The 141,046-nt window shown below is 46.9% G+C and overlaps 4 protein-coding genes across 9 annotated transcripts; 2 read left to right on the top strand and 2 right to left on the bottom strand.

Annotated features, from left to right (window-relative positions):
• Positions 1-28,435: 28,435 nt before the first annotated feature.
• MREG (melanoregulin) lies at positions 28,436-42,039 on the bottom strand (the record flags this gene model as incomplete). Its single annotated transcript, XM_082285232.1, has 5 exons — positions 28,436-28,570; positions 28,933-29,096; positions 30,687-30,777; positions 38,496-38,655; positions 41,951-42,039. The coding sequence occupies 5 exons, from the start codon at positions 42,037-42,039 to the stop codon at positions 28,436-28,438; spliced, it is 639 nt and encodes a 212-aa protein (XP_082141358.1).
• A 3,868-nt stretch (positions 42,040-45,907) lies between these two features.
• On the top strand, positions 45,908-50,559 carry LOC309575249 (putative methyltransferase). Of its 3 annotated transcripts, XM_082285579.1 has the most exons (8): positions 45,908-45,960; positions 46,980-47,108; positions 47,377-47,537; positions 48,452-48,665; positions 49,293-49,393; positions 49,519-49,656; positions 50,178-50,314; positions 50,433-50,455. In XM_082285579.1, the coding sequence occupies exons 2-7, from the start codon at positions 46,998-47,000 to the stop codon at positions 50,266-50,268; spliced, it is 816 nt and encodes a 271-aa protein (XP_082141705.1). In that variant the 5' UTR covers positions 45,908-45,960; positions 46,980-46,997; the 3' UTR covers positions 50,269-50,314; positions 50,433-50,455. The 3 variants fall into 3 exon arrangements, with proteins under 3 accessions (XP_082141705.1, XP_082141703.1, XP_082141704.1); XM_082285577.1 differs by having other exon boundaries at positions 50,178-50,559; XM_082285578.1 differs by lacking the exon at positions 45,908-45,960 and adding an exon at positions 46,370-46,546 and having other exon boundaries at positions 50,178-50,559.
• An 8,550-nt stretch (positions 50,560-59,109) lies between these two features.
• UBE2F (ubiquitin conjugating enzyme E2 F (putative)) lies at positions 59,110-114,675 on the top strand. Of its 3 annotated transcripts, none has more exons than XR_014226592.1 (11): positions 59,110-59,223; positions 60,962-61,095; positions 69,083-69,112; positions 70,362-70,427; positions 75,517-75,584; positions 79,072-79,142; positions 82,997-83,054; positions 92,034-92,066; positions 94,143-94,205; positions 113,388-114,028; positions 114,377-114,675. XR_014226592.1 is itself a non-coding variant. In XM_082285464.1 (10 exons), the coding sequence occupies exons 2-10, from the start codon at positions 60,978-60,980 to the stop codon at positions 113,436-113,438; spliced, it is 558 nt and encodes a 185-aa protein (XP_082141590.1). In that variant the 5' UTR covers positions 59,110-59,223; positions 60,962-60,977; the 3' UTR covers positions 113,439-114,675. The 3 variants fall into 3 exon arrangements, 1 of the variants encoding a protein (XP_082141590.1); XR_014226593.1 differs by having other exon boundaries at positions 114,261-114,675; XM_082285464.1 differs by having other exon boundaries at positions 113,388-114,675.
• A 1,428-nt stretch (positions 114,676-116,103) lies between these two features.
• RAMP1 (receptor activity modifying protein 1) lies at positions 116,104-136,397 on the bottom strand. Of its 2 annotated transcripts, XM_082285438.1 has the most exons (4): positions 136,272-136,350; positions 135,963-136,064; positions 124,738-124,876; positions 116,104-117,018 (listed from the first exon to the last, which is right to left on the bottom strand). In XM_082285438.1, the coding sequence occupies exons 1-4, from the start codon at positions 136,309-136,311 to the stop codon at positions 116,763-116,765; spliced, it is 537 nt and encodes a 178-aa protein (XP_082141564.1). In that variant the 5' UTR covers positions 136,312-136,350; the 3' UTR covers positions 116,104-116,762. The 2 variants fall into 2 exon arrangements, with proteins under 2 accessions (XP_082141564.1, XP_082141565.1); XM_082285439.1 differs by lacking the exon at positions 135,963-136,064 and having other exon boundaries at positions 136,272-136,397.
• Positions 136,398-141,046: the final 4,649 nt, after the last annotated feature.

The raw sequence follows: 141,046 nt of genomic DNA, 5'->3' as shown, positions 1-141,046 counted from the left end.
GAAAAGAGTTTGGGCGAGAATTGTGAACGTTTCAAAGCTACTTTTATTTCAAAGCTTTCTGGAAAACAATACAACTTAAAGCATTCAATTGCTGTTTTTCCTAAACAATACTATTTTGGAATGGGCTTTCTCCTATTGAACTGATGTTTTTACTTGGGATTTGTTTGTAACATGAAGGCTAATCTGTTCTAAGAGTTGCTAAATCAAGGCCTCTGATATTTTTTCCCTTTGGAAGATTCATTTTTCCCTTTTTTTCTGTGCTCTCAGTGCGAGCTAATGTGGAAAGTGCTCTGAGCATCTTTGGAACGTGGTTTGCTCAGAGGAGAAAAGACTTTCAGAACCAAGTTGTGTTTCCAGTGTCCTCACATCCATCATCTCTTTCCAGCCTGGTCTTCCTTGTCTGTTCTAGTCATTGACTGCTATTTCCAAAACAACAAACCCCTCGGTGGTCAGGAATTCCTGGTCTGACTTGGTGGCCTCAGGCATCTCTGCTGGGAAGAAGCAGGGTGGGTAAGCGGTGGGAAGGGATACAGGACTCAATCCCCCAAACATTAATAATGTTAGAGGGGTTTCTTTGAAAACATCTAAAAAACACGAGAAAAAACACAATAATACCATTTTAAGTGTGGGCAGAAGGATAAGGGAGGGGGGATTCTCCCCCTCTGCCCTGCTCAGGTGAGACCCCACCTGCAGAGCTGCCTCCAGCTCTGGGGTCCAACATCAGAAGAATGTTGAGCTGCTGGAGTGAGTCCAGAGGAGGCCACAAAGATGCTCCAAGGGCTGGAGCCCCTCTGCTCTGGAGCCAGGATGGGAGAGCTGAGGGTGTTCACCTGGCAAAGACTCCACAGAGACCCTAGAGCCCCTTCCAGTGCCTAAAGGGGCTCCAGGAGAGCTGGAGAGGGACTTTGAACAAGAAATGGAGTGCCAGAACAAGGGGAAATGGCTTCCCAGTGCCAGAGGGCAGGGCTAGATGGGATATTGGGAAGAAATCCTTCCCTTCAAGGGTGGGGAGGCCCTGGCACAGGGTGCCCAGAGAAGCTGTGGCTGCCCCTGCATCCCTGGCAGTGTCCAAGGCCAGGTTGGACACTGGGGCTTGGAGCAACCTGGGCTAGTGGAAGGTGTCCCTGCCCATGGCAGGGGGTGGAACGAGATGGGCTTTAAGGTCCCTTCCCCCCCAAACCATTCTGTGACTCCATGATTTTACTGTGATCACTTTGCCCTGTTTGAGATTTTCCTACCACATCACCTTGGGAATTGGAGGAGGAGTATGATATAATCCTGTATTTTTCTGAGGAGCAGCAGGTCAAATGTGAATCAGTGCTGGCCTCACTCCTACCGTTACCGAGGTTTTCCTGTATCTGTTGTATACCTGGCTATACTTTCACATTTCCTCTTCCCTTTGCTAGCTCAGAGTCATGGAACTAATTGAGATTGCTGAGGGGCTTTTCTCTACTTTTAGCAGAAAAGCTCTGTCCTCAGTGGTGCAGAGAAAGTGATGAAAAATACAAAAGCAAATCAGTCATAGTAATTTGTGTGATTAGGCTGAATAATCAATGTCTTTAAAGCCTGGTATTGCCAATAAAAATCCCTCATGTATTTTCTTCTAATAGTGCCTGGGGACTGTTAGTTCTGTTGCTTGCCCACTTGGCTCCTGTGGGCTTGTTCTCTTAGAATTGTGATGAGTCCATGAATTCAGCTGGAAAGGATAAAGTGATGCTCCCCACAGCATTCTGGGGAGTCAAGTACTAGCATATCTACTGACTACCCTTTTGCAAGTGTTCACACATGCTCCTTGGGGCTATAATTTCATTTCCTGGAATTGTCCCTTAATTATGACCTGGAAATCACAGGATATCGAGGTAGGGGTTGTATTTCTTGTAGGATGCTCAGTATAAACCAATTTGTCTCTTAGTGCAACTGAGGTAATGAGGGTGGGGTGAGTTTAGAGGGGTTTGGGGAAGGCTTGTCAGGAGTTCTTTGTATTTTTTTTCTTTTCTGTGGTAGCTGAGATTTGTGATGTTATGTAGACCTATTTGGCTGTTTCCTCATCTGTTTGTGATTAGCTTGGTGACAAAATTCACATCCTGACAGAAAGGAGGAGGGTTGGCAATAAGATTGACTGAAGCTGCATCTCCTGCTTTGTCTCAGAAAGGCTTCTTGTGAGAAATTGGGAAGAAAAACCAAGTGGGCCAGAACAGCAGTTTACAACCTGAGCACACATAAACTAATCAGCAGAGTTTTTCCAGAGTTTTCACACAGGTTTGGATAGCTGGGAATTCTGGCCCCACACCTCCCTTCTGGAGCAGCCTCCTTCAGCATTCCCTTGCCTGGGAAATGACACACTCATTTAGTTTGAGGCGTTGCTTCTTCTCCAGCCAAGAAGCAGCCGTGAACTTGAGCTCCCTCTGCACCAAACATGTGGCTCCTTACAACCATTTTAAGGGAAGGCAATTTATGGGACACTGAGAGAGAACTGAAACGCTTCTAAACCTCTTTAGGTCTTTACTGGAGACAGAAATACAACAGGACTGCAAGATCTCCCTCCATTTCTCCAAAACTTGGGTGCATCGAGCCTGTGTATGGGACTGTGTAATGCCATCACAGCCTCCTGGGAAAGTCACTATTTTTCCATGACCTGGAGCACTTTTCATCTCTCTGCTTGCTGGGCTGTGAGTGTTCCAGGGCAGGCACCATATTGTTTTGTTCTGTTCCTTACAATACTTGGCAAAGAGCAAAGAGAAGGCCGTCTTGGCTCTTTACCAGGTCTCCAAAGTGCTAAAATATTACTAACCTTGTAATAAATCTCAAATTTTTATTATTGTCTCACACTCCGCAGCTTATTTTGGCTCTGGGAATCTGCGAATTTGGCCCAAAAAAAAGTAAAAACTTGTCAAAGTGGAGCAAATGAGAGCACCCAGCTTCAGTCTCTTTAGCAAGACACAACTGTGAATCACTGCTCCTTGGGGAGAAGAACACAGGATTTCCTGGAACCAAATTCAGGACTTGACAGAGCTGTTTGATCTTCAATTGATGTTTTGTTTTTGTTTTCTAAGCAGCAATAACATCATTTTTAGCTATAAACAGACCATTTTCCCTCGTCCTTGAAGTGAGTCATTAATTAGTTAATAACGTGAATTAATTACTGCTTATGCATAATTAAAGGGGCCATATTTGTTTTATCTACTATGTCTTTCTAGTGGTGCATTTTTTATTAACAGTCTCTCAATATCCAGTTTTCCTTGCTCCCCTCAGGATCAAAAAATCTCCTTAAAGTCTGGTACAACACCTGTGCCTGGGATGTAATGAAATGCAACCCTCAGGCTCACCAGGATGAGATATGCAAAATAATTACTCTTGGATGACAAAGAGAAGCCCTGAGGGCTGTGTTCACAAAAGGATGCCTTGTTTCTCTGGAAGGTTGGATCCCTGCCTGCCCTGCTCACCAGGAGCTGTGCTCTTACCCTAGGCTGGGAATTTCGGTGCTGAGTTCGTGGCCTGAAACTTTTGCCAATTGCTTGGTCAGATTTGGTGGCTAAATAAACGGTTTGTCTAATTAATTACTGGGATCTTGCTGATGGGGCCGTGCACGGTTCATGGTGAAAAGTTTATGTGCATATTTCAAACTGCTAAAAGAGGACACTTCAAATGTCCTCAGATAAAAAAGAGCTTATTCTTTGATGGAGATTCTCCTGGTAGACAGGCAGGGAAGAAACATAAGCCAAGCCTGCCTGGGAGTGCCTGTCCTTCTCCTGGGAAGACAATTTAATGCTTAGCTTGGGATCCTTGTGCTTGGCTCTTGCCTCTTCCCTCAGTGGCCTGTGTCCTCTCTACACATGGCCCCAGTCAGGTGCCATGGCTTGTTCTTAGAATTGAGTTTCCATTACCTGGGAGCAGTGATGCCTTAGGTTTTAACTTTCATATTTTTCAAATCCTGCACTGCCTGGTGTGTGACTCTGAAGTTCCTTGTAGCCTGTTCACTTCTGCTCTCTCATGCTAGGCAGACATAACAGAGCCTCTCCAGGCCTGCTCTCCAAGGACACTCAGACTGTCCTAGGCCAAAAGTATAAACTAAAAGCTTCTAAAGGGGGGGCAAGCTTGGAGAAATTACATCATTAACTGAAGCTTTAACTGGAGAATTAAACCTGCTATGCAAATGAACCAAACTTACAAAAGTGTGAAGAACTCATGACCTGTCGCCCACCTTGGGGTCCATCTTGGCAGTAGCCTCTGGCCCTCAGGGGGTACCTTTGAAGACCTTTCAAATGAATACTTGCCTTTATTCCCTTATTCTTGTCTAGTCTTTGTTTTTAGGTGGCCACTTCAGGCATCAAGTAGCAGTGAGTGAGATGTGCTGCACAGACAAGCAGACTTGCAGGAATATAGCCCTCTGCCACATCCCTTCACCAAACTTGGAACAGAGAAGACCAGTGCTGAGTGACTATAAAAACCTATTCCATGTGTCACAGCATCTCGTAGTACCTCATCATTATTCCTTTATCACAGCACATTAAAACTGCTTCCCCCCACCCAAACTGAATAGAAACCTGATAAATCCAAATGGGAAAATTAATCTGTTGGTTTCCTTTACTGAAGTGGTACAACTGCCTTGGTGATTCCAGGTTGCTCTGGGTATTTTAGGGACAGATCCTTGGCCGGTCTGGGCCATTTTTGGGCATTTGTCCTGTGTGCAGTCTGACCACATAGCTGGGCAGCCTAGGAACGTTCAGACATTTATGCCAAACAATGTGACTTTATCAGATTTTCATCAGTTCTTTCACTATGTCCTTGTCCCCTCTCTGTGGGCCTGTGTGTAGCTGGGATCTCAGGAGTGCCTGACTGCAGCTCATGTTCTGCAGCAAGAGGATTTCTGGTATTCAAGGGTGACGTCTTGGGGTTTGTTTGTGGTTTTGTTTTTTCAGCCTTAGTCAACTTGCTCATATAACAGAAGGAGAACTATTTACCTTAAGTTCAGGCTAAAAAATATGTATTAAAATTCATCTTTCCTTTCTCTGGATTAACATCTCCTCTTTCTTTCTCCTGCTGTCTCTGAAGTGGAACTTTCTGGAGTTCTTTCCTGGCCTTACCTTCTATTTTTAGAAAATGACAAAATGTTTCATTTTGTGATGTGTGTTAGGGAGGTGTGTTTTATTCTGGTTTTTTTTCCTGTCTCTGTGACCAAGTGTGATCTGATTGTAATGCTGTGAGTGATGGGCTAAATCAGAGCTCCCTTCTCTCTTGCTGCCAGTCTCTGAAGCATTTGTTATGCCCAAGTGTCAGACAAATCCATCCACTGCAAACAGGAAAAACTCCTTCCTTCCCATTTCTAGCGTGTCTCCCCTGGCCCTTTGTAATCACAGATCTTTGGATGTTTTGTTAAATGTAAATGTCAAATACACCCCACCCCAGCAGCCAGCCGAGACAAACATCTGGACAGAGCTTGCACAGATGTCCCCTGGGCCTTTTTTTGCTGAGGGTTTTTTTTGGAGTAGTTTTTTTCATATACAATCTAAGAATTGTCAGGCCAGAAGAAGTGAAACGTGGCTGGCCGTCACTGTGTGTGATTTGTGTGGGCTTTGGTGGGACTGCAGGGAGCTCAAGGAGTGAGGTCCTCCCTCCTGCTGAAAGATCCAACCCTTGCTCCAGGCTGTGCAGCCCTCTGGAGGGGTTTGGGTGGGATTGGTGAGGGGGCTGCCCCTGGGTTAGTGCCATGGGATTGTGAGGGGCTGCCCCTGGGCGAGTGCCTGGCAGGGCTGTGCCAGGGAGCGCTGAGAGGTTGCTGGGACCAGAGGAAGTCTGGGATAGTGAGGAGGCAGGGAAGCAGCAATCCAAGCAGATTTGAGATTCTGCCAGCTACTAGCAATGGAAATCTTGCTGATAGGTGGCTATCAGCCCATCCTGCCTGGGTCAGCTTCCTGCAGGAATGAGTCCTCCTTCCTGCTCCTGGCCCCAAGCACACTCTGCTCCCAAGAGAGCTGATTGCAGCTTGGCCCTTGAGGTGAGGAGGTTACTCCAGCATCAGCTGCTGTCATGAGCTCATTCCCAAATACTTTTCCACAAGCTTGAGATGGGCTTAGCAGGTAAGGGAGAGCTGGCAACTGATATGCAAAACAAAAAGACTCCTCTGCTCTGTTTAGTTGCTTCCAGTTTGTTTGACTTGGAGCTCAAGCCATATCAGCATCTCTTCACCCTGGCTTTAAACCTACCCTGTGAAATGCTAATGCTGGCTTTGCTGCCTGAGTGTGGGATCATGAAAGCCAGAAGGGTCAAGGCAGTTGAAAGTGTTCTGGAGAGCTTCCACAGCCCCAGAGGTGCAAAGGCCCCTGACTCACCTCTGTGTGTGGGATGGAAGAGTGTTTGAGGCGATTGAAGAGCTGTCTGTTTGGGCTGGTTTTTCTGCTGCTGTCTCACTGGTCTCTTGGAAGATGTACCGAGCCACTCAAGCAGAAGTTGTGACCTCTCTGTCCTCTCTCAGAGCTGTGTGTGCTGCCAGGAGTCAATGTGGGCTTGACCTCTGACTGTGAGCCTTGAATGTACAAGTCCTGGGAGCCACACAGCAGATACCAATACCTGTTCTCGCTGCAGCTTCTTCCTCCTCTCCCTCACACCCTCTTTGCTCTGGAGAAATCACCTGAGGCCATGAGCCAGCAGCGAATATTAACACCACCAGCCCAGCAGCAGGCAGCACACTGTGTGTTCCCTGCTGTGCCCCAGGGCCTGGTGACAGTCCTTTGGTCCCTGCAGTGCTTTGGATCAGGTGAAACACTGCTCACCACTGTGCTTGCTGCTGTGTAGTTTGGTCTGGTGAGATCAGACCCTTATTCCCCAGCCAGGAGGGTGAGAACATCACACCCTCCCCATCCCCTTGTCTCTAATGAAAGCTTCCCAGTGGCTTGTGTGGGACATGAGGAGTTTTACGGGGAGTCCCAGGTGATGGTCAGTGTCTGACACTGTCTCTGGTGGGCAGCACTGACCCAGCCAGCCGTGACGCCCTCAAGCTGCGTGTGGGGCGTGTGTGTGCTGGGGGATTGTTCCAGCCTCTTCCTGGGAAGAACCTCTCCCGTTTATCACTGTGGAAAATATGTGCTTTGCTTCCTGAAAGCAGCACTTTGCTGCTCCCTGGGGAAAGCTGAGCGTGAAGGGCTGCTGACAAGTGCAAGTGGTGATATTACTGCCTTCCTCCTCCTGCGGAGGGACTTGGCTGTGGGCAGGGCTGAGTCTGCATGCAAGGAATGAGGATGGACCTTCTCCTCGTGTGCTCTGAACTGGCCCACTCAGTGGCTGGGGAGGAGACGTGGCTGCTCTCCCTTTGTCCAACCCACTTGTCAAACATTAGTAGCTCAGCCCAACTTCCAGAAAAATGCATCATTCCCACGGGGCTTCACAGAGCGCCTTGGCCTCGGCTGAGCACTGCTGAAAGCACGTGAGCATCTGCTGGGCTGAGGGTACATCTGCTTTAATAATGTTGTCTTGGAGAGCCCCCTTCCAGGACACTCTTGGACCTTGTGTTTCTTCATGTGCTACTGCAAGCACAAATGAAGAAATAACCTATGAAATCCTTCTTAAAATCTTGTTTTACTGTGAACCTGGCCTCATGTGGTACTTGTAAGCTTTACCTGTGGCTTAGGAATAGCAGAAACTGGGGAGATTGCATTGAATTTTTCTTCTTTATCACAAATTTCCTGGGTGAACCTGCTCAATTTTGCTTCCCCTATAAAATACGAGGAAGGATAAATGCTTTCTATTCCTATAGAGACTGCAAGGGCCCACACCAGTAGAGGCTACCGGCAGTGGGAGGCTGTGACAACCAGCTCTGTGTGCTGGCAGGTCCCTAATCAAAGCAGCTTGTCCCACCCTGGACCAAGTGGAACCAGAAATGACACTGACCTGGGACGCAGGGAATGACTGGCTTCTGTGTTTGTGAGGCCTTTGGACTTGGTGTGAGGTGTATCTGACAGAATTCACATAAGGACTGGGCTTGACAGCTCTTACAAAGCTCTTAAAATGAGGAGTTGAAATGGAAAAACTGGGTGAGGGAGGTTAGATTGAAAACCGTCACTTATTCCTGTCACTGGTTCAATGTGGGTTGAACACAGGGTTCTTCTTGCATCCTCTAAAGCCAAGGTGCTTCCTATTCCCCACCTTTGATGCATAGTTCTGATGAATCACCAAGAACTCCAGTAGGAATCAAATAGTATCCATTTGATCATGACTGGTTGGGCTTCAGTGGGTTTGGATGTGCAAATAAAAGTTCCCTGAGAATCACGAGACCTGAGGCTGAAAGTGCTCTATCACAGAACAGTGTTCCTATTGTGAGTGCAACCACAAAACAACAAGAAACTCATCTCCTGGTGATGAGCTGTGTGGGTGTTCTTGTTTTAAAACACAGATTTCCATATGCAAGAGATGTGGGCAGCTCCCACTTCATTTATCTCTGCTGTGGAGCTCATGTGCAAACAACCCGGATTCCGGATATGTTATTTCATGGTGATAATGTGAATGGGATCCCAAGGTACAGAGCTCCTTAAAGGAGGGTTCAGTGACCCTAAAACTTTGAGGGGCACTTTCTGAACTGATGCAAACTGAATTAATGGGATTTTTCCTGACTCTGGCTATATGTTGATTTAACCAAGGAACTACAGTCCTAATTTTCAGTGCCCTTTGCAAAACTCAGGGATTTTGTGGGAGGGAAACAATGCAAGGTCTCCTTTTCCACCATGCTTTTCAAACAATTGGGTAAGGCATCTGAAAAGTGAAGAGTTTTATGATAAAACTATTGTTCTTGGCTGATTCTCATGTTCTCCTTCCAGCACGTAGCTCTTGCTTGGTGTTTTTTCTCCTGTATCTGTGCTGTGCAGATGCCGCTATTGTGATTAAATGGGAGAATACAAGGAAAAACTGAGTCGGCTGAGTAGGAAATGGTGTGTCTGCCCCTCAGTGCCAGGCAGGTCTTAGTGAGCTTTTAGATCAAGTTATTCCATGGCCCTCCAGGCTGAAGCTTCCAACAATACCCATCCTTGCTGTTATTCCAATGATGAGTAACTCTAGGCACGGATGTAGTGGGGAAAATTGGCAGAAAACCTGCCCAGGAACATCTCACGTGTTCACATCATGGGTACAGGACTCATCAGTGTGCCCCAAACACAAAAAGCATCTCTCCAGTTGTGTATTCTCTCTCCTGGCAGCTTTCTCTGAAGCAAGAGAAACCTGGTTTAGATCTCTGATTTAAAGGAGTCTTTTCCAAAGCTTGGTGGAAAGATGGGGGGTACATGGCGGGGAGGAAAGGAAGGTTCTGGGTGTGCTGAACCTGAAGGTGGAACCCAAAGCTGCAGGGTGCCAAAAAAGGCTGCTTTTCCCAGAGGAGTTTTCTCAGCTGTCAGTGAATATGGAGGTCATGGTTCTCTGCCTTCTAACTTCTACCAACTTTTCCAGCCCACCTGATTTTATAATCAGCACTCTGCATGTCCGGCCCTGCCTCTGACAACTCCCCTGCTCGTGGCACTCCTGGGAAGGATTAATCTTTAGTGTCTCTCTTCTGTTCACAGTAATAGTGCCCAAGAAAGGACAGTTTCAAAAAGGCTAAAAGGGAAAAGAGCTTGTCACAGTTCAGTTGCCCAACTGCCCTTCTAGGGAGTTCAGCTGAAGAGTGAAAAGGGTTACAAGTGCAGCAAGGAAACCTGTGCAGTAGTTCCCTGGCACTTTAAAGCCAGACATAACACAGAGTGAAAGGCCTGGCTCTCAAGCCCTTTGGAGGAATAATGAAGACCTCCACCAGCAGTGGGTCAGCTTTCCATGTGTTCAGACAACAGCCACAAGTTCATGGGCAGAAGAGATCTCTCTGTAGCAAAGGCTTAAGAAAAACAAAATGCAAGAGTGAGAAACTTAAGGCTCTTCAAACTTAAGGCTTTTCCCCTACTTTCAAAACTAAAACTAAGCCAAGTGATGCATTTTTTCCACTGTATTTTTTTAATGGATCTCTGTCTCATAACTCCGTTTCCTGAAGTGATTCCATTTCTCAGGGTCATCCTAAGGCTGCGGATCCTTGTGGTATCACTCTTCCAGCAGCCTCCCTGGCCCAGTGGGCCTGTGTATGAAATCTGGGATGGAAGCTCAGGAACAGCGATAGCTTGTCCCTGTGCCAAGCTGTGCTTTTCTTATTACTGCCAGTATCTGCAGCTATCCCCTCCTGTGCTTTGGGGCTCACAGACCAGCACATCACTTGCAATTCTCAATTGGAAATGGAAATTCAATCTCGTGGTTCAAGGTTCAGAAATTAATGCTGACACACCATGACTTTATTTGCTATCTCAGGGTCTGTGGAGCAGCTGGCAGGATGGCATTCACTCCTTGGCTGGGTAACTTTAGCCACTGAGTAGTTTCTCTAACTCATTTAGGAGGCTGGAGTTGCCCTTTGCAAGTGCCAAGCTCCACTCAGAGCACCAGAAATTGGTGTGACAGCCTTAAAGAGCCATGGGCTAAATTAGTCCCTCACTACAGAGAGGGACTGAATAATTTCTTTGTACTCAGATGACTGGTTAACTCTAAACACTTTTATTCTGTACTGACCCTCTTCTCCCCATTATTCTCCCTTGTTCTCCAAATGAGTCCAAAACAAAGACTCAAACCAGGAACTGCAGCAGGGGTGAAAGCTGAGAGCCTGGGTCTGGCTGTCATGGAAGAAATCAATTGGCCTTTGTACTCTGGAGATAAATAGCACTGGGGGATAAGGCTTTGTGGCTGAAGATTGTAAGTTCACAAACCTTATCTGCTTTGAGAAAAGCAAATATTTGATCAATCACACTGGATGGAAACTTGGGGGGTATGTACACAATCTTGAATTTGTGCTGTCATTGTTAGATGTGGTCAGGGCTGTCTCTTTGGCTGGAACTGGTGTGTGAAGGGTCGAGTCAGCAGGATGTGAACTGCCTCTGATAGAGGAGGGTAAGAAATTCAGCATAAAAAAGGCCAACAACCCCTAAATTCCCCAAAGGAGAAGCTTTTAGCTTCCACTTCCTCAGAGGTCTTCTGGAGGTAGATAATCAGTTGTAGGTCTATCAGGGAGAGGAGGTAGGAAGAAAGGGAAGGTCATGGGGTAAATCCTGCTTGCTGCAGCACTACCATGGGTTGGGAAGCACAAGTGGTCAATCCTGAGGACTGATTGCAGTGGGAGAAACATTTTGAAAGATGTGCAGAATTGCAAAGCAAGAGAAATTTCTGGTGCTTTGTTGCATGCTTTTGCTGGTGGAACACAGGATGAGGCCACTCCATGCAGTTGGTTTCCTAAGGCTGTTTCTGTAATGGTTACTTTATTAGAAGGGAAACAGGAAAATTTAGAGGAAGGGAATAGAAGCTCAGCCTGATCACCATTGTTTACCAAATGTAGGGACATCTCCAAGTGGTCCAGAGCAAAGGTTCATTTTGCCCAGCATCCTCCCTCCACAAGTGACCGGTGCTGGGGGTGGAGGGGAAGCACCCAAGGCCTTACCCACCAACATTCCCCAGTCCAGCCTGTGTGTCTGCATCTCTGGTCCAGTTTAGTCTCTTCTGAGACGGCTGCCAGATAAATTTTACTATGTTCCTTTTCTACTCGACAGTATTTCACATTCCAGAAATTCTTCCAATAGCTTCCTTTTATGAGGCCAAATATATAAAGGCATTAAGACACTGAAATAAGTTCATTGTCAATATATTTTCTCCACAAAACAAGAAATGCCCACTTTTATTATTGCAATAGATCTTAGAGACCAGATCACTCATGGCCTTAAATCAGGGTGTTTCCATTCAGAATGATGAGTTGTTCCTTGCTTTTGTCAGCAAACCAGATGAGAATTGGCTCATGCACCAAACCAACAAACACCACATGTGTGGGTGTAAACCCAGACAGGGTAAAAATAGCCTTTGGTACCTCTTGGTGTGTGATTTCCCTGCCTTCCCTTAGCCGCTGCTGAGAACCAAAATTTGACCAAATACTGCTGTCCCCAGGAGAGCTTGATGTACCAGACAACTGCTCATGAAGAATGGCAGGCAAGGTTCCTTCTTCACTTTCAATAAGTCTGATTTCAAGGGTGTTTTCCTGCCACGTGTGAGCTCTTTCCTACTGAAAAGCAGTGCCAGATCAAACCTCTCCAGTCTGAGGTCTAAGCCAAAAAAGGCTCTTTGTCTTTTAGCTCACGCACCAGAACAATGTATAATATTCCATAGTGCCTGCTACAGGACACCAAAGAGTTAAGCTGTTGCTTTGGCTGAAACCTATCTAGGAAAAATGCAATCAATTTAATTCTGCTGTCTCTGGATCCTGTGATGGGTCTAACAGCAGGAGGTGTTGGGCTGGTGGCTGCTCTGCACTCTGAGTTATTGGTAGTACAAACACATGCAGTGCCTTTTGGTACATCTTATTCTAACATTTGTGTGATTTCTGCTAATAGACTTCTCCCTTTCACCACCTCCATCTTGTTTTCACCACCTGGTGTGTCTCACACCTTCAGAGTGTGGGCAGCTCCTGAGACAGGCTGTCAGCCTGGGACCAGGGCGAGCTGCTCTGAAAAGGGAAAGGATGCATGGAAGTGATTGAGTGGCTGAGGAGAGATTCCCTCTTTAACACTGAAATTGTGGATTTATGTGAACTGAACCACTGAGATTATCAGTTAAGGTACTTGTTCATTTGTTTCCATCCTCCCTCCAAAATCTTATGGTGGTGAATAAAAGATGGAGGGACCCAGACCTGCTCTGGCACCAGGGGAGGCTTGGAGAAGAATTTATTGTGAGGGTGGGCAGGCCCTGGCACAGGTTGTCCAGAGAAGCTGTGGCTGCCCCTGCATCCTTGGAAGTGTCCAAGGCCAGGCTGGACAGGGCTTAGAGCAGCCTGGGACAGTGGAAGGTGTCCCTGCCCATGGCAGGGTTTGGAATCAGATGGGCTTTAAGGTCCTTCCAACCCAAACCCATCTGTGATTCTGAGATCCAGACAAGCAGTGCCAGCACCCATGTGTAGATGAGGACAGGGGCTGATGCTTGGCTTTGTTTTTGTTTGGCTTTTTTAAATTCAAGTAAACACTGTAGTCCTATTCTTTGAACAGTTGAAGGACATGGGAGCCTCTTTTTCCCAGACACTTTTTCTGGGAATCTGTGCTCCCTCCCCAGAGCGCAGGATAAACAAACTAGAAATTTGGGGTTTTCAAATCAAGATAAATAACTATTGTTCTGCCCTCCCCCCTGCCTCCTTCCCTTCCCACCATCTCCCCAGCTGCCTTCCCTCCATGAGAGCATCCCTTGGGAACTCCTCTGTCCCAGATGAGGACATAGATTCCTCTGTCCCTGTGCAGTCCTCAGATAGCACATCTCCTGTTGAGGCACAAGGGCAACACTCATTAAGTTCTTCCCTCTGTGTCCAGGGCTCAAAAAACCAGCCCCAAATCAGAAAAATGTTGGTTTGTGGCTTCCAGGGCCTCTGCAGACCATGAGTAACCAGTGCCATGGCTTGGGGTGGGCTGCAGCCTGGGTTAGAGCTGGGCGCCACGGGGGAATAATGGGTGATGAACTCCTCTGTTTTATACTTAAATAGGAGCTTACCCTGCAAAAGCCTTATCTTTTCAGGGTTTCCCATCAGGATCTAGTTTTATATAGTCCCTGCTATAACAGATCTCTTCCCAGGCCTCAGGGACTTGGACAGGATTTGTGTTCATCAGCTGTTGTGACCTGTGGTTAAAATGGGAGGAGCAGGAAATGAGGGTGTCTGGTTTGGCAGGGGGTGGAAAATCTCTTTGCCAAAAGAAAAAGCTATCCCAAACCACTAGACCTTGCCTCCTAGGAGAGGAGGAAGAGGTGGCAGGGTCCTCAGAGTCCCAGGAAAAGCTAGTATGACATACGGGGTGGAGATGTGATCATAAATTGATATATAAGGTGGTGATGGCTTTTCACCAGACAGAAAAAAATTCAGTAGGGCCCTTGGCTAACTGAAATCACTCAGGCAATTTTGGGGGTGCAAGACCAGCAAGCATGGCTCTGCATCCCCACATGGTTCTGGGAATTACAGGGAAGGAGCATTTATTTGGAGTGAGTAAATGGGATGGTGCTCACTGCCTCATCCCAGAAAGACTGAGCTGCTGCCAGCACCTGCTGGTAGTTTGGCTTCTCTTGGAAGTGTAAATAGATGTAAGAGGCTTCAAGGGCAATGAAGGCAAGTGATCCCAAACCAGAGAGACAGCTGGAAAATGCTGGCAATACCAGGTACAAGCACCACTGCTCAGATCCTCCCTTGAGCTCTGCAGGAGCCCAGGGAGATGCTGATGTTCCTGTAGGACAAGGAATGGTGCTTGAGCCCTTATCCCAGCTGCAGCTTTGTGCTCTGTCTTCGGGAGAGGCACCGCAGCATCTGCCCTGTGGCATCTGGGAATTGGGAGCTTTTCTTCTTATAAGGGACCCTGTTTTTCCCCAAGATATTAATGGGCTCTGATTCCCAAACCCCTTTCCACACAGGGACTCTTTCCATAACAAGAACCAGATTGATAAGTGACAGTTGCACTGGTGCTATTAATTGTAAAAAACAAAAAAAAATGGGGTGACTTAGGCCCTACTTGGTGGAAAACAACCAATTAATGAATCTCATTCTTGAAAATCCAGGGAGGAAGACTCCACAGGTAAGTCTGGAGAGCAAGCATAGGAAAGCATGAAAGTATTGCTTAATATATAACCAAAGTCATCCTTGATGCAACTTAAGCCTCTTACTTCTACTATCCACCACCACCTCTGGGAAAGGATTAATCCATTCCTCTGTCCTGAGAGAATCTGAAGGTCACAATCATCCATCTTCTAGACTAAACAATCCTCATTCTTTCACTCTTTCCCCATAAATCGTGTCTTCTCTCTCTTGTCGCTGATCCCTGTTGGACTCTCTCCAGTTAATTCCCATCCTGGTCCCTGGGAGCAGTCACCATGTTCCCAACTTCCTCTTTGATGTGAAATCACAGCCTGTGGTGTGGAATTGCTGGGTGAAAGTGAAGGTCTGGGGTTACCCGGGGTGGGCGTGGGGACAGTGGGATGGAAATTTGCATCTTGGAAAATGAAAATATGAGACAGGACATGCGAGCAGTTGCTCACACGGTATTCCTGCATTGACCAGCTCTGGGTCTGGGGATGCTGGTGGCTGGTATGGGGAGCAGAATTCCCAGGAGGGCGGGGATGCCTGAGTGCCAGCCCAGGAGAAGCTGTCCCATAGCGATACAAACTGATCAGATCCCATGCGTGCTGACATTCTTCTCCAACCCACACCCCATTTCTGCTTCCCAACAGTTTGCACCCAATACGTGTATTCTTTCGAGACCAGAGCTGCTTTATTGCTGAGCCCTGGGGGCACGACTAATAAATTCCATTTTTCCCAGCTCCTAGTCCTTAAGGCAAGTTCCTTCTTCTTCCCCCCACTTCATCTGTCCATTTTTATCTGAGATAAGTATGTGTTAAAGAGAGACTGGTTTGATGTTTCACTGGGAGGCTCATAGTTCTAAGTTCTGGCTCACACAGACACTTGAACATGAGCTTAATTGCTGCACTTGCAAATAGAGACCAGACTTGCTTGTGCATGAGAAAACAGCAGGATACAGAGGTGGTGTGGGGTGCCAGGCACTGAGACATTTGCCTGATGCTGATGCTGATCTGCATTTACTGTGCCTGCACTTACTGAGCTGGGCAGTGATGTAAAACTCCACCATGGTGACATGGCCAGTTGTCCCACTGTCCTTGCTCTGGAGCATCCATCCTATGGGGCAGTTCTATGGCACCAACAGCTCTGGCCTCTTGCAGCATAAGCTTTTATCCCAGCTTGACCAGTGCCTGGCTTTTCCCACTGCAGCATCCTCCAGGTGCAGACAAAGCCCAGCTTTTGTGCCCGGGGTGGCCAGGCCCTGTTTATAATTCACTCTCCTTGTCAATAATCAAGGAAAAGTGCTGATAAGGCTTGTTTGCTCTCTGTGGGTATCCCCACCTGGCTGCTATGCAATGCCCCCAAGAGCAAACAGAAGAGAAATGGGCCGCTCCTGGGACTTCTGGAATAAAAGCAGGATGGCCATGCTGTGTGTGGAGCCAAATGCTTTGCATAGTTGTGCTGTCAGCAAACACAGGCAGCCAGAGCAGGGAACCAGGCGCTGGCACAGCTGCTTTCTTAGCTCCTATTTGCCTTTGCGTTTGTTATCTTGGACATAAAGAGCTCTGCAAGCCAGGGATTTGGGCAGTTAACCTCAAATAAACCCCAAAAGGCTTACTGCAGTGAAGTGTAACAGAGTCTGTTGAACTTAATGGAGCTGGGCTTGCTCTCACCAAGGGTGATTTGGACTCTCAAGGTTTGCTGTTTCCTGGAAGTTAATGGCATTTGGGGGCATTTTTTTGCTTTGTGTGCAACTTTGATTACTGCTTTTTCACCTTGGCTTTGTGTCTGGCTCCTCTGCACAACTGAATGTGTGTACACGTGTGAGGGAGAATAGGCAGCAGTGAAAGGATGCCCCGCTGCAAAGACAGATATCTGGGCTTCCTGGGAAATATCCTTTCTACTCAGACAGACAGCAAATATTTGACACTGAGCAAGAAAATCAGGTGTGCTGTTTGACAGAGAGGGTCTCTGCAAAAAGAGATTTGACCCACCAGCAGATCATTTCATAGCTTCACCCAGCCCCAGCACTTAAAAATACTGTTTAGGATCAAAGTACCCTGCAGGCAGCTGGTTTTGTTTCTTTAAACAAAACCCAATCATGCTTTATAAGGTCATCAAGCTCCCAAAGAGTGGCTTGGGGAATACAGCTGCAGATGGATAGTGATGGGATGAAATGGAACTCTTTGGAGAGACCACCAGCAGCTGACACAGTTCACAGGCAGAGCTGGTGCAGGAGCACTCCTAGAGCTGCTGATTCAGTGGTGGGTAAAGGGAGCTCACAGCGATTGGAAGTGCTGGTCTCAGCTCCTGGCAGGCACAGTGACTTGGATCATTTCCAGCTCTAATGTTGATTTCTTGAGGACTTTTGGGTGTTCAGGTGCCGGCTGGAAAATAAGCTTTATCATGGACTGTTGGAAAGGGAGACAGGAATTGAGGTTAAATATAGGCTTTGACCAAGCACGAGTTATCCAAATGGGTCTGTTCTCCTGCTCTGTGTAATTACCAGCAATTGAGAGATCACTGAAATAAAATACAGATCCAGCCATTTGGAGGCTCTGGAAGATAAAAGCCTGGCTGCTTCTGCTGCATCTCTTAAAAGCACCAAGCTGTTCCATACAGCTTCCAGGACTTGTGATGTGACCTGACTGAGAGCAGCAAGCCAGAAACAAAGCATCCCCCACTTGGAGTGGCTTCTGGACAAAGACTGGTCCCATCCCCTGTTGGAAAAGCACAGCCAGAGGCAGGCAGGAACAGAGAGAATCAAAACCCTTTTGAAACCCTCTTCATAATAGGATCAGATCCAAGCCACAATCTGAGAATTCAGAAGCCCATACCCCATTCTCTGGCTGTCCTTGTTGTCAGGCAGGATTTCTGACTATTTTATTCCTTTATCAAGATGAAGCAGCACTGTGTGTTTACAGCTCTCCTGGTGACTTCAATAAGCCTGACTGACATCTCTGTAGGAACACAGTGGAACCTGACATAGCTCGGCTCTAGTCTCAGGTCTTCACTCTTCAAACACACACAATCTATGCTGAGCCTCTGCTGGCTTTCTGCTGCCCCGGTTTGTGATTGCTGGGTGCACGGGGAAGGAAGGGGTGCTGATGGCTGTGCTTGTTGGGGAAGTCTGAGAGCTCTGATTTAACCCAGACAGAGCCCTCCAAGGCAGAGTGATTTCTCCTCTCCTTCCTGCTGAGGAGAGGGCAGGGTGTTTACGTGCTGCTCAGCTAAAGGTACCCAAATCCTGAAAATCTTACTCAGTTTTGCCTGGTACTTGGGATTTCTCGTTGGCATGTCCGGTATCAGTGGATCCAGCTGAAACCTGACGTCCCTAAACAAACCCTGCCTTCAAAGCCCGACTTGCAACATCCTCCGCAAGGTTTCTGGCTTGGCATCGCCCTGCTCAGAGTTTCTTTGAAACACTCCCTTGTTAGCCCGGGAACAGGATGCATCGCCCGGATGGGTGTTCACAGCCCCCATGGCTGCCCAGGGGCCAAGCAGCGAGGGGGTTTATGAGACGTGGAGAACAGAGCCCGGAGGAAAATATTGGGTAATCGGAGAAGCGGCCTCGAGGAGCCAGTCGGGCTGTTTATCTCAGCCCCAGCCTCCCCGGGGAAGGCAGCTGTACCGTGTCACCTCCGACGCACAGATCCCTGCCCAGCCTCATTCACGAAATCCCACAAGAGCCTGTATGTGTGAGGGGAGCCCTGCCTAGGTCAGGCTGGGACGCGGCGCAGGCGGGCTCGCTTATCGGAGAGGCTGTGCCCGGGCTGGAAGCACAGAGAGCTCCTTCATCCCTGCCTGCCCGGGCTGGGGCTGCTCAGCTGAGGAGCCTCTGCCTCGCCCCGTGTGTGCGAGCTTTGGCAGCAGCAGGAGCAGACCTGCCATGAATGCTGTGTGCAGGAGGCAGGCACCAGCGGGTAGGACAGAAATCACCCGCTGCCCACGTCTCGAGGCACGAAGGAGCAGGGAAATGGTGTTGGGAGCTGCCTGCCCCACGTCAGCTCTGTGCAAGCGGAGCAGTTTGATTTTCAGTGTGGCGCTTTTTGACTGCCATCACCCAGGGACCCGGGGGTCACTCCTGCCCTGCGGGAGCAGCACAGCTGCAGGTCAGACCCTCAGGCCGTGTAAATCGGGTGGAGGGTGCTCAATTCTGGCGGAAAGTGTGGTCACCACCTGCCCACTGCGTTACCTGGATTAGCTGTTTACAGCCAGTTGCTCTTTTATGGATTCAGTGTCTGGTTTTCCAACATAATTCTTCCTTTCCCTGTCTCAGACTCTGTTGAGTCTGGCCTCTCGCTCTCTGTAATTGAAATACAAGCATTGCTGTGCATCAGACAGACCTGGGGTTTCTTTCTGGGTTTCTTCCTGCTTTTTTTTTTTTTCTAATTTCTTTCATGGTGACCCATGGGATTATGGCTGTAGCTTTAAATACCTTCCAGCACCACCAGCTGAAATGAGGTTGGGGAACAGGGAGAGTTAAAATATGCTTCAAAGGACTACACAGGAGGAATACAAATAGAAACAGATAGCTGGAATTTAATCTCTTATAGGCTATTTCTTAGAGAATAATATCAGCTCAGGAGGGGCTAGTGCCTGTAAGGGTAGAAGGAGGCAGCTGCCTGCTACCTCCTTCTCTTCCCAAAGTCCTTTATGGACAGTTTTCTGTGCTCCAGAATGGGCAAATGCAGGGTCACACTTTTTTTCAGCTCTCCCATCAAACTGTGTTGCCTGAATGCCCACCTCTGCCTGGCAAGGCATCCTTCATTCCTCTCAGTGAAGGCCTGTAGTCCTAAAGAAGACTAAAACTAAATAAAATCCTCTGCTGGAATGGTTGAATGGTTGTACCCACTGATGGTCTCCAGCTGAGCAAGGTGCCAACCTGTGCAGGGCAAAGCAAGCACAAAGCACAAGCAGCCTGTGAAAACACCACATCTGCCTCTTCCTGGGGTGGAAAATAATCTCAAAAAAAGGCTGTAACAAATGCTGGAAATTCAAACTGAAAAGTTAATAGCAAGAGTAAAATAGCAAAATGTGATTTTGCCTCCACCCCTTGTTTACTGAAGGCACATCTGAGAGTCAGAGCAGGCGCTCTTGGCTCCTGGCTGTCATTTATCACGTACCAACCTTGACAACAAGTCACTGACCCTGGCTCGGGATGGAGTCATTCCTGCATCTTCAAAAGGCACAAATCATTCCAAGACAGTCACAAGAAATTGTACAATCCCAGTGTTTGGGACCAGGCCCCAGGACACCTGGACTCAGCAGAGCTGTGGTGATTTATGTGAGGAGCTCCAGGGCACAGACCCTCTGCTCGTGCATCAGTCGGAGAGTTGATGTCACCAGGAGAGCTTCCCCAAGCCACTGAGGGCTGTGTCCTGAGCAACATCCATCTTCACTGCAGGACAGGAAGGAGCTGGATGGGATGACACCCTGGGAGGCCTGGCACATGGGGCTTGGGTATCCTTACACCTGCTGCTGCTCACCCACCTTTGAAGCTGCAGAAACATCTCAAGGTGCACTTGCATAGGTGATGGTGCTCTGTTGGCCTGGGGGATGTGGGCTCACATCCTGCTGAACCAGGGAGGTGTTGGACAAAGGAATCCAAGGGAAAAATAGTGTTTGGTGCACTTAAAGCAAGAAGATAAACTGCCTCAATCAGGTGTGTTTACAACTTAGTCACATCATCCACACTGACCTTTTCCTTACCCACAATTACCCTCCCTGCACGTAAAACCCCTTTTGTGCAAGGCTGTAAGATTAAATGGGTGCATTAGGGTCTTTTGTGTATTTGAAGGGATTAACCTGCAGCACTGGTTCTCCAAGTTTTAGCTTAGCAAGGGAAAACCCAATGTCAAAATGCTCAGGACTTCAGGATCATGGCTGTCCCTCTCCTTGTTCATCTTTGTTTTCCCCCTGCCTTTTTATCTAATGCTAGTTCACCAAGTGCAAGTGGTCTCTAATCTAAAAGAAATAGAAAAAATGGAAAATAGCATCTCCAAAAGAAGCTGCAAACATGGGAATGAAAAGCTGGGTGGAGTGGACCACTCACCTCCTCTGGACGATCCTTTTTCAGTGTTGGGAAATGTGTTTATTTTTATCTAGAAACCGCACAGTGACTACCAGCCTCCCCAGATTCAAGCCTCAAGCTCTCTCCCCTGAAGTCAGTGGCTGTATTTGCATGAATCATTAAAAAAAATGGAAGAGTTTTGCTGTCTCCAGCAAGTTCTCCTGCACAGGGCAATGGGTGGGAGACTCAGTCGCAGGCGGGTGCTTACGTCTGTGCCACATATTTCACAGCAGAGCTGTAGGTTTGCTGACTGTCACCTCACGTAGTTCCATGGTTACATCTTTTCCTAAACATAGGAAAAGCCTGGTAACTGCTGACATCAGGGGGTCCTGTTCCCACTCAGCCCCTACCACCTCATCAGCTTTTAAACTGTGCAGATTTACAATATTGTAAACTAGGAAATAGGGAGGTGGGGAAGGGAAGGCTCAAAAGTAAAAAACACGTACAGGTAAACATAACATTAAACAAGAATGACAAAGGTAAGGAAAGAATCTGAAGGAAGGTGGTGGGTAGTGGTGTAAATTGTCATTGTTAAGAAAAATAAGGGCTGGGGAGGATGGAAAAGACCATCTCTGGTCCTGCAGATGCTCTGTAGTGGTGGGAAGCACTGTGACACTTCTTGAAACTCTTGGTAACACGTAACTCATAGAGAAATTAGCATTAGCAAGGGGTATTTATGAGCACAGGAGCAAAAACTGCACTGAGCTTACCTTGAGACATTCTGCCTGTCTGCCAGGTCTGCCTGGAGGGGTTTGTGTTGGCTCACACCCAGCAGGGCTGGATCCACGAGCCGGGTGTCTGCCTCTGGAAGCGGAGCTTTCCGTGCACAGCTGCTGTACAAGGAGCAAGCACTGGTGAGAGGAGCTGCACTTGTGACAGTGTTTGACCTCTGACGTGTGTCTGGGTCGAACTGGGCTTATGGGTGACACCAGGGCTGCAGGGAGTTGTTCAGGCCTCGCTGTCTCCTGCTGTCCCCATTCCCTCAAAGCTGCAGCCAGGGCAGCTTCACCAGGCACCTGAAGTGCTCATCAGCAGCGTATCCCCAGCACCTCAGCGTGGGAATGGTGGTGTTCAGCTCCAGTGAACTCCTTGGATATTTGAGCAAGAGGCAGATGTCAGTACGTGCTGGGCTTTCTGAGCCGCTCACCAGCATTCCCAGTATGTTTGCAGGTACTGCAGGGAAGCTCCTTCTCATCTGCAAAGCAGAATTGGAGCCTAGGCCACTTTGTGCACCCTGTAATTCCCCTCTTTTGCCACAGACTGGGGAGAAGTGGCATAAACTGCGTGATTACCCAAACTTGGGTGATTCCTGCGCTGCATCTTGTCCAAGGAGGTAGGAAGGAACACTGAAAATATTCGTGCAGTTGTGGCAAGCTGGAGCCAAGCAGCACTGTAAGAATGTGTGTGATTAGATCAGGACCACTTGCTGTGTGTTAGCTCTCTCCCTGCTAGCACATCTGCCAGTTCATAAATGTCCATGGAAGCAAAAGGCTGCATCTGCCTTTAATTGGGACAGAGAAACTGCAGGCAAGCCAAATTCCTAGGCATGCCTGCGCATGTCTGTGCAGATCTATAGTCTCTCTTGGTGATCTCATTTAAACATAGTCAAAATGACTAAAAGATGCCCTTCCCTTTTGTTTTGAAATGTAATTTTCACTCGAAAAATAATTGGGATGTTCCTGACAGCTGTGCAGCACACTGTGTTAGTGCATCCTCAAGCAGATCACAAAAAGAATTAAGTGTTGGCCAGGGTTAGGACTTAAACTAACTGGAATTCTGTCTGGAAATTCTGATTTATCAGAATTGAAACTATTTGGGGGAATAGGTATTCCCCTGAATTTAGAAAGAATCCAACTGGTTCAGCACTGCTGTGATCTAAATGTGAAACATTATTTTCTGGATAGAAACAATGCTTTATTTGGCTTATATTAAAACGCTGGTGAGCATTATATATAAAAAAACAAAGTCAAAATTGAAGCAAAACATCTTGAAAGTATTATAGCAGAGTCTTTTGGATAATAGCATTGTGAACATTTTAGAGATACAAAGCTTTGCTTGAAGACAGATGCAGAAATATCGAGACCTTGACAACACCTCCAGCACAGGAAGAGCATTTTGCCACCAGTTCTAGGAGGCACAACCTCCCCATCCTGCTTTTAGGTAACTTGAGGGGCAGAGGCAGATGGAGCACATCTGGGAATGGCAGCTGAGTTTCCAAATCCTAGGCCAACTCCCAGTTACTGAGATAACACCGATCCTTTCCTTTCCTCCCCCTTCATCCCCAAGAGGCTCCCGGGAACTTCTGACCCTGTGGGTGCTGCTGGCTCCCTGCTGACCAGAGCACCCCTCTGGCCACATCCCAGGCTGGGTGAATCACCCTGGGTGGCTTCAGGCTCCCATCACTCCTCCCTCCAGCTCCATCACCTGAGGAGGAATGGGAAAACGCACGTTGAAAGCTAACCATGGTCACTTGAGTTACAGGTATCAAAGCAGTGTTTCATGGAGGGATTAATCCATTCCAAACCTGCCCTCCAGATGGGTTTCACAGATCTTCTATTTCTCTTAGTTCAAACAAAAAAGAAACTTATTCTCTTTGTACCAAGCAGCACTACTTTGGAGAGATGAAATGCTGGGTATGCTAACAATGTTTTCCATACAAGTTGCTCATGCCATTTTCAAAAGGGGAGAGAAGATGATTTCAAGCAAGAAGGAGATTGGCTGAGAGAACCTCCCAAGGTCTTCCCCAGCCTGAATTTTCCTTGTGATCCCTTGGCTGTGAGAGATGGTTTGGGTTTTATTTTCGTTCTTTAGGGAAGTACAGGTAGATCCTCTCATCACTTGTAAGAACTCTTCTCAGGAACCATATTTGTTATTTTTGTGACTTTGATGCAGAAGAAGAGTAGATGGGCAGCTGGCAGGAGGTTTGTTTATGACTCCAGTGGTGTCTGGACTTGCTCTGGTGTTTGTGTCTCCAAAGTCTGACTCAAACCCAGTTCAAGCCAGTGGAAAGAATCCCAGCAGCTTAGCAGATATAAAGCTGCCACTCTGGGAAGGATAAACTTTTGGTAACACATCCTTTCATAAATCTCTCTTCTTTCTGACATGCCAGTGACTCTCCTCGGGCAGGGGTTTTGCTGGTGGTTATTGGGGCATGCACAAACACATTTCGTCCTGCTGCTGCTACTCAGATGATGCTGCACCATTGCAACAGATTCTGACACCAATGCTGTACCCTCTGCACACACCAGATGAATGCTCTGCCCTGCCCTTGGGCTGTGCCTGGGCCTATCTGCCTCCATTTGCTGCTCTCTTGCCTTTGCTTGGAGATCACAGAATGGTTTGGGTTGGAAGGGGCCCTCCAAGCCCATCTCGCTCCATGGGCAGGGACACCCCCCACGAGCCCAGGTTGCTCCAAGCCCCATCCAGCCATGTGGCTCAATCTCTTTGGCCACCTAAATCTGTTTGTTCTAATGCTGCTGAGATCCTATGAAGGGCACCCATGGCCTCCATGGTGTCTCCCTTTCCTAATCCAAGTACAACAAAATACTCACTTAAATTCATTACCACTCTGAAAAGCCACTGTTGTCCCTAAGAGTAAGGACAAGGCTTACAGAGAGAGGTGGCACAGTTCATCAGGCCAAACAAGATGGGCAGAACAGACAAGCTTTTTGCTCTGCCAGTCTTTCCTTAGGACCTTTATTAAGAGATTTCTCCATGGTCTCCCCTGTGCAAGGACAGCCTCCCTTTGGATGTGTCCGCAAGGTCTGCAATTTGTAAGGCAAAGAAATGGTTTTGATAATCCATAACTCGCTTAACAAGGACTCCCCACACAAAAATGGTTGCCTGTCTGCAAAGGAATGCTTCTGGAGAGCTATTTTGTGGCCAGTCACTCAACGTTACTGATCCTCATTAGACCAGAAAAGTACATGCTTTCCCTCCAGGAAGAGTATGTAAGAGTTGGAGTTTCTAAGGTTAGAAATGATTGAAACTGAGCAGTTTGAAATGGTAATTTTTCCCATAGCTGAAATTGAAAAGATGACAGTTTTCTTTCCCGTGTCCATTCTCATTATTTATCAGAACTTAGGCTGTGATTTACATCCTTAACAAGTAAAATGGATAAGCCAGACTTCTTCCAGGCCACTGCATCCCATCTCCTTTGCCTGCTGCTGCTCCAGCCTTTACCAAACACCTGCACTGCCACCTTCTGCCTGTCTTACATCTCGCAGCTGAATTTCCACCACGATTTTTTTTTTTTTTTTTTTTTTTTTTTTTTTTTTTTTTTTTTTTGCTCATCCTGCCGAATTCAAGATGTACGTTCTAGGAAAACTTGGAATACAAAGAAGAAACCACATGTGCATATGCACAACCAACACGGTCTGTCAATTGATTTTTTTTCTAGCTGGTCTCTATTAATTGCACTATGCTTAATTCCTAGTTTTAATTTAGAGGAAGGGAACTCTCCAATGCTGCTCCCCGCGACGCAAAAAAATTAAAATACTTTGCCCAGAGAAGCTGTGGCCAAGGCCAGGTTCGATGGGGCTTGCAGGAACCTGGGATAGTGGAAGGTGTCCCTGCCCATGGCAGTGGGTGGAACATCTTTGCCTTTAAGCTCTCTTCTAAACCAAACCATCCTGTGGTTCTAGGAAAAGAAATCAAAGTGAAGCATATCTATGGCTTATAAATGGGGGGGAAAAAAAGTCCATTAATTCTTTTTTTCTTTTCTGATGAAATATTAGCTAAATGCAATGTCAAGTTGAGGGGGAAAAAAGGTATCTGAAAGCCAAGTGAACCCCGAGGTACTTTAAACCCTCTCACATTGCTCAGTTTAAAGAATTCCTGGTATTTTTCCTTTCCTGATTGAAGGATGGGATACAAAGATCACTCTCTACTTAGAAAAACAAATATTCTTAGTGAACATGCTAATCCTTGCAGCAGCCAGCCTCAGGCCAAGTGGCATTTCCAAGCCCCAGCCCTGGAAGAGAGATGGGCTCAGCACTGTCTCCTGGAAAGCGCCAGAGTCATTATCGAATGTCTAAACCCCAACCTTTCACAGAAAGCCAGGTCTTGCAGGCTTGAGAGACTCGATGCATGCAGGAAAAGGTTGGGAATATTTCCCCTGCATTGTAAACAGGTTTTTTCCCATGCTGAGGGAACAGTGGCCTCTGGTGTTCGCTGGGCTCTCCTACAGCCACCGCTTCCCAGGCGGCTGCTGGAACCTTCCCTGGACACGGGCAGGGTTTGGCTCCCGGGCGGCACCTGGGACGTGCGGGATGCCCGAGCCATCTCCCCAAAGATCGGGTGGGGGGCTCAAGCCCATCTGAATGGCAGCTGGAGGCCTGGGTGGTGCATCAAATCCCAAATTGCTTCTAGCGAAGAAGGGAATCGCTCTTGGGGCAGGAATTCCGGGAGCGTTGTGTATCTCCCTGGTATTTTCTATGTAATTTAGAAAAGGCAAATTACTCTCTGCATTTTGCTAATTGAAATACGGTTTATTGTCTCCTATCCCGAGTGCATGAAAGGACATTTCCTACGGAGGTGGACAGAATGACCAACTCGAGCTTGGATCTATACGGAAACAATTTCTGCTGGTTTCTATCAGTTTTCAAGTTGCAGATTTTCCAAAGCTCTGCATCCTTCACTAAAGGCCGTTTTGCAATGTTTTCAGGATACCCTGTGACCAGTTTTATCTGAGTGCTGGGACTGGCAGGCTTTTTTCTGTTCCTGTTGTGATCGGTCCATAAACCCAAGTTCTGAGCCCGGTTACTCCTCCCTGAGTGTGGAAAGGAGCGGCTCCGCTCTGATTCCATGCTCCTGCAAATTCCTGCTCCTCCTTGTGGCTGCGCTCAGAAACTCAGCGCTTTCCCTGCACGGAGCCTTATTTCAGCAGCTAAACTCAGAGATACTGATTATTGTCCCTTTTGGGCAGCCTGCCCTATTAAGTTACAACAAAATGCATTTTGGTGACATCAAAACCGGTTTCACAGCTGTGACAGAGAAGGGTGGCTCTGCAAAGGCACTGAACACCGACCTCCGTGGTCAAAAGCAGCACAGCTAAAAGGATTTCTCTTCTTGCCCTTGAGGTTTCCAAACTCATCAAGTGGTTTTAAGTAACAGGTAGCACTGTGGCAATGTGCCAAGGGCTGGCTTTTGGATGGTGTCACACACCTTGGCACAGTGCTCCTCAGACCAACACATCTCTCTGTTCCGCAACAATTTGTTCAAATCAAACCCTGGATTTGTCGTGCACCAAAGTTTATTTTCTATAAAAGCATAGGAGGTTTTCCAAAGGGCAGCTGAACTCCTGCTAGAAAAAAATAAATCAGTAGGAAAAGGGCACCTAATGCCAAATCCCACTGAAATTAAATTTGATCCCCGTCATCTCCTACAAAGATGTGGTATTAGGCTGGCAAATGCCCCAACTCTTGTAAGTCACCAGGCAATTTGAAGTGTGTGGAGAACAAGCTGCAAAAGCTCTACAAATATCTCAACCCTTTTGCTGTCAGCATTCAACATAAACATTGTTACCTGAATAGGTTACAGAGAGGATAAGAAAGGCTGGTTTTGTAATGTTTTCTTTATTAAACTCAGCTTTCATTGCTGTTCTGAGTTGACAAAAATGTTTCCCAGGAAGACTGACAAACAAAAACAGTTCATAAATATATATTTTTTTCAAACACCATAGGTATAAACAAATAAAAGCTCTGGTTTGCTACTTTCGGAGGCCCTGTGTAACCAGCATTTTCAACTAGCCAATTAGCAGCATGTGTGTTAATCAGTGAAGAACTTCCACTTGGTTTTAAATTATCAAATCCAATGTTTTAAAAATTATTGCTCATTATCAGACAAAACCCCAAGATAAAAAGGATGTTCATTATACCATCCCTGCTGGTAATGAGGATTTTTATATTGACAGTACATGCAGCTTTGGTGGTGGGGTTTTTTTAGGCAATTAAGACCAAAACTTTTCGAAATTGATTGAGATGCTGGGCAACCAATCTGATGATGTTCCAGGAGCCAAATTCTCTGCAGCTCTGACCTTGGCACCTTCCTAAACTCTACCTTCTTTTAATATGTCAAGCTGAGCACCCCTGACAAAAACATCCCTCAACCACTAATGGCTGGGGATGGAGCACTCAGCTGTGACACTGCTCCAAGGCTTTGCTGCCTGGAATTAAATCCTGTCCCGGCACAGCCCCTGCCTCTTTCTCAAAACCCCTGGAACCTGCCTGGAGGGCTGAGATGAGGAAGAGAACCAGTGTGCACAGAGTCATGGAGCTGTAGATGCTGGAGGTGTTTTTCCTCTCTCGCTACTCCTCCTGGCTGGCAGGCTCAAGGGAGGGAACAGTGGCAGGTACCAGCGGAAGGTGGAAAGCTGGATTTCCTTGCAGCCCTTGGAACTAGAGGCACCTGAACCTTTGCAGTTCCTGGCAGCAATGCCTTGCATGGCAGACCCCCCCTCCCCCCCATGCCTATTGCATACACTATTGGCCAGTGGTGTCCCACCAGGACTACTCTAGGGCAGTTGTCCCTCCCTCGTGCCCGGGAGCACCTTGGGGCCAGCACCCGCCATCCCATGTGCTCCTGCTGGGCACAGCTCGCTGGCCTCCCTGCCCTGCTCCAGCTGCCCACTCGCTTCTCCACGGGGAAACAAGGGGGGCACTCTCAGTGCTGACCCCCAGGCAGAGGAGCCTGTCCTGGAGCGCTGTCCATGTCACACCAGCGAGGCACATTCCTCAGGGCACCGCGGCCGGGACGCTCTGCGGGGCCCTCGGGCCCTCGTCCGCCCTGTCCCCTCCGGGCCGCTTGGGATACACCGCACTGGCCATCTTGAAGAACTCGTCCGCAGCGTCCAGGGCGATGAGCCGGTCCTGCCAAACAGCGGGATTACGGTCACTGTGGGATGTTCCAGGCACATCCCTGCCCGGGGCCCTCCCTTCACAGCCGCCCTCCGGCTAAGCAAGGCATTAGGTCTCATCTTTTCCCACCCCGTGGACAGGATGCAAGAGCATCCAGTTGCACAGAATTTGTGGAGGGCTGCAGAATTCATGGTGCTGCAACACTGGCATTTCCAGGGCAACTGAACAGCCAAGCTCCAAGTGCAAAATCTGACAGGATCACCCCAGGTGCCGCCATGTATCTGAGCATCCTCTGGTTCACCTACTGGCTCCCCCTCATGTGAGCTCCCTGCAGAGCAGGGATGGTGGGGGGAAGGTGTGCTCGGAGTACTCACCACCACAAAGAGGTAGCGCTCGGAAAGCTCCCAGCTGGTTGGGAAGATGTTGGTCTCTTCCAAGAGCTTTAACAAGATGTCCCGGGCTTTGCTCATGTTCTGAGAGTCGCTGATGATGCTGAGTTTGGTCACTGACAAGAGGGAATCTGCTTCCTTCTGGAAACCTGGGAAAGAGATGTTACAGAAACAAGTCAAACATGAGAGCAGGGTCATCCCTGAGCCCTTCAGGCTCTTGCAAGGTTCCTTATTCCCCTCCACCCTGGGCAGCTGTATCCCTACTTCCTAAAACAAACCAGCACTCCCTCAGGCAGGGTGTGGGACAGGTATAAACTTGCTGCTGAGGAAAATAAATCACAAAAGTATTCACAGCGAGTTCGTTGCTGGTTTTCCTGAGAAAATGTGTGTGAACGTGCACAACTGAGGGTGTTGATTCAGCTTTTCCATGTTCCTGATGCTGACAGAGCTTTCAGGACTTGTGGGGCTTCCTAAATCAGGTAACAGAGATAAAACCTGTGGCAGTAGTGAATGCCAGGCTAAGTGTTCCTGTAGCAGTGAGCATTGATTATAGGAAGGGTATCCAGGGAAGGAAAGGTGGAGGGGAATGAATGTAGGGGTTTTTAAATGCAATGGCTAGCATTTAACTCTTTGTTCAGCTCCAGGGGGCTGGTGGTGATGCATCTCACATGAAAACACTTCTGGGGTAAAAGTGGTGGGCGATTAAAGCACAGGCTCAGATAACAGAAGATAGCAGGTTTCACATCTGGTTGCTCATTTAGCTTTGCTAAGGCCAAATGATCCCTGGCCTTGAGCTTCCCCAGCCTTTGCAAAGCATCTCCAGAGCCACAGCAGATGTGAGGGGGATGTGGGAGAGCCTTTGTGAGCCTGCAGTAAGAGATGGAAGGATGCCAAGTGATCCCTCCCATGCTTGGCCTGCACAGGCTGTGTGAGCACCTGGGTGTAGATGAGGGCTGACACCTCGTTATGGATTTATGATGTTCCTCCCACCCAGATGCCAGAATAGCAGGTAGGGCAGGACTGGCTGAGATACCCATCTCTGGCTCTCACTGAGGGTATCCTGGAATAGACTAGCCCATCCTCTTCTCATCAGCCACCAACCACCTCCAGAGCACGATGGAAGTCACCCAGCCGATGCGCTGGCACATCCCGAGTGTCACATGCTGTGTGCCAGGCAGTTGGGAAAACCCCATCACACCCACCACCACCACCACCACCACCACCTGGAGACAGCAGTAGGAGGGTTTCTGTGGAGCAATTCCACTTGCTGAAAGAATATTTCAAATCCCCTTGGGAGCAAACAAGGCGAGTGGCTTAGCTCTGATCAGCTGCCATGGGCTAAGGAAGCAAAATAGATGTATCTGTGTTCCCATCTGAAAGGAATATTCATTCCTTCCTGCTTATCTTGTTTAGAAAGACCTAGGGTGAACTCCCACTGCAAGGTTTCCACAAGGAAGCTTGAAGTGGATGACTGTGCATGTTATTATGGGCTTGGAAGGTGATCATGGCTCATGGGTTTTTGACGTGCCTGCAGACACGGTGTCCCTGTCCCCTCCCCGCCGTGCCTGAGCCCTGCGGAGCCTCAGATGCCACGTGGGACACCTGAGGGCATCGCTCAGCAACCTCCTTTTACTTCCCTCCTCTCCAGCTTGATTTCGTGCAGCTGTTCCTATCCTCAACCATGGTGGGATCTTGCATTCAGTAGCACTGGAATTACATCCTTTTGGCCTCCAGCTTACCTAAATCCTCCAAAATGTGTTTCCACCTGCTCCTCACTTCTTTCCGGGTCTGCCGTAAGGTATAAATGTCATAGTTGAGCTTCTGCCACTCCTACAAAGCAAAGGGATGAGGGACACTCAGTCATTGGAATCTGCTGCTTTTGAAGGACTTTCAGCTTTGAGGAAGGGAGCCAGAGGTGCAGAGCTGGTGCAGGCACTGAGCTATGAGGTGGTGGGTGTGAAGGTCAATGACCAGGCTGCTGTTGCCCCTGAAAGAAATGACACTGACCAACAGAGCATATTTAGCTTGACACTTGGTTCAGCATCTCTGTGCCTTCTCTGTTCAAAACAGCTTCCAATTTCCCTGAAATTACAGAATTTAGCTCAGGTGTTGCTGACAGCTGCTCCTCAGTCAGACATGGAGCCCGCTGTTTGGCACTGAACTGGAGCAGGCAGGTGTTCAAAAGTACTAGAAAACAAGAAAAACAGACTTTTTTTAAAGATCAGGGTACCCTTTTTTAAAAGGACAGAGGTGCACGTGGATGGATGAGGACTGAACTGGAGTGATCTGACATGCTAATAACCCTTAGTGGCTGCCAGTTGCTGCAGTTAATGCCTCACTTCATTGCACAGCTGAAATCCTTGCAGTGGACCTCCAGGTCTAGAGCTGGATAACGGGACACTGGGCAAGAGGGAAGGGTTTGGGGTTATTTATTAAAGTCACAACACATTTAAACACAACTGCACAAGTTTTGTGGCGGGCTTGGCAGTGCTGGGTTAATAACCAGACTCAATGATCTTAGATAACTTTTCCAACCTGAAGGATTCTGTGATTCCATGACTCTATGAACATGCATTCCTGTGGAAATGCATGTGTTCTGCAAGAAAACCAGGAGCACTTTTCCCAGCTTCTCCTAGCTGAGTTTAATCAATGCACACACTCCTAAGGGTGCATTTTTAGAAGCAGCCCAACAGCAGGGTCACAACATCACCTGATAACTTCCTTACAGTAACAACCTTAATTAATCTCATTCCTCAGCAAGAGATTACCTAGATGGGCTCCTGAAGAATAAACAAGTGTTAATCTGTGCTGTCACCCTGAGATTTTCCTACAGGCCACGCTGGGTTCAGAGCAGACAAACAATACCCACAGAGGTCGGCTGTGACTGTTTTCTGGTACTTGGTCAAAGAGCTGACTTGGTTCCATAAAGATTTGAAGATTCCTTAGTGTTTTTTTGCTGAATGTGGCTGACATGCCACAACTGCAGAGATTTAAAGCCAAGCCTGTTTTCCTGCTGATCGGCACTAGCTGCAGGAAGCCCTGGGAGATTACACTCTGGAAAAAGCAGCCAGCGGGGTTAAGACAGTGGTGACTTCACGTCAGGAGAGCAGGGGAACCGGCTCTGCCACAGCCGCTCGCTCCCAGAAAACAAAATCCCCTTCCAGAGGCACATTTCCCTCTCTCCTGAAGCAGCACTTGAGAACAGCTTGGCTGCCTGCACAGGAGGGCACCTGGCTGCCAGCACAAGGCACCAGGACAGCCCTTCACCAGAGAAATGAGGCAGGGCCAAGGCTCTCCTCTCCCCTGACACCGGCTCGGAGCTGGGAACTGAGCTCCTCTGGGTGGAAAAGAGGGGGGTTATTGTGTTAAAGCTCTGTGGGAAGTTTATTGAAAACTTGAGAGTTTTTAGAAAGAGGCTGAAAAACTGTGTGATGCCTTGGTCCCCGCTGGCAGGGGTTCCTTGGAAACGCCTTGGCCCTCTCGTGACCCCCTGGCACAGGCAGAAAGGAGAGGGAGCCAGTCTGGGCATGCTGGTGGGGGAATAGCTGCGTGTCTCTGCCCTCCCATGGAGATAAACAAGGCCTTTAGTGCAGACAATCAATCCAGACAGCCACTGTGATCCCAGGCGTGCTTCATGCCGTGGAATTGGGGAGCTGGGGCACTGGAAAAGATGCTCCTCTCCACATAATGCGGCCTTGCTGGCACCCAAAACCAGCTTTCAGGGCCACGGGGAATTACCCCATGGTATGAGCCAGACTCCTTGCTAAGCACAGTGAGCAGTGCTTAGCATGCAGGGAAGCTGCTCCTGATTTTCTCTGGATTAACAGCAGTGTGTTTTCCCTTGTCTATTTTTGTTTTAAGGGAATCTAGGTTATGGCTTTCTTGTACATCATAGTGTCTGAGTTGTGTTATGGAAGTGAATACAGTGAATATTCAGTCGCAGGGGAGCTCTGACAGTGTCCTGTCAATGGAGAATTTGGGGAGTGTGCTTTGGTACAGAAAATTATTTTTAACTGTGGTGCCTGGCTGGGACCTCTTGTTCTGGTGGGATTTCTTTTGCCTTAGCATGGAGCTGAATGCATTTACATTTCTGTAGAAAGCTGGGAGGAGGATGCTCGCAGCCACGGAAAAGGAACTAGGGAAGCAGATTATCAGGATGACGTTGGGCTGAGCTCTCAAAGGGACTCGTGCCCTGCTCTCTGTCAGTCTCACAAACCACTGGGTTTTCCCAGCCAATTCCTTGCAGCAGAGACATCCGAACAGCCGTGGGCTGTCCCCTGTGTGCCTTTAAGGAGGGAATAAACTCAAGAGCATCTTTCCACACCCAAAATTATTCTTAAAAGCACCTCCCTTGAGCTACACAGCAGAGGAAGAGCGAAGCTTGCCCTGCCCGTGCACAGGCGAGGGCAACATCGGAGGCTTTGGGGAGGACGTTCCCGTCGCGCCAGGGAGCGTTTGGAGGGGCGGGCGGCATCACGAGGCTGCTCAGCCCCGCAGGGCAGGCGGCTCCACACCAAACCCCTCTCCCTCGGCCTTCTCGGGAAGTCAGACGGAACTCCTGGGGCGGGGAGGGGGTTTCTCACACACGGGACTGGGAAAGCACAGCGGGAGACTGAAACACCAAACCTGCGGCGTTTCTGTGGGGCCGGGACATCCCAGCCATGCACTCAAAAGCAATCCTTTAAGAAATAGACTCTTTTGCCAAAATCTGAGTTAACCACAGGAAACCAAAGCAGGTTGCAGTTCCCGGTGCTGTTTTTTGCAGCCGGTTTTGCCCTTTAAACCTACAGAGCAGGGCACAACAGATACCAGTGGGGGCTTGAGAGAACCCTGAATGTGTGAGTCACGAATATCCCGGGAGCCGCAGGGAAACCCCGCTGCCTCCCCTCTCTACATGCTCAGCCCTTCAAATATTTACCTGGAAAATGTCCCCAGGCTCTCTAGTGTGAAGCACCAAATCTGCAAATGCCAAAAGACATGGAATAAGCCAGGCTGGTACAGAACTCAGAGCTCTAGGAAAAAATGTGCCACGAGAACAGGCAACACTGTCCAACTTCTCATCCCTGATCACATGAAAGTTTCCTAATTACTAGGGAGCTTCCTTTATGTTTCCAGAACAATCCTCTACCAAATCCATTGCCTTTATTCTCTTAAAAGCAATTGAGGTCACTGTTCTGTTCAAGAGTTATTTTAGAAATTAGGTCAAAACAGAGTTATCAGGGGAAGACTGGAAAATATCAGTCCAGGCAGGTACCAGGGATGCTCCTGCTCTGGCTCCACTGGAAGTAGTTGAACAAATATAAACTATAGACCAACATCTCATCTTAGACTAAGCTTAAATTGGATTCTTTTTAAGAGAGGCATGCAGACATTAAGAGGGTCAGGTCTGGGCTCCCCAGTTGGCATCCCCGGCCCTGGATAAATCCCATCACCTCTCTATGCCCCAGCAACAGCCGGTGACAATACTGACCTTCTCTGTAACCTGTTTAAAAAAGAATAATCCTGTAGGAGAGCAGGAGGAGAAAGAAAAACAGGCCTTGCCAGCTCATTAATGGGCTTTTCAGGGGGATGATGCCAGCGTCACTCTGCTAGCCAGGCCCCTAGCAGGGATGCAGGCTGAGGGACTGCCTTTGCTAGTGGGGTTTATGATCCCACCTTTCCCTAGGGAATGAGCCAAGAGAAGATAGAAACACTGCATTTACAGCAAACCATGAGAACAGGGGATTTTCCTCAGTCATCATGCAAAATGCCATCTTTAGTTTCTGTTCCCAGAGCTGCACCCTAGCTCTGGCTCCTTCTCTGAAGCTCCTTCTCTGAGTATTGGTGCACAGCTCCCTGCCCATGGCTGGGTAACTCCACACATCCCACCAGAGGCTGTGGAGAAACCAGGGCCACCCCAGACTGGACCTCATGGAGGGAACGATGCCACCTCACACTCATTAGCCTGGCAACGACCACAGTGCAGCTCTTGCTGCTCATTTCACCACCAAATTTGAGATTTATTTTACCCTACAACAAGCTCAATGATGCTGCAGAGCAGGAGTAGGAAAAAAAACCCCATTTTTCCCATATTTGAAACATGACCCTGGCCTTCAAAAGCTGTGATGACAGCTCTGATCTTCAAAAGCTGCATCTGCTTGACCAGCCCCTCAAGCCAGCACTTCAGCAAGGGCTTTCCTGGTTTTCTCAGTGCAAGCTAAGGACACGCCGAGTTTGGACTGGAGCTGCCAATTTCCCAGAGCAGGGTTGCCAGCAGGGACAGAGGGAAGACACAACTCCACATGGATCAGGAGTGGGTGCAGCCCCATGGTGGGGGCAAAGAACTGACCCCAAGAGAGAGCACCAACACTGCCAAGATGGTGCCATACAGATAAAGAACACACGATGGAGAGCGACCTGCTCTTTGGGATGCTTCCAAAGGCCGGTGCTGGGAAATCCCTGAGATACAGGTGGGGAAGGGCAAAGCACACAGTGAGTGCACTGCACGCCAGAACTTCTTCGTTAAATGAAGGAACAGAAATGCACAAAGTTCTCCTTTCAGTCAATTTTAACCACAGGAAGAAAAGGACCTATAGCTTCGTAATACTTGTGCACTGCACGAGGAAACTGTTCCTCCATCCCGTCCTGCAGTATCCACAGGCTCCCCCTGGGGATTTCAGGAGCAGAGCAGCCCCCAAAGCAGATTATGGCTTTTGCAGCCCAGTGTTGTTCTGCAATTAGACTTTTTTCCTCTCTCTCCGAGCTGAAGTCTCATTAGGAGGGGAGGGCATTGCAGTCTGGCCTAGTTTGAAAATGCTTGCTGGAGTAAGGAGAGATCTTGGCACCCAGGGCTGAGCACAGGAATGTTGGCTTTCCATCCAAACCCCTCCCTGTCCTGCCACCCAGCAAGAGCTGCAGCTGGAAACTGAAGCAGCCTGTTGGGCTTCCCTGTGGTGCCTCAGTTTCCCAGCTCTAAGAGGGGACAGCAGAGCAGCTGCCAATCCCGGGCTGCAAAGGGCACGGGGCCACATTCAAAGCAAGTGTAAAGTGCCTTGGCTTTCCTCAAAACTTTCTTCACTGTTGTCCTGACGTTGTGCTCCTCAGGCTTTTTAGTAATTGCACTGCATATAAAAGCAGAGCATGTGATCCTACCTTTGCTGTGGAGAGGAAGCCCCGTGAGCTTTGGGCTTTCCTTTTCCACTGGCAGGCACGGGGACTGCTCAGACCCGCTAAAAACCCTACAGATACACAGAAGGCAGGATTTAGGGCAGGATTTAGGACAGACAGGCACACTGGGTTTAGGACAGGCAGGGGCAGGAGCACTCTCCTGCTCACCCATTACTGATGCTCTCCTCTGTTCGCTGAGCAGGGCTGACACACAACACTCCTGGGCACCAGTGCAGCCCCCTGAATGGTGCTGTCCTTGTTTCCTTCAGCCACTTTGGGATGGATGAAGCCCCCTGGCTTCTCTCAGACAAGCAATTGCAAGGTAGAAAGAGCAGCAGTGGGGAGGGAAGAGATCTCCAGTTAGAGCTGTAAAGGTCACATGCCACCATGAAAATGTTGTTACAAAACCATCTATTGTAAACACCATGATTAAATCAAACTCACCAAAAAAAACCCCAACCAAACAAAAAAACATTAAATGGGGATTCTGGACACCGTATCCAAGGATTCCATTACCTCATTTAGCTTATTACACATTGTAATTTTGATCTCTCTGGAGTTTAAGGCTCCTTGTAAAGCTGAGCTGCCTTTTGGTTTACAGAGATTGTCACAGGAGAAACAGTTACACTCCTGCAGACTCTTGGATGAAGTAGGATCATGTTGAAGTTAAACATGAAGCCTCCAGGCTTTCCTGCAAATGTTCTGGAGTCATGAAAGCAATCAGAAAGGGAAAAAATATGCCACTGTTTGCTACAGCCTGCTCCTAATCAGGCCACTGCAATCTCCTTTGCACTGAAGTGCCTTAGCAAAAGAAATCAGGGCTGCAAAACAGCCTTTATGTAACAGCCATGATTTTTCCCTTCCCACGAAGAGCTGTGCCAGTTCCCTGCTTCCCAATAATTGCCGTGCATCCCACTGCAGGAGGATTTAACTTGACGTGTCCCCGGAGTGGCAGCGGAGCTCCGGGCGCTGCCAGGGTTGGGCAAACATCAGCCTGGCCATGGAAAGGACAAACAGGAATATCGAACCCAAACAGCAGCCTGGGAAGCCAGGAAAGGGGGCTGGGCCCCCAGTGCTCCCAGCACACGTTTGTGGGTTGTGGTGGTTGCAGGGCGTCATTCCCAAGCATGTTCCAGCTGCCATGAATGCCTGGGAAACCTCCCTGGAATCTCCCTGCTTCCTTATACGTGCCAAACAAATGCATCTTCCTCACGTTCTTCCCATTCCCTGTTGCTTTCTTTTCCTTTCTGTCTCTTCTATTCCTCCTCTCAGTTTCGTTCCCTGAGAAGTGCATTTATCCCTGGTGTCCAGCTCAAGCCTACCATGTGTCTTTTCCCACATCCCTGGATGCAGGCAGCCCATTACTGACCTCCTGAGTTCTTTGGTTTTTAAGTGTCAGCTGCTGTGTTCCCTCACTCCTCCATGGAAGACACATAACCCTCGTTTTGGGCTGACCAAAGATGTACAGAAATAGAGATTTCTGAAGGGGATAGGGAGCGAGGGGAGAAAAGATTCTGAAGGCAATTTATGCTCAATGGGATAATGCCCTGGGAGGGCACTGAAAGTATCCAAGCCAAGGAGAACACAGAGATTCTCAAAATAGAGGGAGATGAACCCAAGGGTACCATGGAGATGAGAAACTCATCACACCTCAGGGCAGCTCTTCCTGGATCAGTGCTGGAGATACCCCCAAGCTTCCCAAGGATCAGATGGCCACAGAGGCATCCACACCAGATGTAGGATAAAATCTGGAGGGTGATGGAACAGATAGGAGGACCTGGTGCCTACATAAGCCACACTGGGGGACTTTGGGGTCTTCACAGCAGCTTAATTGAAGGAAAGGCATTGACCTGCTGGTGTCAGTCCAGAGGAGCCCACCAAGGTGATCAGAGGGGTGGAGCAGCTCTGCTATGGGGAAAGGCTGAGAGAATTGGGATTGTTCAGCATGGAGAAGAGACTCCAGGATGACCTAATAGCAGCCTTCCAGTGCCTGAAGGGAACCCTATAGGAAAGATGGGGCAAGACTATTTACAAGGGCCTGGAGTGACAGGACAAGGGGAAATAGCTTCAAACTGACAGAGAGCGGGCTTAGATTCAATATTAGGAAAAAAGTCCTCTCTGTGAGGGTGGTGAGGCCCTGGCACAGGCTACCCAGAGAAGCTGGGGCTGTCCCTGCATCCCTGAAAGTGTCCAAGGCCAGGCTGGATGCGGCTTGGAGTACCCTGGGACAGTGGAAGGTGTCCCTGCCCATGGCAAGGGGTGGAACTGGACGAGCTTTAAGGGCTCTTCCATCCCAAACCGTTCTGTGATTCTGTGATTAACCAGGCACTGCCAAAGCCTGGGCTGTGACAAAAGCCCCGAGCCCCAGCCCGTGGTGGGGCCGAGCGCTGGCGCTGCCTCACCTCCGAGTCTTTGTCCAGCTGGTTCCTGACCACGATCATGTTGTAGAGCACGCGGTCGTCGTCGGCCTCGGTGTGGGTCACGTCGTGGGGGGTGCTCCACAGGTTCTGCTCCTCATCCCGCGCCAGCGTGGCTCCAAAGGACGCGTAGGGGTTGTTGTTACTGCAGAGAGAGAGGGGCACGCAGCCTCAGCACCGGGCTGGCCCCTGCTACCTTCCCAGTGCCCACTGCTGTGCCCTCCCCTCACCCAGCCCAGTCCTGCTGCCTGAGGAGTGGGGGAAATGGGGAGATGGAGGTTTTCACCTTAGCAAACATCCTGACCAGGCAAGCCATGGTTCAACCCAAATCATGCAATGCCCCACAGGTGCTCCTGCCTGAGAGCTGCAGTGATGTGCTGAGCTGTGCAACAACAGACAAGGCATGGAAAAGATATTCAGCCCCATCTCTCTTGGGGAATGGAGATGTCCTCAGCCTTCTAATGAATTCCAGGCTTTACTTGCTTAGCAAAGCTGAGCATCATCTTCTGGGAAGGCTGTCCCCACGGAGGTGGGGAGCTTTTCTCTGCACTGAGGCAGTTCTGGTTTAGGGCTTTATGCAGCTATCAGGATGTGCCACTTTTTAACCAGGATACTTCTGCCAGGAGAACTTTTAGCAGGGGATTTCCATAAAGTGTCTAATCAAGATGTCCAGGCACTTGAGCAGAACAATACAAGTGGAGAACTATTTTTGGCCTTACCACCCTGTGGCAATCCCTGCTCACTTGTTGTTAGAACAACCCACTGTTTATTTCATTTGCTGCCTAAACCCCATGCCTTTCCCAAGGAACCCATACAAAGAAACTTCAGGTAACGCTGTGGGTACCATGGCACCAAGCCATAAAAAGATATTAAGAGGAGCTCCAGCACACAGATGAAATAGAAAAAAACTAATTCCCATCAGCATTCCAGCAGGAAGGTTAATTAGACTTTCAACAAACCGAAAACCTGAGCAACAGGTAATAAGGGGAAAGATAATCTCTTATAATCCCTCATTAAAGACAAGCAAACGAAGGGAACTTGGAGGGTGTGGAGGGCACCACAGTTTTCTCAATCGTGGAGCAGACAGGGAGGGAGCACTCAGGAGCCAGCTGTGCCATCAGCAGGAGTTCACTCCCACCCTGCCTTCCACAGCTCCTTCCCACTCAGGCATTTACCACTACTCTTAACATTTGAATTACTTAAAACACCCGTATTTAGCAATAACACTGCCACACCTGAGCTTTTCTGAGCCACTCCCTCCCTCACAGCTCGCAGGGCACTTCCCAGCACATTCCCATTTCCAAATCACAGCGTGGAGCATCCCGTAAGTCATGCGGCAGTGCCCAGGAGTCAGCAAATCCATACCAGCACGGAGAGCTCTGCCAACAACTCTTCCAAGCAACATTGCAAAGGAAGAAATGGGAGGGAAAGGAGGAGCACGTGAACTGCAGTGGCTTTGCAGGTTAAGGAATCTCCACAGGACCAGAAGGGACCCAGAGCATTTCACACTCTGGATTTTATCCAGGAAATGGTGAGCACCAATGCTTCATCAACAGATTTCTGCTCCAGGGGGCTTTCAGTTCACATTAAGTGTTGGGATTTGGAGCCCAAATATTTAGTTTATTTTCATCCTGAGTACACCATCCGAGCCAGACCCCACCTTCACGCATCAAGAGACAACCAAGCAGCCTGGATGCTTTGCAACACCAGCTCCCAAACCTAAAACTCAGCTAAAAGATCTGAAATCTCCAACAATTCGTTCATTTTAAACAACACTGCGGTAAAAATAAAAATACAGCCAACAAGCTATTGCAAGATCCCCACTATGAAATAAGACCGCACAGCCCCCCAAGGAGGGGCAAGGCAGCGATCAGGCTGTTATATTAATTACACTGGCACACTTGTACAAGAGCAAGTGCCTTTCGAATCCCCAGAATGTACAGAGGCTTTCCTTCTTAGGGCCAGCATTAATTGGATTGCGGGCGGAAGGCATGTTACTAAAGCGAGGTGCCAGGTGAGGGACAGCCACCATGGCCACGGGGCAGCAGGAGGGAGCCTCTCCGCACGTGTGCTCGGCTCCCGGGAGGTTAATGCCAATTTCCTGGGCTGGAGGTCCCATGCTTGGGATTAGCCGGTTATTATTTAGGTAGCTGCTTTACCAGCGCGAGATCAGGACGTTTCAAGCCGTGTGTCACCAGCTCCGCTGTTACCTGACACCGATGCAGGACACGCCGGGAGCATCCCACCCTCCTGCCCGGAACGCCTCTGTCGAAGCGATGGCGCAGGGACGGCACGGTCCCTGCCCCATCCCGCGGCTGGGATACCCTCTGCGGTGCCAGGACCGCGGCTGGCATCGGGGAAGGAGGGAGAGCTGCTGCAAACCCCCTGAACAGATGTTTTGCCACATGCAAACTCTCCTTACGTGCTTCCACTGCTCTTCGCCACGAGTCAGGGAGAATCTGTTCATACAACACCCCCAACCTCACGCTCTGTGCACAAAGCAGATGTGACCGACAGCAGGAGAGCAGGATCTGCTCCCCAGAGATCAGCACACTCTCATAAAGCCGGCTCCGGCTGTGCATCGTCATCTCCTCTCTGGCATCCCTGAGCAGAGCCATGCTGGAGGGCTGGGGGTGTTCACCTGGAAAAGGGAAGGCTCCAGGGAGACCTCAGAGCCCCTTCCAGTGCCTAAAGAGGAGAGTGACCTTTTACAGAGGCAGATCGTTTTAGGGAAAGGGGGAACGGTCTTAAACTAAACGAGGGGAAATTTAGATGAGATGTCAGGAAGAAATTCTTCCCTGTGAGGGTGGGGAGGCCCTGGCACAGGGTGCCCAGAGAAGCTGTGGCTGCCCCATCCCTGGAAGTGCTCCAGGTCAGGTTGGACGGGGCTTGGAGCAACCTGGGCTAGTGGAAGGTGTCCCTGCCCATGGCAGGGGGTGGAACGGGATGAGCTTTAAGGTCCCTCCCAACCATAACCATTCTGGGATTCTGCGACCCCAGCGTGCAAACACAGCTCTGCATAACCCAGAGCTGCCCGGCAGTGGAACCTCACCCCCTGCATAGGAATGCAGGGCCCCTCTTTTTGTTCAGTGCCTCAGCTCCTCTACTGAAATCCCACCGTGGAAAGACAAGCGCTGGACCGTCCCTGTGGCCGAGGAGCATGGGGAGCACTGAGGGGATGCCGCGGGCAGGGCTCCGGCGAGCACCGCGCCGGCTGTCAGAAGGAGCGCAGCCCCTGTGGCAGCCGACCCGGGCGGGAAGAGAGCGGGAAGCCGCTCGTTCCCGCCGGGGGAAGATCCCTCCGGAGCCTCGAGCGCTCCGGCAGGGGCTCCAGCGGCGGTGACAGCGCGAGGAGCGGGGCTGGGGACCGCGGGGCGAGGAGGGGCTCACGCGTGGCCGGGTGGGCGCATCCCCCGCCGCGGGGCCGCGCCGGCTCTCACCTGAGCAGGGGCTCCTTCTCGGGCGCCGCCGCCTCCCCACCGCAGCAGCCGCAGCAGCCAAGCGATCGCAGCCAGGCCCGCAGCCCCATCGGCGCCGCCGGAGAGCCGCGCCGGGCAGGGCGGGCCGGGCCGCCCCACGGCCGTCCCCTGCCCCCGCCCCAGCGGGGCCGCGCCGGGCTCCGCAGCGCCCCCGCCCCCTGCCCCGCCCAGCCCCGCCCGGCCCTGCCCAGCCCGGCGCGGCCCCGCCGGAGCGGCGGCGGCGGCAACTCAGGGACGGGGCTGCTGCGTCCTCCCGCATCCTCCTTGAACCGCCCTCCCGCATCTTCCTCTTGCATGTTCCTGCACCCTGCCGTACGGTCCTGCATCAGCTTCCTGCATCCTCCTGCACACCTCTGCAACTCCCTGCACCTCCTGCGCTCTCCCGCATCCTGAAGCGCCCTTCTGCATCCTTCCAAACCCTCCTGTACCCTTTTGTCTCCTGCAGCATCTTTCCCTGCTCTTTTGCAACCTCACGTGCCCTCCTCCATCCCACGGCATCCTCCTGCACATCCTGCATCCTTCTGCATCCTCACACATCCTTCCACGCCCTGCTGCACCCTCCTCAATGCCCCATTGCATTTGCGGCCTCCAGCCCTCGTTCCCCCACTGGAACAGAACATCACTGGCCATCACAACATGGCCAGAACCAAAAAATCCCTCTTTTCCAACCCTCTGCACCACTGTGCTTCCAGGCGTGTTCCCACTTGGCTTTTGGGACACAGGGCTGCGATCCTGGGAGCTGCAATGGGAAATGGGCAGGGGGTGATGGACTCGGCTGTCTCCTGGTGCAGAGCCTTTTGAGGAAGACGAGAAGAGCCTAAAATATTACTCCCTTCTCCTTTTTTTCTCCCTGTCTTACATTCCTATCACATGCCTGGCTGGGACCCCAAGAAGGAAAAGCTTAAACGCTGAATTAAAATGGTCCTGCATGTTGTTTAATCACCACAGATTTGTTTGCATTTCAGAGCAGCCCATCAGGCATCAGCCAGACCCAGAGCAATTGTTCTGAGTCTGGTTTGGCCACGCACATCCCCAAGAGTTATTTAATTTTAGTACAGCGGCTTCCTGACGCCACCGGACCTTTTGCTTATGCCAGCAGATATAATAATATCAGCTACTACATCCTCGTGCCCAGTGAGTGCGTGCAAGGAAAGGTGAAATAAGATTATTTTGAGCTCACATTTCTCTCCTTCTTTTTATTCCAGAATTGTTAATTCATCAGCAGTGGATCCGGCCCCTGCATGGGAAATGGGAGATGCCAGGTTGCTCTGCCACAGATTCTCAGGTGACTTCTAAATTTCATTTAATTCGCTGGTCCCACAACCAGATTTCCCATCTTCCTTAATTAAAAGGTGAAACGGTGGGAGAAGGACTTGCTGTTATTGTTTCTGGAAGCCCCCAGTGCTGGGCTTTGCTCTCCGTGTTCCCAGCTCCCGCCCGCGCTATTCATCAATCATTCCATCAGGAAGGATTTATGGCCGGATGAGCCGAGGGGCGAGGCAGGACTGCAAAGCCAAGGGCGCTCTCCTCTGCAGGCTTCCTCCTCTGCCCTTGAGCGTGTCCCTGCTTCCCTTTGTTTCCCCTCCAGCCTTTTGTGTGCTGGAGCACGACAATCACCAGCCACTGCCGGCTGCGATTGCAAGGATCCGCCAATTGCACGGCACGGATGCACTTCCCCAAAATAATCAGTGCTGCAGGAATTCCCTTCTCCCTCTCCTCTCCGGCTGACCATCTAGGTCTCTTCATCTGGGCTTTCTTTTGACACAAACAGTGATTGCAAATGCCAGGGATATAGCCCTGATCCCAGCTGAGATCTTGAGGCACAGCTCTAACACATCGACTGAGACATCCTTGATTTGTGGATAGCTCCCTTCCCTACCAGGAGCTTTATCCATACCCCACTGCTTTTAAGCCAAGAGAATTATGTTCTTCATTAATTTAAAGTCTGAGCTCTCTAGGTTTAAAAAGATCCTTGAAGAAATACCAACTATTTCCCAATCCCTTTATTCCTCGTTGTGATAATAAATCTTGCTCCTTTTCCATCAGAGAACAAATAACCAGAGGAGAGTCTCCCGAGAGCTAAAGCCTTCATGGGATCTTAAAATCAAATCAAGTTTTCCATAAGGTAAGAGAAATATGACTGGCTTCTCCAGGGGATCCAGGGGATGGGGAGGGGGACCCCAGCCCACCCAGCCTTTTGGGTATCCTCCCTCCCGTGTGGTCCAGCAAAGAGATTCTAAGTCTATCAAAGCTGAAATGAAATTTAAAATAATAAAATTTGTAAATTAAATGCAGCTGGGTAATGGTGCCATTTGCCTCCTCTTCCTTTAGTTCCAAGCAATCCATCCACAGGGAAACCCTTTGGTGAAAAATACCAAGTGACACAGGAGGACTGGCAGGCATCTCCTTTGGCTTTTTTCCCCCCTAAAATAGATTATTTTTTTCAGTTTTAGTAAACTTCAGAGTGAGATGCATTCCCAATGAAGGTCTATTAATCCAGGACCCTGCTATATAATTCAAATCCATGGGGCCTGAAGGTTTGCGGAACAAATCGGGAAGACCTTAGGGCACTTTGGCATTCCTTAAAGCCTTTGGATGTAATAAGTGGGCAGACAGGGATGATGGACAGTGTCTGGTCCTCTGTGCCTGGTGTTCAAACCCACATCTGGCCTAAGGCTCAGCAACCCGAAGGTCAAGGAAACCAATTTACTGCTGCATAGTGCAGGGCCATCAGAGAGCAGCTGTCCCTTGGGGAGGACAGTAGACTTGGAGGAGGGAAGTAGGGAGTCAAAGGCAGCTGAATCCAGTGTGCCAAAGGTTGGGAGAGCTTAGGAAAGGCTTGGTATCAGTTGCAGCCCATGCCTGGCTGGTGTTTTGTTTTCCTGCAGGTGTTTGGTGTCAGCTGTAGCCGGAAGATCCCCAGTTAAACATCACCCGTGCATTGCCCATGAGAGCAGCCCAGGGACCACAGAGTTCGGACCAGGGCAGGTGACTGAGGCCTGGGACACCATCCCTTCCTGCCTGTAGTCATGCTCTCAGCAAAATACAGCCAAAATGGGGGTGTCCAAACCCCAAAGAGCCGGGTTATGAAAACACAGGGGCATTTGGTGATTGCATAGTGTTTTCTCTTGGTGCAGGTACACCCCTGCACGGTTAAGCAGCAGGTGGCCCAAATAAAGCGTTTGGGACACAAGCCCGGAACCTCCAACCTATGCTTTGATTTAGTAAACTGCTTCAAGCTGCCCCCTGTCTTCAGTCCTTGAGTAAGTTTACTGCTTTCTCTTAAAATTAGGAGTGGCTTAAAGTCTGTGCTAATTAGCATGGACCTTTGACTCCTGTGCAAAGTACAAACTGAAGGGGCTGTGCTTCCAGCAAACCACGGCTCCGTTGGCCTCAGCTGCATGGATTTAACATTACTCTCCTAAGGGAGGGGTGAAATCCTGCCCCAAATCAGGGCAAACTGCTTAGTTCTGAAATACCATCATTCTGAGCTCTTTAAGTTCTGCTGCATTTTCTCTTTCTGATGGATAACAGGAGGGGATTTTAGCACAGACAGAGCTCTGTAGGCATATCTTTGGCTGCCTGCAGCATTTGACCTCTGTTCTGCTACCTTGCAGCATCTTCTGGGCTCTGCATCTGCTTCCTGAGATGTGGAGGCTGCCGAGCACTCCCAGGATCCGTAGGCATTTCGAAAGCTGTAATTAGTAAGCACAGAACTGCGTGAAGGCCAAGGCTCGGCTCTGGGGCTCCAAGATGTCGCTGCGATCGAGCCTCCTGAACTTGCCTTCTGGATTTTGCCCCCCGACACCGCCCCGGCTGGGCAGGGGGAGCAGCGGAGCTACGCTGCCGAGGCGGGCGGTACCGGGGGCGGCGTTGGCCGTTCCTCGCTTTCCCCCGCCTTCCCCTTCGTCCCGGCCCCGCAGCTCTGGACTGGGAGGTGCTGGGAGCCGCTGTTGAGGGTGCTGCCGACGGTAAGGAGCGGGGGTGGCTGCGGGGAGAAGAGTCCTCTGAGCGCACGGAAAGCACTGGGAGGATCCCGCCAGGCAGCGCTGCTCTTCCCTGCTCCGAGCTCCAGCCCTGAGCTGGTTGAGCATCTCTTCCTGCGTGAAGGCAAAATAATTCTTGATCTCCGATATATTTGTGCTCGATAAACTCGCTGCCCTTGAGCCCTCTGCCCACCTCGCTCGCTGCCGGCACACGAGCGGGTGTCCTTCCCCGAGAAAGGGGGCACGGAGCCCTCCTAGCAGTGCTCGGGGTGGGCCCTGGGAGCTGCCGCTGCCTCGGACGGCGCCTGCTCGGGCACCGACACAAACAGGATGCGGCCGGGAGCGTTCCGGCGCGCCGTGATGAGCCCGGGCTCCGCGCCGGGAGCGCCCGGGGGTGACGGGGGAGCGCCGTGCCTGGAGAGCTGCCGTGGCTCCCCGGGGCTGAGCTGTGCGGAGGCCGAAGGGCTCCGCTCGCCTCCACGCGTGGTGATGGGCTCGGTGGGGCGAGAGACTTTGAGTGGCTCCTGGGCGAGAAGGGCCGAATACCAGCAGATGGTTCAGAAAGCGCAAGGTGGAGTTGGGATTGTGTTGCTAATACTAAAACACGTATTTCCTTAAAACAAAAAAAACCCTGTTCTACTGGTAGTTTCCAGCTTCGCTGCTCGGTCACCACCAAATTCACAGATATTCCAGCAATGGTGATTTACTTGAGAAAACACCCGGGTGGGTGGGGGAAGCAAAGGAGTTAAACACTCCTTATGGAGTGTGTAAAAACCTGGAAAGCTTTTCCTGTCGGACGCCGCTGGTTTGTTCCTGGTATTAGCTTAGGGCTGTGGGAGGGACTCTTGGAGAGCAGGTTCACGCTCCCTTGCTGAAGCCTCACGGGCAAAGTCCTCCCCGGGGCCCTGCGGGGAACTGAAGGCTTCAGTGCCTGCGGTCACGGGCTAAGGAAGCGGCAGGAGTCTGGTGTCGTGTGACATCCCCGGCTTGCTGCCTCCTGCCAGGTGCCAGGTCAGCCAAGCATGGCCACCCAGATGTTCGAGGGCAGACAGCATGCGGTCGTCTACCAGAAATACAGGTTTGCACCAGGCAAAGAGTTGCAGCAGGCCATCCTCTCCTACCTGCAGGAAAAGGTGAGTGCGGTATGGCCAGGCTGTAGGAAAAATCCAAGGAGTATTTAATTGTGGGTGGCAGTGTTTACAAGCTGGGAGTGTCGCCTTGGTTGGTGCCTCAGGGAAAGATAAATCAGCAGGGCTTAAAGGCCACATGGGGGCCAAGAAGAGGCTTTCTGCAGGTTCTGCCATGCCAAGGCTGTTCCTGAGCGGGTGCTGGGGAAGGAATGGGGTAAAAGAACAGGAACTGGGTGGCTGCTCACTGAGACACATCTACTCCTCCCTGCAGAAGGTGATCCCTGCAGAGCTGGCGGTGGATGTTGGCTGTGGGTCTGGGCAAGGCACCCACTTCCTTGGGGAGCACTTCAAGAAGGTGGTGGGGACGGACATCAGCGAAGCGCAGATCCAGGAGGCCAAGGACACGCCCTGCATGCCCAACATCTCCTACCTGTGAGTGTCAGGAGGGCACGCTCAGCTGAAGGCAAAATTGGGGTCCTCACATGGAGATGGTGGTTTGTGAGTAGCACTGTTGCAAGAGCCAGTTGGCACCAAAGATTTCATTTGATGGAATTCCTGGTGTGAATAGGCATTATCCTAGACTTCCAGCAGCCATGGTCTTGCATCCCAAACCATCAAAAAAATACTCCCTGACTTCATGTCCTACTCTGTAATTCCCATATTCACCCTGAACCGTGCTGTAAATCAAATCCCTCCTGATGGGAGAGAATATTTTTGAAGTCCTTGCAAGGAGTTCCAAAAGATAAAGTGAGACTTTTCCTGGCGTTTCAGAGCTGCCAGATAGTTGTTTCTTAAGTCTTATCAGAGAAACAGAGCCACCAGTGTGACCCAGGTTCAACACAGAGCACAGAAAGCAGGAGAGAAGTCCGATTATCAAGATTTACACAGCCTTTTAAAGATAATTTAACCAATGGTTACTAAAAACTTATATTATTTTTACTTTCCTACCAATTATTCAGTAACATGGCCAGGAGCTGTGGAATTCTGTGTCCAATTATCCCAGATTACTTTTACTGCAGAATATGGAGTAGTAAAAGAAGAATGTTTGGAGAAAAACAACAATCCTCCATTTTGATGTTTTTTGCTCTTATCTATTTACTACAAAGAGAAGCCCAAAACCTCTAAATTTTTCAGCCTGTGACAATCTTACACAGTAGTCTATCACCTAATTCACACCACTGTATTTTCTAGTTCTTGCCTGATTGTAGGCAGTTTTTTCCAAGGTTGGAGGTTAAAACAGTGTTGTTCAGGGGGGTAAAAAGCCTTCAAAACAGGCAGAGAAATATTCTTGGCACTCTGGGTTCCTACACCACATCGCACGTGGCTTTTTCCCTTGCTCCTTGCAGTGTGTGCCCTGCGGAGGAGCTGCCATTCCAGGATGCCTCTGTGGATGTCCTGACTTCATTCACGGCCGCTCACTGGTTTGATATTGCCAAGTTCATGAGGGAGGCCGAGCGGGTGGTGAAGCCGGGCGGCTGCGTGGCCCTCAGCACCTACACCGTGGACATGAGCCTGCGCTATGGAGACTGCTCCGAAAAGCTCACCAAAATCTTCAGGGAGGTGAGCTGGGAAAACCTCAGGATGGGGGAGATGTGTAGCACTTGGATGCAGAGAGAAAAGCAGTGGGACTGAGGGGGTATGGCACTTCAAATCCTAATGCAGGATGGGGAAGAAGGATGAGTAAACGCAGGGATAAGGCTGAGGCAGGATTTAGAGGTTCCCACACAGGGCTGGCTGGATCATGAGGAGAGACGAGTGAGGACTGACAGGGCAGACTCTGGTGGGGGTGAGAAGGGTGCCAGAGCAGGTTTGGGGGCTGGTATTGTCCAAGAGACTTTTCCTGTTGCCCTGATCACAGTGAAAAGAATGGGAAGTAGAAACTGTTGGGAAGAGGTCTTTTTTTTAGTAATCTTTTGTGACAAAGGGTGTTTTAACAATTGGATAAAAGGAGACTTTCCACTGTGAGTAAGAGCTGTGTAGGGAGGACAGGACCCTTATTTCTATAATAGGATCCTTGAATTCTTGACGCTAAGCAAGATGTATTGTAAGATGTTGGTGTATTTTAATGCAACAAGTAGTTTTTAAAAAAAGGACACGTATGAATGTATCAGATGTAGGCCCAAACCTGAGTGGCAGTTGAGAACTTCACGTGGTTTTGTGTTTGTTTTTAATACACTGTCTTTACAGTGCTGGGACACGATTTTAAAATACGCACATAATAGACTAAAATATGTCTTGGAAGACTACAAAGAGATCTTCGAGGCCCTGCCATTCCCAGACAAGAAGAGGTGAGCAGAACCACCTCTGATGGTGCCAGATACTTTATTCACCACTATGTCAATCTGTTGTCCGTGCTCCCCTGCCTTTGAGATTCAACTTGCAAATGCTCCTTTCTTCCCCGTGTCTCTTGTAGAATCACTGATATCTATGATCAAATTCCCATGACTGTTGAGGGTGTGGTTGGTTACATGGAGTCTGCCTCTCCATATCAAACCTTTATGAAGAATGACCCTAAAGCTGCAGTGTCCCTCCTCCAAGAGACTGAAAAGAGGTGAGGAAACCGCTTGGGAAAACAAGCAGGATCTAGAGGACCTGTCCTATACAGTGCATGCAGAGGGAGGTTGTGCAGGCCCCTTCAAAGCTGCAAGTGAGTGTGCAGGGATGTGCTCCCTCCTTTCCCCCAGGGGTGGATACTTGTCAGGGGTTAAACAGCAGATCCTTAAATTTTAAGTCTATGTAGCTGTAGGATGTGCTTGCACTGATGTATCCAGGAAACCTCTGACATGAGACTATCTTGAGTTGCTTTACCTTGCTTCATCTAGCAAAGGGCATGAAAAATATTGGTGGTTGCATCTTCACCCATCTGTTTTAGCCCCAACAAGGGCCTGCTGGGAAGGGGAGGCATCCAGCTCACTTATTCACTGACCAGAACAACCCTTGTGCAGCAGTTGGAAGCATTTGCCATCCCCACCTCTGTGCTGTGGGTGGAAAAGACCTGTCTGTGGTTGTGGGTGTTGCTCAGGTGGGAGCTGTCTGGGCAGGGTGAGACCCTTCCTCTGCTTCTCCTTTCAGGATGCTGGAGACAATGGGAGTTTCTTCTCGTGAGACCCCAGTGGAGTTCTGGGTGAGGCATGTCTGTGTGCTGGGGTGCAAGGAGTGCTGAGAGAGCAAACTCTTCTCCTGATGTGGTGCTACAATGGAGGGAGAAGGTGGGCTATCTCCTAAAACCCTGCTTGTAACCGCTTGTATTCCTTGGGAAGATTGGTGCTGATTTTGGTGATTGAAATTTTGGTCTGTGGAAAGCAGATGGGATTTTATGCCCCTCAGGGTCCTGTCCACCTTGGTCCTGCAGTCTGCCCAGTGCTGCTCTCTTGGCACTGGAAGGGTCCTGTTTTGGACTGCTGGTTTGATAATATGGGGAAGAGATTCACAGCTGAGAAGCTCACTGCATTTCTTACATTAATAACAATTAAAAATCAAGCTGAGAAAATGTTGCCTGTGGCTCCTGTTTTACAAAGAGGCTGTGGAGCACCCACTGGGCTGGAAAGAACTGTGCTGCATTGGCTGTCCTGATGCCCTCAGTGCCCTTCTGCTCCATGGGGAAGGTGGGTTTTGGGTAGGAAGGGCCATTGACCCCTTTCCCTGCCCCTGAGTGAGGACCTGGGCACTGTCTTTGAAGGCTGCCCTGGAAAGGGGCTGTTCTCACCCACAATGTGCCCCCATCCCTGATGCCTTGCTGGCTGGTGTAGGTGTATCAGCACCTTACCTCCCCCAGGACTGCCTTGGCCCTAGTGAGGCCCCTCAGCACAGCTCAGGAGCCTTTATGGGATCACTGCTGAAGGAGAGCAGGTTTGTGCCCCTATCACCCACCCATGCTGCAAAGGGAAGATTAGAGGCTGCATTTTGGGGAGGGGCAAGGGGGCTGGGCACACCCTGGCACAGGTCACCTCCTGTTTGCTTTCTGGCTATTTCAGGTCCAGGCCCAGCCATTGCATGGATCTTTCCCTTTCCTGTAATTCCTGTCCTTGGCAAGAAAGCTTCCCTGAAACCATGGGAAGGGCTGTGCCCTCACTCTGTTCTACGTCAGTGCATTCTTAAGAAAGGCAAAGTGCCATCTCTCTTCCCTGCCTAAGAGAGTGCACCTGGAGGGGGCTGAAGGGGGCTGGAGGTACTTCTGCTGAGGTCCTGGGCTCTCAGGGTCCTGACTGAGCTCCCCTCAGCTTGCCCAGGGTGGGGAGCAAAGGCTTTGCCCCTACTGTGTGCCCCAGGAGGGTGATGGGGTCTCGGGAGGACAGCTATGGCGTGAGAAGCCCATCATGGCTGGGAGGCTGATCTCTCTGTCCATGGCCATCTGCTGGAGCAGCAATACTGGATCAAGCCCTGCTGTCACTGCCTGAGGGGCTGCTCCAGGTGCAGGTGGGGTATGGGCCAGCAGCAGCCAGCAGGCCTTCCGTGGTGGGTGAGAGTGAGGGGGTCTCTCCTGCCCGGGACAGCACGGGGTGACACCATTACTGCGATGCCAAGGGCCTGTCTGGCTGCCTGGGCCGGGGAAGCCCCAGCTCTGGTGGCAGGGCTCGTCCCTGTGAGGTGCATCCCCACAGACATTGCAGGGTAGGGAGGGGTCCCCCAAGAGGGGACATCCTGTGTCTCTACAGTGCTGGCAAAAAGGCTTTAAGTTTAAAACAAGTTTGAATCTGCTTGCTAATTATGTCTGTAATTTAAATTAAAAGTCTTCCCCTCCCTGCACTGGCATGGTGCAGTGGGTGCCCAGCCATGAGGTAACGCCAGGGATTGCATCACCACCGTGCACGGTGTTGCAGCAGAGCCCTCGAGGTGGCTGCTGCAGCTCACGCATGCTGGGCGGTGCTGAAGGGTTCTGGGGGATGGAGTGGGGCTGGGGGACGTTGGTGGCACTGGCATCCTGGGCTGGCAGGGACAGGTCCAGTGATGACTGATGAGCAGAGCCCACCTGATGTCCCCTGTCCCAGCACCATTGGGCCATGGGCAGGACTCCCACGTGTCACCTGGAGGTTTTATTTTTAAAGCTGGCTGTTTTGGGGCACGCTTTCTGTTCTTTCTGTCTTCTTTACCCAGAGTAGTCAGTTTAGCAGGAGTCACTTCCTCCCAGACGGGCCCACTGGGGTCAGGAGCCATCTGGGCTCATCCTTACCCACTCCAGTGGCTTGGCTTGTGGCAAACAGCTTTCCCACGCTTGTGACACGAAGGAGCCAATGAGTCACCATAGAGCGATTGCCTCACCCAGTGCTGATGCCAGCCCCATCCACAGTCAGGTTTCACTTTTGTTCTCGCACCTGGAAATCCCACACACCTGGAATTTCTTGCTCCAAGCAAGCTCGAGTGGCTCCAGCCTTCAGGCTGGGTGAACCTGAGGAAGGTGCTCCATCATCGCCGTCTGAGCTGCTCTCGGGGCACAGCACCATTGGCAGCTGGGACTGGAACAACTGTGGGTCCCCAGTGCCCTGCAGACTCTGCTGGGCACAGTGGGATGTCCCCAGCCTGTGCTGGCTTTGGGGAACTCTCCGGTGCCAGGGCAGGAGCTGGCACTGGCACGGTTTGGAGGAGCTGTGGCAAATGCAGCCATGCTTTGCTGGCTGGGCTATGGTGGAGCGTGATATCGCTGTGCAAGGTGCACACCAGAGCCCGTGATGGCAGGACCCCATCCCAGGCACCTGGGGGCTCGGCTATGGCTGGGGGTGGCACAAATACCTGAGCAAGGCCCCCAGGAGAGATCCTCATCCCTCCATCCCAGCCACCATGAGTGCTGGGGGCTGTGCTCATGGCCCGGCTTCGCCCCGCAGCTTTCGCTTTTCTTTGGTGCCTCTGAATTTCCTTTTGCATGTGTGAAGAGATGAGGTTTCGCTTTACTTCTCCAAACAGAAATGACACCTGGGAGAGAAAAGCCACAGTGATGGGAAACAGGAGCCAAAGCTGTCCCACGAGGATGTGGTGCTGCTCGGTGACCCGGTGGCCCCAAAGTGTCTTGGCAGGGATTGGGGGTGTGGGACAGTGGGTGGTGGTGGATCACCCCTCTTTCACTGGGGGCCACGTTTATTTTACATCTGTTGGGATTTTCTGCTAAGGTGCCCTCTATTCCAACTGAGCTGTGTCTCTTGGGATGACAGAAGTGGAGTTATTTATGCTGGTTTGGACTTGTATTTCACAATTAAATTGAACGTGAACTTTGTTGTGTTGAATAAAAATTAATCTTCTGTGGGTTTCTTCAATGGGAGGGAAAGGAAAGACAGAGGCCTTGTCCTGTTCACCAAGAGGGCGAACAAGGGACCCCAGCACACGCCAGGCTCAGGCTTTTAATCACTGACCTCACCTAACCTGCTGTTGTGAGGGAGGCTGGCATGAGTGCCTGGGTGGCAGCCTGGTCCACTGGCCACACCATGACTTGAAAACCTATGCCCACCACACTCTGGGGCTTCAGCACCACATTTTGCTGTCCTGGCTCTTCTCCAAGCTGTGTCTGTGCTTTGGACAAAGTGGAATGAACCACTCTCCAATCCATGCTGCCCACTCCCATTTTTCATCTCCACCATGGTTTTCCAGGAAAGACCTGAGCCCTCTGGGCTGCATGCTGGAGTAGGGGAAGGGCTCAGGAAGGGCTGGATGGACCCTGTGAGTCAACAGCTAGTCCTACTCGACCTCTTCATTCATGATCTGGATGATGAGGCACAGGGGACTCTCTCTGTACCAAGTTCAGTGGTGACACCAAACTGGGAGAAGTGGATGACCTAGCTGTGTCATGGTGCTGCTGTCCACAGGAACCTCAACAAGCTGGAGAAATGGGCTGATGGGAACCTCAGAAGCTCAGCAAGGGGAAGGGCAAAGTCCCGCACCTGAGGAGGAACAACCCCATGCACCGGGACATGTTGGGGCTGCCTGGATAGAAAGAAGCACGGCAGAAAAGGACCTGGGGGTTCTGGTGGGCACCAGGTTAAACACGAGCCAGGAAGGTGTCCTGGTGGGAAAGAAGGTGAATAGTATCCAGGGCTGCACTGGGGGGAGTGTTTCCAGAAGGCTGAGGAAGGCGCTTCCTCCCCTCTTCTCAGCATTGGTGAGGCCACCCCTGAAGTGCTAGGTCCAATTTTGGCCTCCTCAGTGGGAAAGAGATGTGGCAGGGACTGGAAGGAGTCCAGTCAAGTTCATGAAGATGAGGGACAGGAACATCTCTGGTATGAGGAAAGGCTGAGAGAGGAGCCTTGGGGGCTCTTGGTGGTGCTTAATGACAGCACAGCACAAGCTGAACCAGGGGAAGTCCATCTGAACACAAGAAAAACAGAGAGGTTATGAAGTGTCCACTCCATCCTTGGAGGTACTCAGAATTGGTCACTGTCCTGGGCAACCTGTGCCAGCTGATCCTGCCAGAGCAAGGGTTGGATTGGACGATGTCAAGAGGTCCCAGCCCACCTCCATGACCACATCCATGCCACTCTGCTCACCCACAGGTGTACCTTTACACATGCTTACACAAGAACTTTTCTGCTTTTCTCGGACTCTTTCAAATCCGCCCCTTAGTTCCAAATATGAACATTAAAAATTGGTTCCTCCTGGAGTGTTCTGTGGCCACTGTGCAAGGCCCTGCAAAGTGCACTTATGCCTGTTACTTTGTTACTGTCTTTGCTTCTTAGATCCAGGTATTGCCCTAATCTTTTATATTTAATGCTTGATGAATGCGTGAGACTAAAAGCACAGCAGCCACCACAGGAGGTTCCTTTGAGGGAAGGACAGTGTGCCGAACCATTCTGTCAGCAGAGGGATGTCAATACACCCTGCCTGTGTGTCCAGGCTAAACAGGGAGGAAACCCCAGCCAGCTCCAGTGGCTTGTAGGGTGGCAGCCTTGCTCATCCACATCTCCCTCCACAACTGTGTGTCCCACCAGGAAAACTTCAGGTGGAAGTACTTCTGCTTTCACCTTTTTCCCTGCTTTGGTGGTGAGCCTAGTTCCTCAGGATAACACAGACATAAAGCTCATGCCTGCAGCCTGGACTGTGCAGTGCCCCCTCCCCAACATGGCCTTTCCCACGGGGAAACTGAGGGATGAACTCCTGCTGCCGCCCAGGAGGCACCAAAGCCCTCCTGTCCCCCTGGAACCTGCTGTCCCCAGGTGTCTCCCGCAGCTTTCAGCGTGGGGTGGGGCTGGGTCATGCTGGTGTCCCCCCCATTTGTCAGCCACTCAGCCTGACAGCAGCGTCCCCCCCAGCCCCCTCGCAGGGTGTGTGTGCTGGAAGCAGCCCGAGCATCCCCCAGCATCCCAGGCGGAGGCGGAGCAGGCAGCAGGGCTGGAGGCAGCAGTGCAGGTAACAGAGCGGAGATTCCCTCCACCACTTTCATTTTCTTGTTTCCAGCTCTACCAGTGCTGGGTTTTCCTACGAATATGAAAGCACCAGGCAGGAATAAAAAGCTGGAGATGGAGCAGCAAGGCAGCCACAGTGAGCAAGGTGAAGCAGCTCCCTGGGACAGCCACCAGTCCAGCAGCTCCACATCTGAACAAGCCACCCGTGGCACCTGTCAGGCATCTCTGCATCAGAAATTTAGCGAATCCTGCCTGGAGTCCACCTCTCTGGCATCTGGCACCGCAGCCTCATCCATCATAATCCATCGCTGACTGTCAAGCTCTCCTTGACAAAATGCTGTGCCTCAGCCTCACCCCACTGCTCGTGCTGGTGCTGGGGGTCAGCCTGGGGGCTGCCTTTCCCCATGACACCCTGAGGAAGGGCTGCAGGCTGTCCAAGTACCAGAACATTGCACCCGAGGAACAGAAGGCTGTGGACAAGATGAGAAAAGAGTTTGTGAGTACTGCTGGCAACAGGGGACAGTGGGGTGGCAGGGGGCAAGGGAGAGGGGATGCTGAATTCAAGACCTGAGTGACAAGGTGCATGTTTTCTGCAGCAGTTTGGTGATGAGGAAGATGTTTTCCAAGGGTGTCTGGGGACATGAAGGATGCTGGGCCAAATTTTGTCCTGGTTTCAAACCCCTCAAAGCTGGCCAGGGCTGTACAGCATTGCCAGAAGTCACGATGCGAGTTTTTCAGTCTCTTTCTTGTTTTATGCCTCCAGGTGAACAACCACAAATGCAACACCAGGCTCTTCCACCGGAAATGGAATGCAGTAGACTTGCCGGTACGTGTGAAGTGATGCTGTAAGAAGGGGGGACACCTCTCCTGTCAGCCGGTCCCCTGAACCCCTGGGCAGGTCCTCGAGACCCCCATCTGCCAGCCCTGGTGCTTCGGGTCCCTAACCAGGACACTCCCGCCCACAGATGTCCGACCGAGTGGTGCTGGTGGCGGCCGAACTGAACCTCACCACCGCCATGCTGGAGCTCCCCGCTGTGCCCAGCTTCGCCGAGGTGCGCCGGCGGCCCCTGGACTTCTTCACCCAGGCGCGGGAGGATGTGCGGAGCTGTGTGAGTGCCTCGCCCAAAGCCCTGCCCCGGGCCAGCTCAGCGGTCCCGGTGCTGGCGGCCGCGCCGCGGGGCTGCTCCTTAGCCAGCCGCTCTCCTTGCAGGTGGATCCTTCGCATCAGCCCTCGGGCAGACTGAGGCACTGGCTGCACAAGCTGCAAGCGGCCATGCGGGCGGTAAGTCAGGCCAGCGGGGTGACGGCTCCTGGCGTGGCAGCGAGCGCACGGCTGCGGGGCCCGCTGCAGCCCCACTTCAGTGCTGACCGGCCCTTTCTCCCCGCCGCAGGACAGCACCGAGAGCACCGAGAGCACGGCGTGCCTGAGGGCCACCACCATCCTGCACGCCCTACAAGTGCTGGACAACCTGCGGTGCGCGGCCCTCCAGGACAAGTGCTGAAGCGCCCTGAATGCCAGCCCACGGCACCGCCCCCACGGGAGGGCCGGGAGAAACGCCTGCGCTGTACCTCCTATTGAACCCTTTTCCTCACTTATGCGAACTCCGGAAACTTTTTTTTTATTTTATTTTTCATAGTCTTTTAAATTATTGGCTCGGGAGAAGGCAAAGTAATGCCCTTCCTGAAAAAACGTGAAAATGCGTATTTATAGGATGCCTTTGCTTTTCTGGTTCTCAAAATGTTTTTAAGGAAATCTATTTTTTTACCTGCTATTTATTAAAGACTATATTATGCATACTTGCCTGTGTAAACTATTTTCTTACGTGCTATTTAGTGTGAAAACTAAAGTAGCTACCGTAAGCAGGTAAGCTGCCATCACGTGTTTTTACTATGCCTTTCTGCAATACCACAGCACAGGTATTGCCTGCACATCCTTGCCAAGGACATTGCCCGAAAGGAACCTCATTGCGTTTAATCTGGGGAGAGGAGAAAAAGCCTGGATATTGGGTTTTTTGGAGGGCTTTAATAGATTCTGTCGCTTGGCTATGCCCCAGGTGCTACCCATGTGCTGCCATCTAATGTCAGGAGCAGCAGCCGAGGCAATGAAAACCCGTCCAGAGGGAAACGCCCTTGGGCGAGTATCGCCCAAGGGCAGGGAAACCCGCGGAGGCGTGTTTGGAATTCCCGATGGATGCCGGGGTTTGGTTAGGAGGCGCAGCTCATCTCTCAAAACACCAGGCTGCAGGAACGCTTTGCCTCTGTGACTTTGGGCTCCCAGGAACGGGCAGATGCCATCACTGCCTGCTCTGGGACCCCACCTCCTGGCCCTGCTCCCAGTTTCACCCATCGCTTTCGAAGGCTTGCAAGAAATCCCTCTCTGGAACCTGTGTACAGCCAACATCTGTGGGGGGGAGATTGTTTTCAGAACATTTCTGTCCAAACCTGCTGTGTTATCCAAGCAATACATGGATCTGGAGAGAAAAGCCTGAGGAGGGACAAAAAGGCTCTAAGCAGCAGTTCTGTGCTGGTTTAACTAGATTCCAGTAAGCTAAATTCCAATTTCTTTTTGGGGAAGGGGTAGTGGGATCACTGCAGTGAATGCTTAGGATGCAGTGAGTATTTCAGTAGCTGTCTGCCAAACTTCCCTTGTGTCAGGTCTCCAGCTTTGCCTTGTCACACCTTCTAACCTGGATGCTGCTCTAATGGCTAAGTTTCGGTTCCCTTATTTAGTGGAAGCTACCAAATGGAAGAACTAAAGTTTATGCACCTATTTTACGGATGGGAGGGCTGATACTACATAATTGTGAAAATTTCTGAAGTTTTTGGTCAGTGTAGTTATGACACCTCAGTATTCACCCTCCACTACTAAACGCACACTTACAATAATTTTTTACAGAGATTCCATCTGATGGACTTGTGCTTCCGTATGACTGACTAATTATTTCATCTGATTGACTATTGCATATTGATATTAGTGACATATTATTAATATTGACTGTTCTGTCTGATTCACTAGTCCTCCACTCATCTGCTGCTGGAATGTACGAAATAGTTGATTAATTTAAGCAGACACTAAGGCAAACGCTGCAGCCTGGTTAAGCTCTGCTCCTGAAATCACCCTGGCAATTATTTTTTTGCCTCCCTCTTCGTGTGTTGCTATTTGCCATAGACTCAGCGTAATTTTTATTGCAGCTGAATCACCCCCATTTCCATAGCAGTGTGAGGAGACAGTAAAAGAATGGAATTTATTGGGAATGGCCGGTCAGGAAGGTAGTGGGCTCACCATCCCCAAGGTGTTTAAGGAACGGCTGGATGCGGCACTCGGTGCCGTAGTCTGGTTGACACGTTGGAAATCCGGCAAAGGTTGGACTCGGTGATCTCAGAGGTCTTTCCTAACCTTAATGATTCTGCGATTCCGTTTACAAAAGGTGCGGAAATTAGGCCTGGGGACAGATGACTCAAACGACATCAATTTCCCTCAGGCTCTGCAAGACCCCGCTGCTGCTGACGGAGCGCCCCAATATGGCGGCGTTGGCTGAGGGGGGCCCCTCAGGGCCAGCCCCAACATGGCGCCGCCCTCCCGGCGGCAAACGCCCTCCCCGCCACCGCGCCAAACTCTCGCGAGAGCCCAGCGGGGACACTTCCCGGCCCCGCCTGGACTCTCGCGAGATCCCCGCTGAGGGAGGAGGAAGAGGAGGAAGGAGAAGGAAGGAGGAGCCGCCACCGCCGCTCCCCCCGGGCCGGCGCCGGGGATGGTGTTGGCCGCGGCAGCCGGGCCCTGACGCCCCGCTCAGGTACGTCCGGACTGGCTCCCTTCCCTCAGTCCCCGGCTCGGGCCTGGCCGCTCCCGGTGTCTCCACATCTGCCGACCCGCCAGGCCTCGGCTCCCGGTGGGGTCCCCGGCCCCACTTCCCCGCGAGCTCCTTGCCTTGCAGAGGGGCTTCTTTGGCCCCCGCTATCTCCCCTCCCGGAGGAGCGGGAGAATTCCGGGACTCTTGCTCCCTTCCGTAGAAATAAGCACAGCACCTCTGCCTTGCTTCTCTGTCTCCTTGATAAAGCTTTACCTGCGATTTGTGAGTGCTTTCTTGCTGTGTTCCATTAGAGTTTGGGATATAGCTGAAGCGAATAATTTCTTTTCCAAGCTGGTCACGCTTGTCTTGGGTTTCCTGTTCTTTTAGGATAAGCTGTAAAGGTGTCTAGGCATTTAATGCCCACCGAAGTTGAATTTATTTAGAATGAGCACCTAAAAGGTGGGGCTTTTCTTGAGGGGAGAGCTGGTGTGCGGTTTACAGGGGGTTTTTTTCTCTTTTTTTTTTTTTTTTTTTTGCATTTATGGCCGCGTTCATTACTTTTCAGACCCCCTACTTCCCTCTTCCTTTTTTTTTTTTTTTTTTTTTTTTAAAGCAGCTGTCGTTTTTTCCTTCTCCAGGGAAAAATGGACTGTTTTGTTCTGCTTATTCTTTCTTTCTCTGGGATAAAACCTACGGTTTGTTTCAGTTGAGCGAGCTGGATTTTACATTTACCCTGAACTTTACTTTTGTGTTTAAACACACATCTTGAAGCTGACACACGCATTACTTGCCAGCTTCAGGGAGCTTGACCTTGTTGTAAATTTCACCACAGTTTCCTACTGTTAGGGACTCTTGTGAAATAAATGTTTTCCTTTCTTTAAGCTTTGTTGCTCACTTTTCTGTTAAGTTCTTCTCAACCTCCAAGTAAAGATTATACCCTGGCTTTTTGCATTTTCCCCCCCTTTATTTGGTTGAATTAATTCATATGACTAAAAGAATAATCATTTCTCCTACCATTTTAGTGGCTGGGGACCTGAAGGGTTTGGATTTTGTCAGCATTGTGTTGGTTTTAGGCAATGTTAAAGAAGGAGGAGTTGCCTTCAACTGGGAGTAGTGTCAAAACGTATTAAGCTATGGCAGACTGGATGTTTTGGCTTCATGACTTTGGCATTCTGACCACCTTTTACTGTAATTAATTTATCTGTGCAGTTATCTTCTAGAGTGGATGGCTGGCACAGCAGAAGTGTCTTTCCATTTCAGCCTCTGTGTGTAGGTTTTTGCCCTGTGAAGAGTTCTCGCTGTGCAGCTGTGTAGATAATTGCACTGTTTGCAGCTTCAGTCCCTCTCCTGTGCCATGGGAGCTGTCCCAAAGCTCACTTCCTAGTGTTTGAGAGTTGTTCCAGTAATCCCTCCCCTTTCTCCTTTTTATTTTTTTTCTTTTGGCCAGCCAAGAGGCAGCTGTGAATGTTGTCAGCCTGACCTTTCTTCAGAAAACTGAATTTCCTCTTGGCATAATGCACTGAAACTCCCTCAGTATTCACTGCTCGAACAAGCTCATTCCTCAGGTGCCGTGGGCCATCCTCACCTTCAGTCACAGCCCTGTTACCCGTGTGCGGCAGTTCTGTGTTGATGATGGTACTTCACTCCTTGTTCAACAAACAAACCGTGACTTGTTTTGCTCCTCCCCCCTCGCCGGGGGCTGGTTTTTGGTGACTGTCCGTGCTGTCGCGTTGTGTTCCAGGTGGGAAGCAGCAGTAATGCTAACTCTGGCAAGCAAGCTGAAGCGGGATGATGGTGTCAGAGGCCCCCGTGCATCCAACCCAGCGTCTGACTCCACTCGGAGAGTGTCTGTCCGGGATAAGTTACTCGTTAAAGGTGAAGGAATATATTGAAATATTTTGGGATTTACTGGGTTGGGGTATGTTGCCAGTAAACAGCACTAAATTGCATATAAATTCCCACAAGTGTTTTTCAAATGGCTTGTGACTTTGCTTGGGATTACTAGTGTAGTGTATTGACCTACATCTCATCTCCAGCAGCTTGTTGCCTATAGGACACTTATTTTTATTGAATAATGAAAATCAAAGCAAGTGTCCTCCTTACTCTGCTGAAAATCAGTCCATCATCAATTAAAACATGATAAAAAATTGCCACATAAGTGTAACTAAACTTGGAGGAGGAGGCCTTGATAGGAATTTAGTTTTTGAGCAAAACCATAACTGCCTGTCACAGGAAAGACCATCCTGAAAGTAACAACCGCATTTTGGTGGAATTTAATGGCACAGGTCAGAGGCAGCACCCTTTAAAAAGCTTAAAAAAGCAATGCAGAGAGAGATTTTTGTAGGGCTGGAGTCACTAGAAGTTGAGTATGAAGTTGAGAATAATAAATCAGTGATTGTACTGCAATGTGGTATGTTTTAGGAAGGTTGCTGTAGGTTTTTACCAGCTGGTGGAAAAAAAAAAAGCCTCAAACCTACTTTATGGCAGTTGTGAGTAAATGGGGTAGTTCATGAGACAATAATTAAACTATTTTATAGTTAAATCAGGGACAGCTCTTTCTTGGACTTCAATTTTTTTTTGTAGCATAGATAATACTATATTTTAAAATCCGTAAATGCTGACAGCTTGCAGTTATTATGGCTTAAAGTCAGGTTCACTCCCTCTGGTAATAGCTGAGTGTTAGTGGCAAGGAATGTGTTGTTTAGGTTGATGTTTCTGCTCAAAATGACCAGTAGCAAATACACTGCTGTTGATGTGTCAGCTGCCACTATAGGGATTCATGCCAGTCAAAGGAAATCCACAATTCCTGGTCTTGTTTCAAAATGATTTGAGACCAACGCAGGTGTAATTGCCTGACTGATAGTACCTAACTAGCACTGCATATGGTGTTTCCCCAAATGGGGGTAAATTCTGTCACGTATCTGGAGCAAGGTGTCACTGCAGGTGCTGCTGCCTCGGTGCACTGGCAGGGACTAGACTGTAGGAATGTTGTATCTGCAATTTTCTCTCTGTATTGTTGTAAGGACAGGTAATTTTTCTATACTGTAAATTGTGATTGTGATCACTCTTACACTTCCAGTTTGGAAATCCTCATTTAACTCCAGTTCTGACGGGGGAAAGGATTCAGGCAGGAGAAATAAGCTCTTTAACCAGACTAAGCTACAAAGCCAAATTACTAAATATATATAATCTGAGATTTTCCCTAACCTACAGGTATAGACTTGAGGGGAAGATAGCAGTGTAAAATAAACACCCTTCACGTGAGGTGCCAAAGAAACGTTACTCTACCCTTAGAACAATCACGTTTTTCAAACCCATACCCGAGTCTGCAGGAGAGGAAGAGAATGTAAGCTATAGAAAATTAATATTGACATTGTAATTGTTGTGGTTGTTAGCAACCCAGCACAGACTAAGTATTGAACAGTCCCAGACTGACAAACGTTAAAAGCAGGTCAGTGCTCAGATGGCTTTGACAAGCATTGAGTGCTGGATCCTGATCTGATTGTGCATGGAAGTTGTATCCCTGCTGTGAAATGAGTGGTTTAGGTCACTTAGAGTCACTGCCAAAGGTGTTGGTGAAAATCTGCCCTAATACAAATTTGCAAAAGCACAACAAAGGTTGGTGGCAAGGTTTGTGCTACTGCTTACTGCATGGATAATACATATAAAGGAAAATCAAATTAGAATCAGTTTAGAGTCATATATGCAGAGGCTGGAATGAAAAGAGAGTAAGGGGGGAAAAGTTAAAGGAGACACTTGGTTGAGTCAGGGGGTTCAGAATGAGCCCCTTTCCTTTCTAAACTCCTCAGGGAGGAGTCTCAGTGCAGCTGAATCCAGCCTCAGGCTCAGACTCCACAGTTATGTGTAAAAGATTTAGCAGAACTTAATCATAAAAGCACTTCAACGTTATATTAATTATTAATCAGCTATAAACATAACACATATTCAAGATAATAACATGTATACTGTTTTATAGGGTGTTCAAGTCATACACTCATACACAAAGGTGTGTATATATATATATATATACACAGACAAATGTGCAGAGGTAACACACACACATACGGTTATCCATGTATACATGGGAATACATAATAAAAAATTCCCCCCCAGAATCAATGACATACTCCTGTTAAATGCCTTCTTGGAGATTACTGGAGTTTTTTGAAATTCAAGTGAGGGTGGTACCATTTCACTCAGGCAGTAATTCAGGAGAGGAACGTTCCAAAGCTATCAGGGAATGACTGATTATTCCTACTCCTGTCTCCCACCTTGTCCAGGCAGCAGGAGTTCCTGGCACAGTCAGTGCTGCTCCCACCTTAGCCTTGCAAGAGTTCCTGGTACAGTTCAGGAATGCTTCACCACCGAGCTCTTGTGCAAAGGCCGGGGCCTGACAGGAATTACTGCAATTGCAGAGCAGGCCAGAGGTTGAGACGGGGGGGAAGCACCACCACCACAATCACGATGCTCTCCCAAAAGAGTTGTAGGAGCAGCTGTCAGTCTGCTGAGGATGGTTTCTGGGTGAAATGGGAACTGACAGGAGAAGCAGATTGTTCCAGTGTAAGTGCTGAAAGTGAGAGACAAAGACTTGTTAGGGGTGTTCTGTTTTAAGCTGCTCAAGCTAAATCTGGACCATTTGTTTACAAAAGTTTCTAGAATTTGCTCCAACACTTCAGGATAAATCAGCTGCAACAGCATCTACGGTGTGAGACTGAGTGAAGGTGAACTTTCTGCGGTTGAGTGTTTCTAGGTCACGTAAAGATTGCAGGAATGAGTTTGAATGGGAGTGCAGAGCTGCCTGCTAAAGGTGTGCACACAGCAGTGATGCTGCTGCAGCTGGATCAGCTCCAGTGCCTGTTATTGCCTGATTCTATGGAACTGTAATAGCCCAGCTGAACTTCAGGCTGTTGTATTGGATCCCAACGTTAGAGCCTGGAAGAACAGCTGTAAGTAGAAGTTGTTACTGGTGCGTGCTTAGGCTGGAGTTACCGAACAGATGACTGTGGCAGAATGGGGGAAAGGCTCCAATTGGTCAGTATCCTGGCAACAAATTAGAAAATAATCTGTCCTACATAAAAGAAGAGAAATCCTGGCCATCAGCAAGGGAGGAGGAGGAGATGAGAGAAGGCCCAGAGTGTTCTGTCAGTGGCGAAGCACCACTGTCCTATTCCTGCTCCATGGTAAATTGGGGATAGTCTAATAAATCCTGCAGACGGATGTCTGCCAGCTTCGCTCAGGGTATTGTCCAGACACAGACAGTGTCTGGTTTTTCTCTGGAGGTAATTTGAAGACAGCCTTGTTTGTGTTGATAGAGAGTCCAGTCCAGGAAAGCAATACAGGATCTCTGAAGGATGTGTTGTCACACCGATAACCCTGCAGTCCTCAGATGTGTTGTGTACTCTGCCTGGTCAGGAGATCAGTGCTGTTTTGATTAAAGTGATGACCATGACCCCAGCCATTGACAAGTGTAGGTGATGCTTACAAACCTTAAAAACTTGGTGTGGACCAACTGCATGCTGCCTGAAAGTAGGAAAAATAAGTGATAATTTAGGTATGATAGCTATTTGCACTATGAATGTGAAGAAACATCTCAGTTGGTATTTGAGATAGTGGTGTCAGGCACTGACCTTGACTTTACTGATGGGTGCAAGGTAAACAGACTTGGTTCCACTTTTGTGGAAAAGCTACTTTTGAAATACTGGTGCCCTTTGTTAGTTTATCGAAGTTGTTCCTTTAATTGCTCATGTTACATATTCAGGTATCAGTCATGGCTCAGGACACTTGGGTTATTTTATGGACATACTGTGAATGGACATACCCCCTAAAGTTTTATATTGGGAAGTAATTCTGAGTCATTTGGATATTCTCTTGTCACTGGATTTCCATCTCAGCTCAGTTGGAGAGTAAGGCCATAATTCTGTAGGCCTAGTACCCAAATTAAAATAGAGCAGCTTTAGCAGCTCTTTAGCAGCTTTCATTTTGTTCTGTGCTGCAGAGGCAATTTCTAATGTTCTGTTCATCTCTAAGGGGAGCTTCATTAAGCTGTGAGCAGGGGCTGCATGACTGCTCCTCGAGGATGGTGAGCATGCAGTGCTGAGCTCGAAAGGCAGATCCTTTCTGAAATTTAAAAAGGGCCGAGGACAATCCAAAGTGGTGTTTAAGATTAATAGTGTATAATGAAAGTGACTGCTAAATTGAATTCAAGATAGAGAGCATGCCAGGATGGCAGGAGCAGCTCATGGATCACAAAGGTTGTCCCTTATGCTGCGTTTTTGGTAGTGCACCTAAGCTGCATCATTCAGTTTTATATTACCACCAGTGCTTAGTTTAATTGTGGCAGCTTGAAATAACTTAGTATGTATGAAAATGAGTTAACAAGGTTTATTCCTTGGTTGTCTTCAATATCTGTGGCTTTTACAACCTGTTTATGTAACCAGAAAATATTTTATGTGTGCCTCTGTACAAGCCTGAGAGAATGGAAGTGGGAAACTGGTAATGAAAGTGAGGTGAAAGTCCATTGTAGATAAAAATTAGTTTATTTGCTTTCTTCGAGCCTTGAAAAATAGTAATATTCCTCCTCAGAATAACAGGCGAGGAAAGTTGAGAGGGGAGAAAATACTTTTTTTCTAACTCTGGTCTGTACAGTTCAGAGGAGCGAAGTAGGGAATGCTATAAAGATGGATGGGTAAGAATTAGGAGGCAAACAGCATTCCTAGAATTAATAGAATATTAGAATTAGTACTTAGAAAATGGAATTTTTATAAGTGTCAGGGTATCTTCATCTTCATCGCTAGAAGTCTTAAAGGACTACAACAGGAGAGGGGGCTTTTTGAACAAAACCAGAGAGGAGTAATACTGCTGTGGATGAGAACGTTCAGTTGAGGAAGTAATGATTTTATTTGGTGTACTTAAAACCAAAACCAAACTCCAGCAGGAAGCATACAGCCTGATTTTTGTGGAAGATGTAGTCCACAAAACAAAGCACTGCTATATTCTGATTTGGGGAGGTGAGGGAGCAGAGCAGTGGGGTTGTGGTGTGTGCATTGAACATTCATAAGCCTTTTACACACAGCAGGAGTGTTCCTATTTCCGTCTCGAGAGCTGTCATGGGTAAGGGAGAGTTATTGTTTGTGAAATCATTTATAAATAGCTCTGGTTGCTTGTGTTAGGCTTAGCTTTTCTCTCTTCTCTACAGTTCCTGAGCTGCTTCTGAGACATAATCTGTTTGCATTCAACTCTTCAGGTGTTTGTGTTGGGTTTAAGTTTAAGCCTTGCCTTTTTTATGGTTTAAAATAGCATTTGGAACTGTCAAAGCAAGTGCTTTCTGGGTCGAGCAGTACTCTGCAAATACACCTCCACTTGGGCTTCTCCTGCAACAGATGACAAGGTTTTGGGAACACCAGATGGACTATTTGGAGTTTCCTGAGACTTGGATTTTCTGGTTGTCTCATCATCTTAATAGTGTGAATTGAGAGACAGATGCTGATTCTCCACAAAATGACCATGAAAAGTAGTCAAATTGAATTCTCTCCACACTTCAGCTGTAGTGACAGTCATTTTTTGAAAGAGGAGCTCAGAAAACCTTTAAGTTTGTTCTTTAATTTAGTGAAGCTTTTGGAGCTCTTGGAAGTTCAGTGCATTGGAGCTCTGATTGTCACTTCCATGTTTTGCTTATTTACAAATCTCTGTTAAATAAGTTGGCAGCCCGCACAAGGGGCGTTTTCTTCCAGAGAATGCTCATGCCAGAGGTATTGCTTTATGTAGAAAATGTGTAAGTTAAAACATCAGAATCTTAATGGAGCTTGAATGCTCTGGTCAAAAATGTTTGCTTTCTGAGCAGCAACATACAAAAATGGTTCCAGTGTCAATGTTGTCACTACCAAAGAGTCACAGAATTTGGAAACACTGAGCTTTGGCCTGTTAAATGTGCTTGTTAATTGGTTAATCACCAGTATTTGTTTATATGGCACAATTAATAGAAACATCAGTAACCTTACTCAATGATGCTTTAAACATTTAGATTATTGAAGCAGATCTTCATCTGTTTTGTCTTTGTGAAGTTGTTTCATTCTTAGTTTCAGTGATTTGTTGCAGAGTTCATTAGAAGCCATTTGCCTTTGTTTCCAAAACTTTTGTGTGGATTTGTTATGAGCACAGCATTCCCGCCTGTTTGCACACCTTCAGAGGAGGAGCACAGCGTTCCCTTCTCCTCAGTGTGAGCATTTTGTTTTCATGTTCTTACAAGAAAACCTGCTCATTCTTGTGCCAAGATGGAGAGAAACACAGAAGTGTGAACACATTACAGGAATTTTCACACTTCAAAGGAACTCGGATTGTAAACTCTCTACTGAACCTTGCAGGAGGCAGAAGTGAGGCCCTGGCTCTGCAGAGCTGCTCAGCTCAGCCATTGCTGGGACTGAACATGGTGTGCCCTTACTGATCCCCTTTTTTTGGGATCAGGCAGAGGGCAGGCAGGATTCATTAAGCTGAACAGCACACAAGGACAGAAAGCAATAAAGGAAAGCAGTCAACACCTTAAAATAATTGAACCAGGTCCTAAAGCTTGCCCTGTAGTGAATATTGATGTGCCTCCCACTATGAAAGGCTGGTGAAAAAAATTTAAGAAAGGAGCGAGGGAATAATCTTATGAAAAATTTTTATAGCTGCAGCTTTGGGGGTTGGTTGTTCTGTCTTTTTTTATCAGCCAGGAGGGGAAAATTGAAATAAAGTCCTTGATTACAGCTGAAATTGTATTTTTGTGTGTGTTGTAAAGACAGTACTTTAGCTGAAGTGTGGCTCCAGTGTTGTCTTTCAGTGCATGGCTTTGGTTAAATCAGCTCTGGCTGCAAGTGTGGGATTTTAAATGAGTGAAGTTGTGAATTTTTTAGTTAAGTGTGAAGCACGGTGCTTGCTTTGGTGGGTTGTTTTCTCTTGGTGTAGCAGGTTGCAGATGCAGGGTGTGCCAAGCGCAAGGGAGGTGGGAGTCAGATAAGCGTCATTCCCTCTGCAGAGACCAGTCAGGTTTGGTAAGCATGGATTGCAGGAAAAGTTCTGGAGAGTCAGTGAGAGTTGTGATGGGATCAGTTTGGGTTCAGTGCCAAGAACTCTGAATGACAGTTTTCTTCAGATGTGTGGTTTTGAGAGTTGGTGTTGAAATCTCTTGCACATCGTCAGCCTAAATAAATGGGCTGTGTCTGTGGAGGCCTTGAAAGCAAAGTCAGAAGTGGAAAATAAGACTGCAGGAAATGCCAGAAATATACTCAGTTAGATTTCCTAGAACTTTAGAAGTAACGGGGGGAGATTATCTTGATGCATCTCTTTCATACTTATGTGAAATACAGGTAGTTGTAATTAAGACTTCAATAAAATACACAAAAGCAGGGGTTCTCCCAGGGAAGGTGACTTGACAGGCTTAGGAATACACTTCATTTCCTAGGGGCTGTGGAACAGTGTCAGGATGCTTCCTTTCTTTTCTGAATTACTTTTAAGCTCAGGAAATAAATACAAGGAAATTTTAATTGAATAAGAATGCACATCAGTGACAAAAGCAAACTGTGCTTTGGAAATGCCAGTGCTCTGTGTGGTAGCAGCCCTGGCGCTTCAGTCTTGGCAGAGCCGAATTCCCCATCAAAGAAGGATACATTTGCCATGTCTGTATGGCAGATAAGCATTTTTAGTAATGAATTGAGTGGCTTAAAGAGAACTTTCAAGATAAACTTCTACTGCAGCTTAATTATATTTTTAAGTAAAATTGGATTTACAGGGTGGTTTAAATTAGATCTGCCAATTCGGACTTCAAGAAGGGCTTTATGCTTGCATATTATAATAATGACTGTGGTTTGGTTTTTTTTTTTTTCAACAGAGGTTGCAGACCTTGAAGCTAATTTACCTTGTGAGTATAACATTTAATAGTATGCATTTTAAGGGGGAAAGCACCATTGAAGTGAACATTTTGACTGACGTATGAATGCTAATGGTATTTGTTAAACTCCAAGGAAAGCTGTGCAAAGCTCCACCACACTGGCTTGGACAGGTTTTCTCTGTTGCTTCCCTCTTATGGGGCTGTGGAGAGGTGGACCCTCATTAGTGTCCTTTGGAAGCACTATTGATAATTTGATTGCTGGGGAGTGGCAGCAAAACTTTCAATTAAACACGGGCAAAAGGTTCCTGGGACTCAAGGGTGCAATTAGTGTCCTCACTCGTGTTTTTTTCTTTATTCTCTTCTTTTCAAAACAGGACATTCTGATTTAGGAGCAGAGCAAATAGTTCAGCTCTCAGGGAACATGAAGTCAACCTGCAGTTTTTTCACTTCAGTGTTCAAGGTGTAACCTGATGTCTCTGTTAATAGTGAAAATACTCATGAAAATTAATTTTTTAAGAGTGATCCATATTCTCTTAAAAAAAAAAAAAAAGGGCAAGATAATGTGATTTTAGCCCTGGAATTTTACTTGAGACGTAAGCCTTCCTTGAGGACAGTTATAGAGAATTTACACAGTAATTTTAGGTTAAGTTTTTTCAGTGTAGGTTCTGTTATAGGGTAACAAATACCTGTAAAATGTGTGGTTTTAGTTACTACAATGTGAGTGCATTATTAGCATTTGTGTACAGTTCTCATTAGGTTTTTTCAGGCAAATAGGATTTATAAGTATGACATTATTCAGCTCCTTGGCTATAGAAAAGTAACAGCCAGCTTGATGGGTTAAGAAGCTAAAGACTACGTAATATGGGCGATAAAATATCCATGGATAGACTCATCTCCTCAAGCCAGCTTGTCTCTGCCACAGTCAAGAAAGGCCACTTTCCTGCATGAGAAGCCAACTTGAGTTGTGTCATCAAATGCAAACAAAGGGCTGTTATGCTGAGAGCTTGCAGCTGTTGAACTGAAACCACTGACAGTTCCAGCAGATTGTTCCCTTTTCCCCACACTTGTTCTTCATTGTCACTGTTCTCATTAAATTCATCTCGTCTGAGAGTGAAAACTTTGAGTTTGGTTTGTGATGCTCCAGAACTTTGGGAAATCACTTGACTGAAAGGTGGGGGTTAATCAGGGAGTCAGCTTGAAGAGTGTGAAAGAGGATTTATTTGCTTCTCAAACAGTGGAAAACTCATTGCCTGATGTAAATTATTCTTTTGCTTCACAGGTACATGTAAAGTGAATTTTCCTGACCCAAACAAGCTCCATTACTTTCAACTAACTGTAACCCCAGGTAATTTTTTTGAACATGTTGCTTTTGTTTCTCTGTGTGTTGGTGTTTAGGAAATGTAATTCAAGAGGAATTCCAATAAAGCCTCGAGTCAAAGTCTGGCTGTAATAGTGGCTGTTTTGTTAACAGGATGGAGAAACTGGGCTGAGTTTTGACAACCAGATTCCAAAAAAAGGCCTTCCAAAGTGAGTGAGGTTAGGAAATACTCAGATCTTTGCTTGCATGTCAGCCAGTCTCAGACCACCGTGTTTAATTTGCTGAGAGGAATCTTGGGCTGGGCATTACTGCATTACAGCCCTGTCAGGTTGTGTATTCCGTGGTGCTGATGGCTCGGTTCTGCAGAGGTGAAGAGAGAGGTTACCAATCTAAAGCTCCTGGAAAACTTCAAACCTAGGCATGCCTGAAGATGTTTAACAAGGAGGAGTCTGAGTCTTTGAATGTTAAAATATGTGGAAATTGGATCTTTTATTATTAACACAAGTATACTCTGAAGCTCTTGCTGGCAGGCTGGTCAATAAAAACAGTTCATAAATTAAAATTTCCATGTGAGTGTCTTAATAGCCATCCAAAATTAGTATTTGCTGTGCATTTTAGACTAGAAAGTTGTGTTTTGTGGATGAATTTGCATGGAAAGTTATTTAAACGTCATATGCACTTCTTGTTTTTGTTTGAGACTGTGCAGCTGCTTAAATGAGAACATTGCCATGTGCAGTGCACTGAATGGTTTGAGTTAGATGTGCTGGGATCCCCCTGCCAGCTCATTCTGTAGATGCCCATTTTCTGTAGATGCTTTTTGACCGCAGAATTTGGGTGAGGTGTGTCAGTCATCCTGAAGTATTATCCGGAGAAATAGTGGTGTGCACTTAATGGAGTGCTGGGAATGTTTCTGCTGATCCAGTACTTTGAAATCAGAGCGGCACTAGGTGTCACTGTTGCTGTTTATTAGTCCGATTCAACTGACCCTTCCTCCAGCAGAAATTTTGGGTGGTCTGTTAACATGTCCATTCATGTGACTCCTTTTTGTGATGGAAAAATGAGTGAGGCTGCCCTTGTCAGTGTAATCAAAAATCAATGCAAGAGCTCATCTAGATATTTGGCCCTGTCATTCTGTGTAGGAGTTGTGATCATGTTTGCTTGGTGGGTGTTAATTCTGCTTGCACCAAATGCCCTTCAGTTTTATAAGATGCTCCTTTATTTTATTTTGGAAAGGAGTTGACTTTACAAGAGCATCGCTGTGCAAATCAGGGATGTATGAAAAAGCTGTCCTAACTCCAAGGTGTCTGTATCCTAGGGATTGTTTTGTCTGTTCACTGCTGTGCAGCAAGATGCTGCAGGCAGAAACCAGCTGTTGAATGCAGAGCCTGGGTTTTGTGCCAGCTTCGTTGCTGAAATGATCTTGCCAGTGAGATGATCTTAATTAACATTTTGTTACTCTAAATATAGCTGCACAGCTGAAGTCTCTGCAATTGCAGCCTGACCCAAGTAAACATCTATTTTCAGCTGTGCGTAATTCAGGTGTAGAATCTTGTGATCAGCCATAGCTTAACACTCTAAAGGCAGAACACAGCACAGACCAAGAAAATCTTTGTAGTTTTCTGCCTCCCTTCAATACTGAAGTTTTCTTCAGTGTGTGCTAAATCTTAGTTTTCTTGAGGCAGTGAAGTGGTTGTCACAGAAGTTTTATGGCTGAAGTGGGCTTGAGCCAACTCTTTTTGTATTGTCTGAACAGTATTGCATGAATCTTGACTTTGTTCTGTGCAGTCATTTTGAATGTGGCTGGTCTTGAAAGGACAGTAAAAGAAGCTTCCTTAGGCTGGCACAAAAAGACTAATTTGAATAAGAAAATAAGCTTGACCACCAGGCAGAAATCCTTTCAGGTCCCTTGCTCAGCACCTCTCACAATAACCTTCCTCAGCCAGTATTTAACGTCACAAAATTATCCTGGTGACAGGAAGTTTTTAATTTAAAACGATTTTGTAGAAAATCTTGATTGAGTTTGGCTGCTTTTTTCACACAATTGAAGAAAGTCCAATTCCTGTAGGTTGCAGCTTTCTGCAGTGCGCCATCAGTGGATATTTAGCAGCACATGCTAGAAAATGGCTAAGACTTGGATTTTTCTGCTGCAGTGGACAAAACTCTGTGTTCCCAAGGCAGACACTGCTGGTTTTCTCTGCTGTCTGAACCTTCTCTTCCCTTTTGTCATCTGAAACAGTTGTTCTGCCTCTGAAAAATGCCCTTGTGCCACCACTTGCCTCTGTTCTAATTTTTGCACCAGTATCACTGGATTAAAATCTAGGGGAAATAAGGAGATAGATGGTTAGAATACAGGCAGAGTCCTGCCTGCTGCACTGGTATTTGGAGCACAAAATTGGAAGCTGAGGACTAAAACATGGTAATGACCTGGAAAAAAATAAAGGAGGTGAGTTTGGGTAGCTTATACATGAAAAAACACAGAACAGTAAGTGCAGTTAATGAAATTTCCCTGCAGTTCCCAGGCAGTCAGACTAGTCTGAGGTTGGTGTGGATATTTGAGTCCCACTCCAGGGGGATTAATAAAGACCCTGTTTTCTGGTGAAATGCTCACAAATATTGGTGAGCATGGCTGAGCAAGGCTGATTCAGGGAGCTACTATCCAAAGTGCATCCTTTGTGGCCTGCCCTAATTATCTTGCATTTTCTCCTAAAGTGAGGAAGTAATTTGGTTAAGTGTTTTCCAGAGCACTTTCAGGCATTAAAGCACCCTACAAATGCAGGCTAAGATTAGTCAGGTTGTTGATAATGAAACTTGAGACTGAAGTGGGAGGGGTGCTTGCTCTGCTAATAGAGCTTGAAGACATAAATTTAAGCAGTAGGAGGAAAGCTGTGGCTCAGACTTACTCCCTTTTTAGCAAAAATCTCTCTGGCTAACTTCCTAAGTTATGTGTTAAAGCTGTTTTATTTGATGGTTTTATTTATAGCTCTTTCCTCACTGTTGATTCTGCCAGAACTTTTTTCACACCGCTTTTCCATGCATAAAAAATTGAGGATGTCTCTCCCAGCCTGAGAACTTACTCACTTGAGATGCTGAAAGATGACTCCATTGTGAAGGGTTATCTTGGTAATGCAGTGCAAGATTTCTGGCTGGTTGCTGAGGCTCTCCAGAATTTTTAATATACATTTGAGTGATTGGTAATGAGTTGCTTTATTGATGCTTTACAAACATAGAGGGAGGATTGTATAAAAGAGGGGAGGAGAGATGTCTTGCTCTCCTAATTGTGTGAATATGTCCTTGCTTATTTTACAGCAGAGCCAGTAGCTTACTCACAGTGGGTTTTGGTTAGTGCTCATGGTTTGGTGTCAAGGTAAAACCAAAACATAAAATGAGTTGTAATGTGATGCATGATGAATATTGAGTTGTCTTGGAGCGAGAGTTGTTCTGAGAGTTCTTGAGTGTTTCTCTTGGACAACCATTGAAGCGAGTGCTCATTAAACCTGAGGATTTCCCTTGACATAAGACACGTGTGGATACATCCATCATCAAGCATTTATTTCATTTTAGCAGGGGCAGAATGTGAAGAACTCTGCGTGCTTTGCTCCAAGTCCAGCAAATCAAGGAACTAGTGAAATTAAGCCAAGGAAAATAACTTTTGTACTTGGAAATGTGATAATTCCTGACACTTGGTTAAAATCTATTATTGTGTTAGATGGTGGATAAAGTGCAGTTAGCCGTGTTGTGTTGAATAAATGGTGGTATTCAAGCTCCTGGGGGACACTGGACCATTTTCCCAATGATTTCTTTCTGGAACTGTGTCTCACTGTGAGTGTTTTGCACATTTGACAGGGAGCAGTTTTATCGAGGGGTATCAGTGTAACTCACCTCTTGCTTCTTGTTTTTCAGTAATGGCTTGCTTTCCTGATTTTTTTAAAAACAAAAGATAAATGCTTTTATCTTGCTTTTTTCATAGAAGAATCAGTGCATGTCCCTTTACTTTCTGGCAGAGCATAGCGTGCCTGAGATTGCTTAATAAATCCAGCACACTTCAGAATTGAATTGGAGTGGGAATGGAGAATGGAATTGAAAAGCAGATCAGGAGTCAGCAACCTGAAAGAGGATTTTGATGACCTACAGTAGACAAGTTAGGTTTTTTTGTGGTTTGGAACAAGCTAGATAATAACAAAATTCTTAAGTCTTTGTGTAAACTATGGATTGTTTCACAGAACATTTCTTTGCAGGGTTGGTTTAAAAAATACAAAAAACCTGCATCATATAATGCCAACCAGCCCTCCTGGCCTTTGCTGGGGCTGGAGTGCTCAGGGTGGTGTGAGCCAGAGCATCCCTCAGGTGTGTCAAACCTCCGGTGTGGGCTGGGTACCTGTTTGCCTTTTTTAATGAAAAGCCTCAGTAATGGCAATGCTGGACACATTTCAGATCACTTGCAAGCATTGCAGCTTCCAAGCACAGCTATTTCAAGAGTTACAGGCTGACTCTCACCCTATTCTATTATCCCTGGTTAAATGTAAGTAGATATTTTAATATGTAGTATTTGAGAATTTAGCCATTTAAATAACTCAGGAGAGGCAGACATGTTTTCCTGGCTGATATATCATTGTAAGGTAATTACAATAAAAGAGCCTGCTTGCTCTTATTGGAGTGCACTCTGAAACATGCCCTTGCCCAGTCATTCGTACTACTCACCATGATTGCTAGCACAGGTTTGGGAAGATGTGCTCAGTCCTGGAGCAGGATTTAGCAATGTATTAGCAAGTGCAGTATTTCTCCAGCTCATTCCAAGGGTCACTGATGGGGTACTGCCTGCCACATGCCAGGATTTTCTTCCTACAGATGAGAGAAGTTCAGTCCAAGGTTCCTCTAGCTGGGTAGCCCTGTTACTGTGATCAGGATGGTGGGTTTTTCTGGGACTGTTGACTCTTCTGACTTCAAATTTCTACTGTAAAAATGTTGGGAGTGTGGGAAGATGCTGCTCACACACTCCTTGGATTAGGTGGCAGCTGGTGGTGCAACCAGCTTAAGTATTTGATGAGAACCCTGTGCTGTTGTTTTAATCTTTGTGGTTTTGTTTCAGTTGACTATTTTTCTGGTTTTTGTTTTCTAGATGAGGGCTATTACCAAGGGGGAAAGTTTCAGTTTGAAACTGAAGTTCCTGATGCCTACAATATGGTGGTGAGTATTTGTCATTAGTCTAATAGTTGTCATTTTAGATTTTCTTTGCAGGTAAGAGGACTTCAGGGGGATCTTGGCACTGAGACTAAGAAAGGATCATCTGTCTCCTAATAAAATAAATCTCTGCAACTGTCTGGCCGAAGCTCTTGGAAGTGCAAATGAGTCAGAGCTGAGTGTCGTCCCTTCTGGCTGAGGTTCTGCTCTCTGCTGTTAATTATTCATGAGACCTGCATTTAATGATTATTCTCATTTAAAAAAATTACATATCTAAGAATGAAAGAAGTGAACCAAAAGGAAAAGGTTGATAGTAGTGTAATTTCTCCCCCCCCCCCTTCCTTCTTCTGCTTTGTTGTCTTACTTTTGGTGTTGATAGTTCAGGGTTCTTTCAGAGAGGCTGAAGAATGCATAGGGGAGGATCCTAGAGAAGAGTTTCAGGGAAGCTCTTTGGCTCCTGTTCAGCTGTGCTGAGCCTAAATCCAGCATTATGTATATGTAGTAGTTGCAGTCAACTAGGTGGTGTTTGCAGTTGTGTGGGTTTGTTTGTGGGATGTTTTAAGTTCCCCATAACTTTACCAAGAATTTCATACTATAACAGAGATCACCCTTACTAATTTTTGTGTACTCATTTCATTTCCTTGAATTCTTGTATTCCATTTGTTCACCTGAACAACACTGCTGCAGGGAAGTGTTTGCTGTGTGTTAACAGGAGAGCTGAAGTTCAGTTTTGATCTCAGTTTTTTGATCCTCAGTTCCCATAATTTAAAAGCCTCTGATGTGTTACAGTTCCATGCTTAGCACTGGCAGAAAAATCTGCAGCAAATGTTAATTAAATATTTTTAAATTTGAGCACCTCTCATCCAACACAAAAAAAAAAGTTTGTTTTTGTGCAATTTAGGGAAAAATGCAGGAGGTTGAATGTTAGATTGTGATCAGGTTATTAATGCAAGCGTGTGCTCGCCAGTGTTGGGGTAATGATGCTGAGGCTGTGGTTTGTTTCCTGCCAGGCAAAATGAGATTGAAACAAGTGATGCCTGTTTTCAGGAGAGCTCTGCAGACCTGCCAGGGCTCTCAGCCCACGGGAAAGATTGGGATATCGCACCTCTGCACTGGGACAAGGAGTGGATATGTGCAATTGGGACATAGCGGAGAAGCATAAAATGAATAAATAAAGAGGAAAAATATGGAAGATTTTGTATTGTGGCCTGCAGCCAAACCACTCCGTGCTTATCTCTGTTTAGTGTTTAGTTTCAGCCCATCTCAAGAAGTTCTTCAGAAACTGGTGGTGGAAAGTGGCAAGAAATATCTCAGGGCTGGACTGTAGTTCACCTGCTTGAATTTGTATCCCCATTATGGCCTCCTGGGGGAATTATGTTTTGCAAAAACTGTAAAGGAAGGAGCTGGAGTTGCAGTTGCAGGGTGGTTTAGCAGAATGCTTTGGGACTAGCTAGTGCCTAGAGAAAACATTTCAAATAACATTGATTCCAGATTTGTCTTAGGAGCCACCTCCTTCTCTAGGTAAAGTTCTTCACTAGTGAAGAGCTGCAGGATACTTATCTAATTAAATATAGAAATAATTCATAATTTAAGAAAAAATACAAGATCTGTTGGTACACTGTCTTTTTAGAGTGCAAATTTATCAAGAATTGAAACTGTTAATTTTAAATGAGGGATCCCAGAAGAGAAGTGGCTGCTTGGAAATGGAGAAGGAAGTGAATGCAGTCACTGCTGTGCCCCCCAGCTGATTGGATCCCTGAGGGGAGGGAAGAGTTTGAGCAAGGAAATAAATGGATTTGGGGAGCTTTGCTGTGCAGAGTGTCACAGGTGTTCAATGAAACATCATCCTGAGGAAATCTCACATGGATTTCTTGGTCTTGGGAGGGTTCAAAAATGACTTGGAACAGGCTCGAAGGAGAAGTTTTGCCTGAAGATAAATTTTATGGTAGTGCTGCAGTTGTCCTGTCTGTCTAACAGGAAAAGGAGAGAGAAAGAACCTTTGTATTACTGTCAGGAGTGGGTTTTTCTAAGTTCTAGCAATGAAGATCACTTTGAAAGGATAAAGGAATTCTTTTGTTTCCACAGTACAAAAAATGAGACACCACTTAATTCACTGTGAGGATTTGGGGGTTTTTAAAAAAGAGTTTCTATAAAGCTCTTTTTTTGACTCAGTAATACATTCCCTGTTTGAAGGTGCATATGGTAGAAATTTACTCTTTTATCTTGATTAATGGCATGAAATAAAGCTGCTTTCCCTTGCTTGAGAACTAGACATCATCTTTCAAAACAATATGTAAGTGTAGCTAATGAAAAGCTGTGCTGTTAGAAAACTTCTGAGAGATTTTGGAGGTCAAAAAGTTTAAGACTGTTTTCTGTGAGCCACTTAATTTTCAGTAATGCCATGACTGATGTCCCTTGAGTTATTGCACAGACATGAAGTAGAGGAAAGGCAAAATCTGCATTATCAATCCCAGATTTGTTGTGGTGATCAGTGTTTTTCCTTATAGAACATCTCTTTTAGGTACGTTTTTGGTATCTCAGTGCCATGCATATTTTCTCACCTTTTCCAAGGAGTCTTAATTTTAAAAATTTCTTGAGAAGGTAATTGGAAAGTTGAGGACAAAATGATGAGACAAAACACATGATGCTGCCATGCAAATACAGCTCTTTAAGCTGCTCTGCCTCTTGACTGAAGACTTCATTGGAAAAAGTGGAGGGAGATGGCTCCACATCTATAATCTGTGATTTAATTGAAGTTCTGCAAGGTACTGATGGATTCCAGGACATTTCCTATCAGAAATAATCTGCCTGATTGAAAGCTGTGAATCCTAATGGGGAGAGCAGGGATGGAACAACGTGCTGTTGCTAAGATACTGAAATTTTTATGTCTCACTCTTTATTTACTTCACAAAACTAGAGCAAAGGAGACTGTACTTTAAAAATATGTATTTCAAAGTCCCACTATGAAATTTGGAAATTTGGTGACCTTGCCTGTGAATTTTTATTTTAGTGTCTCAAATTCAGGTCTCGTGCATTCCTATTCAATTGTTAACAGGAGGGTCTGTATTTAAAAGAAATTATTTATTTGGTGTAGTAGTTATCTTTGCATCCTCTGCTGATTTTTAACAAATCCCTGATTTGGTCAAGCCTTGGTGGAAAGCACTTAGTTTTTTGGTTTAAATTATTGTCTTAATAGTTAAGTATGAAGAAACTAAATGACTTAGAGTGTTTTCTTTCCCCTGAAGGAGTACATTTTCTTGGCTTTCTTAAAAGTTACGTTTTTCTAAGGAAAAGCCCAGTTTTTATAAAGAACTGAGACAAGTTTAAAGGGCGGAGAAATCTGGTTTGACTCTTGTAGATTATGTATCATTGCCCTAAACATACAAACCCAGGCTGTGGATATCAAATATATATTTGCCTTTTTCTGTTTTATGAGTTACAACAGGCTTTTATTTTAAAGGATAACACAGTAATTTGTTTTCTCTCCTGGCAGCCTCCAAAGGTAAAATGTTTGACAAGAATCTGGCACCCGAACATTACAGAGACAGGAGAAATCTGCTTAAGGTAGGAACAGCATTCTGTAGGAGTTTTTTTAACCTTGGAGGTTTATCTGTTTGATAAAATATTGTATGTAACTGTCGTGACAGTATTTTTTTCTGCTGATTCTGCATGCAGCTTTTAGGAGCATAAAAATCTACCTGAGAGTCTCATTCATGCTGAGCTTTAGGGACCGTGTAGAGCCTGGCTTTTCAGGTTCAGATTTAATATTTTGTTCTACTTGGGGTAAAAATGTAAACTCCAAACTAAACAAAATGTACTTGGGTTTTTTTCTTCCCTCCCTCATAATTGAATCGTCCTCAGGCCCTGAGGGGGGCTTTGAGTCTTTACCATTTAATACCCATGTGTGTTAATTGCTTGAAAATCCTTTCTATTTCAAAAAGGAAGGAAAAAAGCATTCCTTAAACTTTGACAGTAATTATTCTTTGTTTGCCATTTGTTTATTATAATATTTAATATCCACTGATAAGACACGTGTGCCAGTTACTACAAAGCAGGATTGGAGTCAAGATAAGTCAAGATATGGAACCTGAAAGCTTTGCTTTGCCAGAGTGAGAGGCTTCTGTTGCTGGGTGGTTCATCTTGATAGTGTTTCCTCTTCAAAACAAATTTGTGAAACTTTGCAATTTCATCCTGAGCCACCTGATGGTGAAATTGGCCAGAAACCAAACAGAAACAGTAGTGAGGAGCCTGCCTGTCATTTTTCAAGTTAGTGGCACATAGAAGAAAAAGCAGATGAAGCAGAAGCAAAGCTCATAAGTGAGATTGAAAGCTGTTCTGAAAATCTAGCATGGTTGTCACCGTGTGTAGCAAATCACTGCTTAAAGAGAAGCTGAATCTTTCCTCTAGATTGAAAAATCATTGTAGTGCTGTGTTGAAGGTGCTGGTGAAAATGAAGTTTTTTATTGCTCTTCATGGGCAGGTCAGGCTCATCAGCCTTAAGAAAGCTTAGATGCTCTGAGTGCAAGGTAAAGGAATGAACAAGTGAGCTGTCTGAACCAGGGAACAACAAATACCAGCCACCAAACCAAAGCTGAAGCTCCAGCTATAGCACAGCATCTTCTGAGGTTCAATAAAGCCTCACATTCATAAAATCCCAGAGTGGTTTGGGTTGGAAGGGACCTTAAAGCTCATCCCGTTCCACCCCCTGCCTTGGGCTGGGACACCTTCCACTAAACCAAGTTGCTCCAAGCCCCATCCAGCCTGGCCTTGGACACTTCCAGGGATGGGGCAGGCACAACTTTTTCATCTCTTCAAATGTTTTTAATTATAAAAGATGAAAGTTGTGTTTGGAGCATCATAATTCTAATGAAGTGAAGTCATTTTTGCAGCATCCGTGCTGAAACAGCTTGGACTGTCAGATACCTTAACACGTCAAACCTTGGAAATATCTGGCATTAGATGGAAAAACTGAAATAACTTAATTGCTTTATGCCTGTTAAAGAATGCATTCTATATATAGTACCTGCAATCAACTTACACAAGAGTCTTTACATTAAAATAGCTCCAGTTATTTTTAAAAGCAGAAAAAGCATCTTCATCAGTGTACCTTATGCTGTGGGATGTGTTGGTTTGATAATCATCCCTGGATTAAAACCTTCTAAATGGTTAAACTTGTGGTCAAGTGTAACAATTCTGGGCAGGGAAAGTGGTGTTTCTCTGTGCTGCATGGTCTGCAGTTACTCTGGGCCATGTTATTAATGACTCATATTAATTAGGTCTGGCCCATACTGGATATTGTCTCCACTGCATATGTAGATAGAAAAAATGGAAGTTTCTCCAGGACTGATCTTCCTCTTACAGTAAATTTTAGTCACTTAAGCTGCAGATTGGGTCAGCTGGAGTTTCAGAAGTTTTTACACTTACTGAAATCATGCAGTTCCCACTTGAGTAGATGCTTTTGAAAGATCTCTTTAGGATGTGTGTATTTAAAAAGAAAAAATTCCTCAAAGCTTTTTTCCATGCAGGAATTACTCAGAGAATGATAAGATATTTGTTGAAATAAAAGCTGAGCAGCTGACTGGTCACATCAGTAGCTGGTTTGGTTACTGTAGGTTCAAAACCAGTGCTTTTGAAGTCTGCCAGATAGAGAGTTTTGAAATAATCTGGGAGGTCTCCTTAGATCTGGGCAGAGGTTCTGATTAGGGGCTTAATGATCATTCCCAATCAGTAGAAGAAAGAGGGTGCTGCTCTAAAAACAAATTCTGTCAGCAAATGAGGAATATTAAGCCAGGGGACACTTCTGTCTTCCCTGCTCTCCTGCCAGAGTGCTGTGAGAGGGGCAAGTGTCTCAAGTCCTGGCTGTGTTGTCCCCAGCTGGAGAGGTTCCAGGAGAACTCTGAGCCCTTGGGAAGCTGCAAGGCTGTTCATGAGGCTTAGTTGATGCTCAGGTGCTCTGTCACTGAATATTTTTATGATTTTATTTTGTGTGTTCACTTCCCACTCACTTGGAATTTCACAGTGAGGTGTATGGAGAGGCAAATGGAAGTGTTGCCACACAGTTTGATAAGAAACAGACCAAAAGCAAGCTTATTTGGCTGTTACTTTTGTCAGATGGACACAAACTGCAGCCACAAGATGTTATTTTTAATGCTGCACAAGTGGCAATGGCACATTTTATCTTTTTAAAGGCGCAGAAATGAGATTAGCAGCACAGTTAAGGTGGAATGGGCTTGTCCAGGGTGATCATGCTGTTCTAGGATCTCTGTCCACACTGAACAAGAACTGAATTTCCTTGGATAAAAGCTTGTCATGTTCATTAAATAACTACATAGCCTGTATGGTCTAGTCATCTACTATAATTTAAAAATTACTTAATACATGTCACCCTGGAAATTGCTAAAACCTAATAGTTTCTGACTATTTCACTTTAACCCTGTCATTTCAGTAGCAGAAGCTGCTGCTGCTGGTGAATTTATGTGCTTTGCTGTGTGAGTTGTCAGTTTTAGATTACTCCTTACAGAGGAAGATGGGATTGTGAAATGATGTTTGAAGAAGTTTTTTAGACTTCTTCATTCAAATTATTGCTTTTCTGAGCAAGACTTCAGCTTATTTCTCAATGGTGCTCTGATCCCCAATACATTTCCTTCTCATAACTCCTGATGCTTGGATCTGAAAGGTCCAGAAATGACTAAACAGCTCAATGATTTCAACTTGCAAATAGGTCAGCAGCTTCACTGGGCTTAATATGTACCATAATATGCTGGTCATATAAAATGTCTATAGTGGATGTGTGCATATAGGAAATTTTGTCTTTTATATATTAATATTCGTATGTGTTTATATTAAAATTCAAGTTATATTTTATAAGGAAGTTTTTCCTCCTGAGCAGACAGACTAAAACTCTTTCACTTTCTTATCTTTGCCTGTAGGAAGCTGAAGTTCTTTCACAGAATAGAGGATGCTGATCCTCACTTTGCTAATTAGATATCCCTCCCCAAAATACCCTTTTTTGGATTGATTTGTGCCAGTTTTGGTGAGAGATGGATCATGCTGCAGGGCTGTCTCTTCACCAGAGATTAACATGTTCTAAAATGCATCAGGGGACAAAAAAAAAAAGGTTCAATGTTGAGACTGTCACAAGGGTTTCCTGTCACACTTGCTCTGCTGGAGGAACATAATTCAGGTGTTTTGACAAAGGTTGAGCTCAGATGGGGAGTTCTGTAATGACACTGTGTAGAAGGTAAATTTAGGCAGACATCTCAACTCCTGGGGTTTAAAATTCCATTACCTGGATATAAATAGTGCAAGAATTAGATCTTATCATGCAATTGCTTTCTAATGTTTTCTGAGAAGGTTTCTGACAAAGGCTGTTTAACCAGAAGTTGCTCTGTATAATATATGTGTCTTTTTTTTTCCAGTTTATTGAGAGAACACTCAATTGATGGTACTGGCTGGGCCCCAACAAGAACATTAAAGGTACTGTTTCCTTTTGGATGTGTACATCAAACTAGTTACATCTTTAAAAATCCTTTCATGGTCTTGGAAAGAAACAGCTAATGTGGTTTGCTCTAAGAACAGCTGAGGTGTTTTGTCTTTCAGCAAGTGTTGGTGGCAGTAGTGGAACAAGTGCAGTGCTGACTGTAGAAATTGGTAGTTTTGGTTTTTGTGGCTGCACAAATCCTGCTCTGATAACAGGCTTTGTAGGTTGGTGTGACTGCAGGTGACTCAGAAACCACACTCAGAAAGGTGTGCTGGTTTTCACCCAGGCAGCGAACACAAGAGCATCCTGTGAGCAGGACCAACAGCAATCCATAACCCTGGAAATTTCCATGGGATTGGTATTCCTGATAAATCAGTGCAGAGCACTGAGCAGGAATTAATCTTCCTGTTGCTGTTCCCAGGAATGCTGCCAGAATTGTTTCTTCCACAGCTTTAACAACATTAGGTGGATAAAGGGTGCACATCAGACGTCTGTCTCTTTCAAAAACAAAATTGAAAATGACCTTTATCTGATACTTGGTTTGCTTTTTGGCACAATGAATGAGATCTGTGACTTTCTTCATCTGTAAAATCTCTTCCGAGGTGAGCATGTGGCTTTCTGGAAGTAGAACGAGTGTGGTGTTTTGTGGATTTTCTTCATCTTTCCCTGTTGTTTGTTCATCACTTGGTGTGATTTTGTTTTGCCCTTTGTGTTTCTGTTTCCATCTCAGGTTAAATCAAGGCTCTGATTAATTAAGTTAACTAGTTCTGTTCCTGTCCCTGTATTTTTAGTCAGAGAAAGTTTTTAGGCTACAAATTTCAAGCTTCAGCCATTAAAAATTTAGTACAAGTGGACAAGAAACCCAAAAGACAGAAACTTTTTCTGTGATTGTTGAAATGAAAGATTTAGGAAAAGGAAGTAGTAGTGTAACTTTAAAAAGAAAAAATTCAAATCAGATGTCGTCCTTGGATTTTTTTTTTTTTTTTTTTTTTTTTTTTTTTTTGGTTTGGTTTTTTGACATTAAAGCACCACAGTTGTGAGCTCACTTTTTACAGCTTTTCATCACCCCGGGGGGAGCTGAGAATTTGCACAGGAGCACTGTGGATAGTATTCCAGTCTTGGCCTGTTTTGGGCTTGAAAGTCAGTATTTCATTTGTCAATAATATGAAGTCAGTCTGGTTTTCTGGAGGAGCAGTACCCAAATCTGCCCAATAAAGCACTGTGAACTACTCCTAAAGTATTAAATTGAGAGTGGGCCTGTCCTCTGCCACAAAAATTGTTCCAAGGGCATTAGAAAAGCCATTCAAATGGCTTTCAAATAGAGAATACACATGAGAAGTCCATGCATAAACCATGCTGAATGCAGCTGCATGCGTGGAGCTTGTGTGCTTAACCCTTTAGAAGGCTGAAGTTTTGGATTGTGTCTCATTTTTGAATCCTTGTGGTGGCAGCAGAGCTCTTATGTGAAAAATCCTCAAACTGCTGTGACCTTTTTAATTTTTTTTTTTTGTATCAAATGGGTAGAAACGTGAAGAAGCTTTCTGAAATACAAATGAAAATCTGCTAAATTGTCTGTAAAAAATATCTGATAAAATGTATTTTTAACAGTGTGGAGGATTCTTAAGGGGAGAAGACCTAACGTAGTTTTGTTTTCCAGCATTTTTTTGCACTTGGGGACATCTCATCCATGATTGAATTCTCCTCAGGTTATCAAGTGTTGAGCTTTATCTTTTTTCCCTTCTTTGTGCTTGGGAACACGTTTCCATGGACCACTGTGAAGAGCAGCCTGTGTGTGAGTGAAGGCACTGAAGAATGTGCTATTTCTGAATTCCTGCATTAAGTGCTTTTTTAAAATCAAGTTCTGAAGAGAGTTGGGCTTTTACCCTGAAACAGGTTTAAAACATTAACCTCCAACCTGTCTATACATACAGTTTTTAAATCACACCTTTTCTATCCATAGAAACACTCCAGAATCCCAAACCCTTAGATAATTTCTGGTAGCAGTTGTTCTCCAGGCTGTGGATTGTGTGAGCAGTGCTGCAGTGCTTTGTAGCTGATCTTTGTCATCTTTTACTCCTTTGTAGCTAAACACTAGTTAGCAACAGGAGCTTATTTATCTTTTAGTCTTCATTCTTTTAGGTTCTGCATCATTTTATTGCATACTTTCCTCTCTGAAAGAGCTTGTTCCCAAAGCTGGAGACTGCTGCAGTTACTTTGGGTCCTGCTCAGAGTGTCTGAACTTGCATTTCTCCTGTTTTTAGGTGTGATGGTCAAAATGAAAGTTTTCCAGGTAGAAAGCAAATGGATGGCTTTAATTTCATTCTGTTCTCAGATTTATGTCACTGGAAATACCAGCTTTTAAATACCTCATATGACTTAACACTGCTGCTGTTACTCTGCTACTCTGCTTTGTACCTTTCAGTAATTTCAATTTCAAACTCAGAAGTACTTTAGTAGCTCCTGTTAGTCCTCAACCTGTACTGTATTTGCCAGGATTATCACCTGCCTAGCTAAGTTAGGCCTCCTTAATATTCCTCAGCTTTATCCTAAATGCTTGTTTTCATTTTGCTTTAAAAACGTCTCAGGTGATTGATCTGAAAAACAAGTGGGTCTGTATTTTGATTGCCTGATTGGTTCTAAAAGTCAGGCTCCTTCTGCAGTTACCTCTAACCAACTACAACTGGAAATTGGCTCATAAATCAGTGGCTGATTGATGAACATTAAAAATAATCAAAGCACATTTGGGCAGCTCTGTGGAGGATTGAGCATATCAACATTAAAACCAGTGTGTAAAAATGTATGATGAATGTTCACAGGGAATATTTGTCCTTTCTCTTCTTTTTGTAGCTGTGTTCTGGTAGAGATCCAGCTGGTCTCAGGTAGCTGGGCTATTTTCTGGAGGATTTCTATGTTTACCAGGTGTATGTGCATTTCAGTTTTTCACCAAGATAGTTTGAAGTGCTGGGTTTTGTCATTTTCGTGTTGGTGCTGTGAGGAGAGACAGGAGCAGGAGTGGAAAACATCCAGGTAGTCTTAAACTACAGATCTGCATTCAGCTTTTCATGCCCACCTATAGGAAACCACTGTTTTTTCAGGAATTTCTCTCCCATAACTCCAGATACTAGGTTAATAAGTATCTGTCTGGGCTATTAGATTACCTGATCTAAAAGGAATTAAGACTCATTTCCAGTAAACTATTGCTACTTGGAGTTGATCCTTAAGAGCCTTGCTTATTTAATTAATTAGTGATTTAATACTAAATGGCAACATTTTTTTGTCCCATTTGGTTCACTACTTCTGCTGTTGTCTTCAGGCAGTGGAATGACTTCATTTGAAATCATCCAAATGCCAAACTCATCTCTTGGAGAAATAAATCAGAGGGTTGTGACTTAATTTTCCCAGTTTACCTCAATGTTTGAGCATCAGCCTGAGGAGTTTTCAAAGTATAAAACTTTCATCCATCATCCTAAGGAATACAGAGGGTCTGCTGTCAAAATCATCTGTAATTAGTGTAGAGGAGTATTTTAAACAGACAATAAAATAACTGTCAGAAGGGAAAAAAGAAACCTGTAAGTTTTATGTTACATTAATTCTTGTTGCTCAGGCTGGTTTTTTCAGCGTTATGGTAACATTGTACAGCTATTGATTTATTCAAATCTTGTTTTGGAGTTGGTCTTTTTATCTCCCTTCTCTACCTCTAAAAATTGAATAAGCCCCAGACAAAAAAGCTTCAGACACAGTATTTGGAAAGAGAAGCTATAAACCACTGAAGACAATCTTCTGCATAAATCTGACATACAGTTTTTTCTTAAAATAAGCCTCAGGAAATTTTTCTCCAGGTTTATATTGTGTTATATTTTCACTTTATAACTTGGCTTTATCAGTTTTGTAAGAAGTGATTTATTTCTTTCCCCTCCATACCTGCCCAGGCTGGTGGAAATATACAGCTCAGTGTCTTCTAATAGCTTTTGCTTCATAAAGATTTGCAAAATTTTCATTTTCTCTCTTGAATGTCCCCTGACAAAGCCAAATCTTTGGTTTAGGTGCAGTAGTTGTTGTTATGAGCATGTGAGTCAGGAGAACTGTGATACCTCAGTAAGTGTAATTAAACCATGCTTGTTCTCCCCAAATTGTTGATTTCTGAATATGCAATTTGTGTCAGCCTTAATCCACTGAGCAGGCTGGTCTCCAGAGGGTGTAGTGTTCCTATCACGGACATGTAGTTCATTAAGAAGCTATCAGAGAATCCCTCAGGGAAAAATTTATCCAGGATTGTCCACTTGCCCTGCAGTAACGGTGGGGACAAATGTCAAAGAGTCAGTGACAAAAGTGAGGGATTTGAGAGGAGTGCTCCTGCATACTTGGCAGTTCACAGCTGGCTTGGTCTGGGAGAGGAACAGGCTGGAATTGGTCCTGTTTTCTTCCCCCTCCTCTATTTAAGTACAAAAGAAATGGTTTTGCAGCCTTCCTCCTTGTTTTGTGTTTGCTAACTGGAGCAGTTTATGCCTTTTCAGTTACCCAAAGTCCTGTAGGAAGCTGCTGTTGTGTTTGGGTGGGAAGTGTGGGCAGGGGTGCAGGCCCATGACAATTGAGGTGGCCTTTGTGGGTGACTAAAGAAAGGTGACATTCACTTAATCACCTTATTCTAGGTGGAAACAGTGTTTTTCAATTTTGCAAGATTAGAGAAGAGCAGGAGAGGGAAATAAAAGGTGATTTTATTTGGGAGAAGACAGTTTAGGAGGGAAAAAGTTTTTCATAAGCTAAAAAGTGCCTACATCTCTGGAAGGAAAACATTTTTTTTTTTTGATCCCCAGGACCAGTGATAAATGTGGTGGGGTGGGATGAAGTGTGCTTGGTTTTTTAGGCTGCAGCGAAGAGAGGAAGAAGATGGGCTTGTTTTTAAGAGATGGTGGAAGAAGGTGAATGGAGGAGGAAAACCACCTTGAGGTGGTGCTTAGGCAGACAAGACAGCAGAGAGCTGCCCCAGGAGATGGCCATGCATGGCCTGGCTTAGAGCAAGCTGAGCTTTGGAGTGGCATTTCAAGCCCTTTTTCAAACAAACCCAAAAAATTGCTTCAGACAGGTCCTTGTATAAATATCTGTTGCTCCTTTTGTTCATCTGACTGGGTTAAACTGTTTATAAAAAATGATTTAGGAATGAGCTTTGATTTAGTCAGTCTGTTAACTCAGAAATGCTCTTTGGATCTCTTAAAGGAATTTCTTTGATTGGAAGTTTGTAAGGTGCTTTTGTCTGGTTTGCTCTCTTCTTAAATGAATGTGTTAAATATACTTTGCCTGTTAAAGGAAAATCTTAATTTGCAATTTCCGTGTTTGCTCTCTCTTCAGAAAGTGCTTGTGGTTGTCTTTCTGAAGCCCTTGTCTGTGACATGGTTTCAGTGGCTTTGCTTTTGTGAAGTGGCTGTGAGAACTGTCACTGGGCAAGGTCAGTGACTTGAGTTAGGACCTCCTACAAATGCAAAGCTTTGAGACTCCCTGGCCTCCGGAGAGGCTGCGTTGAGGATTTTGTGTCACTGCTCTTGAACTTCAAACACTGCTGCAGCAGCAGGTTTTTTTCTCCTCATTTGGCACACTGTAAATAAATCTGTGGGCAGGGGTTTAGTGTAACTTTTCACTCAGATGCAGCACAAAAGTAGTTCAGAATGAAAAGGGGCGATTATAAAGGGGTTGTTTACAACAGTCTGTTGATCTTCTGACTTGCTTGTGTTGACTTCCTCATGCTCAAGCCCGGAATGGTGACAGTGCCATGGAGCAGAGTGTGCTTCCCTCGTTTTCCCCTGTTCCCCTTACCCAGTGAGGATTTTGCCAGGTACTGCTGTGCGTGGGAACCCCAGCTCTTGCTTTCCAGTACCATCATTGCCTCCTGTGAACTAACAGAATAGCTGTGAATTAAACCCACATGCATATCCAAGACCTGCCTTCGACTCCCAAAGGCATCTGACCCACAGGTGACATCTCAGCTGATGGGAAACCTCTGGGATACCACAGAGGGAGCAGCCTGGGCACAGCTGGAGCAGGGGCCAGATAAAGCAGCTCGAGGAATTGGGCAGCCCTGGCTGCAGGTCCAGCCTGGGCAGCTACGAAAGACAGGTTTGGTACAAAAGCAGGGGCTCTCTGCTTTGCACTGTGGCTGCCCCTCAGCAGTGCTGCCTGTGTCCTCTGTAACTTTGATGTTTAGCACAGAGAAGAAATTGGATAAAAAGCAGCTTTGTAAAGGGAACAGCCTTGTCAGGTGTTACCTTGTCAGGTGTAGATGTCTGATCTTGTACAAATGAGTTCTCACTGAAGTGCAGCACCATCAAGGTGTGCACTATTAACATTTTAGGTTGCCACCTGCCCTGCTCCTACCTGTGAAGATAACCTTTAAAAATTCCTGTACATAGGCTTAACTTTGTTTTCAGCGTATTTAAGCCACAGGATTAGAAGATATTTGAAGCCAAGCCTGATGCTTTATTACACTGAAGGAGAATAGAAGTTTTTGAGCTTTAAATCTGACAAGATCTTTCGTGGCTTGCACATCCTTTAAGTTCCTCAGAAAAACCCAAAGCAAGCATCCAGGCCAGGGCTTATCTGCATGCAGCCAACAGCTCTGCTGAAGTCGGTAATGCAAAGTGGTTATTTCTGCAGTTCAACGGTGTTGAGTTTTTCAGATACCAAATACTTGCTTCACTTTTGCTCATCTGTTCCATCCCACTTCCCTTTCTCAACATCCAAGATTTAAATCCAGGCTAGCCTCAAACTCATTACAAAAAGTGTTGCCCTCTGGTAGTAATTTAGCATTATTTTTTATGGAGCCATACAAGGGTATAAAATGAATCCAGCAAATCGTAAAACTTGAATAGATGGAAACATCAAAAGTGGTATTAAGACTTTCACAGGTAAATTATTCAGTAATAATAATAATCCTGTTACACTTTTTGGTGTGTAGAATGGCAGTGGAGATGTACAGCATTCTGACAACTTGTGCCCTTACAGAGGTTTTTGTTGGGGTTTTTTGTTTGGTGTCTTTTTTTTTTTTTTTTTAATAGAACTCTGTAAAACCAGCCCAGGTGAGTCAAGCCTTAAAACCAGGGTTCAGCAAATAAGAATCTGGGAGCAATTTATGATGTAATGGGAAAATATGGCATCACATCTCTTCTTTGGGCTGCAGCATTTACCTGTGTGAGGTATCGGAGCAGGAGTTTTGTCTGGAGAGAGCTCTGCCGGTGTCTGTGGGGAGGTTCTGGAAGACCAGGGGGTTCAGCACTGCTCCATGTAAGGAGAAGCTGAGCTCTTGAGCATTTCAGAAGGCACTCAGTTACTGACTTGCTCCTGGCTTGTTCCTTTTTAGCCATGCTGGTGCTTGAGTAGCTGTGGACAGTTTGTAACCCTGGGAATGCAGGTTTGGCATTCAGGATTGTGAAATGGCCGGACCCCAGAGTACTCATGTGACCTTGTACCTTTTCAGGATGTTTTTAATGCTCAGTATTGTGATTCTGCATCACATTCTCCAGCTGCAGCCTGCTGTCTCATGCTGTAGGTAGAAGGCAACTTCGAAAAATGTCATTTTTTCCTGCAACTCTGCTTCTCTGAAGGGCAGTACAGCCTTGGGGGGCAGCAGTGGAGGGGCTCCTGACCTTTGGGGGCAGAGCATGTGCTGGGTCAGAGGGGTTGCCCAGAGCTGCTGAGCACCCTCTGATGGCTGGATGTGGGAGAATCAAGTGGAAATTGAGACCTTCCTGCCTTTTGCTACTCTCCAGGCTCTCCATGTCACTAAAATCTTCCTTTAATCTGTGACTTTGGCACATCACTGCATGGTACTAATAATTTATCCCTAGGATTCATGCAGGTTTCCTTAATACCATGCTCTGCTAACCTCTGCTATGCCTGGCTTCTGTGCCAGCAGTTGAACAAGCACAGAAGCTTAAATAAAGTGTAAAACAATGATTTCCATCTGTTATTTGAAACAGTTCATTTTCTCCTGCTTGCCAGGGAACTGGCAGTGTGATTGTTTGGGAATGAGGATGACTGCTCAGCACTAGAGACTTAAAATTTACAGATAACTGTAATTAAGTGTCTGGGTCATCTCCTTTGTGCAGTTTATGTGTCTGTGCTGCCACTGAAGGTGATGAGCACGTTTGAAAGTTGCTGCCTTTGCCACACTTGAGAAGGTGCTGAGGCTGGAAACGCTGACAATGCCAGCCCTGCTGGACAGATTCATGTTTTAAAAGCAGATAAACTGAGTGGGTTCTTTGTGCAGGATCAAAGGGAAATTGGATCATCAGAGGCTGTTGGCTGCATAATGCTGACATCGTGTCTTGTTCATTAGGGCATAATTGGACAGTGTCCTTAAGGGATATGGATTTCTGTGGTCCATGCTTTCAGCACAGGGCCCAGAACAGGAAACAAGCTCAAATATACTCATTTATTGAAGTCCTTTGCTGTGCATAGGAAGTTTTTTACTTTGAGGCTTTATCTTTATTGTAAAATGTGCATTTCAGCCGTGGAATGACTTGAGACATAGGCTTTTGTAAGAATAGTATTTCTCTGTAGTCCTACTGCTCCTCACTCTCTTCTCTCTGATATTTTGACAGTTTCAAGTATTTGTTTGACCCCTTTTTAATTTTAAGAATAGATTGCTAAAATAAGTTTTATACCCACCCTTTATCCTAAGCAGTGCAGTTTTCAGTTGGTGGCACATCCTGTGGTATCACTGCTATCCTTGAATGGAGGAGCAACAGCAATAAGGCTCCTGTACACACAGGAAGATCTGATCTTCTATTTGAATATGCAGTATTTGGGTTTTGCTGACCTAGTGGCCATAAAATGGGAAAGCTTTTTCAACATTTTGATTTAACTTAGTAAAACATCACCTTTTTTTTTCCAGTTATTTCATGGATTAATAGAAAAATAAAGTTTGTGAACATGTTCAAAACTCCTGAAATGCATGTCTAACTAACTGTGTTTTTCCTTTGCAGGATATTGTCTGGGGGTTAAACTCTTTATTTACTGTAAGTAAAGGAATATTTTGCATGTCCACTTCCCTTTTTCCTGCCTGGTTTAGTTTCAGCATCACCTAATGCCAACCCTGTGTGTTGCCTCTAAAAGTTTAGGTCTTTATTTCCTTTGGCTTCAGTGGGTGTCAGATGAGTATGAAATCAGTTTGTACTTCTGTTTGTAGAACTCATCCAGACAGTCTAAAATGACAGTTTCTTATACATGGATTTTACTTCGGTTAGAAATATTAGGGGATGTTTTGATAACAGGTTATTTGGGATCTTCCACACAGTATGAAACTCCTGCTGATTTGCAGGAAATAAAAATTCATACTGCTCTGGGAAGGAATTGTGTTGGTGTTAGTCTTTAAAAGAATGCTGTTCAGGAATTAATGACTGCCCTGCAGTCTCATTCCTGTTTTGAACACTCACATTCCTATTCAGGGGCCTTGGTATCTACCCACAGAGTTTGCATAAAACCTGATTTGTCACAGAACTTACGCGATTTTATTCAGGGATCGCATTTCCTCCCCGTTTTTTAAGGTTGATGGGAGCAAGGAACCTGTCATTGCAGGAGCACCTTGAAAATGGAGGAGAGGGCAGGAAGCTGCAAGAGGCAGGCAGGATGCTACAGCTGCTTTTGCCCTAGAGGTGGAGAGAGGCGAAGTCTTTACAAAGGTTACCTTTTTTTAGGGATTCCTTTCCACAGCCATTGCTGCTGGGTAGAAAGGTCAGGAGAAAGCAAAGAGCAGCACTAACTTGGTGGCCACATTTGTCATTCTCTCTGGAGAGAGCCACCCCTGCCACTCCAGGGTAGAAGTAGGCTTGTATTTCCTGGCATCCAAGGCTTGGTTTGTTTTTTCAACAGCTTCTTGGTAAATTGATGTAAAAGTTTGGAGAGCATTTGCCTTTCCAACAAAAGTCAATTGCATTTCACAGTCAGTCTCCCTGTGTATGCCAAGTAACTGGAAGGAAGCAAAATCCTCTGGGGGCTTTCAGGGGCAGAGCTGCACATGAAAATATGGGCAAAGAGCTGCAGAGAGGTGTGGTCATGCATAGGAGGCCACGGGGATTTGTCATGGCTGGTGAGAGCTGTGCTTCCCTCCTGGATTTCCCTCACACCCGGCTTCTTGAAAATAATTCAGCTTTGAAAAGTTGGCACTGGGATCATGCTGGTCTGGCAGACCCATGAGGGGTTTTATTGAAGGAAGTGAATGAAAATGAGGTGGGCTGGTGTCCTGATTTGAGTGAAACATGGAGTTTGCTGCTTGAGGATGAGTCGGGGACTGCCAGGAGCCTTTCACATTGTGGTACAGTGGTATTTTACTCTTAACACAGGCTGACCTTAGATCGGGGCTGCAGGCAGAACAGGGGCCTTGTGATTCAGTGTTATTTCTAGTGATGATTCCTCTTCTCCATTGTTTTTAACCCTAGACCCTTTCTCCTTCCAAAATTAATATTTGAGATTAAACTGAGAGACATGAGGTTTGTTGTGACTATTTCTGCTCCCTGACCCCACATGTCTGTAGTTCTCGAGGTCTTTGCACTCCTTTTCCTCCACGCACTGTTCTTCCCAGAGCACTAAAACTTCCCTGTCAGGCTCCAGGTTACATAGCTTCTTCACAGAGAGAATTAAATGGCTTTTCTATGGATGTGGCATTAGGGAAACTAATACTTTATCAGCACACCGTTTGCAGAAGGTTTTTTTAAAGGTTTACTTTGCCCTCGAACAAAAATCAGCAGGAATTGTGCCTCTTGAAAGTTTGAATGTTCCTCCAAAATTTAGCTTAAAACTGTTTTCCAATGGAAATGCATTTGCTTACAGGGAGAAGTGGCTTGGGGCCCTATGTGGCCCGTACCAGAAGGGTTCAAATGCCTTGGTGCTGTTGTCATTTAATTGTCCTGTGATTTGGTTTCCAATTTTCAAGCTCACTCGCATTTACCTTTGGCAGGGACACCACCAAGGTAGTGATTAAGCACTACTCTTGCTGCCCTGTTTGCTTTGTTCCATCATCTTGTTCATGAGGGCTGTGGGCTCCTTGTGATGCAGTGAGTGGGAGCCCTGCAATGTTCTCTCTGTCTCTTTTCTAGGATCTTTTGAATTTTGACGATCCTTTGAATATTGAGGCTGCAGAGCATCATTTGCGTGACAAGGTGAGTCAGTGGTTTATTTAAGGCACGTTGTTCCTAAACAAATACACATTCTGTACTCAGCAGTTCCCAGACAGTCCTTTTAGAGTGGTGGAGCTGCTGCTTGAGACAGTCAAGTGACTCATTGTATCAGCACCCAGTTATTCAAACAAAAAGTGCTTTCTGTGGGAAAGCAAACTCCACACAGTGGTGTTAGTCACCATATGCTGGGACTGTGGACCATAATGTGGTCACAGCCCCAAAATAGATGATCTTCTCCTTCTTGTGTCTGAGATTTCCCCATAAGCTGTGCGTGTTCTGTGCAACAAGCTGGTGGTGAGTTGGTTTGGCATGGTGATATGAGTGACCTTTACCTTAGAAGACCTGTGAAAAGATCCCCTCTTTTCTCTGTCCAAAGGCAGCTTTTTTATTCAGACCTCTTCCATGTTGTATGTATTTATGAAGCCAGGAGAAATCTGGGCAAGTTTCAAGAACAGGAATGGGAATTTTTCTTTTTACTGATCCTAATTTTCATGTGTGTATTATGGACTGGGCAAAGCAGAACATGGTCTGGATTAGTGGCCTGGTGAGCATATATGAGATGTACTGCTCACCTGTGAACAAAAGTGCCAATTTCTTCTTTGCATCCGTCTCCAAAATTCCATTGTGTTACACTACACAGATTTATTCCTTAAGCACATGGAACTCACACTCAGTATGTTCAAGATTTCTTGTTCTAATTAAACTCTTCCAACACTTTTTGTTGAAGTTAACCTTTAAGATTGAAGAAAGCTTCCAGGTAAGCGAGTGTTGATTTGAAGAGTTCATTGAAAATACAGTCAGGCAGTGTACCTAATTTATCTCATTTTTTCAAGAGGAAGTACCAGGATGGCAAGTTATCTTTCTAGCTATTTTTTGATTAATGAGATCTTGTAGCTATTCTGGTATTCATCAGTGTTTGCAGGGCTGAGATGAGAACATAAGGCTAAGATGGAAAACATTGTCTAGAAACATCCTCTGGAAGAGAGGAGGTTTTGTGATTTTGTTGTATCATGGAATCACAGAATGGTTTGGGTTGGAAGGGACCTTAAAGCCCATCCCATTCCTCCCCATTCCTGGCCCCGGGTGGTTAAAATTGTTATCCTGCACCTCTCAGCCTCATTGAGAAATTGGAAATCTTAGGAATCCACAGAAAGGAAAATGTTACCTGATTTAAAAAACAGACCTCCCTCAAAACCAGAGGTGAGCACTCAAAAATAGGTACTGCTACACTAATTGCATGGAAGTTGTTTGAAGAAGTGAAAAGGAAGTTGAGTGGTTTTTTTGACAGTCTTCTAAATTACGAATTTTTTTGGAACAAACATTTTTTATTTATTAAACTCTTAGCAGTCTCAAAAGCATCTGTAAAATTCATATTATGCCACTTTAATTTTTTTTTTTGAGCATATCTGAATTTAGCGTAGGTGTTTCATTGATAGTGACAGCACCAGGTAGGGCTGGATTTTCTGTAGCGTGTCTTGTGGTGACATCAAAAAAACCCGATGATGCCTTTGTGGAGAGAATGAATAATGCAAGGGAGAGAAAAAGCTGCAGTTGCAGCCTGAGTTGTTTTTTTGCTTCCCCCTGGCAGAGATGTCATATTTTATATAAACACTTTGTTGTGGAGTCAGACTGCTGTGGTCCCATCCTGGCTCTTAGGAAATACTTGCAATGCCCAATAGGATTAAGTATGGGAATGCCAATTAGTTTTCTTTCCTCTGAGATTTGTTTCCATGTGTAATACAATTATGCAAACAGTGTATATGTAATATATGCTTGCATGTACAATATCTATATGAACAGATGTGCAAATACATCCGTACAGAAATAGTTCTGTACACAAGCATCTGTGTCCAGCAGATCCTGCAGGGGAATCCTGGGAGTGTGGGAGTGTGTGGTGTGTGACAGCCAAACCACTGGACCTCGGGCTGCCTCCTGTGGTTCTCCCAGGGGAGATGACTCAGGATTTCACTGATGTCCCTTCAGATTTGAAATCCTGCCATTCCTTTGCTGATACTCCAGGCTGAGCCTGGCTACCTGAGAGGGTAACAGCTAATCCATGCCTTGCCTGTGGTTATTGAGAGCTGAGGCTGGGGTTTGGTCAGTTCCCAATTACCATAAATGACTCCTGCCTTGCAGATGCTGGAAAAAGTCACATCAGATATAGCAAATCCTTATTGCTGATTCTTGGGAAGCAGCTGTGCTGGGAATGTTTCTGTTAGATCATGCTGGAAGGGACAGTTATGATCCCTTCCTCTGTAAGGCACCTCTCCTTTTTGCATTAAATCAGTGGTGTATAACTGAGCACGTAGTTGTAGCTTCTGGAAAAGCAGCCTTGTTCTAGGATGTAAAATGATACAAAATTCAGAGCTCTAGTTCTGTAATTGATTGCTTTATTAACCTGTCTTACCTGAGATGTGTGTTAGTGCAGCTTCAGCTTCCAGCCCTCCAGGACCTCCTTTAGCTCCAGGAAGCAGCTCTCAGTTACTGAACTTGTTCCTTTGCAGCTTCCTTCAGCCAGTGAGCATCAAGTCACTTTTACAAATTATTTTTTAAAATAAGTATGTTGGTTTATGCAGCTTTAGTCATTCTGCAGTTCTCCCACACACACCTTGCCAGGTAATTTTTTGGAAGGCTGTACAACAAATTTGGGCAGAATCTTCAACATCTGTTTTCACAAATGCTGGACACTGTGGTGCCCACGTTGCTCTGCAGTTGGGTCACAGTCACTGAAGAAATCATCCTCTCTTAGTGTAGAGCTCAATAAATAAGAATAAAAAGATGATTGATGTCTTTCTATGTAAGCTAAGCAGGGAGTTTCCCATCACTCAGTCTTCTCACACTGGTACAATCTCAGCAGTTTAGTGCTGTGAGTTTTCTTGCTGAATTTAAAGAAGCTCTTGCTAATTAATGAGCTCGGACCACTCTGCATTTAGCGCAGAAGTTAGTCTGTCAGTAGTTACGTGCATGGCCAGAGCCGTTAATTTTCAGTCAGGTAAATTCCATGGATTCTAAAGCAATGAGCAAGTGTTTAAGTTTTAATGACTACTCACATAGAAATGATGTGCTAAAAATTGTAGGATTTGCTGGTTTTTATACCGCAAACACACAGAGCTTTACTGATTTGTTCTGTGGCAGCCAGGTGGGCCAAACACTGAAACAACAGGGATAGAACTTGGCAATAGAAAACCAAGTGAGCTTAGTGCTTCAGGACCTGTGTATTCCTCATGCAGAGGTGCTGTGGGTGCTGTGTCTGTGATTTGTTAGCTGAAATCAAGGAAATACTTTCCATATGTCCATCTGTCATGGGTGGTTTGGGATGCTGCCCCAGGACATAGCGATTCACCGGGATCCTTAAAAGCCCTTACATTTCCTAGTGGTGTTCACTTCTGCCAAAAAACAATTCAAAGCTATGTGTACAACATGCAACAGAAGATTCATTGAATGCTTCGTGTGGCTTAAAGTAGAAGTGGTGCTCCAAGTTTTCTTTAGATTTCTTCCTCACCCAGGCCTGCTGTGTCCTATTTTACTTCTATTTACCCTGTATTTGGTGCAGTTCAAGCAAACTTTTGTCATTTACTTTTTCATCCATGTGATCTGCAGTTGTTTCCGTAGTAGGAGAAGCTGAGTAACATCTCCCTGCGTTGTTTTCCTGCACAATCTTTCCATCTTAGTGGAACCCATCTGTCAGCATTCAGTGCTTTGTGCTGTGTCCTTGTGAAAGACTATGGTGGATTGCACTTGACAGGGAGCTTTTCTTCCTCCTTGTGAAAATCCAGCTTATCATATTTACCTGCAGCTCTGCAGTGCCAGAACTGAGAAATCTAATGGGAATAAGCGTGTTGTTGCCAAGGATCCACTTCGAACACAAGCTTTTTTTACTTAATTCAGTGAGCCCTGATTTTATTTGCATCCTCCTTGGAAAGCAGCATTTAATGCTGAATTATTTTGCATAGGTTTGTGTGGAGGAGTTTGGCTCTGAATTGACTTCTGCAATTCTTTTTTTAATTTTTTGTTTTGTTTTGTTTTAATTAAAGGTTTCTCTGGGTGGTAGAGAAAATAAGGTTTGTATTTCAGGATGATTTCTGTGGAGATGGATTTATGAAGTTCATGGTGTTATGGAATCCGAAGCTGCCTCTTAAGGTTTCCTCTTAGGATTGTAATTGCCCTGCACAGCCTCAGTTCTTTAGGAAACTTGGCTTAAAAAACTCAGTCCCTCCTCGCAATTGCTTCTGGTCTTTGGAGATTGTTCTAATGAGTCTTGTGGGATTAATGTTCTCCTAAAATTACTTGAGGACTGTCGCCTTGTCTTCACTAGTGAGAGAGCACTGATCTAATTCCATTAGAAATTCCGTCAATAATTAGGAACAGTTGCTGAGGATGTATTTCACTGAAGAGTTTTTATAACATTTCATAATTGTGGGCAGTTTTTTAGAGTCCTTAAACACCAAACAGTTCAGAATTTTTATAGAAGAGTCTTAATTTCTCAAGCATTGCCCAGAGCAGCTGTGGCTGCCCCATTCCTGGAAGTGCCCAAGGGCAGGTTGGATGGAGCTCGGAGCAACCTGGGGTAGTGGAAGGTGTCCCTGCCCATGGCAGGGGGTAGAATGGGATGAGCTTCTGTCTTGGTTTGAAAGACAGGTGTCTGTCAAGGAAGGCAGGAGCCTCCCTTGGAATGGAAAATGCAACCCCTTTCCCTCCGAATTATTGTAATTTTGAAATAAAGGGGCTTTCAGGCAGAGGTATGAGGAATAGGAATAACAGTTCTTTACTATTATATATCTATATGTGTATAACCAGTCAAACAAACAGCAATAACTATGGCAGTAACAGCAAACAATCACAAACCCAGTCCCAGCCTTCTCGGCTGTCAGGCCCTTTCCCCTCGGGTGCAGTTCCGCTCGCAGCCGGCAGGGGCGCTGGCGGCTCCCGGTGAGCAGGGCAGGTGCGATGGTTCTGTGGAAGCGGTGATCCTGTAGGAAGGGGCTGCTCTTCCTCGGAAGGTCCAGTGGTGGCTGTGTAGCTCCTGTCCCCCAGGAATCCAGTGGAAAGGGTTTTCTATGGTTATATCAGATTATATCCACGCTGGGATGCTTGGTTCCTCCCTCTGGGTGGAGCATCTCACAATGGGGTAATGAGTCATGAGGCCAAGTGTTGGTGGGCTCATTAACAGAAGATAGTCCAGAGGGAGTTATCTCTGAGTCAGAGCATTGATGAGCCATTAATCAGAAAGATAGTCCAGAGGGAGGAGAAAAGGAAACACTGCCCCACCTGGTTTCAACAGAATACACTGCAACCCAAGACAGCTTCCAACCCAAACCAGTGTGGAATTCTATGAAACCCCCGACCTGACAAAGTGTCAGTGCCTGGGCCAGATACCTCCTGAGAACAGGTGAGCCATGGAAAGAGAAGGTTGTCAGCAAGTAAGTAATGAAAGTAACAAACAAACACAGATTTTCTGTAGAAGATCTTCAGGCATCCCTTTGGAAACACACTAAGTTGAATTCCCCCTAGATTGTCCCTTTGCATCAAAAACTCGTTGCCCAGCACAGCCTCCTCAGTTCTGGAGCCTCCAGAAACAAGCAACAGTTTGGGATTGTAAAACTTGTTTCACCAAGAGTGATTTCCTCCTTGTTGGTTTGGTGGGTTTTCCCCCCCCCCCAGACATTTAAAGTCTGGTGTGGGAAGCACATCTCAAAGTAGAAAGGGGTTCCTGTCCCTTGTGTCTCACCTCAGGTTTTATCAAACACTAATCTGGGAGCCTGGTGCTTTCTTTTCCCAGTTATTCCCCAGAGTGTTAAATACGGGAGCTGGCATATCTGGGATCTTTTATCTCTGCTGAAGTTTGGAGTAATTTTGTCCTTGGACTTGTGGTGCCTTTAGACAGCTAAAGAGTCCCAGAGCTCACTGCCTCTGTGTCATTTCAGATCTGATCCTTCTAAAGACTCTTCCAAAATAGTGTCCTGACCAGCTGTACTTTTATCCTCTTGGCTTTTTATTTCTGTGCTTATACATAATAAGGACATAATTATATTTGGATTTAAGCTTTTTTTCAAAATCCATTTTTCTGTGTAGCTGAAGAAAAGCATTTGAAACTAAATAATGCCTTCAGATTTGGATTCTGCTTTATCTCTTGCCATTGATCATGTTGAAGTTAGTTTTCTTCTGTTAATGTAATTTCCTGTCTCAGGAGATCAGTCTGTTTGAAATGCTCTTTGATATGTCAGAATGAAAATCATGATATAAATGCCAGTGTGCTACAGGTGTGTTGGATCCTCTAAGCAGGCAAACTAACAAAAAATTCAGCTTGGAAGTTTAGGGAAAAAGTATGCATTATCTCTATTTCTTCCTCAGATCTTCTGGTTTAAAGTACTTAATTTAAGTGATCTTACAGTAGCTTCTTTGTTTCTCTGTTGTACCTGCTCTATCTTTGTTATCATTTTTATGTCAAAGGCATATTTGAATATTTAGCTCCTGCAGGAATTCTTCGTGTTCAGAAGACATCAGGTCTTTTCCTTGCACTTCCTTACCTCCAAACTGCTTAGATTCTGCTTTTGTTTTCAGTTTTTTTTTGGCTTAATTCCTTGAGGCTTAAATCTCTCTGGGAATTAGAAGTATTATCCACTGATCTGTAGTGATTGTTGGCCAATTTGGGTGCAAAAGCAGCTTGTTCAGATAGCAGTCGCCAAAATTGTCCAAGATTCTCTAAAAGACATTTTGATACAAAACACTTAGAGTATATAAAATACAATAAATAAAATTTCATGGTTCGTGGATGCTGCATCCTGTCACTGTACATTTCCGAGGAGATCTTATTTGGGTAAAAAGCATCAGAAATAGCTGTAAACAAGCATTTTATTTTCCAGATAATTGTGGGTAATCTGTGTTTCTATGATGGGTAGTAGTCCTTGAAGAAACCGAGAACAATTGAAATGGTTTTCTTTTGCAGAGTATTCCAAAGCACGTGGATGGGTCAAAAATCAAATACCAGCTCTCTGTTACCCAAGTTTATATCGTGTTTCTTTATTGGATTAGATCCAGGGAATGCATTCCAAGGGTTTTTAATGGCAAACTACTTTCTTCAGTGTCTTCCCTGAGGGATTTTTAAGAAATAATGCTCATTTAATGCATTCAGGCATTATTTTCAGCCCAGTTCTCTTTGTCAGACTTTTCACCCTTGCTGTCAGCGATTGAATCTCAGACCCAGACCGGCAGGGAATCCGAACCATTTATTCAAAGCAGTGAGTTGGTTTTATACACTTTTCTAAGGCACAGTATTTCCTTATGTGACCTGTCCCATGTTGCCACATCAGCAACACATTTTCCAAATGTCCTTCTATGGGGTGGTCACTCGCTGTTCACTCATCTGTCAGCTCCCGGCAGGCTCCTCTCCGTAGGGCTCTGCCCTGTGACACCTCCTCCCCCCAGCGTCCTGTGCAAAGCCTCTCTGTGCCCCCATGTGCTCCTTTGTGCTGCCGTGTGCCTCTGCTGGCAGGTTTTACAGCTCACAACCCAATTCTATCTTATAATTCCCCTACCTTGCAAATGGTTTCCCATCCCAACACAGAAGTGTTTCCAAACATACCCCTATAAAATTCTGTATTCGAACAGTGACAGTGATATATGAAGATTTTTGGTAATTGCTGTTAACGTTTTTTAAGCTCAAATGTCAAGAGTTTAGTGATGACTCAAGGCAGCTGAAAAATTTGCCTTAAACAGAGAAAATCTCTCAAAAACATTTACTTGAATTTAATTTCATGTAGTCTTAAAAAATATATTTATATTATTATTGTGTTTGAGCTGGTGCTAGAGGAGAGGAAATGTGCTGGGTGTGCAAGGTGCTCATAAAGCATGAACATTTAGAGCTGAATTCTTTTTAAGGGGTTAAAAAAAATGAAAGTATCAAAGTTTGACCTCTTGAACATGGCATGAAGGAGTGGTAAATCAGCAATAAACAAAATTTTCTGGATTTGTTATTTTTTTTTTTCTGGCACTGTGCTGGTGCTTGACTTCAAGGATTGCCTTGGTTAGCCCTGCATTCATTTTGACAAGGTAACTGGAGAAAAGGGGGTTGGTTACAGCCAAGTGAAGTGTTGTCAGGGAGTGGGGCTTTTCCATGGACTCCAGCCCTGTGTTGGCAGACTCAGAAGGAACTTAATCTGAAAACTTCAGCTTGTCATCATGTCCTGCCTGCCTTGTCAGGAGTGTGAATAATTCAGTAACAAAAGCTGCAAAGCCTGAATATTTTTTGTCTGCTGTCTTGAAAGATCTTTGTTTCAGTAGTAAAACATTTACCATGTAACCTCCAAATTACTTCCCATGTGATATCATAGAGTCATAGAGTGGTTTGGTTTGGATGGAACCCTCGAGACCATTCAGTTCCACCCCCTGCCGTGGGCAGGGACACCTTCCCCTATCCCAGATTGCTCCAAGCCCTGTCCAGCCTGACCTTGGACACTTCCAGGGATGGGGCAGCCGCATTAATTTTGGCAGATTTTGTACTATGTCTTAGCACTAGAAAAAAATCAGACTGTTTACAAGTTATGCGGGAGCAGTTTAACAGCCCTGTCTGTTCAGAGCCCTTTAATCAAGCATCCCCCTGGGTTTCCTCATCTGGGGGTATCATAAGGATGGTGGTTAGCACATGACTCCTTCTCCGAGTAGGTAGAGCTCTCCTCTGTGTCAGCTCATGGTCAGGCACTCCATGTGCTTGGATTATAGATACTTATCCTGGAGGATTGGGCAATTGCTTTTACTGTGTTGTATTTGGCTGCATCAACAGAAAGAAGTTTTAATGGTGCTGCTGGCCAGAAGAGCCTGTTGGGCTGTGTGCTCCCCAGCAGTGAAATGTGAGCTGCAGGGAGCTGGGTTTCTTGCATTCCTGCACCATCTAACTCTGCTGGGGTATTAACTTAGCCCTGAACTCAAAATCAGTCCCTTTCTCTTCCCCAGCCCTTCCAGTGCTTGGTGCAGAAAACAACAGCTGCTTGGGATTCTTTCGTAGCATTGAGCATATGAACCCTGGGCTGAAGTCCCTCTGGAAAAAGAAATGAGGATTACATTTGATAAGGGAAAGAGTAAACCACGTCTGGGCAAATTTTGAATATTCCTGTTTTTCATATTCTCTGAAATTTCACCGATGTCTGCCAGCAGAGTTTAAATATGTAGATAACGCTGAAAGATTTAACAGGTGGCAACAAAGATGATCCTTTGGTTTAAGGTTCTTAATTGCTTCATCAGGAACAAAAATTGATGTTTTACCACTGCAGATTTGGGGTTTTTAACTCCATTAGCTACAGGCAAGCCGAGCTTTTCACCTTGTCTTGATTTTCCTTATGGTGTTCAGTAGTACCTGTAAGTGATTTCATTTTGATGTCTTATATTATAAACTGAAAAATGGGTTTAAACAAAAATAGGTGGCTTTTTTATTTTCGGTATTGTGAAGTGGTTAATGTTGGTTTGCTCTAGAATTTGTAGGTTTGACACTTAGGTTTGTGTGAATAGAATAGGATCTGATGTTCCCAAATTGCAGTGCTGGCTGACCAAACTAAATTTAAATGATGGAGAGCTGTTGTGGTGCTTGGTACTATGTTGATGAGAATTGGAGTGCTGTGGAGAGGGAAATGATTCACCCCCAGTAGGACAATAGAGCAATGGGAGGCTGGGCATTCATTTGGATCATCTTAGCCTGGATTAATACCCTGACATTTAAATTGCATTCAGTTTCTTATCCTTTCCCTGCATGTCCCAGTCTTGCTGTAATGTTCCTACACAGACAACCTTCTCACCTGTTTTATCTCTGCTCTGGCAAGTTCACTTTTGAAGGAGTAAATACAGACCACTTTCCTCTGCTGTGCTGCCCTTTGTATGTGCAGGTGCCAGAGGTTCCCATTCCACAGATAAGCTTAAGTGCACAAGGGAAGAAGCAACCAGTTTTTAAATCTTGACATTCTACTTTGTATTTTTTTTATCTGCCTGCAACATAAATCCTTTTTCTGGCTGTCAGAACTGAGGTTGGCCTGTGGCTTAAATCAGCACTGGGCTGCACTGGCTGCAGTCACAGCTGAGTCTCTCATCCCAGGGCTTTTCTCTCTTACATCTCGGAAACTTCAACCCTACAGGCTTGTGATAAAGAGAGTGAAGAATGTTTGGCAAGGAGCTCAGTGCAAGACCAAGGTCTGAGTTGCTGACAGTGTCAGATTTGGGTGGATAAGCCACCCTTCCCTGAGGAGCCTCTGGCACTGCCTGATACTGACAAAAAGAGGCTTCACCAGGGTTTTTGAAACCATTCTCCTTGTGCTGCTCAGGAGAGAGTTGCTCTTCATGGTTGGCAGTGGCTTAGGATGCGTGGCCACTCATCCATGATATATTTGCTGTATTCTACTGGCAATCCCAGCTGTAATTCCTGGGCTGAAAGGAAGTTTTCTCCCATGTGTGATTAAAGTCTAGGGCCATCTTTTTAAAAATAGAAGCAAAGGCTGTCATCAGGAGGGTAATATCCTGAACAAGGCATTATAGTACAGAGAGCTGCTAAAATATGTGAAAAAGAAAAGAAGGTTTTTGCCTTATCCTTAGAAGCAATCAATTTAATGTAATTAATGTGAATTATTGTACGTGGGGAGAGATTCAGAACTGCAGGGCACTTCAGGTTTAAAGTAAATTTTTGATTAAAGTTTCTTAGACTGTAGAAATGCAGTTGGATAGGGGAAGGAGGGGAATCCCTCCATATAGTATAAACTAAACAATCTGGTCTTGAACATACTGAAATACAAGATAACAGCAATTAGTTGTAGAACAGAAGAATTTCTGTGGAGCTGAGGGTGGAGGAAATACTGAGTTGACAAGGCTGATGTTTTTCTCCTCCATACCCCAAGACTAAAAATTATCCTTTTAACAAAATGTTCCAGTGTTTGGTGTGTCACTGTGGTGTGGAGAGATGTGTCAACCCAGTGCCACCGTTGCTTTTAAAGCATTTCTGTTTTCTATCCTTTCACTTCTCTGATGAAAGTTGGATATCTGTCAGTCTGATAATCTTGAAACAGCAGCAGAATAATTTGAAGAAATACAAAATTATGGATAATGATGAAAGCTAGGAGCCTCTGGAAAACTTGGCAAGGCAGCTGTCAGGTTGCATGAAAATAATCTTGTGTTTTAATGTAATGCAAGTTAAAGGACGTGATAGAAACATTTCTTTCTTGTTCATGGCCAGCATAATCAAGTGAAATGATTCTGAATCACATTAGAGGGGGTGTTTGTTCTGTAGCTGTAGGTTTTCCAGCACTTCATCCTTGAGACATTTCTAGAAGGTGTTTTACTGCATCACTGAGGTTAGCAGGGACCTCTGGGGGTCGTAGTGACTCTGTGCCACTGATCATGGCCCGCTGAGCCCAGCCTTTCAGCAGGTTCAGTCGCCCCCACTGCCCCTTTACATGGTCTGTCCTGAATGAGTCTGTCCTGGAGCTTCACTGAAGTGAACCTTTAGCAGTTGCTTTGCTTTTTAGTGTTGGTTTTTGGCAGAGGAATAAGGCTTATGCAGTGATGCCACCCATCTGTCCCCTCATTCCAGCCTCCCCCTCAGTCCCTCTAGCTTCTAAACACACACATGGATTTCCATCAGATTTGACAGAGCAGCAGAGTCTTTACATCCAGTTCATGTAGCTGTCACCAAAACTGGCAGCAGCAGCAGAGAGAGGCTGGGCTGGGAGGAAGGCTCCAGGTGGGCTCCGTGGCCACATCCAGCTCGGAGCAGACCCTGAGCTTTGCCCTGCCTTTGGCTGCTGGCCAGGCTGAGGTGGTGAAAAGTGCCAAGGAAAAGCTGTGTGGGTGTGGAGAGCAGTGATGAAAGTCTGCAAATTTGTGAGCAGTCAGATTTTGCTGTCTTTGCTTGCTAAATGTGTCTTGTAAAGTCTTTCTTTCCCGTGCCAGGCTTTCCTTGGCTGTAGGGGACTCCCAACTCTTGCACACCAAGTGAGGCTTTATTTTGGTAAATAGAACTCCCCACAAGCTATTCGAACACCACAGGGTGTTCCTTTGCTTCCAGCTGATCACAAGAGCTGCATATTTTTACTTGCAGTTGTCTTTTTTCCTCTTCCCTATTTAGCCACATTTGAAGTAATTAGTGGGCACACTGCTGCATATATGAATTTTTAGGGGATTTTGTGCAACTCTGATTTTTTTCCTTTTCCGTGCTGCTCGCTCTTACTCCCAACAGTGGAAAGATGTATGCTGTTAAAATTGCTGAAGAAGTAATTGAGGTCAAGGCTTTGAAGCTACTGCTTCTTCATTGTGAATTATTAATTCTCAAGGCTTACAGAAAGAGTGACATTGTAAAATTCATTGTAAAATTGTGTACTTGGTTACACTAGCTGCTCTACTTGCATGCATTCTGTGTTCCTTTTCATAGCATCTCCTTGGACTATCTCTTACCATTTTTAGTAGTTTTCAGTTCATCTGCAGACTGGATTTCTCTATTTTCAGCTCTTCCACATGATTTTGGAATTATTCTGATGTGAAGTTCGTGAGGTCACAGTCTTTTGTAGTGAGAAATTACAGTGGAAAAAAGGAAGTTCTTAAGAGTTTATTGTGCGATCCAAGGCTGTGTTAGAAAACAGGTTGCAGTGATACAGCTACTTCTATACCCACAGAAACAGTAAAAAACTCCTGGTTTAAAACCAGGAACTTCTCAGGCTTTTGATTTCTGGTCTGGGTCCAAGAATGCAGGATGCAAATTAGTATGTTTTCATTTTCAACCTCTTTGGTGTCAGACTTTGTCAAAAACTCTGTTGATGGCTCTTAGCTTAGGGAAGGGTAGAGAGCAGAAAGGCTGTTTGGTACTGGTCAACAGAGCTGGCTGAGAGCTGGTTCTCACTATGTTTGCTTCGAGCTGGCTTTGTCAGGACCTCATTTTTTATGTTGTTTGCATTGTAGAATATTTGAGTCAGTGTTGTTGCTTAAATTAGCGTGGTCTCATCCGTGCTGTGCTCATCGAGTTTCCTCTGGGCTGGGATCTGTCTCTGTCCTTGGTCTAATGTGAGGTTTTCCACTTAATCCCATCCCCTTGTTTAAATTGATAGCCCTGCACCAGCCCCTGACATCCTGAAATCTCTCTGATGGAAGGTAGCTATTTCCAAACATTTGTGAGAACACTGCTTTTTATTTATAACAATACAAAACTGCAGTGATGAAAGTGTGACTTTCAGAAGGTGCTTTTAACCCTCTTCAGGTAAAATAAGAAACATTTATTCCTGGCTACTGAATCAAGTATCTCTTGCCTGATTTCTTCTGAAGGGGTTACAAAACACTGAAGAATTGTTTTAATTAAATGCACCCACAAGGTGTATCTGAAGAACTGAAGTAGATCTTCACCTTTGGCTAACCTCAGCTTTCCAAGCTTTTACCACACTGGAAAAGAATGTGGCCCCAAAAGGCTTTCAAGCTTGATGTGGTTTTTTTTGGAAGCCATTTAATTTTTGTTGTGGGGTTTTTATTACTCTCTGATTACAGCTTAATGGCTTATTAAGAACAACAGTTCCATCGCAGACCAAAAACATCTTTTCATAACAATTCTCCCTGTGAGTCATTGCATTTATTTATCTCCATATTTATTGCAGTAAATCCTTCACTTCCTCTGCACCCCCAACCACCCTGTTTGGTGTTTGTTGTTCTCACTGAAACCGTGGCAGCCATGGTAGAATACATCTTTGTTTTTCTGCAGCATTTGTGCATTTACAGAGCTGCACTGGGGTTTTTCTTGGATTGCTTCCCCATTTTATGCTCTCTGTCCTTGTTACAGCCTTTGAAGGCTTTTCCCAGCGAGCACAAAGTACATTAAATGGCATGTGCAAATGAGCAACAGCACAGCTGCTAATTGTGCTAACAGATGTAAATAGGAAAAACATTACTTTTCTAATGCTGCAAGTATTTATAGAAACCATTACCCATCTTCCATAACACTTTGATTATGGATGGAGCCTCTCTCAGGTTCACCAGAGATGATTAAGCTTTTGCAGATGGTTTGATTTGCTGAGGTAATGTGGAAGAAATGCAGATGTTTTAAAGCTTTTGTTTTAGGTGCTTTAGGCAACTAAGTGGCTTGAAAGGAAAGCTTTTGCTTTGCATCCTTCAGAAACATCCATGGCTTTTGAAAGGGAACATATGGCGTTGTTCTGTGCCAACAGGGAGTCTGAGCTCTTGGAGCTGCATTCCCCATGTGCCTCACCTGCCCGGTCAGGTTAGTTTGAACATCATTTGCCTTGAGTAGAGCATGACTTGCAAAACCCTCTGGCCAGACTCAGGCAGCTCCCATTTCCTCTGTGCTTGTAATTTATCCATTAAGATCTCTGATCCCAAGGACATAACCTCTCTTGGGAATGAGTGGCATCCTCATGGGTGGAAGTGTGTTTGCAGCTCAGAGGATGTCAACCTCCAAGTAATTGGGATAATTCAGGTAATTTTCCTGAAGGGCTTTTCTGTAACCCTTTCCCACTGCTGGCCAGGTGGTCACTGTGCCTGGGTGAGCCTCAGGAGCCTTGCAGGAGCACGAGACCAGCTCCTGACCTCAGGCACTGAGTGGCCAGGGAGTCTCTGCTCCCTGGTTTAGCTCCCAGGTTTTCTGTGTTTCCAGCAACCCAGGTGAAATCATAAATGGTAGTAAGAGATCTGTGACAGTCTGGGCAAATCCCAAGTTCTTTGGCACCAGAGGATTTGCCAGGCCTCCACTGTCTCCCTCCAGCCCAGGGATGGATTTGGACTCACACTGCATTTGATCCAGGGCACAATTTTCTTTGGGAAGCCGCTTTGCTCTCTTCATCTGGCTCAATTCTCTTGCCTTTGCACAAACAGGATTTAGGTGTATTTATCCCTGCCCTCTAAATCCATAGCCTGTTCCTCTTCTAGGAACTTCAGAGAGTGCTTCTCTTCCTTTATCTTTCGCCGCTGGCAAACAGCAGAAAATTTGTGGAAGCATGAGGGAAATGGTTCCTGCTTCAGATGTGAAATCTCAAACAAATGGCTGTGCAAATGTGTTCCGTGTGGTAATGAATTGCTGTGTCTCTGCAAGGTATCTTCAGCTTCTCTCTGTCCTGGCAGGCAGGTCACTGCTTCTCACACCAGTTCTGTAACCTACCTCTGTGTGCAGATATTTCAAAAACAATGTCCAAACCTTAGTGTTTCTTCTTCCCCACAGCGCTGCTATTTTCCAAATAGCTTCAGTGCTGTGTTTTGGCTTTGGTTGGTTTTTTTTTCCCTGCAGTAAAAATTTCACCTTTTTTTTCCCCCCTTAGGACTTGGCTACTAAGAAATCTGCTAAAGCATTTCCTCATCATTTTGCAAAATCACAATTGCTTGGTGTCTAGAAGAATTTTAAAATCTGAAGTAGGGATTAGAGGCCATGAAAATCGACATGGCTTTGACTGCACCTGCTAAGCAGGGAGCTTCGTGGGAGATACTTTTGTGTAGGTTTTTCACCCCCCACTCTGCTCTTTCTTCAGAGAACTAAAATTTAATTACAGAGCTTGGAAAACTCTTCACATCATGTAGAGACTGAGCTAAATAAAACAATGACAGGGAAATGAGAGCAAGGCAGGAACATGAATTGTAAAAAACCACCTCATACTTGAGATTTTTGTACTGCTCAGAGGTTTCATTCAGCTCCTTTTTAAATGGGAGGAGATGTGTGGGGGTTGATGGCTGTGAATACTTACTATTTTCTGCAAGGGAGAAAAGAAAGAAATGGTGGCTTTCAGTATAATTCGTAGGGCTTATAGGTAAATATACCTGGTTATTATATCCTAAAGCCTTGGCTGAGCTGAGTAATGAATGCCATTTTACTGGTGCTCAGAAGTCCCCTTCCCTAATCGTTTTGAAACCACAAGTCAGGTCCTAGCAGAAGTTGTTTGGAATTTAACCTTTGTAATAAATGTTGGATTCAGATAGTGTTCTGTTAAAATAGAGCAGCTTAAAAAAAAATACTACTATTACTATTATTATTAGCTCAAAAGAGGGAAGGGCAGGAGCAATTGATTGTTTCTGTGATCTTTTTCTGTCTCCATTTGAATTTTACAGGATTGTAGGTCTAAAGGATGCGAAGGTGGATCAGAAAGGGTTGGTCACAGTAGCTGGGTGGTTGTAGTCACAATGAAGGGACAGATGTGTTAAACAGCACATTTTCCTGCAGGGACTGGCCAAATAGTGCAGGCTGTGAAGTACCTGTAGTGGGTGTATGAAGGAAAATAAATGAGCTAAATCTGTTTTGGGCTTTATTTTTGGGTTTTTTGTTTGTTTTTTTGTTTGTTTGGTTGGGGGTTTGTTTGGTTGTTGTTGGTTTTTTTTTTTTTTTAATTTTATTACTATTATTGGGTAATTCTTACACATAGTTTTAAATAAATAAAAAAGATTCCTGAGAGAAAGTTTCCATCAGAACTTTTCCAAACTTCTCTGGTAGCTGTCACCAAAGTATTGTGTTTGCTTTGGATAACTGAACAAATCTTCGGGTCACAAATTAAAAGCTTAATAAAAGACAAGCAGTTAATAAGCATAACTTGGTGCAGTATAAACAGTTGAAAAATAAAGTCTCATCTCCCAGAGCTGCCAAATCATGTCAAACCCCAGTTTTTGATACAGTGCCTAGTTCTTGAGTGTGTGTTTCCACATGCTTTTAGAAAGGGTAGAATGGAATTTTCTTTTGGAGTCTGGGGCTCTGTAGATCCTGTCCCAAGTGTTTTTCAGTGTAATCACAGAATCCCAGAATGGTTTGGGTTGGAAGAGACCTTAAAGCCCATCTCATCCCACCCCCTGCCATTGGTAGGGACCCCTTCCACTATCCCAGGCTGCTCCAAGCCCCATCCAGCCTGGCCTTAGACACTTCCAGAGATCCAGGGGCAGCCACAGCTTCTCTGGGCAGCCTGGGCCAGGGCCTCACTACCCTCACAGGGAACAATTCCTTCCCAATATCTCATTTAAACCTTCTCTCTGTCCATTTAAAATCATTGCCCCTTGTCCTGTTTATTTCATATATGTTTATTTCTGTAAAGGTTATTTATTAAACCTCTCTGTACAAACAAAACATCTTTGTTTAAATACAGAGGACAATTTCTGTGGGATATGTTACGTCCTTGAAAGGATGTTATGAATCCTTCTTTCCCTTAGCATTCCTAACAGGATTTTGCCTGTGCCTCTTTATAATGCAGGGTACGTCCTGCTGTACTGAATTTTTGTGCTTCTGATTATTCAGTGTTGCACATAAGCAGCTGTGCCCAGAGAAGAGTGCCCCCTGTTAATCAGGAAGTGCTCAGCCATATGGCATGTGAGGATGGAATATTGCAGCTCTGGGACAAGCCCCTCCTGTTCACAGGCAGCTTCACACCAGTGAGTACCCTGTGAATGTGTTCCTGCCAACACCATCAGGTCCTTCAGCCCTGGCTGCTGAGTGACACTGTGGCTTTCTGGAGCCTTCCTTACTTCCTGAGGTCTTGCTTCTCTTCAGTCACTGCTGGGAGCCCATTTTCCTGTGTAATGACTCGTAAAGGGACAGAGGGAAAAGCAGAGGGTGCTCTGAGCTGTCTGCACTGCCCTGCTCATGGATGTTGTTACACACAGGGAAGGTGCAGTTGTGTGCTCAGTTCCTTTTATTCATCCATCTTTTGGAGGAACACAGGAGTAGGAAACAATGTGCAACCAGCCCTCAGTGAATTCAGTTTCCACCACAGCTATCAAAACCTGCGTCTATGGATCAGAATTGCCTGAGTTTGGAAATTTTATTTCAGCTGAAGATGGCTTTAGCTTTGGATTGCTAGTTTTTTAACACAACACACAGTGGGATGAGTGTGGAAAGGGGTGTGCTTGCAGCAGAGGGGGAACGTCACTACACACAATATTGCCTTTAGCAATTGCCATATTAGACCAAAACAGCTGCTCTTTCACCCAAGTGGAGCAGGCAGCCTGTTCCTAAGGAGGAGTGGGATTTCTGCACCCATATTTGTAATAGGATATTTCTGGCCTTAAACTGTGTTTTAAACTACTTTGAGATTCCAGGCACTTTGCACATAGTTAAGGACACGTGTGATGCACTTGATCAGCTGCGAAGTGAAATCACAGTCTGTGTTTCTGATGGATCCTAGGTTTTCTTTGATCCTTTTGCATTTTAACCACGGGATAACCTTTATCCTTCCACTGGTAGAAAAACTAAGCAGCAGAAAACAAAACTATCATAAGGGGAGCTGATCTTAAGTGTTTGAAGAGTGGTGTTGGAGCCAGGGAAATACTGATGTGTTCCAAGGCTGACTGAGGCAAAAAGATCCTGTTGGTGCTCCTTCCTGGTGTGATGTGATGTCCAGCTCTGGGTGGTCTGTACCAAAACACTTGGGATGTGTTTGAGAGGCATCATTTTATACACTGGCAAACCTGGAGCTGACAATTGACATTGTTTGAAGCAGGACTGTGCCTTGTTGTGATCCCACAGGTCATGGCAGTGGGATTTTGTGCCCTTCCTAGTAAAAGCAGAGCCTTGGCAGAGGATTTCAGTGCTTCTGTGGCCTATGCTCTCCAGGCAGCTCCAGGGTGCCAGGACAATCAATGTTCAAAACCTCCTCATCTGTTGCATGTGTTGTTTTTTAGTTGTTTGATTTTTTTTTAAACAGATGTGAGTATATAAATTTCCCAGGTTTTCCTGCTTTATATTCCAGCAGCACACAAAAGCGGGAGCTGGAAATCCAGCAGAATGCACTCTGGAGCACAGGCCCCTCAGTGTGTTTGGGTGGAACATATTTAATACCAAGCTGTAAGCTTCAGGCTCGGAATAACATGCCAGGAATGTGGTGTCTTCCTGACATCCCAACTTGCACAGGGATCACACAATGTCAGAATTTCTCTTACTCGGCATCTTTGTGCTTTCTAAGCACAAACTGCCAGACCTGGGTGTTTTTCCCTGGATACAGAGGTTATGGAATAGTCAGGTGGTCTGTGTGTACCTCAGCTGGTAGCTGCTGATGGCTGTTTTCCCCCTTCATGCCCCAGTGGAGCACTCTTTGTAAGGATTCAGGGCCCTGAGGGAGAGCAGTGGGCCTTTCCCGTGCTGGGAGCTTGCCAGTGCCGGTGTGGGGATCCAGCAGCACATTCCCATGAGTCCATCCCTGCCGTGCCCGGGGTAACGGTGCCTGTGCTTGCCCCTAGGAGGACTTTCGGAATAAAGTTGAAGATTACATTAAGCGCTACGCGAGATGATGAAGGGGGATGGATGGCAGGACCACGGCTCCACTCTAGAGTTGTCCTGAACTGCAACAGCAACCAAACCAGCCTGGATTGTACCAGTCCTGTGTCCATGTTGTACTGAAGAAGAAAACTAACTTCATAACCTGTCCATGTTCAAAGGAGAGTTCAGCATAAATACAGCAAGAAATTGTGTCTGTTGGTTGAAAAAGTTGTCTGCTTCCTTTTACAAATGTTTACTCTTCTGAACTGTACTGTATATCCTGTTGATGAGATATGCTTGAGAAGTTAAAAGAAATCACTATTGAAATTGTAATTACACTTTTTTTTTTTTTTTTTTTTCCTAACTCTTGCCTAATCTGGAGGGGGGAAGGGGAAAAAACCAAACCCAAACTACCCAAACAGAAAAGGTGGCGTGTTTTGGAACACTTCGAGTTGGCAATAAATGGTCTCCTGTGAACCAAATCACAAAACTGTTGCCTTTGATGAGCAGAAACAATATGAGCTTTTTCCAAGAGTCACTCAGCTGAGGCTTAGAGCTTGCCAGAGTAGAAGTGCAAAATGAGATTCTACTTCTGGTATTGAAATTGTCGATGCTATTTAATGTAAGTATGTTTTTGTCACAGTTTGGAATTTTTACATTGTTAATTTCAGGCCCTGTTTGGGCTATGGTATTTTTGTTTTTTGTTTCTATTCATTGTGTGAAGTAGTTAAAAGAAATACAGGCTAATACGTAACTTAAGTACATGTTTAGTATTAGTAAAATTAAATATATATATTATATATATTATATATTTCTGTGAAAAAATTAATGAAAGGAAGATTTTTTTTCTTAAGAAATCTGCCTTCAGCTTTCCAATCTGGATGTGGTGAAGGAGCATCAGATGCTGTTTGATCGGATGAAGGTAAATTTAGGCACTGTTACCTGGAGAGCCCCTAATTGTGTTCTCCAGATCCCTGTGGTGAAAGGGAATGGCACAGCTGGGAACCACAACACGTCTCCTGCCACACACGGTGCACACTTGGCTTTCTCTTGATTTGGAAGGATGTGATGCTGCAGTTGCCTTTTCTATAAGGAGCTGGATGGCGCTATGTGAGCAGAGAGCCTGCAGAGGAGAGCAGCACGTACCTCAGGAGTGGCTTCAGAGCTCCCTGCACACCTGCCAGCATTGGGATCACACAGAGGAGCTGATGGAGCCCACCCGAGCTTTTACAAACCAGAGAAATAAATGTTTGTGTGGTTTCATGCAGAGCAACTGTGTGTGACACTTGGGCATTGACTGTTGGGTTTTAGCCCCCCTTTATTCTTTCCTGGTGTTCCTCTGCTGCTGCAGACACTGGGGGAAATTAAAACAATCTCCATGCATGGCAGAGCTGGGGTGCAAACTGTAAGCACGAAACTTGAGTTTTCCCTGTGCCTTTTCCTTTACAGCTTCACAACCTCCTGTAGCTGGAGGTCTGGGAAAGCAGGGAGGTGAAATGCAGGGATTGGCATACAGGAGGAGAGCTTCACCTGCAGATAATATTCACAAGGAAACATGGATCAGCCCACTATTTTAAGCAGGCAACTACAGTGAGAGATCTTTGCTGCCAAAACCTTACTGCAAAGGTAAGGAGTAAAACACCCAAAGGTTGGGAAATCCAGATTTTGCTTACAGCATCAGAAGGATTCTCTTGAGCTGAAACCGCTGAACCAGGTTGCTGTAACAAAGTGCTCCTTACTGTAGAGGCACTCTGGTACTGTTAGCACATTCCATCCTGCAGGAGAGGGGGTCACAGTCCCCATTTCTTGGGCTGTCACCATGCATGGCTCCCCACTCATGCCAGGAAGCTGCTGCTGCTGTGCCCAGGGCAGAGCAAAGCCAGGGTGCTGCTCAGGTGAGCCAGGCAAAGCTGTGTCAGGGTACCAGCAGCCCCATGAGTGCAGAGCTGCAGCCATCAAAGCCATCCCTGCCTCCCAGAACAATCCTGTTTAACCCCTTTCCTGTGGTGTTGCTTGCCTGGAGGAGATAAGCAGAATAATAAAGTTTGGACACTGTTAAATACTGTACATGAAGGTCGGAGCATTGGTTTGTGCTCATCCAGGACAGGGGGAGGGGGGGATTCTAGGAAATTCACCACCTCACAGTCCAGGAAAATAAACTGCATTTTTCCTGCACATGAGGAGATGGGGGGGTTTATATATTTACATAAATATATATGTTTGTTTATATGCATTTTTATGTATAGTTGTATAGATTCAACTAATCTCTGCTTCTCCCAGGATCACGGACTGGTTTGGGTTAGAGGGAGTCTGGGCTGGGTGGGCCAGACAGAGGGCTTGGTGTCCCACTAGGTTTTGGAGTTTTTTTGGGAAATGGGAGAGTCAGGAGTAAACAGCAGCTGGGTGTCCCCAGGGAACCCCTTCCTGAGCCAGCAAGGCACTGAAGGGGTCTGGAGTGTGTCAGAGCTGTCAGGGATGGCAGTGCCCAGGGGTAGGGTTCGGGGTCCCCATCCCACCCCAGGTGCGGCCCAGTCTCCCTGCACGGGAGCTGACCCCACTCCAGGACCTCCCCTAGGGATCCCCCTAGGGATCAGCACTACTGGGGGTCCCTGGCATCACAAAGAGCAATGAAGGAGGAGCTTGACCTCAGCCTTCACAGAGACAGGCACACATATACATGTATTTATTTATTTAGGTAGGAAAAGCACCTTACTCTCGTTCCTTGTTAGCCCCAGGGCACCCCCGGTGCCACCCACTCCCACTGCCGCCTTCCCCCCGTTGTTCCCCACCTCCCAGGCAAAAGCCAGCCCGTGCAAGCCTTGTCCTTGTGCTGGGGGCTGGGGGAGAAGATGCCTTTCCAAGTGTGGGGGGAAACCCAAGAAAAGACAAAGAGAGGAAGCCGAGGGTGTTTTGGCTGGTCTCCCGTGTGTGGCAACCGCGCTGGCACTGCGGAGCTGCAGGATTCCGACTCCCCACACCCCGCTGGGTTTTTTTCCTTTCAACTTTTCCTCCTTGGCACACGGTGCCGGGGGGAAGCGGCTGGGAGAGGCGGAGCAGAGTGCGCAGTGCCGGTGCGGGGTGAGCGGCGCTCCCCGTAGCGCAGCGGAGCCCCCGCTGCCCGGGCAGCCCGTGCCGGCCCCAGCCGCCCGTGCTGCCCAACAGCCCCCGCTAAAATGACATTTATTTGGAACCACCGGGCACACGGGCGGTACCGCGCAGGAGGAGCGGTGGCGATGCTGTCCCTGCCTCCGGGGCTCGGTACCCTCCGTGATGCTCCTCTGGCAGGCTCTTCCCAAACACCAGGCACATTCCAGGGGAGAGCCCCCCGTCCCTCCCCTGCGCCGCCCGCGCCGGCCCTACACGATGCCCTCGCTGCGTTTGCTCCTCCACACCACGAGCGCTGTCATCAGCAGGGTGACAAGGACGGGCAGCACGATGAAGGGACACAGGACGCCGTTCGGGGGGTCGTGCAGCGCCCGGCCCGACGGGGAGCAGTTCCTGAAGTACTGTTTGTGCACGGCCACGAAGAACTCGTCCACCAGCCGGTTGGGCCAGTAGCAGTCGAGCCTCTCGGCGATCAGCGCCGTGCAGTTCGTCAGCTCCCCGTAAGTGCTGCAACACACACAGGGAGGACACCGGGTGGCACCGGGCACCAGCGCCCGGACACGGCCGCGGCACCTTCCCCCTATGCAATATAAAATACTGTATACGTTGTAGGTAGTGTATATAAAATGCAACATAAATACTACATAATTTACAATGTATATATACATGGGCAATATAATATATCCCTCCCTGTACAATATATTATATATACTTTCTATTACAGAGGTGTGAACTTGAGGCTCTACTACAGTTGTTAAGAGTTCTTAAATTTTTTAGGTTTTTTTTGATTTATAGCTAGCTATACCCAGCCCTATAAAAATATATAGTGGGTTTTTGAAAATCTATATATAACCTGTAAAAATATATGGGCTTTTGAGTTTATACCTAGAGAGGTAAGAAGATACAGGATATTTTAAATTCCCACCAGGTTTTGCCACTTTGATGGCAACTTTTAAGTGCTCACCCACTGCCAAAAGCAGTTTTCATTTATGGAATGACGTGGTGTTCGTGGTGGTGGTTTCATTTACAGAAGGAAATGAAAACAAAAATAATATTTACAGAAATAACAAGAAGCAAGTTGGGGGGGGGAAGTTTGGGTTGTGTAAATTTTTGCAGGATTTCCTGGCTGAACTGGTGCTATTAGAAAACACAGGTTGGACCCATATTTTAAGCAAAGATCTTCAGGAAACCCATCCCAAGCCAGCCTTTGGAGCACCATCCTCCAGCTTGTGTGAGTTCAGCCCAAAGGGGGACAGGAATAAGTACATTGAATCTACTTAAAATTCTTCTTTAAATTGCCTAAAACTGTTGCATAGGAACCAGCTGTGCAGGTCCACAGCCCATCCTACCCCTCTATGACCAGCAAGTCCGTTTTCCCATTTTTTTTATAAATACCTGGAAAACCAGGAGCAGCCCTGAGCCAGAGGCACTGTCCCTGTGCCAGGCCATGCAGCCATCCTCTGGATATTACCATGACAGGTAAACCCTCCCTGCTTTAAAACTGGCTATGCATAAAAAACACATAGATAACAATTCCCTCCCCCCATCCCAATTAGTCACATCTAATTTTAGAGGAACAAAGCAAAGCAAACCCCAGCTCTCCAATTAAAAACATGCCTGGGGGAAGAAGTATTTTAGAAGCAGCTTCCCAGCCACTCTCCACAGCCCCTGTGCAGCTCCTCAGCTGGGGTTTGGGGTTTTGGGGCAGGCTGTGCCCACACGGCCAGAAATTTAATTAACGGGGCCTGCAGCTGCTAAAAGCAGCTTCTGCCAAGCATCCCAATGTGCAAAATTACATTTCCCTTTCATCAGCATCCTTAGGAGCTGCAGCCGCTTCAGGAACCAGAGGGAAAGGGTTAACAGGTGAATAAAAGCTATTTTTAAAGCTGAAGGACCACAGAGCAGCTGGCTTAGCCCTTCCCTGGCTCCAACTGTGCTTCCATGGGGATAAATCACTGCTCCCATCACTGTATGTGAAGACATGCAAGGAACCAAAGCCCAACGGTGCCAGCAAATGAAAGGATAAACTCACTGAACTCACTGCCCTTTGCAGGGAGGCAGCAGCCGTGTTCCAGCACTCAGCCAGCTCCAGACGTGAGGATGGACCCGAGGACAAGAGCTGGGCAGCCACAGCCTCAGCAAGGAGATGGCCATGGGGCTATGACTGGAGGGTGTGGGGTGGCTTAACACAACACACTTGACACACCCAAAGTCTCTCGTCCCTTTTATTTTTGCCGTTTCATTAAGGCCTCCCTGCTCCAGATGCCATCCTCAGCAGGAGCAGGCTGACATCACGGGCACTCCCACCCTCTGGCCCCACAGCCCAGCAGGGAGTGAGTGGGAGGTTCCCAGAGGGAAAAGAAACTGTTTTCAGGAACAGCTCCAGTAATAAGTCTTTTGATTGAGAGAGAGGCAGGCTGGGTGCTCAAGAGCCGATTTCTGCCTGTTGCTTACACAGAGCACACTCGACCATCACAATTTTTATGAAGGGCCAGCTAAAAGCAAAGCTGAGCTCTCAGTTATGGCCAAGTGCTTCCATTTCTTCCACTTTCATCTCACAGACCCTTGATCACCCACCAGCTGAGGCTGTCCCTGCAGGCTGCGGGGTCCTGAGCTGCCCCATATCGCAAACAGCCCGGTGACACTCCATCATCTCCCGTCCACCCCAAATGCACCCAGACACAAGGCACTGGGCACCTTCTCCTGACACACTCACTGCCAGCTACTGCAGCGGGTACCAACGTGCTCCGTTGGCTGGGAAGGGATAACCAGACCCATCGGATCCAGGGCACTCATGACGTCCTGGCAGACGGGATCAGGATCCCTCTGGAGAGCAGCAGTGTTGATGCCTGGGGCTGAGAGTGCTCTGCCCTGCCACAGCCGTGGTGAACATTCATCCCACTGTGTCTCCAAGACGACATCTGGTTCTCTCTCTCCTCATGAGCAGAGCCACATTGTTGTGTTAGCCCCACACCAGCCTGGTCCCACAGGGAATTCAGCCTGGGCTGGTGGTGCAATACCTCAGGGAGTGGAGGGGAAGGACTGTTTTCCTGTCCAACCCTCCCCTTGCCACCCCACAGCCAGGAGAGCAATGTTCCCCCCACACACCCCACCACACTCAACAGGGAAAACCTGAGCCAAGCCTCGGAGGCTGCAGGGATGATCCTGTCACAGAGTTAAAACTCTCTGGAGAGAAGGCTGGAGCAGCATGCTCAGCCCAAGTGGGGGTGAACCAGCTTGAACTTTTTGTGAAAGCTCTCCAGGATGGATGGAGAAGGGGGGTCAGGATGGGTAACCCACATGGATGGGTAACATCAATCTCTACTCAATAATTATTTTGCTCATTTTAAGAGCTTTACTTCAATATTGTGTCAATAAATAGGGCAATATATATAACTGCCTATGCTATGCAGTAAATAATCGGATCCAGCCACACCCAGCCGCCATCTCAAGAAATTGAGGAAGCAAGGGGGCCCTTTCTGCATCTCCTGACTCAACAGGAGGGCTTCCCTAATCAACCTTATTCCTCCTGTAGCAAACGCAGAGTTTCAGGCTTTTTTCTTCCAGAGAAGCCCACGGCTCATTTGCAAGCCTCCATCTCCCAAACATCATGTCCTCCACAAAAATATTAGGCAGCTGCTCTAGGATAGCACTGGGAAGAGGGCAAGTTTTCCCAAACAATCCCATCACTGCCAGGAGACAGACACCTGGCCCTGGAAAGCTCCGCTGTGCTTTGCAATACTTTTTCCCTACCCAATGTGAACTGCAATTAGGGTTGTTTTCTCTGTCACCATGGAAATGGGTTTAAAGGATGCTGTGAATGGACTACGTGGGGATGAAGGGCTGCAGGCAGGATGGGGATGGGGCTCAGCCACGGGTGGGAAGCAGTCAAAGAATGATTTAGGGTTTGATGGCATCTGAATGCTTACACTGCGATAAATCCTAAGGAATTCCTCTGGGGTTTTTTTACCACTGCAACCAAGACTGGAATTGACTCTGGCATTTATTCCTTGACAGCACTTGGATGTGGATGGTGCTGCACTAGGATTGGGGTTCACAGGATTGACAGATACCACGAGTATCCCGGTATTTCCTATCTTCCCTGAATTCCTTGCTTCAGAAGGGAAAAAAGAAAACACCACAAGGCTTTGCTTTTGCTTTGCAGATTAACAGAAAACATTGATTTCCTCCTCTGCAAGGCTGCAGGGCGAGCCTGGAGCCAGGCTAAAGGGGTATCCAGAAGGGAACTGGCAAGCTGAAGATAAATAAGTAGATAATGAGATAATAAGAGAATGGATCAATCTGTTTTCTGTAAATAATGGATAAATAACCTGAAGACAGAGTGTGAGTGTGCTGACAGCTGGGAGAGCAGCTCCATCCCTGGCTGCAGCTGTCAGAGCAGCACGATCCCCCTGGTGAGCTCCTTCCCGCAGGACGCCCGCGGCCGGGGGAAAGCATTCCATGGAGATTTTCAGGAATGCCACAGAGGGTGGATATATTTGGGATGAAGATGCCTGGCTGGGCTGGAGTGACACCCGCAGCTGTGGCAGCAGCGCTCGGCATCGTGAGCATCGCCCTGTGCACAGACCCTCCTGCAAATCCCTTCCCTGGCCACAGCCCTCCGGCCAAAACCGAGCAGGAAAAATATCCACAAGTCATCAGCGCCTGCTGACGCATTCGTGGGTGGGCAGTGGCAGCCCGACCCCTCCACATCCCTGAAATAGCTGCCCTGAGGGAGACCACAGCTAATCCCCCTGGCTCAGTCACCACGCCGACGAAGCTGGAGCTGGAATCAAAATAGCCAAGCTGATCTTTGGGATAATTCATCAGGTACGGCTGAGCTCCTGGCCAAAGCAGCTCGGCCACCACCACGGAGTGGAGGAGCCCTCGACACCGAAGAGCCCAGGATGCAGCTGCAGTCTGGCTTTTGAATCCCAGGCAGCCAAAATGTGCAACAGCTCACACAAGCTCCCCTGGCCCACGACAAAAACCTGCCCATCAAAATCCATCAACTTTCCCCAAATAAGCAACACTAAGAAAGCCAGCAGAGCTGAAGGGTGTTGGCCAAACCTTCCCTGAGAGTTTGTGCTCGTCCACAGAGCCCAACCCGACCTCACCAAACACTCCTGCTCCAGAGAGACCCCTTGCTTACATCAGAACACAGCAGGAGCAGCGGTGCAAGAGCTCAGCTAATGCCTCTGAGGGTGAGATGGCAGCAGCATCTGCCACCTATAAATAGGACAAATGGCCCACGATTACAAACTCTGCTGAAACAATTCATTTATCCAGATGTTCCCATCGTGCCACCCTCACTTGAGCACGAAATGATGGAGCTTAGGGGCATTTCCCTGCTAAATGCTGCATCCAGGAAATCAAGAGCTCCAAACACGATGCTGCTGGTGGTACAGAGGTAAAACCTCTCAACATTTCTCCTTGTTTCAGACAGGTTTCAAGCATCAAAATGTCTTGGTTTGGGGGAAGATCTGGAGAGAACAGGCTCTAGGCAGGTGCTTTATTTCGATTTCTTTGTCTCACAGCTGGTGGAAGACAAATCCTTCCTCTAAAGCCAGAGGGGTGACCAGCCAGCTATGCCACTCCCTGCCCGCTCCTGCTGGGACATCTTCCCTTTCCCCAAAAAGGGGATGGCGATTCCCAAACACATCCAGGGAGCAACATGATGAGCGAGCCCACCCAAACCCCAAATCCTTGCAGCTGATTTAGTGCAGTAACTGAGCTATTTCTACCCAATTTTTCCAGTGTCCTGAAGGCACGAGAGGATCAGAGGAATGTCATCTCTCAAATAACCTTGAGCCATGTGTTTGCACAGAGCAAATGGACTCAGGCAATCAAATTAAAACCCTGCAAGCTTATCAACATTTCCTCCAAGTGCCTCAAGGGTAATGAGTTTAGCTGAAGCTATTGAAAAGACAAACAGGACGTGTGAGATAAAGAACAAGATGGTGAGGGCTGGAGCAACATCAGCAGCCCTGGGCATTTCTGAGCACCAGATGAGGCTTCTCAGAACCAGAAATCTCCCACAGTCTTTCCACTTTCTTCTCTTCCCCTCCATTTTGTCATGGATCAAGGGGAAGAAAAACCCAATAGCATGTTCAGAATCACAGAACAGAATCATTGAACCATTAAGGTTGAAAAAGACCTCTAAGATCTTGGAGTCCAACCTTTGACCAAAAGATAGATATACACACACGCGTAGCTTTTAATCTGGCACAGAAGAAAGGGCCACGAAGCAGGAAACCACCAAAATCTCACAAAACCTCTTAATTTTTGTGCAAAAAACTCATGGCACACAGCACTACCTGCTCCCTGTTTCCAGCTGACCCTCATCCCCACTGGTGTCACATGAGCTCATTTTTGTTCCGCTGCTTCATTTTCCCAGGGAAAGGCCATGGCACAACATGGAAAGTCAGCTGAAGGGGGGAAAAGGGAAGTTATTTTCTCAAGCCCTCACACCAACACACAGCCACCCCTAACCAGTCTTTTAACTTCAATCAAAACCATCTCAGCACATTTACACCGTGGTGGTACGAAAAGATTCAGCTCTGCTGATTATAAACAGGAAAGGGCTAATCCAAAGAAAGCACTGTTTGCAATAAAAATAAAAGCAAACCCAAAGAAATTTCCCCAAAAAATCCAGCAAACCCCCGCAGAGCAGCACATTCCCCATATGCGACATCCCCAGTCTCCCTGGTGGGGCTGCACTGAGCAGGGTTCCCTTATCACCCTCCTTATCCCACACAGATGCTCCCAAGCATTCCACCAGGGAAGCAAGGCTGCATCTCTGCTGCTCCCAAGTCATAAATCACGGCTGACTCCCTGACACTGATTACAAACAGGAGGCTTAGCAGGCGGCTGCCATGCCATGCCATACCATTCCAGCCTCTCCCTCTAGTTGCCTGGAAAAATCAACACACAACTTCTGCAAGCAGGGGCTGAGCCAGCAGCTCCCGTGGGACAGCTTGGGATTTTCTCACAGAGAGGGTTTGAGGGCATCTCGGTGGGTTACGGGGTTTTCACACTGAGTTAGGGTGTTCTGAACTGTCTGGAGAACCAGAGTGATGAGAAAAGATGCAAAATCTCATGGAAAATATGTCCATCAAGCTGTGAGGCACCAGAAGGCCCCGTGATGGGAATCCCAATCTGCCTCTTCTTTAAACCAACAATTCCCAGCACGCAGCAGAGCCATGGTCTCCTCCTACTGGAGCTCCACTGCTGTGTGGTGGGGCACGGCCCCCACCCTGACTTCCAAACCCTGCTTAGGCTGGGCTCCTTGAAAACCCCTTTAATCACAGAATGGCTGAGGCTGGAGATGACCTCTGGAGATCCACCTCACCTTGTCCAAACACTCCTGCTCAAGCAGGGCCACCTACAGCTGGCTGCTCATGACCATGTTCAGCTGTTTTTTTAGTATCTCCAAGGATGGAGATTCCACATCCTCCCTGGGAGATCTGTGCCAGTGTTTGGTCACCCTCACAGTGAAAATGCATTTCCTGGTGTACAGAGGGAACCTCCCGTGCCTCAGTTTGTGCCCATGCTTTCCCACCAGGGCACTTTCCTGGCTCTGGTGCCCACCAGAACCCCCAGGTCCTTTTCTGGTTGGTCTCTGGGCAGCCCCAGCACATCCTGGTGCACGAGGCTGTTCCTCCTCAGGTGCAGAACTTTGCCCTTCCCCTTGCTGAGCTTCAGGAGGTTCCCAGCTTGTTGAGGTCCCTGCATCATCCACCCCTCCCAGTTTGGTGTCATCTGAGGTGCTGGGGTTACACCCAGTCCCATCACCCACACCCCTAATGAAGAGGTTAAGCAGGACAGTGCTGACCCCTGGGATAAATGCCTACGTGCTCCAACCAGTGTTTGGTCAATGATCAACACCCCCCAGGCCTGGCTGTTCCGATGGTTTCCAACCTCATCCAGCACAAATTTGTCTGTGGGGATCTTACAGGAGACAGTGCCAAAAATCTCACCAAAGTTTGGGCAGACAATGTCCACTGCTCTCCCCTCCAAGCCCACCTCATGCCCCCTCCACATGTGACCAGGCTGGAGAAGCCCCTTAGGGACCCGGCAGGGACAGAGCCAGGGCAGCTTCAGCAGCACAGCAGAGTGAAATCAGAGTGTTTCCCCGTGTGAAACACGCCCCAGTGCCGACACCATTACAGCCCAAAACCACAGAGGGGAGCAGGAGAGAGGGAGGAGCAGAGGGACCTCACTTACCCCACGGTCTCGTCCCAGTCGCACCAGAGGCGCTGGCCGATGCCCTCCATGCTGAGCTGGAACTGCTTGAGGCAGTAGTGCCGGATCATCCAGCCGTAGTCGGCCTCCTGGCACGCCGTGGCCGCGATGAAGTGCTGGGCTGCAAGACAGGCCAGGGCCACGCGGGGTCAGGCTCTGCTGGGGGGTCACAGCAGCACCACAGCCCCCTGTGCCACACAGGCGCCCAGCTGCACACACAGAGGCACCTGCCAAAGCACAGCTGACACCAGAGCAACCCCAGCTCTTCAACACCTCCTTCTCCCAGGTTTATTTCCCTCCTCACACCCTTGGGACCTTGCACCCTCCCAAGTGCCTGGTGCTGGTCAATCAGTTATTCAAAACATGCCAGGTAACTCATGAATTAGTAAGGATGTGGGTTTATTCTCTGCTGATAGGCTGAAATGCCTTTGGATTTCAAACGCCCAGGTCTTGGGCTTAAGAAACAAGTAAGGGTGTGGGGGAAGCTGAATAACCTTAAGAGATCCCTGCTGCTGACCCCTGAAAAATGACCTGCCACACTTGGGAACAAATATCCACCTCTGATGGAGCACAGGGACAGACCCAAGGAAATCCATCAAATCCATCTCTGGCTGTACAGTGCTGATTGAATTCCCTTCTGGGAACGTGTCCCTGCAACTGCTTTAAAAACAGGCAAGAAAAAGGTGCTGCTTAGAGGCTCATGGACAACCAGTGCAATGTTGCTGGTGAGGGGTAAAGGGAAAAGGATTGTGATGCTACAAAGGGAAGGGAAAAAAACCAACTCTTTGGGAGAATGATTAAGTGAGCCTGGCTATAAATAATAGCTTTCCCTTGGTCCCAAAGTGCCAGCTAGTGCCTTTGCAGCTCCTGGAGTGCATTGCAGGCAGGCATCACATACCAGATCTATTTTTTTCTATGTGTGAATAACTCTGTGCTTTATTTTTATCTGATTTTTTTTAACACAACAGAATTGAGCTGCTTATTTAGCGGCCAAGGGACACCACCATGGGACACCATCCCTCTGCAGCCTCCAAAATCTTCAGAGCACTTAGGTACCAGCATCCTATGGCAATGGGTGGGAAGCCAGAACCTGCTGGGAATTTGGGTGGGAAGGGCCCCCAGAGCCTTGGCTGATGTTCCTGGATGGGTGCAGGGCTCCCACACTGCCTCCAACAGCAGCAGCCACTTTGGCCTGGCTTGAGATAAGACCATGGGAGTTAATGAGCCAAGAGAATTTAAAGAACATTAAACCCTCACTGTTGCAATAATAAAACTGAGTTTATCAAAATCTGAAGCTCTCCCCACCTGATACCAGCCAGGGGCACAACCTCAGCCAGAGACAAGCCCTGCTCCCAAATGGGAGCATTTGAGATGCTGAAGCAAAGCACCAAGAGAAGAAGGAGCAGAAGGAAAGCTGCAATAATTTTACATGAGGCCTGGACTGCAAATCTCACTCCAGGCAGGCTGATTGAAGGCCAGGAGGCTTCTCTCCCCTCCCCATCCCTTCCAATCTGGATGAGTCAAGTGAAGGAGTGACACGGCTGAGTGAGCACCAGCGTCCAAGGGAGGCTCAGGAGCCACCCCGGGGGTCACCCCTTGGTGACATCTGTGCACTGGACTCTGAAGGGCGAGAGCCCTGCAAATATCACAGCCATCACTCGTCTGGACAAGCAGCTTGCAGAGAAAATGCTGCTGGGGAATGTGTCAGGTGCAGAGCAGGAGAGCACAGCAAAAGGACAAGGGAGAGCACGGCGGGAGAATGGATTAAAAAGCAGATGGATGAGCAGCCAAGGGGACTGAGGAGAAAAGGAGGAAACAGAGCCAGGAAGAAATAAGTGAGACACGCAAAGCATGGAGAGAAATTGAGGAAGACAAAGCCACTTGAGGAAATTCAGCAGTGAAGCAGCACGAGGGGAGAGAGAAGCAGAAGTTAACCAAGCATGGCCAGGCTGCATTTTGCCTGGCTTTGCTCCTCCCCACTCTCATTTAGGATGAGCCCAGAGACAAGCTGTACCACAACTACCCTTAGGGATGCCCAAATGTTTCCTGATGACCACACAGCTGCTTATGCAGAATGAACCTGGAGGAAAACATCTTAACCTTGAGTGCAGAGAGGAGAAACACTGAAAAAACCATGGGGAGGAAGCAACTGAGAACCACAAACTGGCTGCAAGTAGCTGCAAGCCACGGGTAGCTGGTAACCAGCATGAAAACTGGCCCTACTATCAAAAGCAAAAAACAACCCAAACCAAGTGAAAACCAAACCCTGGGGAGCTTTAAGCACTTGCCAATCACAGCAGCTCAGAAGATGCAGCTCTCGAGGTCCTTCAGAGGCAGCTGTGCACCTTGCTGTCCCTGGCAGCTCCTCCATGCTCCCCAGGAGCTCTGCCTGCCCCACCAGGACCTGCTCCTGGAAGGTGCCTCTCCCACACCTCCACATGGGCTCTGCAAATCCCTTTGCCCTGGGGGACTGGGGAAACCAGAGCCATCAGCCAGTGACCTTTTCCAAGGACATCTGATTTTGGACATGGTGAAGGGCTCTTTTGTTCCACACCCGAGAGGAGCGAGGCCCAACAGGGCCCATTGTGTCAGTGCTGCGAGGATGGAGCTGGGCACAGCGAGGCAGAAAAGCTCTTTTGTTTTCAGCTGACCAGGAGAACTGACTTTAGCTGTACTTGCACATTTTAAGGTCAAAGTGAGAAGCTCCTGCCACGTTTCCACATGGTCCCCACCTCAACCCACAGATCCCTGCTGCTTCACAGATTTCCCGCAACCCCATCTCAGACTGGGACAGGCTCAGGGCTTGTAACAACAGAAGGGAAAAAAAGCAGGGATGGATTTTTGTTCTCTCCTGGCTCTCACTCCAGAAGGCTTTCCTTCTGCCCTCAGCCCTGCAGATGGAGATGGTGTAAGTCAGCTGCAGTGAGCTGTAAATAACTGAGCTCCAGAGCAGTCACGGCTCTGTACTCAGCAGCATCCATCTGTGAAGGCTGCAAGGAGCCGCCGAATAACTGAGCTCCAAAACTCAACTGTACCAAGGCTGAGCTGCTTCCAAAGAGCTCCCCTCTCATGGGCCCCCGTTGTTCCCATTCCCTCGGGAAAAATGGCATTGAGAGCTGCAGGAATGCAGCAGTTCTCTGGGAACATCCCACTGGAGCCATACAGTAGCTCCAAAGCCCTGCTTGGTCTTTAGGTGCCACACGGACATGGAGAATCATAGAATCCCGGAATGGTTTGGGTTGGAAAGGACCCTCAAGTTTATCCAATTCCACCCCTTGCCATGGGCAGGGACACCTTCCACTAGCCCACGTTGCTCCAAGCCCCATCCAGCCTAGCCTTGGACACTTCCAGGGATGCAGGGGCAGCCACAGCTGCTCTGGGCACCCTGTGCCAGGGCCTCACTACCCTCACAGGGAACAATTCCTTCCCAGTATCCCATCTAACCCCACCCCCTCTGGCAGTGGGAAGCCATTCTCCCTTCTCCTATCATGAGAATTGTTGATGAACAACCTTCCCTGCAGAGAGAATCCCTGATTGCCTATTAAAAGATGCAATGTTAAGGATCCTCCTCACAGTAAACACTTGGAGAGTAGTGGTGAGGAGGTGATTGGAGGGATGGCTTTTGCAGGCATCCCAGATCCTCATGATTGCCCTGGGATTGAGGTCCTGGAGAGCCCCAGCAAGCATCCACCAGGACTCAGCCTACTGAGGCTTAGCTGCAAAAAGCCTGTCACACATTTATTTCAGCAGAAGAACAGCATTGGTCCTGAACTGTTACAAAAATTTCAGGAAGACAGCTGGACTTTCCTACACTGCACTTCTCAGAGCTGGAGCCTGGACCAAGAGCTCTGGGCCATCCCTCCAGAAACAGCTTTGAGGACACCACCCCCTCCTCCTCCTCCCACTGCTGTGAGCCCACACATTTGTCACAGTAATGGTTCACCTGCAAAAATCCCTGAGCTTTCTCTGCAAGAAACATCCTGCATTTCCCAGCACTATCCCTCTGCACAATTCCTTGGTCTCTGGCCTTTTTCTCTTCCGTGTTCCAAAAATTCTTGGGCTTGTCTTGTTGGGATGTGCAACCAACCCTACAGGGAAGCAGAGGCAGGGAGGACTGTGGAGCCTGAGAACTGATTTGGGAATTTCAGACTGGCACAGCATGGGATGTTCCCCTTTCCCAGGCATTTTTGCAAGTACCCCTGACGGTGCTGGGGGAAGGATGAAACCATTTGACAACACATGCAGAGAATTCACCAGACCATCTGTTTGGACTGTCAGGATTTTCTGGGGAAAAACTGTTCAGGGTTTCATGGCAAAAAGCAGGAAATAGGCAGATATTCATCCAAAAGCTGAACTCCAAAGATGGCAGATAATTGCCAAGAGACACCCACAGCAGGGCTGGCACTGGACAAGGCACACGTGGCACCAGCAAAGCTCTGGGCTCTGAGAACAAACATCCCAGTATCTTCCCCTGGGCTTCTCCCAAATTCTCAGACCTCCCCTGTGAAATGATTAGTGCTCTGAACAAGCCCCACATGGAAACAGGCTGGTTTCCTCTCCTCTTCAAGGTGGTGGTTTTGCTGTTTTATTTAGAACAAACCTCATGGTTTGGACTCGGCTGCAGAATAAAACACTCACGGGAGGCTGGGGAGAGGACATGGGGCAGGAGGCAGAAGATGAGTGTGAAAAACATCCCACTTTGCAGCCACAAAAATGGAAAAATTGGCCCTTCCAGCATCTGCAGAAGCCGGGGAAGGCTTAAAAACACCTTCCAGTGGGGCTGCTTCTGGCAGCCACCAGCTCAGCAGAGGCTTCAGAGCCTGCAAACAGCCCCGGGTTCACCAGGAGACACCTAAACTGGTGTTTAGCTGGGACACTTTTTTTGGACAGAAAGCTGCAGATGTTGGGCTTGGGGACAGCAGGGTGGCTGGCCCAGCACTGTGCCTTCCTCAGGAACCACCTGCTCCCAGCTCCCCTTGCTGACAGCCTGGGCTGTGCCTCCGCAGTCAGACGAAACCCTGGAGCCCAGGAAGAGCTATTTCTGTCTGGGATTTGCACAGGGAATGTATTTTTAAAGTCTCTCCTCCCTGCCCGGCTGGCTCAGGACAGGGGCTGGGAGCCAGCAGTGGCTCCAGGGGCTGTGCAGCAGCTTGGGAATGGAGATGGATGGAGGGGTCCGAGCCCTGCAGGTGATCATGGGGGACACAGAGACCTGCACAGGACCATCCCATCCCAAACCTGCTCATGGATGCTTCAGGAGCATCCTCAGGTCCCCAAACCAGGCAGCTTCTGCCTCCCCTGCCACTGTTGTGGCACTGTCCCTTAATCTGCAGGACCTCCTCTCCCAACACAGCCACTCAGGGTGTAAATCAAAAAGGAATTAATGGGATTTGGGGGCTTTTATGTGCTGCAGGGGAGAGGGGATTTTACAACACACCGCTGAATCATGGCACAGTGAGGATTTTGGAGGCAGAGCAGATGCTGGGAGCTGGGGGGAGATCTGCCCATCTCCAAGCACCAGGAAAGCTGGTCCCAGGATGTCTTGGACAGGCTGCCAACACTCACTTGGGAGAAGAGAAGGAGGATCTCACCCTCCCTGCCTGCCCTGTGCTCCAGGGGGCTGCAGATGGAGCAGCAGAAGGAAACCACACAGCTACTGCTTGAATAGAGCAGCCCAAGCACAGCACAGACACGGGGACAGAGCCCTGCTGGAGCTCCCCAGGGAGCTCTGCAGGTGGAAAGCTCATCCCAAATTTTGCCTGTCCAACAGCTTCACTACCACAAAGCTACAAAAGGACTCGAGGAAGCGTGAATGGGGGAGAAGTCACACAAGCTGAGAGGGGAAAAAAGTCTCATGGCAGGGGAAAAACTTAAACCAAAAGGAGGCAGGGTTAAGATACTCCCCACGGTGGGAGGTGCCATGGCTGAAGTGCCCTGTACCATCCTGCTGGCCTGGGAGACAGGGGACACTGGATCCACAGTCAGTAGGGCAAGTCAGTCCCTGCTCAGCCAAGCTGGGGACAGGCCCCTGTTAGGGACCTGGCTGTGGGGAAAGCTTCCAAAGGGGCCAGAGGTTTCCACCTCTTAGGGAATGCAGCACAAGGTGTGGTGGGCCTGAAGAGCCCTCTGGGGTCCATCCCACAAGCCACTTCTTCACATGAAGGAGAAATGCACCCAGAACCTAAAGGCCTTTAATCTGATTTATTAACTCACAGGGGGACTTCACCCCTGCTCCTGGAATGGTTATTCCCTTCATTTTATCACACTAAACAAAATAAAGAGAAAGCTGCTTTTTTTCCCAGCTGGCATTAATGAGGTACTTTGCATGCAGCTGAAAATCATCATGAAACCCAAAAGGATCTCCCAGGTTTTAAATGTGGCATCCTGTTGTGCCTGCAAAGGAAGGAAGTGATTTATCCCTCAAGCTGGTACTTGGATGATTTGTCGGCATTTACTTTGTGCTGGGATGGGGATACTTGAGGTTTTGTTGTCACTTTATAGCTATTCCAAGCATTCTAAGAGGGCACAAAATAAACTGCCTAAAAATAACTGCCAGGGAATTATTAGCTGAAGTTGAGGTGGGAGCCAGCTGCCTGAAAGCAAAGCCTGTCTGGGGGCTTTTGGGGGCTCAGGAGATGCCTGGGGAGCAGAGGTACCACTGCACTGTGCTATTCCTCTTTCAAGTTCAGTATTTTATGAAGCACCTCCAACAGCCAATCCATCCCCAAAGGAGGGCAATTTACACCATTCAAAGACCCCACATAACAGCTCCTGTAAGACACAGAATATGGGATTAAAATGAAAATGCAAAATCAAGGTTTGTAGGGTGAAGCCCACTGCAGGGCAGTCCTAATTAGCTGGGTCACAAGGAGCTGGCTTTTTGCCACAAGGCATTGCTGTTAAATGGTATTAACCACTAAATACACTGAAATAGGCTGCTCCAAGAAATTGGTCCAGGGTCTTTCTCTCCTTGCCTCAGCTTCCCACCTGTCTTAGCACAAGTTATGGTATGCCCTTGCTACCATACCTGTTATCAGAGGCAAGCACAGTTCCAGGAATGGGACTTATCTTACATGTCCCTAGACTTGATTCTGCAGAGGACAGAATGACAAATACTTTTATTTCCCCACCAAAATTCACTCGCTAGGTAAAATAAAATCAAGAGCAGCTGAGAAGGGAGGAAGGAGAAAGGAAATCAAAAGCCAGGCATACTGAAATCCAACTGCTGCCACGAGCTGTTAGTTATAAAGATAATTATATCCTTGATGAATAGTGGGGTCTTTTGGAAAATAGTTCTTCTAGATTGAATTAATGGAGGAAAACCACAGGCTTTAGACAGGCACTGGCAATGTCTGTACAGCTCAGACTTCACCCATCCCGAGTTCACATCATCTCTGGCCCTGGCCACCATCAAATCCCTGCTCACAACGGCAGGGTGGAAGAAAGGAGGGGTCCCCACTGGATTCTGTGCACCCTGAATCCAGGGGCCGAAGGGAAGCAGCCACATCCCTCCTGCCTTCCCAGGGCGGACTGTGGTATCCAACATCCCCATCCCAACACCTTAACCCAGTGTTAGACCCGGGTTTAGAGTTATTTTTAAAACATCAACAAAGCACTGGAAGCCACAGATGTCGGCTCGGTCTCAAAGCCAGGCTGGTCCTGCTGCACAAAGCCAGGGAGGAACGAGCAGCCACCAGACTCCAGATCTCAGGAATGTGCTAAAGGGAAATGTACTCTCCTTCCACCCCCGGGATTATTTTCTCCTTCAGCTATTTCAGTTGATTGAGGCTAAAATAAGAGCAGGGAAAAGCAACACCAAGGTTAAAAGTGCCTGGCATTGGTTTGGAGACAACACACTGTGATCCCGCTGGTTCAGGTTTCAACGTGTGTTAAACACAGATGATCTGCTACATGGGACTATCAAGCATTTTACTGAATTACCTTCAAGATTAAAAAATCACTGCCTGAGCAATCTAGCAGACTACCCATGAAGAAGCACATAACAAGTAAATATAAGAATTTGTTAGGGAGAAAACCAAAACAAATATCCCCACTGTCACGTTGGTGCACCCATCACAGGCTGCACGCAACAGCAGCTTCACTGAACACTTTTAACACAATGCTTCCAGACTAAAATCTGCTGTTGAGCCATGTGGGCAGCCTAGGAATCACTGGAATAATTTATTTTCCTTTTCAACAGAGACTTCTCGATGTGGTTTTTCTTCCTTCCAGCTGAAGAGCACACAGAGATTTTGCACCTCTCTTCGACTCACCCACACACAGCGCTGCTGCTCTCCCAGCAAATGTTACCTAAAGGATACAGGGAAGCCCAGGGGGATCACCCTTGGCCGAAATCAGGGGTTTTTCACCCAAGCTGCTGCCTGCCTCTGCACTGGGGTGCTTCCCCGAGGTGTCAGGATGTGTTTTCAAATCCCCAAAAGCTCATGTTGTAGGAGCACAGAGACAAGGGACTGAAACCATGCAGCAGCTTCATTAGTGGATTTGATGATTAAAAGCAGCCAGCTCCGTAGGCAGCATTACGGCAGACAGGGACCAGCATTCCCTGGTATTCACCCACCCACATAGGAACTGACCTGGTGAACCCCAGCCATGGCTGTATTTCAGAGGAGAAAAAGGCATTTAGCTATTTGAGTGAGCTGAAACGCTGCATTTCCCCTCCAATGGGCTTTTAATGCTCCTGTCCCTCCACCCCAGTGGTGTTTTCGGTCCTTGCTTGGTGCAGGGTCTGTGCTGGGAAGGGCTGTGATCACAATCGTGGTTTTGGAGCCCAAACCTGCCCCAGACAACAACAGAGCCAGACTTTACATCCAGTCAGGGAGGCAGAACGAACTTGCCAGAGCAGAGCAGTAACTCCAGATTCCCACCCGCGACTCTTCAAGATCTCCCTCAACTCTGCCATAGCCCCAACATTGATTTCCAGCCCTGTGGAAATGTGAAGGATGCCAACCCCATCTTTAGCCATTATGAGGTCGCTAATTTCATTCCCTCCAGGTCATGGCACTTGTATTTTCACCACCTGCAGCCTCCCGGGTCAGCACCAACGGGAAGTTATGGCGCCGGTGCTTCATGGCTCTTAAATTCAGCATCGTTTCAGAGTTAATAAATGCAATCCTATTTCTCACAGCCAAGAGGCTTCCTGACCAGACCACACAGCCTTCAACCAACCCACCAAACCCATGTGCCACTGGTTTCTGCAGGAATACAGCTGGCACATATGGGAGCAGCACAAGAAACTAGAGGGTGGAGGCAATTTTGTTGTCCCTATCCACATGCTTTTCTTTTAATGCATAGGAATTTTCGAGTCCTCTCCATGCCAGAGATGCTCTGCAAGGGAGGAGGAATGCTTTACTTTATTGTCAGGGATTTCTAACAGGGCACACTCTAAATACTGAGGAGGATTTTCCCAGAGAGGCTGCAGCCTTAAATTCGACTTTAGAGGAAGCTTTAGCTCTTTATAAAGGAGGCACTCAAACTGAAACCACTGGCAGGCATTACCGAGTGTTTTTTGGGCTGAGAGAAGACACAGAGGACTTTTAATTCCTGATTTCCAGGAGAGGTCATAAACAGTGCCCAAAAGTTTTGTTTTTAAGAAAGCATCCTTTTCTGTAGACTGTGCAAACACAATGCTGCACAGCACAGACAGAAGATGCAGGGAATCAAGGAGATATTAATGTTTTACTGACATTATTTGCAATTGCCTCTTATCTCTTGCAGCAATACAGTTATCTAAACCCAAAAGGAATCCAAGCAGCCCAGCACTGCCCTTAAACACCAAAACACAGCACAGAGCTCTGGGTGGTGCCAATCATCACTGCCCCAGTAACAGCGAGAGCCTGGCTCATCCCCTCCTCCCTGAGCAGCCTCTGCAGGAAGCTGCAGCTAAAAACCAGAAAAAGCCTCAATTTACCTTAATGGAAGTGGTTACCTTGGGGTACAGCTGGATCCCTGGCCTGCTGAATGAGACTGGGGTTTTTAGGATGGCTGATTCCCTGACCACCCCTGCTTTTTAAAGACTGCAGTGAGTTGTGAAGTTACCTAAAGCTTGAGCTTTAAAAGAAAAGTTTTTCTTTTAAACCCTTTCCTTAAAAAAAAAACCACCTCACTTTAAAACACCTGCATCAGTGACCTCAAAATTCAAGACTCCACCGTGATTTCTGGGCACTCAGTTGCCACTTGCAATTTCAGTGCAGCCCTGACTGTGTGCAGGGCTGTAAAAGCTGAAAGGCATAAAAAGAGGGGGTCTTTTTGTTAAATGTGCTTAAGATAAAAAATCCTAGGAAGAGAATGTGGTGAAAAACACATCCACGGCACCAAGAGTAGCCATCATTGGGTAACTGGCTCACACAAGAGGCAGCATCCTGCTGCTTCCAAGCCCACTGGAGATGGAAAGGAGCAGCCTGGAATACCTGGATACTTTTAAAAGTTACAGCTCCCCAACCAAGAGAAGAGAGGATGAGAAAAAGGAGACAAGGGCTGGGAAAACAGAGCAGAGAGAAATCCTAGCTAGCAGGAGTTAGTGCTCCCTGCACAGGCTTCTGCAGCCAGGGACGTGCAGCCTTCCCCTGCAACCCAGCAGGAGAATGTGCCTCGTCCAAGGGCACAGCCTGCTCCTGCCCCTGCACAGCTGAGGAGTAGTAAATAGTTAATTACATGGTACAGATAAGCACATTATGTGCAGCATGGCTCACTGCATTATGCACCAGGGCTCGGGGGAGAAAATCAGCACAGGGGAAGGAAGGGAGAGGAGGAGAAATTTGTGCTTCCTCAAGGAGAACTTGGATTTTGTGGAAGATTAGCGTTACGATGAGGGTGAGCGGTTTCCCTTTGGAGTACCTTAAATAAACACATTTCTACACAGCACCAACATCCCTCAGAGCTTTTGCTGTGGATTCACAGGTGACAAACACGGCACAAATCTCTACCTGTTGCACTGAAATGCCAGGAGCGGCAAAGAAACCGAGGCACGCTGCATCCCACGGAAACGACCACACAACGCAAGCATTTCCAACCCCATCAGCGGTACACCGCAGAACATCCAACCTCAGCTTGGAAAAGCCTGTTTGAAGGGGCACGTCTGGCTGCCTCCTCTTCCTGCGGCTCAGGAATGGGAAGACAGAGACGCCAGGGCAGTAATTAAACATTTGCAACAAAAGGCACGGACGGCAAGCAGAACGAGCACGCCTCACCTAGGCAAGCAGGGAATCCCACACAGAGCAGGCTGCGTCCCACAGCATCACCACCTCGCTGCTCCTGAGGCCAAGTGCGATGTTTTACTGTGTCCCAGTGCCCTGGAATCATTTCTCCTTTTGATTCCCTACTGCTGTGTCGCCAGCGAAGCCAAGCTGGAGCCTCGCCGGGTCTCAGGGAGAGCGGAGAAGCCGCGGAGGAGGCGGCCGGGGCTGCGCGCCCGTGCCCAGCACAGAGGGGAATCCCGGGGAGCCTCGCCCGCCGCCCCACCGGCTCCGGGGAAGTTGTGTCGCGGCGGCCGCACTTACCCAGGACGAAGCAGAGGAAGCGCCGCGGGAGCAGGGCCATGGCCCCGCGGCAGGAGCGGCTCCGCTCCCGGGGCCGGGCGGGCTCCGCGCCCGCGGCGCTGCGCGAGGGGCGGGCCCGGGGCGGGTGCGGCCCCGCCCGGCTCCTGCTCCGCTCCCGCCCGGCTCCTGCTCCGCTCCCGCCCGGCTCCTGCTCCGCTCCCGCCCGGCTCCTGCTCCGCTCCCGCCCGGCTCCCCCGGCAGCAGCGCGGGTCAGAGGAGGGGGAAGCGCTGCGGAGCCCAGGATCTCCTTATCGCCATCTCGTCAGCGCAGCCCAGAGCCGCGGCAAAGGGAGCAAACAGCTCCAAAGGAAAGCACGGTGAAGTCCTTCCTCACGCGCTTTCCTTAGCCCCGCTTCTATCTCCTCCGACGAAATTTCTCCCTAGCTAAAAAATCCTACCTTCCCCTTTCTAGTGTTGAACATACACATGCAACGCACTTTTAAGGAGAAAAGAAATGTTTTGTGGTTTTCACTTTTTATTTTTTAACCGAGTGTAACATCGTTCCCGAGTTCCTACAGCTCCACCTGCAGCTCGTTCCCGAGCTGTGCCTGAGCAGCAGAGCCTGTCCGGGCCCCTCAGGTGCTCTGCATCAGGACACGCCCGTGAGAGCAGGAGAGGACTCCGCCTGCAGCGAGGTCACTGCCCCACAAATCGGTTCTCTCGCACTTGAAGTCAGCTCTCCCTTTCAAAAGGAGATCAATAAAACAGAAAATGTGAAGGAACACCACAGTGTGCTAACTCGAGTCCTTCACATCGTGCACACTTCGCTTTCCCACGAGGAAAAAAACAGCTCGCAGGCCAGAGAGCCAGTTCTTCCTAAACGATTAACACCTTGCAGAAGTGTTAATAGTTTAGAAAGAACTACAGAGCCAAAGTACGGGAACAGAAACAACAACAGCTGTTGGTAAGCAGAGCACAGACGTGGCAGAGTAAAGCCTGGGGCTGCTTTCATGCTTTCCATCACAGTCCAGGAGGACACCAAAGCTGAGGCCTCACCTGCAGCACCAGGACCAAGAGCACAGCACAAAGCCAGGGCTCTGACAGCAGCTCTGCCACGAGCAGAGGGAACAGGAGAGGTCTGAAAACAGCACAACATTGGCCCAACTTTTTTGAAGAACAAATTTTAACCTTTGCTGACAGTAAACAAGGCTGCTCTTTCCAGCAGCAATTGCAGCAGGATCTAGAAAGAAGTACAACAAAGAGACTGAGTTAGTAGAGCTGAGCTTTGAACAGAATCTCCTTCTCTTAAATGTATTACATACTTGTTCCTTACTGTGGAAAGATGGGGATTCTTTTTCTCCCCATTACTTACTAATGACTTGGCTATTTCACACCTCCCTCATGATGGAAGTAAAAATTATTCTAAGTCATCATCTCCCTCACAAAGCAACAGGAAAAAAATACTGTAATAGGAACACTTAGGACTGCAGAGCCCACACACCATTTAAAAACCAAATAATCACTCCATAAGGAAAGCACAACACATTTCGAGGCTGTTAAAACCTTACTGACTGAAAATGCTTCCAAGCGTAAGATTTTATTTTTGGGGGGGATGAGTTTCTGTTCCTATCTGCGGTCCTGTGAAAGTCAGACAGTTGATTAATATGAAGACTTTTCCTTTTTGGAGCAAACCTGGTAGTGGGCACTGCTAGGAGGTACCTAAAGCAAGCTGAGCACCGAGCTGAGCAGACCAAAACAAGGATGGATAGACAGACACATCCCTGGAGTTCTGGGCTGTGGTTTCAGCATGTTCAGCTTGCTGCAGACTCCTGCAGTGCCACATGATCGTGCACAGAGATCAGTGTGAGAACACTACAAGACAATCTGATTCTGTCTGATTTCTAGTCCAGAGCTGGCCCTCAGACACCAGACAGAAATCATCCATGTTTGGAGCCAGAACTGAGCCCGTGCTGGGATTTCTTTACGGAAGGCTACACAAGGCCTGGCCGTTAGGTGTCAGCTTTGTACCAAACATGTGCCAACGCCCTCCACCAAGTCCATCAGTGAAGCAGTTCAGTAATTAACCAGCACACCAAGTCTTAGAGAGTGCACAGAGCCAACCCTTTTACAGCTCCCAGTCCTTAGAAATCAGTGCTCCAGCGGATTCACCCTGGTACCTCCTGCACGGCTTTAGGCTAAGTTAACCTACTCAGGCTATAGAGCTACACAAACTCAGGTGGGTTTATTCCCCTGCAGGCTGGAATCTCACCTTTTTCATTGCTTCTCCTGCCTACAACAGTGCATCCATTTCCTCAGAATGGCAGAGGCCTCTTCCTCAATAGAACTGATGGCCATGCCACTCAGGACACCTTTGTGGTTTTTCCTCACCTCCTGCACAGCATCCACAATTCTCTCTCTGTGGGAATTCAAGAAATAACTGTTTACTACATCACATTTTGTGCAACACATTTAGCACTTAGCTACCATGGATATTGGCTCCATAAAAAGAAATCCAAATATCTCACCTGTTAAACTCTGGATACCTTTCTTGAAGCCTCTTTATTAACTTGGTAAAGCTACTCAAGTTCAGTGCATAAGGAGAAACAAATACACCACTTGAATTAATACAGGGACAAAAGGAATCCTCTCCAGGATCCTAGAATTGCATCAAAATAAGGACAAAATGAAGGGGTTAAGTGTTGCACTCGTAACACAACATCTCTTTCCTACTAATAAGATCCTAGTCCCACAGAATGGTTTGGGTTGGAAGGCACCTTAAAGCTCATCTTATTCCTGCTACTTAAAATTAGATCCAATTACCATTTCCCAAAGTACCAGCATGTTTAAAGGGAAATCCCCAAAGACAGCAAATCTGTATGGTTTATGAGAGCAACACCAGCAATTGCTAAATTGCCCTTTACTCTCCAAGGCCCAAGATGAGCCAATACAAAACACTCTGTTTGTATATAGAGGTTTCTTAGATTTATGCTAAAAAATCCCAGAGTTTCTTTCCCATCCACTACCCCAATATCTTTCCTGTATAAAACCACATGACATTTATGTAAAAAAAAAAAAAAAGGTGTTACAAGGTGAAAAATCTAGTGCAAATGGGTAAATTCCAAACTGTCCCAGGATTAAGAAAAAAAAAAACAAATCAACCAGGTGGAGTATCACAGTTTGATGCAGGGGCAAAAGAATGGTGTTTTCACTCTTCTGCCACATGCCAGAAATTTATTACCAATACATAAAACACATTTTCCTATCCTAATTTTCTATGTATTAAATGTTATGAGACAAGAAGATTCAAGGCTCAGCCTGCCGTACAAAGGACTGTTAGTAATAATTACTCACATTTTGACTATCTCCAAGTAAAGAATGTGCCAACTCTTGACTTCAGATCAGGGCAGTTAGTAGTAAATGTAGAGCATGAAAGAAGCCTTAAAGAGAAAAGGCATTCGTACTACAAATTAAGAACAGACCTACCTCAGACACTGAGTGTTTTGGGCCATCAACATGAACAGAAGAACGTTTATTCCCACTGTCCACTGTCTTGACTTCTAAAAATAAAGGTAAGAAAGCAAAGAGTTACTAACTCTTCTTGAGCTAACATCTTCTCTGTAGATTTTGGAAAGCCTAGAGAGAAAACCTTAAAAGAAACTAAGGGGAAGAAGAGAATCTTGTAACAGCAAACAAGTGTCCTGAGAAGCACAACAGTTCAGTTTGTGAAATCTCTTTTCCCTGAGTGTTTCCTGAGATTTGAAGAGGCAGAGGAAAAACAGCTCTGAAATAACAGGTACCAGTGCTGAAGGCTGGTACAGAAAGGCCCCCAAGCTCTCTGCCTTCAGCACGCTGGGCCTTCTCACCAGACCCACCACTGCAACCCAAGTCTCCAAACACAAACCATTTGCATTTAACTCTCAAGAGTCCAGCATGGGAAGGAAGCAGAAAGAGGAGGAGGAGGAGGAGAAAAAAAGGAAGATTTCCACCTATGTGATTAGCTGAGAATTTACCAATTAGAGTTTAAGCACTGGAGGTGAAGTTTTCAAGGAAAAACATGGATGGATGAAAACAGCTGAGTATCTACAAGGATTCACTGCTAGCGAATGAGAAAGTAAGTCTGAAAACCAGCTGGCTTTTTTTCCAAGTTTACTTGGAAACAAGGAGTGGACTACTCCAATAATAAACACCATTATTTGGTATATCAGCTTAAACCACACGACTTTACCTCTTGAATCAATTGAGTCTTGTTTTCCTGGTTGCTTTTTCATTTCTTTGCACATTACTGAAATATCTGCCACTGACAAGTCTTCCTTTGCATCAGACCAGTACTCACTCCCTTCCTCATCTTTCACACAGCCTTGGCAGTTGGGATAAAATTCCGTGTGTTAAAATTCAAACCATGGCATGATGCTACATAAATGAGTACCCAATTTCTGTGCTGAAGAGGATTCCAGCTACCTACATCTCTTGGAACTACATTTCAAAGAGGTGATACTTACTAGTTTGGAATTCTAATTTAAATAGAATTTTTTTAAAGACGTTAGTATAGAACTCTCCATTATTACTTATAAATAAATTTTGATAGCTCATATATAAGGATTCCATCACAGAAAGGACAGCTGTGTTACCATATATATGTTTTACACAGGGTTTGTCTTCTCACCCCCAAAACTTAGCTCACAAATAAGAGATTATTTTTACTAGAAGCAGATCACTCACCACGTTCCAGAGCCTGAGCTTTAGGCTGTTCTTCCCATGTCTCAGGGGAAGCACTTGGCTGATCACCATCATTCTGT

Source organism: Coloeus monedula (assembly GCF_965178545.1).
Source record: "Coloeus monedula genome assembly, chromosome: 7".
In the NCBI taxonomy this organism is placed as follows: Eukaryota; Metazoa; Chordata; class Aves; order Passeriformes; family Corvidae; genus Coloeus; species Coloeus monedula.
The sequence above is the reverse complement of the archived record's forward strand: the minus strand, read 5'-3'. Positions and strand labels throughout refer to the sequence as shown.

Bases quoted from the DNA above. Each gene is read 5' to 3' on its own strand.
- UBE2F (XM_082285464.1), top strand. From the start codon at position 60,978: ATGCTAACTCTGGCAAGCAAGCTGAAGCGGGATGATGGTGTCAGAGGC. The intron at 70,428-75,516 runs GTAATTTTTTTG...TTTGTTTTCTAG, and splicing joins TCAACTAACTGTAACCCCAG to ATGAGGGCTATTACCAAGGG. The intron at 75,585-79,071 runs GTGAGTATTTGT...CTCTCCTGGCAG, and splicing joins CTGATGCCTACAATATGGTG to CCTCCAAAGGTAAAATGTTT.
- RAMP1 (XM_082285438.1), bottom strand. From the start codon at position 136,311: ATGGCCCTGCTCCCGCGGCGCTTCCTCTGCTTCGTCCTGG. The intron at 136,065-136,271 runs GTAAGTGCGGCC...AAATGATTCCAG, and splicing joins CTTCCTCTGCTTCGTCCTGG to GGCACTGGGACACAGTAAAA. The intron at 124,877-135,962 runs GTGAGGCGTGCT...CCTGTCTTGCAG, and splicing joins GGGATTCCCTGCTTGCCTAG to CCCAGCACTTCATCGCGGCC.
- LOC309575249 (XM_082285577.1), top strand. From the start codon at position 46,998: ATGGCCACCCAGATGTTCGAGGGCAGACAGCATGCGGTCGTCTACCAG. The intron at 47,538-48,451 runs GTGAGTGTCAGG...TGCTCCTTGCAG, and splicing joins ATGCCCAACATCTCCTACCT to TGTGTGCCCTGCGGAGGAGC. The intron at 48,666-49,292 runs GTGAGCTGGGAA...CTGTCTTTACAG, and splicing joins TCACCAAAATCTTCAGGGAG to TGCTGGGACACGATTTTAAA.